The sequence below is a fragment of the Arctopsyche grandis genome, chromosome 4, assembly GCF_051622035.1.
Source record: "Arctopsyche grandis isolate Sample6627 chromosome 4, ASM5162203v2, whole genome shotgun sequence".
NCBI classification, from domain to species: Eukaryota; Metazoa; Arthropoda; class Insecta; order Trichoptera; family Hydropsychidae; genus Arctopsyche; species Arctopsyche grandis.
Genome location: NC_135358.1, coordinates 13,616,160 through 13,760,338, shown reverse-complemented (window position 1 = coordinate 13,760,338; position 144,179 = coordinate 13,616,160). Strand labels below are relative to the sequence as shown.

The 144,179-nt window shown below is 33.4% G+C and overlaps 6 protein-coding genes and 1 long non-coding RNA gene across 9 annotated transcripts in view; 4 read left to right on the top strand and 3 right to left on the bottom strand.

Annotated features, from left to right (window-relative positions):
* Tpr2 (Tetratricopeptide repeat protein 2) overlaps positions 1-2,325 on the top strand; it is a 5,213-nt gene extending 2,888 nt beyond the window's left edge. The window contains exons 5-8 of the mRNA XM_077429300.1: positions 6-120; positions 244-661; positions 757-920; positions 1,006-2,325. Coding sequence (XP_077285426.1) covers positions 6-120; positions 244-661; positions 757-920; positions 1,006-1,136 — 828 coding nt within the window. The 3' untranslated portion in view covers positions 1,137-2,325. The remainder of the gene's footprint in view (positions 1-5; positions 121-243; positions 662-756; positions 921-1,005) is intronic.
* Positions 2,326-4,502: 2,177 nt separating this feature from the next.
* On the bottom strand, positions 4,503-5,756 carry LOC143910708 (uncharacterized). The gene is made up of 4 exons (XR_013260500.1): positions 5,607-5,756; positions 5,060-5,129; positions 4,680-4,746; positions 4,503-4,593 (listed from the first exon to the last, which is right to left on the bottom strand). It is a non-coding gene; the product is annotated as an uncharacterized LOC143910708 (long non-coding RNA).
* A 3,894-nt stretch (positions 5,757-9,650) lies between these two features.
* On the top strand, positions 9,651-16,571 carry LOC143910759 (uncharacterized). Its single transcript, XM_077429354.1, has 9 exons — positions 9,651-13,230; positions 13,849-13,855; positions 13,903-14,192; positions 14,278-14,386; positions 14,479-14,656; positions 14,741-14,907; positions 14,984-15,279; positions 15,366-15,675; positions 15,754-16,571. Exons 1-9 carry the CDS (start codon positions 9,816-9,818, stop codon positions 15,968-15,970), a joined length of 4,989 nt encoding a protein of 1,662 aa, XP_077285480.1. The 5' UTR covers positions 9,651-9,815; the 3' UTR covers positions 15,971-16,571.
* Positions 16,572-40,158: 23,587 nt separating this feature from the next.
* On the top strand, positions 40,159-66,476 carry LOC143910429 (uncharacterized). The gene is made up of 5 exons (XM_077428893.1): positions 40,159-40,212; positions 62,000-62,096; positions 65,704-65,864; positions 65,943-66,182; positions 66,268-66,476. The coding sequence occupies exons 2-5, from the start codon at positions 62,000-62,002 to the stop codon at positions 66,424-66,426; spliced, it is 657 nt and encodes a 218-aa protein (XP_077285019.1). The 5' UTR covers positions 40,159-40,212; the 3' UTR covers positions 66,427-66,476.
* Positions 66,477-67,659: 1,183 nt separating this feature from the next.
* Positions 67,660-101,411, bottom strand: Hydr2 (abhydrolase domain-containing protein 2). Its single transcript, XM_077429634.1, has 7 exons — positions 101,193-101,411; positions 72,520-72,692; positions 72,275-72,442; positions 72,007-72,193; positions 71,112-71,306; positions 70,758-70,912; positions 67,660-70,673 (listed from the first exon to the last, which is right to left on the bottom strand). Exons 1-7 carry the CDS (start codon positions 101,345-101,347, stop codon positions 70,405-70,407), a joined length of 1,302 nt encoding a protein of 433 aa, XP_077285760.1. The 5' UTR covers positions 101,348-101,411; the 3' UTR covers positions 67,660-70,404.
* Positions 101,412-111,580: 10,169 nt separating this feature from the next.
* On the top strand, positions 111,581-115,032 carry LOC143910978 (putative defense protein Hdd11). The gene is made up of 4 exons (XM_077429643.1): positions 111,581-111,675; positions 112,955-113,291; positions 114,550-114,650; positions 114,807-115,032. Exons 2-4 carry the CDS (start codon positions 112,956-112,958, stop codon positions 114,874-114,876), a joined length of 507 nt encoding a protein of 168 aa, XP_077285769.1. The 5' UTR covers positions 111,581-111,675; position 112,955; the 3' UTR covers positions 114,877-115,032.
* Positions 115,033-115,101: 69 nt separating this feature from the next.
* LOC143910596 (MKRN2 opposite strand protein) lies at positions 115,102-119,811 on the bottom strand. Of its 3 annotated transcripts, none has more exons than XM_077429130.1 (5): positions 119,592-119,758; positions 116,474-116,601; positions 116,318-116,395; positions 116,066-116,237; positions 115,102-115,973 (listed from the first exon to the last, which is right to left on the bottom strand). In XM_077429130.1, the coding sequence occupies exons 2-5, from the start codon at positions 116,596-116,598 to the stop codon at positions 115,707-115,709; spliced, it is 642 nt and encodes a 213-aa protein (XP_077285256.1). In that variant the 5' UTR covers positions 116,599-116,601; positions 119,592-119,758; the 3' UTR covers positions 115,102-115,706. The 3 variants fall into 3 exon arrangements, with proteins under 3 accessions (XP_077285256.1, XP_077285257.1, XP_077285258.1); XM_077429131.1 differs by having other exon boundaries at positions 115,112-115,973; positions 119,728-119,811; XM_077429132.1 differs by having other exon boundaries at positions 115,112-115,973; positions 119,488-119,623.
* Between the last annotated feature and the right edge of the window lie 24,368 nt (positions 119,812-144,179).

Sequence of the window (144,179 nt, the reverse complement as noted above, 5' to 3'; positions counted from 1 at the left end):
TTTAGGACAAAGAACAAGCTCTCAAACACTTTCAACACGTTTTGAAATTGGCTCCTGATCATCAAAAGGCCATGGAATTTTATAAAAAAGCAAAATCACTTAAGCTGAAAAAAGAAGAGGGTACATAGATTAGTTTTATTTTATTAACCGACGAACAATTAAATTAGAATTAATCAATAATACTAATGTTGTATTTTTGATCTATTGTGATGATATCTAACTATTGTATTAAAAATTTTATAGGAAATGAGGCTTTTAAACTGAACAAATTAGAAGAAGCTTACAATCTTTATAATGAAGCATTGCAAGTAGATCCACTTAACAAACTCGTTAATACAAAGCTGTATTTTAATAAGGCAACTGTATGTTCTAAATTGGAAAAATTAGAAGAAGCTGTTGAAAACTGTACAAAAGCTCTCGAAATCGACTCTAATTATGTCAAAGCCTTAATGAGGAGAGCAAAGTGTTATTCAGACTTGGGAAAACATGAAGAATCCGTCAGAGACTATGAGGCTTTAGTAAAAATAGACAAAAGTCCGGCTAACAGGCGCTTATTACAAGATGCTAAGCTTACCCTTAAGAAGTCAAAGCGTAAAGACTATTATAAAATACTTGGTATTGAAAAGAACGCGTCTGATGACGAAATCAAAAAGGCATATAGGTAGACTACTTCCGAAATTCATTATTCACGTGTCTTAGTATGTATCATCGTAAAAGTTCTAATTTTTGTTTTTTACTTATTTTTTTTTTTTTTAGGAAACGAGCACTAGTCCTTCACCCAGATCGACATGTAAACGCAACAGAAGAGGAACGACGTGAACAAGAGCGTTGTTTCAAAGAACTTGGTGAGGCTTATGGAGTGTTGAGTGATCCAAAAAAGAAATCTCGTTATGATTATGGTCAAGATATAGATGAAGGAGGTTAGTGCTTATTATTTATTTCATTCCAAAATTGATTATTTTATCTTTATTATATATAAATGTCATTCTTTTTTTTTTCATTTAGAATTGGATGCAAACTCAGTATTCCAACAATTCTTCTCGCGAGGTGGGGGACCTGGCGGAGGAAATACTTTCTTCTCATTTGATTGCTCTGGAATGTCTGATGGTGGGGGAGTCGGTTTTCAATTTGGCTAATGTGATGCATGCACTATTTCGATTTAATAAAAATATTGTAAAATAAATAACAAGTATTTGCTAAATTACTCGATACTGCCTATTGTTACAGATTTTTAATAATAATAAAAATTCTGTGACAATTAGAACTGAAGAATTAGTTAATGTGCTCGTTTACATTCGATGCTTATCAACTTTGCCTTAACAAAGTTATTTTATTGAAAATTATTTATATCTTTTCTAATATTTTCACCATGCGCTTTAATTTTCTTTTAATAATAAATTCAACTCTCACTTAACTTGTTTTGCTTATTTCGCAATGAATAAAAACCACTCGTAAATAATTATTTCTCAATTGCTCGTTTTGCAAACATCATGTAATAAATTAGTGACTTAAAAATTTAGAAGAAACTTGTTCTTTAGGAAAATATAAACTACATAAGTAGATTGTTTATATGTAATTGTATTTCATATTCTATGTATTTGTATCTTATATTTCCCTTTACAATATTGAACTCTTGAATGTATGACTATAACTTGGAATTAATTCTGCAACAATATCTATGACAATCTTCTTACATAATTAAAGTTCACAAAGATTAAAAGCAATTCTCCGAAGGTATGCCAACACAAATAAATTTCCTTTTCCAATAAATGGCTAGGTAACTAAGCTTTGATTTTTTTGTATGTAATATAAAACGTTTCTCAAAGTTTGAGTGGGTATAATTATATGGTGTATGTTATAATACTCAATAAAATATCAGCATAGTAAGTCGATTTTCATTTCTCAATGAATGTATATACACCAACGCACCAGCTCCAAACGCCAGAGTGAACCTCTGGAGTTCAGCCAGCTCACTTCTCCGAAGCTGAGCAACCAGCTTATTCGTACATACTCTTGTGTCATCTGAACATAAATAAACGATCTTCTTATGCAGTGGTGTCACCCTAATGGTTTCCAGAAACCCGTTATTTAATCTAAAGTCATATAATTTTTGTCAAAAATTATGCAAATCTTGAAAATTCAGTTTAACTCATATAATTGTGCCTTGGACGTAAAAAAATGTATGCATATACATATTTTCAAAATAATTGTATTGAAAAAAAATTCGTTTACCCGTTGTTCCAAAATTGGACACTGCAAACACAATAGTGTTCTCATAGACCGGGATACGGTCAACACACCTCCTGCGTTATACACATATATTTCAAAATAAAGGAAATCGATTCACACTGATAGGTAAATGTCTGAATCCTCGACAGGGCTGAACCTCTAGGCTCGGTCGACCCACTCCTTGTGATTGGCTACTCTTTGCGATGCCAATTGTATTGTCGTGCCCTGAAGTAACTCGACTTTTACCTGATGAAATACTCCAACATATACTGCCTGGTTCACATATAATTTCGTACGGTTGGGCAGCGTAGAGCGTTTTGTGGATCCAAATGATAGAGAAACACATACGCAAAATGTGGATGCGTGTAAAAAGAAAGATGAAGCGTCAATTTGGCAGAACTCGTGCCCATTTTGATTCATATTTAGATGAATTTGTATTGAACCACAAACGAATGCGTGTATATTCCATTCGCAGCATGTGGAATATTTCCGTACGTTGCCCAACCGTCCGAAATTATATGCGAACCAGGCAGTATATGTTGGGAGTATTTCATCAGGTAAAAGTCAAGTTAATTCAGGGCACGGCAATACTATTAGCGGGTTGACCGAGTCTAGAGGGTCTGCCCTGTCGAGAATTCAGACTTACCCACTGATAAACAGTCAAAATTATGTATGTATAAAAATATTCCGACTTGACCAACTTGCAATATTAATATGAAGTTCAGAAAATGTCTTTAAAATATATGATTGTAGAATTTTCATATAGGCTAGGGAAGGACATTTAAAATGGCTAGTATTTCACTGGTAAGTATAAATATATAATTAAACGACCAGTATCCATCGTTCAATATACAAGTGGTCAGTTTTTATATTAAATGGTTAGTATTTTTAACATAAATGGTAAGTTTTATTATAACGAATGACCAGTATTACATTTTGGTTGATACAATTTTGATAGACAATTCCATCCAACAGATATTGGTATTTATTCTGGCTACTGTATGTCAGATTTTTATACTATTCATTCAATAATATAATACTAGCCGTTTTGTTAGTAATATACTGGTCAAACTGATTAACACTTCTGAAATTGATTCTGAAATACTGACCATTTAAAATTTCATTGAGAGAACTTTTGCATGCAAGCCAAATTTGCCAACTGGTTACAATCGTCTGTACCAACTTTAAATTGATCTCTGAAGAGGAGCTACTGCTATTTTACACGAGGATTACCTCGTCTAGAATAACCCTCACATGATAAGCTGAAATATTCTATAATAATTTAATAACTATGTAATTTGAAAAAAAAGCGCCAGCTTGTACATTCAACTGATTTTTTTGATGATGCATGCGTTGAAGTTCTGGTTTCATATTAAATGCAACGCGATAGAAACATTGCAACTTATTAATTTACAATTGAAACATCAAATAAAATGATGAATTTGCCAAATGCAACTTAGTAACATGAAACAATCTCAGAGCCAATCGCATCTAGTGCAAGATGAAATACATTTTATCCTAGTTTCGAAAGAACCAATCTGCTGTTCAAACTGAGAAAATGTACTATATTGATAGGCAGAATATTCTTTTCACTGATCTTTGCTAACGGATATTATTTCAATGACAATCTTCTAGAAGTGTCGAATCACATTTCTCGTACATCATTGGTCGCGTACAATCAACAGGTAAATTAAATATCGTTATCTGAACGATAACGTAAACTTATGTTACCAAAATGTGTGGCTATCTCCATTATCATGCCATTCTAACCTACAATTAATCAGTAGAAAAAATAGTCTACAACGCATGGCAATTACTAGTCACGGGAGCCTGAGGGGGCCGCGTAATGTTCAAAGGTTGTAAAAATGCACTGTTAAAGGTTTGTCGAACCTTTTTTACAAAGGATTTACAATTGATAGCACTGACTATCGTACCTCTAGCAATTACATATGCATATATAACGCCATCTTAGCATATGAAAATTGAAAGTCAATCCATCAAGTTGGAGAAATATTGTCTAGGTTTTTTTACATCAAAATGGGTAACAAGTTGGAAAAATATTGGAAATATTTCCCACATTGATTGCTGTTTACTCAAATTCATACAACAGAACTTGATGAAACAAATCAGATTCTAGTTATTTATAAATCTTGATATAATTTGTGTATGGAATTTCAATGAAAAATCCCAGGAGGCGAACAGCAAATTCTAAAATTAGACTAGTGTAAATTTTTTGGCACAGATGGGGAGACAATTTAAAACGAAAAGAAGTATTGTGTGTGATGGGATAATTTATTAGGTGTTGTCAGTATGCTTCAATTTACAAGAATATAAATATCCATGGAATGAAAGATTGTACAGCAACTGCAAAAGAAACAGCAATTAGTAACAAGTTTGTAATATAATAAAAAAAAAAAAAAACTCGTTCAGCTACAAAAATATATACTTACAAGTATCGGAATACGAGCACACACTTGCAAGATAAGTACTGCCATCACAGTTTTTCATTTACCAAGTCTACAAAGAAGAGAAAACACCATTAAACACCCATCATAATACAACAACATAACTAAAATTAAAGTATAATAAATGTATGGTTCGATTTAGTCCTGCTTATGCTCATGATAAAAACATACAGGGTGGAGATTCCAATATGATATCCCCTTGTCATAGTTATCGCATTCTTAGAATCGAAAACGCAACTAATCGCAAGGGTTACATTGATAAAAGTATTTTACAAAGAGATGGCGTTCGCTCGAACTTAACCTCAAAATAATTGTATTTTGAGGTTAGGTACAAACAAAAGCCACATGTCGGCGAAAGAACTTACCAGTCTATTTAGATCTTGCACGCATCTTCCTGCGTTTGCGCTTCAACCTCCGCATGCGCTTCTTACGCCACTGTAAATCAAAAACAAGACGATTAGAACAAAATGGCTTTCAATATGTCGATGTTTGATCAAAATGAATGTTCGCACAAAAAGACCGGTAAGATGGTTTCCCGCCACATGAACATTCTCGCACTCCAATAGAGTGCGTTAGTTCCTAGGAATTATGGAGGGAAAGTCAGAATCTATGGATACGTATAATTCCATGTGCTTTTGAGAAATTGCCAAAAATTAGTCGCGTTACAAACAAAAACAAGCAATTATCCGTAATCGCAGTGAATGGTGTGGAAAAAGGTCTCGACGAACAAGTGTGGGTAAACGTGGCCATCAAATGGCGTCGAACGATGTCGGCGAATCGACGCGCGGAAACGGGTGAATAGTAGCGGCACGCGTCCGCGAGGGATATTAATTCGCGTTGGAAGTTGAGGGGAATGGCGATGCCGACGGATGTGCGAAAGTGTACGAGTGCGAGCGTGGATGCGGAGCTTACCTTAGCCCTCATGGCGACTCTCTTTGAACAACAAAGAGGACCCGCCGCTTCGAGGACCGCGATGCGAGTGGATGAGAAAAGGCCGGCGAGCCGCCACCCGAAAGTGAACTACAGGAAGTGTCACTGGTGCCAACTTTCGATGCGCGTACTACCAACTCTCTGAAACACGTACAAAAATGCTTGTTTTTATTTCAGTAATCATATCGGTGTTCCGATTATAAATATTCGTCAATTATAAAAGGAAAATAAGGTTATTGACCATTAAAATTACTTATTTTACACATATTTGTGTATTTTGAAATGCTCAATTTGTATTTTATTTGTATTTTATTTTAATATGTATTTTGATTAATATAATTGCCTAAATATAAAATTATAGTTCTAGGTTAGATTTTTTCTTCCGTCGATAATATTGATACATTTGCATAATTATCATTGTGGTTGCATTAAAAATTTTAAATAACATCATTCATTTTCTTAACAGTTTTGGGCGTATTGAGATCCGTATTGATAATGTAATAGGTTAGTATTGTGATAATCAGTAGTGTATCGGGGCTCTTTTAAAATCGACAATACTAGAATCACGATTCGTTTTCACTGTGTAGCATGTGCCATTGAATTATTTTCATCGAAAATTTTTTATTTTTATTTTTGCAAAAAAAAGAACATTTATTTTCAATTTTTAAAAAAATTTTATCGGAGGTAAAAAAAATTCTTTCAATTTTATTTCTAATTTCTAAGTCCATTAAGTTTCATATATTTAATTTTTTTATTTCATATCCACTTTCCTTTCCCATATTTTCATCCTCCATTTTTCATAACTTCATTTAACTATATATTTTACTCTTTATCATCTCCATCATGTGTGTTACTTTCTTGGCTATATTTCTTATTTTGGCCAGTGGGGTATGGTCAGGGCGAGATTTAAATGTTGGTGGCCCGGTTGGTGATTATTCCGTAAAAAGTTAAAATAAGTACTTCATCTTGTAAAACAGTTTTGTTTATAAAGTGTACTGGTTTTATTTCTCACGACTTTACCAGGATATATACTCAAAAAACCAGTACTGTACGGGTTAAAACAGTACGAATGGTCCCCTATATAATATATATATATAATATAACATAATGCTTAATTTAGTACAAAGATCAACAACTTTTACGAAAATTTGATCTATATACATTGCTTTTTCGAAAATCTCTGTAGATCAAAAAGTCGTACTATTTTCGACGATCTATACATATCTTCACCCCTAACTTTCTGTGAAGTTTTGCTTCACTCCCCGAGCACCGGTTCTGTTTACAATTATTACATTTGATCAAAATGTACGCAGGTATACGAACGACTTTCACCGAAAACGCATCTTTTCACAACGAAATAATCAAACATCGACTAATAGTCATCGAAGGGCGCGGGTATTTTCGGTGTCTATCCTAAGGCTTAATTCGCACGAGACTTTAAAAAACGTTGCGTTAAAACTCGGCGTTGGCGCTTTTATAACGTTCTCGATATGATTGTTCATACGAACGCTTTAAAATCACTCTTGTTTCGTTTCTCGCTTCAGTAAGACGTGGAAATGGTTTCTGCTAAATTAATAGCAATAGCGATTTGTGTTGCTAGAAGACGAAAAAGAAAACAAAAGGCATTCTGGGTCCATCCTCTGAATGAACTGAGATACTTAAAAGGGCAGTTTGTGACACTGTATGAAGAATTGAGGCAATACCCCGATAAATTTTGTAGCTATTTTCGAACGTCAAAACAAACACGTCCGGCTGCCGAGCGAGTGCGTGGCGTAATGAGTGAAGTGCCGGCGCTTTTTTACCGCTCGTGTGAATAATAATACGAAGTTTCATATTTATTTATTTATATATATTTTAGCTATCAAGCTAATTTAAAAATACATCTTAATTATTATACTTAACTCTAAAATTTATAATTAACTTATATGTACTGTCCCTCACAGAGGTGTCTCTTCGCACCTCGCAGGAATGCATCCATGTTTTTAGCAGACCTGACGCACTCAGGGAGGGCATTATACATGAGCACACCCCTGTGAAAAACACCCCCAGCCGTCTTATTCTTTCTTACTCTTATGGGGGATGAACGAATGAGACGACTGGCATGTTAATGCACGTGTTTATTATATGACAGCTGAAGACGGAGTGAGTAGTGGCTCTCCGAACCCAGCCGGGTTGGTCCCCACTCGCAGGAAGGCAACCAAACTCGACCATGTCGTATAAGCGAACCGCCACACACTAGCTACAACTAGTTTGTCCTTATTTCTAGTGTAGGAATCTCGTCGTCGTCATCGTCATCGAAACCTTCGAGAATATTCCGCAACAACAAACTACATTCCCGAAACCCAGACGACATGCACCTGCAGTCGTTATATTAAACTCAGGCGGAACGCCCCTACCAGTCGAGTGGAACCAAAACGGTCGAAACACGCCGCCACCATTAAAATACATCGAGCGGAAAGGCGCCAAGCATTCCAGAAAATTCGACGCCTCGACGAAAACAAAATTCCTCTCGTACGCGTCAATAACCACTTCCATCAAGCATTCCAGAAAATTCGACGCCTCGACGAAAACAAAATTCCTTTCGTACGCGTCAATAACCACTTCCACCAAGCATTCCAGAAACCATATAAAAGGAGGTACAACGCAAACAACGCCAGTCGACCCACAGCAGCAAGCGTCGACACACAGCAGCAGACCAGTCAACATACAGCTCCTGACCAGCCACCACTACACTACGCGGACTTGGAAGATCAACCAGCCGGACGAGCCAGCAACACACTGCCGTATCCAGAGACCTTCCGTACATAGCTGAATGCTGAGCCAGCGACACTCTACCATATCCAGAGACCGCTGAACGACATACTTTTGCCCACAAATACCATACCTTTGTACAACCATAGGCAAACAATAAAACTTTATAAAACTAGCACAACAGTGTTTCGTTAGGCTGGGATACGGTCAACACTTACCTACCCCGCCTACACTAGTATAAAAACTATGCTTATCTCTATTCCTTATTATTTTATTTATTTTATTTTATTTTTTTATTTTATTTCATACCAGGAAGGCATTACAGGTAAACCCCAATGCGCCTTCCTGGCCAAATTACAAACAATACAGCATTTTTTATTATATAAGTCGCTAAATTACGAGACACTGACTTAAACTCGACAATTAACGAGACATCTATGAATTGTACATACATTTTTATTGTAATATTTACATTAATCATACTCAAATAGTGGTGACATAGTGGGTAGGAAGGATTTTTTAGCCAATTTTTAATCGGGAATCGTTTCAACAATGAAATCAGAGAAAATTGGCAAACTCTGATAGGAAACGATCAACCAGGAGTCACAAATCCTGGTCTGACCAGCAGCATTACAGATATACTCAGAAAAATTCTTTTCAATCGAGGTCAGCTCAAGGGATCGAACTCGGCGCCTCTCAGTGTTAAGCAGAAGCTTAACGACCGAGCCACGCTGCTGGCTCTAACTATGATAACTCTAGTTATGATCTAACTTATAAACAAAATGATGATGATGATAATGATGATAACTTATGATCTATTCCCTTTAACGCCCAACGCCCAGCGCTCAAAATACACTACACTACTCGATAAAAAAGCGTCGCGTTTTAAAAGCGCTGACGTATGAACATATACATGGAAATGCATTTGTTCTATTTGAACGTTTTTTTAACGAACGTTAAAAAAGCTCCCGTGAGAATGAAGCCTAATCGCTATTTATCAAGCGATATTTAGCAGTAGCAGTCAGCCGTCAGGCGTCAGCTGTTCGAGTCGATCAGGTTGCCGGACTGCACGCGGCGCGGGAACTTGAGGGGGCGCGCGCCCGGCTCCACCGCCACCCCGCCTTCTCGACCGACGTCCATCAGCCACCGATCGACGATCGCCGATCCCATCCGCACGACGAAGCCACTACTCCACCCCATCAGGTTAGTGTCCTCAACTTTGGTGTCAGCTGACGGCTCGGTGTAAGTAATGCTAGTAGTACACGCGGCAGGGCCGCCAACGGCAGGCGCGAGTGTCAGACGGCGGCGACGGACGGAGCGGCGTCCCGACGAGAGAGCGGCGTGGGAGAGCGCGCGCCCCCGACCCCGGGCCCCCGTCCCCCGTCCGCCCCGCACGCCCCTTCCCGCTCGCCCCGCGCGTCGTGTCGCGTCGCCGTCGCCATGGTGACGGCGCGCGGCTCGTGCGACGCGCGCGCCCTGTCGCAGCCCGCGGAGGCCGTGGCCCGCGTCGCCCCCGCCAGGACTCTGCTCGGCAACATCAACTCGCACCTGATCTGCGTGCTCTGCCGCGGCTACTACATCGACGCCACCACCATCGTCGAGTGTCTCCACACCTTCTGCCGCAGCTGCATCGTCAAACACCTGCGCGTCAAGAGCTACTGCCCCGTCTGCGAGATGATGATCAACTCCGCTCGCCCCAACATCAAACTGGACAAGGCCCTTCAAGACATCGTCTACAAGCTGGTGCCCGGCTTGTTCCAGCGCGAAATGGCTCGACGGCGCGCTTTCTACGCCGCTCGACCTCACCTAGCCGCCGACGTGACTCCGGAACAGCGGGGTGAAGACACCGAGCGGGTCGTCTTCAGCCCCGAGGACGTCATCTCATTCTCCCTGGAATACGCAGACTGCACCGACGACGCCGGCTCTAGTGGCTCGTCCGAAAGCGGCAACGAAGGACCGCCTCCCGAAACCCCGACTGCCGGAGGTCCCTCTCGTCGCTACTTACGCTGCCCGGCCGTCGTCAACATCTCCCACTTGAAGAAATTCTTAAGCCTGAAATTCGACATAGACATAGCTCACTTCTTCGTCAATATCCTATATAAGAGAGTGCCGCTGCCCGAATACTACACTCTGATGGACATTGCGTACATTTACAATTGGAAACGCATCGAACCGATGCGATTCTTTTATCAGATTACTGATTTCACCGCGATTCGGGATCGGTTTGGGTTTTTGGAGTTGGAGAATTCTGGCGGCGGACGTGGACCCACGCCGTTGGCCGAGCCGCCTCCGTCTGATGCTTCTTCCGGTAGTTCGAGTCCGCCGCCTGACGATACTCTGTCCTGTTCCAAGTCGACGGACAGTTTCTGCGATGCCAACGATAGAGACAAACCGAAGGACGGCGACGCAGCCGATGCGGCCAATTCCAACGTTCAGTTCAAGGCTCGGTCCGAGTCTCCGCCTACCGATGTTGAAAAGTCGCAGTTTTTAAACTCGTTCGAACTTACGGCCAAGTGCAGCTCGGGTGCCGGGACCGCCAATTCGCCGGTAAAAGAAGAACCGAAAACGCCCGTCGAAAAGGATACCAAACCTCCTAACCCTTCCGATGAAACTAAATCGAGTAAAACTCCAACCGTTGCCGTCGAACCTGTCTCCGCTAAAAGAAAAGCTAACGTCGGTAATACGTTTGCCGTTCCGAAGAGGATCAAAACTGAGGCTCCCGCCGGTCCGAAGATCAAACACGACGTTAAAATTGGATCGCCGGGCCCTTCGGTGTTAGAGTCGTTACTTACGCATTTCTCATCGTCGCCGTCGAGCAATCCTTCCAAAGTGGAACAGAAACCAGTGCCGGATTCGATACCAGTCGGTAAATCTGCGAACGCTCCGTCTGCCAAACCTCTTCAAGAGAGTAAACGTGAAGCCGAAATTCTCAAACCGAAAAAAGTATTACCGCCGTCGTCGAATAGTGTACAAAACAAACCAGATATAAATGCAGTCGCTAAAAAATGTAAAAATTCTATTTTAAAGTCGATGTCTTTGAAACGAAAGTTAGGTTCTATCGAAGGTATCGCGGCTCGAGTTCAAGCTGAGAAATCTCAGATACTCACAAAATCAAATGTAGACGTCGTCAAAGAACGCCAAACTGTCAATGTAAAAGTCGAACAGAAACAGTCGACACCTACGAACTCTGAGAAAACCATCGCTCCGACGATCGGAAATCTTCCGGTGATGAAACCAAATTCATCTACTAATGTTAGTGTCAAATCTGAACCCAGTTCCAAACAATCGGAAGCTAGTAGAGAATCCCAGAAGCTCATGGGTATGAAACCTAGAAAGGAGGGTGATCCTCTCAGATCGTTATTTAATTCTTGTAATATCAACATACCGTCTTCACTTTCGATTACTTTGACCGATCTGAAAATGGAGCAGAAGCAGATGGAAACGCCCGTTGAAAAGCCTGAAATTAAAAAACCAGTTCAAGCAACGAGTAATTTGGTGTCTACGAATCCATCGATGCAAATTTCATCACAACCGATCGCCACACCCCCAGACAAAAACTATTTAGAAATAATTAAACTGCCAGACGGAGAAGGTTCGACACCGACTGATACTCCTCCGACAACTAAAAGTTCTTCTGTCCCTACTAGTAAATCATTGGAACCCATCGTTTCAGCGAAAGGTCCCGTTCCAAATTTAAAACCGATTTCTGAAGCTAAAATTGTACCTTTTTCGAAACCTCAAACTTTCCAACAAACTTTCCTCCAATCTCTACAACAGCAGAAAGAAAAACCGAAATTCAATAAAACCCGACTAGTTCTTCCTAAAGTTGGCTCCGGCAATGGCAGTAATGGTAAATCCGAGGAAGTTTTGGAAACTGTCTCTTCTCCTAAACCAGGAACATCTCTACTCAAACCTCAATCGTCACCTTCTGTACCTTCCATACAAAAGTTCAACTTCCCGAAGAGTGTCAAGTCGGACAGTGCATTAGATCTTTCCACTCCGCACACGGTTCAAAGTCAGTTGGGTCCCCAGCAAGCAAAAGCCCTAGAAACTATGCAATCCATAGCAATATTAGCTAAAAAGCAATGCTTCAACCCGAGATTAGCCGGTTCCACATTCTCCCAAGATGCCTTTAAAACGTCAACATCCTTACGAGTACCTGTTCCGATATCCAATAATAGTCATCTCAAATTAAATACATCTCAAGGTAAAACTAGTAGTCCTAAACATTTCCCTGATTATTTCCAACCCATCAAACAATCTAACGTCCGCTCTCCGAGTGACGGCAGTTTAGGTCAGTCATCGAAATCGTCATCTCAGCCGACACCAATGTCACATTCTAATATTATGGAAAGATCACTAACGCGCTCTCCCAGTTCTTCTCCCAAACTTGTAATAGCTTGTCCATCACCCAAAAGTCAGTCTCCCGAACAGAAACAGTTCATCTCACCTAGAATCAACGAGAGTAATAGTCAATCAAATCTTATTTCTAGTTCTAACGTATCGAGTACAAATGTATCTTCTAACGAACCTTCCGGGTCTAAAGATGTGCTGAAAATGATCAGAAACACGAAACCTCAACCCATCAATAAATTAAGTAGTATTAGAGGACCAAACGCAAATAGTAATAGTATAAAGACGAATAGTCCTAGTAACAATTCACCGGGTGGAGATTTATTGCGTAGCCCGCAAATGATCGCCCAACAGGCATATATACGTCAGCAATTAGAATTGCAGACGACATTCGGTTTGCTGCCACCCGGTGCAGCCAATCAATGGCTCAACAATCCCGTAGCTAGAGCTCATTTTGAAAATATAATGAAAAATATGACACAAAACAACCAAATGCCTTTCGGTAATAACCAAAATTCAAAAGACAAATAATTCTTTTATTTTTATTTAACTTATATGTATATTTTATTACTGACTTATCTCGATTATCTTATATATCATCTTTACTTGTTTTCATTTTTTTTGTATGAATGTATGTCACTATAATTTTTAATATATGTGAAAACTATTTTATTGGAAAAATACAGCTCAAAAGTAATGTATGGTGTGGATATAAAATGAAGTTAGTTAAATTTTTAAGTGTTTAAAAAACATGTAAAATATGAAGATATTTTACTGGCACACAATTTCTTTGCACTACCTTTTTTTTAATTTCCTTCTATTAATATATGTATGCACTTACATTTAAATCAACCATATATTGTACATATTGCAAAAAAATTTTACTATAAAACTTGTGTTAATTTTAAAAGGTATCATTTTTGTTTTCTTAATGTTTAGGTAATGACTTAATTCTATTGCTTAATTTTGTCACTTCAATTATTCTTATTTTAGTTTCATGTATTGTGGATTGATACTGTAAGATATTTTTGTAACATGTGAAATGTGTTAATAAATAAATAAAATTTATAAAACGAATCATTTTTTCATAATGCCTTTTATGTACATTGAACATTCACAGCTAATGTGTATGTAGTTCTTTTTTTTTTAAATGATTGTTATTAATTTTTTTCAGAAATATGGCTAATACTCAGACAACTTTACAATTCTGCGTACGAAAAAAACAAATTGCCGACTTTTATCCTGCAAAGGTGAGCTTTGTCGAAAATGTTCCCAGCATCAAATGTAATGAAAAGGAAAAACAGCCTGATAAAAATGTTTATGTTCCACGAGTTAAAAAAATCGTAGAACTAGACAGTGGTGATGAAAATATTGATCTTACAAACGTAAGGCTACCACAGAAAAAACAGAAGAGGAAGTACGTAAGGAAATCTCAAGTAACAACTGAAGATTCTAGTGATTCAGGTTATTATTTATAAATGGAAAAATTCAATATGTCGTTTTTACTGAGTTTTTTTTTTAATTTTATCGAAATTGTATGTAATTTTAGATTGTTCACCCCCTAAAAGAGCGTATACTAAAAAAACTTTAAAATGTGTACCAAAAAACAGCTCCAGTGATAACGAACATGAAAATCTCAATAGTGGAACTCTCGATAGGTACTACAAATAGAAACTTTTGGTATTACAAATATGTATATAATACAATTGATAATGATTTAATATACGTTTGTGTGTATGTATGTATGTAGTTGCTCACCACAACCAGAAAATTTCAAATCGTTACCAGGACGAGAGCCGGAATTAGAAAAATTGACTTGTTTTTTAAATGACCATCTGAAACAACAAAACTCTGCTTCTTTATATATATCTGGACCTCCCGGTACAGGGAAGACTGCATGCCTTATGAACATCCTTGAACGACCTGAGGTAATAAAGTATTTGTTTATAATATTACACATACATATGTAAAAAAAAATATCCGTTTTTTAATCGAATTTTATTTTATTTCAGTTCAAAAAAGGATTCACTGAAGTATATATCAATTGTACGACTATGAAATCAGCTGGCAGCATTTTCAATAGAATCTGTCAGGAATTGCGTATTAAAGCTACATCCAGTACTGAAAAAGCTTCACTAACTGCTATTAATAAACATTTAAGTGGAAAGCATAACATGATGTGAGACATTTAATTTTACATATTATATAATTATAACGTTTTATTTTTATTAATGGTTTTTACATATATTTTTTAGACTTCTTGTGCTGGATGAAATTGACCAATTGGTCAACAAAAAACAGTCAGTTTTGTATACTGTTTTTGAGTGGCCTCTACGTATCAAATCCAAAATTGTTTTAGTAGGAATTGCGAATGCTTTGGATTTGACTGATCGCGTTTTGCCGCGTTTACACGCAAGACCCGATCTTCAACTAGAGTTGATGCATTTCCTTCCGTATACAAAACAACAAATTATTGATATTTTCTCCGCCAAACTTAAAGAAGAGATGACTACAGATTTGTTTTCTCCACTGGCTATTCAAATGTTGGCAGGTTAGATTTTTTTCCTATTTATTCAAGGCTGTACGTGGTTTAATTGATAAAATATTATACGTGTAAAATATATTTTTAATGTTTAGGTAAAGTTGCTGCAATATCGGGTGATATACGAAGAGCTTTGGACATTGGAAAACGTGTTATAGACCTTGCAAGTCCTAAAACGTATGCCAATAAAGCCTCGGATAAAATGGACAAAAACTGCACTGTTGAACTGAAACAGGTTATGTCTGTTTTAAATGATGTCTATGGAACTTCTCAAAGACTTGGAATAGACGTGGACGACACTTTTCCTTTGCAACAAAAAATTTTGATATGTTCTCTTATGTTGTTGTTAAACAAAGGAAACAATAAGAATGTTACACTAGGAAAATTACATGATGTTTATAAGAGGTATTTCAATGCATTTTTTTTTTAATATCTTACATTTTAATGTGTACTTTCCGTTATAGAAATATTTTTAATTTGCAGGGTTTGTAAAAGGCGCAATATTTTAGCCGTAGATAGCACTGAATTTGTTGGATTGTGTGGTTTGGTTGAAACACGTGGTATAATAAGACTAAGTGGAAAAAAAGAAGCTCGAATGCACAAAGTCATTCTACAATGGGACGAAGACGAAGTGACGAATGCACTGAGCGATAAAAAGATGATATCTGATATCCTCAGTGATGTGAACTGCTTGACGTAGTGCAATTGTACTACTTTTTGCTTATTTATTCTCAACGCATGATTAATGTATTTTTAATTTTAAGGCGACGTTAAGTTATGTTTATGTTTGTGACAAATGAATGTTTTTCTTGAATTTTGAATTTGTGTATTTTATACATTAGCAATGTTGCATCGTTTGATATTTGTAATGAGGTGTGCCTTAGTTTTTAATCTTTGAATCGTTCTTATTATCTTTATATATATATGTATGATTGATTGACTAGATGCTTATGAAACCCTAGATTAGGTAAAATCGATGGGTACAGCCGGCTCGAGCCGATCGACGATACTATTTGACTGAGATGTTGGATTAGTTCTAGGTTCGCAAATATACAAGTTTTGTGATGGAAGCTTAAAATATGAATTGAACATTAAACTTAGCTCGATTACCTAGTCAATGTTCCATTTTTAAGCTTGACAAAATGTATATATGTATGTTTGTGTTCATATATAATTTGCATAACTCTCTGTAATTGGCAATATTTATTAGGATAGTTTAGAATATGAATTGTGACGTTTTTTATTTTTGACTTATATGTATATGTTTTTATTCTTTTTTAATAAAATGTTAAAGACTGCTATTTTTATTTTTAATTCACATTCTCACTATTGTAACCGTTTTTATGGCTTCAGTATATCATTTAAAATGTAATATAAAATTGTGAAATGATTTAAACAATTGGTTTAAAATTGTAACTTCAGATGGCTTCAACAGTTTCTTCATATTGATAAACTTTAAAGTTAAATTATAATTAAGCATTTAGATTTATTTTTTACAAACCTCCTTTACGTTTCACTCACGATTACAATTCAGGATAAAGTTTGCCTCTTATCCGATCGTTTTCATACTTTTCATTATTGCTCATTTTGGTCATCAATATAAGTAAATGGATCCTCCGCCATTACGATAGAGATAAAATATCGTTTAAGACGCGTTTGAAGTTTGCAAATTTGAAATCTGGGTGACGTCTATATAGTCTTTAGTTTTATACATAGATGGCGGTAGTAAAATAAAATTATTGGTATTTTTATTCACAATAATAATTTATGCATCTTAAACAAACAATGAACAATTTGTCACTTTCATATAATCCTTGAAGCATTTGTTGTTCACGAAATAACTGCATTTAATATGAAACTTGAGGAATGTTATATTGAAGGAAGACGGAAAAGCGAGAATGTAGAGAGGTATTTTGAACAAATGAGATGATGAATAAGTAAATCAAAATGATAAACAGTTTATGTACATAGTTTGAAAAGATTGATGATGTAAAATTTGTCTTCTATTATGCTAGTCATTTAAGCATTTGTATATAAAAAAGAGATCCGCTTAACTGACAAAAAAACATGGGAAACTCCAATTACGAATGAACACGGACACCGTTTGTTAAATAATAACAGATTTTATTATAAAGTGTGTCTTAATAGCTAAAATCAATTTTAAAAACAACAGGTTCTCAGATTAACGAGACTATGAATTAAAATAATATTAAATTTTGGAGATTGTTTGAATCAAATTTGCATTATAATAGGAATTGAGACACGCTTTGCTGATTTTATTGTAAAATTTACACGTCCATCGCTCGTCCGTATCAACTATAATTTAGAAGGAATTCGGAAGATTTAAGACGTTTGCCAAGTGTTTTTTTTTTTGCGATCATCAACGCGTACGCTGAGAACTAGAGCTGTTTCAGATCCAGCCAGAGTTTCGTTTTCAATTTTTACTTTTGTTCGGTCGATAATTCGCGCGATTTATCAGAAAAAAGCGAATTTCACACTGTAAAACCGCAAATACGGGGTCACCGCCGATTTCGATAAGCGCCGGCGAAGTGACAAGTGTTGGAAAGTGCGACTTCGAGGGAAAAAACGCGTGATGAACGTGAAAATCGTGATCGCTCCATTGACGATTCGATGCGTGTGGACCGTAGAATTTTGTTTTGTTTTTCTTCCATGGGAACATTATCGGTCGAATCTATGTACATACATACATATATCCATCGGCGATGTTTAACAATTGTAATCAAAAAATGTAAAATTGTAAAAAAAAAATTTTATTGTAATAATAATTACAATAAAAAAAAGTTTTTTAAAAACATACCTCTTCTATAATTTTTAAATAAAATTATTATTTTGAATAAAAATACCAATAATTTTATTTTACTACCGCCATATATGTTTAAAACTAATAAACAAACGGTGGATAAACGTCAACGACTATCTCGCCGGGCAGATTTCAAACGCGTCTTACACGATATTTTTGCACCATCGTAATGGCGGAGGATCCATTTACTTATATTGATGACCAAAATGAGCAATATGGCAAAGTATTCTAAGCCCGCTTTAAAGGTCAAGGAATTTGACCCTTAAAGCCCTCAACATGAGGCCACCACCCCCCCAACGAATACAGTTGTTCATGAATATCGCACAAAAACAACCGCACATCAATGTTCTAATAAAAAAACCACACTGTACATAACCAAGTACAAAATAAACAACAACGCATGAACACATAAAGCGCGCATGCGTTAGGAAATAATACCTGAAATGTGACGTGCGAATGCACGCACAGCTCAAGTAAACATACATGGCAAAGTATGAAAACGATCGGATAAGAGGCAAACTTTTTCCTGAATTGTAATCGTAAGTAAAACGTAAAGGAGGTATGTAAAAAAATTAAGGCGGCGCTTACAAACAAGCATCTCAATCTTCATACGCGGTTGAGATTCGCGAAGAGCTACGTCTGGAGAGTATTACTACACGGATGTGAGACGTGGACTCTGAAGACCAAGATGATCAGTCGTTTCGAAGCTTTTGAGATGTGGGTCTATAGGCGTATGCTGAAGATTCCGTGGACCAAAAAGATATCAAACGAAGCTGTCCTCGGCATGATGGGGAGAGGCAGGGAACTTGTTTCTGTCATCAAGCGGAGAAAGATGGAGTACCTCGGACAAATGATACGGGGTCCAATATACGAATTTCTCCGTTTGATAACCATGGGGGAAAATAGAAGGAAAAAAATGGATTAGCAGGAAAAAGTTATCTTGGCTTCGAAACATGCGCATGTGGACCGATATGAGCGCCGAAGAGCTCTTCCGAGCCGCTGAAGACCGATGCGGATATCTTAAAATAATTGACGAGGTGGTCGCTAACGTCCGGATGCGGACAAGGCATTAACAAGAAGAAGAATGTACATAGAACAATTGATTATGGTCTAAAATGGTTACAGACGGGGAGAACCATTTGAATCTGAATTAATAAATAAGAATCCTGTGACATCACAGGTGAAATTTCATGCTCTTGATGATACTTCTATTCACTACTAGCTGATTGCAATTAGTAATGTATTATTTTAACCCAAGTGGTTAACGATCATCGCATGGCTCACAAATAATATTTCTTCTATTAAAATTATGATATTGTTTATTTGTTTTTGTTTTCCTATTTTTGCCGTTCAATTATTACTTTATCTATGTACGTAGTAACGATAAAAGAAGTTTTGTGATCATGCGATAATTCGAACTTGAGATTTTGACTGATTCGAACTCAGAATCAATCACTGATCACGTTTTAATGATCTAGAAAAAAATGTGTGTGTGTGTGTGTGTGTGTATTTTGGGGATTTTTTTGAATACCGTTCGTCCTATCGAACTGAAACTTAGTATCGGTTACTGAAATTCTTATCGATACTACGTTAATTATTTTAAAAATTTTAAGTTCACCGGAAATGGTACCTCCCCTTATAAGTGTCCTCTTTTTTTTAAGTTTTTGAATCCAATTATCTCCCAAACCGCTAATCGAATCGGACTGAAAAAAATTTACATGTAATAGAAAATATAAATTTTATACCCGAATATTTTTAAAATATTTTTTCCTAAACCGGAAGTAGTAGTTTTACAATAGAGAATCAAGGTTTTTTATGTTTTTCTCAGAAACCTTTTGGTTTATTGAACTGAAATTTCATATCTAGTTTTTATTTGAATCTTTGTACTACTCATGAATGTGAATGAAGGAATGGTATTAAATGTCATCGAATAAAATGATCGAATTACCCACCACTTTTTACCGTTATTATTTGCTGTGAACATGATATTTATGAGTTGTCTTACATCACATCTTGCATTCAGGTTTTGAGTGTCGTTTTTTTTTATCATTTTATTGCAAAAGCGTCTCATTTTTTTGGCGGATGCTTCCATATGTATGTAAATAATAAAAATGACATGTATTGGGAGTAAAAATTACACGTTGAATATAAAATTGATTGTTAAATACTATTCAGTATTGATTGATTCGAGGATTATAATATGTATATGTACAATACTTCAGTATAGGTATTGCAAAAATTTCTATTGTTGAAGAAATCGAATAACAAGATAGATATGTGTACATCTGTATTTAGTTTTCTTTTTTGCATGACAACATACCTATACGGATGTAGTATAATATTTTTTATTAATTAAAAAAAGAGTAAATGACTCAATAATATAGGATATTATAAAGTTTAATCTGATGTTTAACCAGTTTGAAGATTGATGCAGGAAGACGATTATGTCTCAACCGGTTGTATGAACAAAAAGTATTTTGTAATTTATTTTCTTTGCACGCAAATAAATCGTAAAGCCTTTTTTCGCTAACGGGGGACATCCGATGATGAAAAAAATAAAAAAACAGATTTGAAACCTTGTGACTTTTCTACTCTTTTGGATAGGTACATACATATGTATACACTTTCAACGTGCTGTTTTCAAATTGGACACTTCAAGAACGTACTTACATACATACTTGGTGACATTGATAAGACACGATCTTTCATGAATAATTCATATTCGAAGACGGCGCTTATTTTCCATTAAAGGTTGTCGACGACTGCATCATAGCGTGCTTCCACTCGATTTATTTTCCCGTGTCGAATTGCCTATTTTATTACATATTTTCCCAGGCATTAAAAGCGGATTTTATTCCACCAATAAAATTTTGATTTCGTTGCTCGTAATTGAAACGAGAACTCATTATGCTTTCCGTCTGATCTTTTGCATGATACATCTTTTTATTTAACTTTTTTTTACTTACTCCTAATATAACTATATTAGGGAAAGGGTTGCAAATTAGAAACATAATAAAAGCTTTGACTTAAACATTTTAAGTAAGTCGTAAAGTCTGTCACTACACTACATATATCATTTTCTTCATATAAAAAGAAATAAAAAAAAACCTGAAAGAAGGCTTTTCCAACAAACTTAAAATTTTCTATGCTTGTTAAAAATAATTAGCCTTTGATTTTAACAAACTGTTCAAACTGCAAAGGTGATAATTCCGTTCGGCCTGTATTTATTTCGTATGATTTGGTCAGTAAATAGATGATCAATAAGTTATAGTATCGGTCACTAACAGCTTGACTATTTTGTTTGTCAAAAATACTTAAAACAAAAGAGATTTCCTGTTTTTTATTTGTATCTATACAAAACCTCATTATCACTTAATTTTCGTAAACGTTACTGATCATGTAATGAAAAAAACTGGCCATTTAAATTTTTGCAATCCTCCATAAGACTTAATTATTTAGGGGAGCAATATATTGGAGGGATTGAATATAAAAATGATAACCTTTCATAATTCACTCCAGTTGACTCTTTCAATCGTAAGTTATTGTTCTTTTATTTTACATACATGTACTAGTTTGTTTCCCGTCAAAATTGAACGCGTTCCCGTCAAAAGCTATATATTATATTGCCAAAAATTAATTGGAACATTGTTTTGTAATATTTTGTTTTATTTCTATTTATTTATTTTATTTTTATTTATATATTTATACCAGGAAGGCCTAGCAGGTAAACCCAATGCGCCTTCCTGGCCAATTACAATTAATCATACACACATCTGTATATATGTACGTACACATACATATATATACATATGTACATACACACGATTATTATTATATACATATATATCGTATATAATAATTGTCTATTGCGTGCGTGTGAATTATCACTAACACGCTCCGTCTCTCTTTCTCCCCTTAATCGTATACGGTGGAAAGAGACGCGGCATATCACTTCGTTGAAATCCCGCCACGCTGATAATTTCGCCAACAGAAAAGGGTTTTCAAAAGACGTCAGCACTCAAGGATAAACCCTTTGAGAGTGCGACGAAATGCTGAAATAAACAAAAGAAATCTATTAATGAATGTATTTTTCCAAAACCAGTTTCACCTTCTTCACTGTTGTTAAAATGTAATGCTCACAATCTATGTAAATGCCAAGCCACAATCTAAAATAATCAGCAGTTAGGGATTTCCAACGAATCTTTAGAAACGTTGACAAATGAATGACACAGATCAAACGACTCATGTTCAATGTATTTTTTTTCAATGCTACCTGGAAAGGCTTAGCGGGTAGTATTGTTTACTTTGTACATGCTCAAAATACAACGCCTATTGGCGATTTTCAGGCCCATGGACTTGTTGGCAAAACGCCGATCGGCGATGGTCAGCATTCAAAGGGTTAACAACTCGGTTTAGTCAACATTTAAAGTTACGCTTTAAGAGGGCTGGACACCAGCGCCTTGTCCATACAAACGTATTACACTTCTCCCTTCCTCAATTATGGCACTAGAGAAATTATTTTTTTAAATGCTATGGATATCCACCATTGGGATGCATTTATCGTTTTATTTTTTTGATTAGTTATTTTTTATAGGAGCTAGGAGCCGCCAAACATCTACAAAATCGCCTCTTTTTTACACCCACGAAAAGAATCCAGCGTGCTTATTTAACGGTCGATTTAAAAAAAAATACGCGCATAGTTGCACAGAAGGTATCTTTCTCATACCGATGATGAAATTTTTTTAAAAATTGGTCCAGTGTTGGAGGAGACAATAGAAGAATACGAAACCTTGATTTTGTCGATTCAAAATACGTATTATCTGGTCGAAGCGCAACTGCCGCATTCACTCAATATATATATTGATATGGGTCTACGTGACGAGACAGAATGTTAAATTACAGAAAACACAAATATCGGAAGGCAAAGATCGAAAATCGAAAGATCAAAAAAAAAGGGTGCATGGTAAACGGTACATACTCACTTAATTTACGCGAGCAGGGTACAACAGGAACATGCTTTTCTTCCCGTATTCTACACGCGTACATTAATACGGGAGGAAAAGCCTGTTCCTCTTGTTCCTGTTGTATCCTGCTCGCGCAAATTAAGTGAGTATGTACGTGAGTAGGTACCGTTTACCATGCACCATTTTTTTTTTGATCTTTCGACTTAAGATCTTTCGATTTTCGATCTTTGCCTTCCGATATTTGTGTTCTCTGTAATTTAACATTCTGTCTCGTCACGGAGACCGATATTGATATATGTTGTCGCATTCACTCAGTATTACATTCTCTCAATATATGTATATATCGAAGAAAGGAACGGCAACAAAATTAAGGTTTCGGGTGTACAGCCAAATTAAGGACGTGGTATGGTCGACGTTTTACTTTCTTATTGTCTTTGCATTCTATGTCTTATTTTGCTAATGTCTTATTTTAGATATTGATTCATTGTAAGAGAAATTTAATTATATTTTCTTTTCAATTCCAAAGTACCGTCAAATTGAATTAACTATGTATTCATATTTTTTGAAAATTTCTATGTCGATTGTTTTAATTGTTTATTTTGTATTGGTGTTTTGATTTCAGTTACGGCCGTGTCGAATGCGTTTTTGCCGTTGTGTCGCCGTGCTTTTTCGTCAATTTCTCTTTCGTTTTGGTGACTGTGGATGGCGATGCGATGAAAAATGTCTGCTACGTGTCCATGTCCGATGGAATTCTTCGGTTTTTGGTAGTCGCGCCGCGGGCAGAGGTGAAAGCGCGGACGATTGCGCACGCGCACTTTTCACGCCGGAAGTTCGTTCACCGCCAAAGTCATCGGGTCAATGCCGTTCGCTTGCCAAGTCCATCACCGGAAGTTGCAGAAAACATCTGCCAAACTCATATCTTCCACTCACCGGCCGGTGAAGATGCATCTGACCCAAAAGCGTTCGATGTGAATGGTATTCAATGATCTGTGGGTCAAAATTATATTTACATACAATAATTTTTCTCTAGGTCATACCGATTCACGTTGATTAACGTTGCAATCTTGATTTATGAGCAATCGTAATGACAAATGTGTGAATTCGTATTAAATTAGCAATTAGTTTCATGATGCGATCATTCAACAATTCGAATAATTTAACTTCAGAATATAGTCTATCTAGAAATCAGTTTCTATAACATCTACGATTCTGAGCTTTCACTTTTGAAAGTGGAGGAGTTTTGAGGAAAAGAGGAATGGATTGGAAGTGTCAATCATAAACGTTTATTATACAATACCGGTCTCCGTGACGAGCCGGAATGTGAAATTACCGAAAACGCAAATATTGGAAGGCAAAGATCGAAAATCGAAAGATCTTAAGTCGAAAGATCAAAATTATTAATGTGCGCGCGCAGAATACGGGAGGAAAAGCTTGTTCCTCTTGTTCCTGTTGTATCCTGCTCGCGCAAATTAAGTGACTATGTGTCGGTTACCATGCACCCTTTTTTTTTGATCTTTCGACTTAAGATCTTTCGATTTTCGATATTTGCGTTTTCGGTAATTTCACATTCCGGCCCGTGAGGTAGACCCATACAATACATATGAACATATCTAGTTTTTTTGTGGATTAATGTAATTCCTCAATCAATACAGACGACAATGCAGTAAGACTCTTATTATCCAAATGAGTGACCAATATCGTTTTTTCACAAGTTCTTTACAAAGTAAATCAAAACGCAAATGAAAAGTAATGATATTTGATATGTATTATATGTGGGTTTGCAGAAGTATTGACTTCTGAATTTAAGCTGGAATATACTAATGGTAAGAATGCATTCAAAAGTTCGGCACGGGACGCGTACGTGGAATCCAGCGGTGAGAGGCGAACCTTAACAATACAAGGCAGCTCATATGGAATTCGGGTGTATATGCAACTGACTTCGCATGTGCATCCGCAATTATTATTTTTCTTCTTTTTAAAAAAAATATTACTCCCCATGATGTCATTACGGGTTTCTCCTGAGCAACATCTATGGTATTAAACTTGTACATATATAAATTTAAAGAATATAATTTTTTTAAATCATATTCAATTAGTGGTGACACAGTGGATAGAATGGTTTTTGCCAAATTTATGGAGGAACCGTTTCAACAATGAAATCAGATAAATTGGCAAACTCTGATAGGAAAAGATCGACTTAGAGTCACAAATATCCAAGTGTGACCAACAGCACTACAAATTTTACTCGGAATAAATTCTTTTCAATCGAGGTCAACCCACGGGATCGACTCGGCAACCTCTCGATGTATAAGTATAAACGTAACCACCGAGCTATGCTGCTGGCATTTTGACAAGTTTTTCCTATATTTATTCAAATATGGTAATATTATCGACCACTGTCAAACCTATGTCAATACAATGAAGAAATATCATCGATAACACTTCAGGGGGTGAGGCTTGCTAAGGGACGCTGCGGTACAGATTTAGCGTACCGGAGTACTTTCTGTGTGTCTTTGCCTTAATTCTTTCCATCCTCATAACCAAAACCAGGTATTGTTTCTACATGAATAAGTATATATGTATGTGTATATATATATATATATATATATATATATATATATATATATATATATATATATATATATATATATATATATATATATATATATATATATATATATATATATATATATATATATATATGTAGGTATGTATGTATTTATTTGAAAATTGAGTGGAATATCACTCAGTAGAATTTTCATTTGAAATAGTGTGCTGCGTTTGTATTGCAATAGAAATACTATTGAATTACCATAAAATTGTCTGTGGAAAATTTTGCATGTTTTCTCGACTGTTTTTCAGAATTAACTTTCGCCATTTTTTAAATGTCTCCTTTATAACCGTGAACGGTGACTCAAAAGCCACCACACACTATTGACATTTCTTTACAGAGAAATTTGTTTTGTTTAAAATAATATTCTGTATGTAACCGGAATTGGGCAAAATATAAATTGTAAATATTTTTTTTGTTTGATTAGGAGAAAACTTCAATTTGGCAACTTATTATCCTACTATTAACATGTACACATTAATACATTTTATGTATTATATGCTAGTAATATTATGAAAAAGTTTCCAATTGTGTAAATTCTTCGCATATAAAGAATCCTATATTGTAAAATAAATATACGTAAATGCGATTATGAAACAAGTGAGTAAAACTTAGATACGTTTTAATTCCTTTTTTTTTATTTTCATTAATTCATTAAATATACAAAGCACGTTCTAACGGCGATAGATTTTTTTTGCTTTCAAATACGATCGGTCAGTTGCAACTTTACAAGTTCTCATTAATTTGTGACCCACTTTCCCAATCTTCATAAACTTCTTCAAGGTTCGCATAGTTCATGGATCACCTATTCGCATTGGAATTATGGCCGGGTTGCAAAACTGAAGGAGTGAGCCATATTAATGAAACACTTTCACGGTTTTGAATCGTTGAAAGCAACAGCGAATCGAGAATTGATGTGGATCCTCAGGAACTATTGTATGTATGTAGACTCTTTTTGATTTGTGTGTTGAGGTTGAACGAAAAGGTCGCATCTTATTATGCGAATCTGTATAAAAGAAGTTACGACATAATTGACATAAGTGTTGGTCGTCTAATTTGGACACCGCGTCCAATTCCAGAAGGTCGCATGTGTGGGCTAATTTTTTCTCTAACCCACTCGCTAGTTTTCAAAACCTTGCTTGAATCAACTTTCAGACAGCTGAAACATGTGTTTCTAGCACTAATTGATGGATTCAATTTGTATACCAGCTTTAATTAATCGGCTCCGTCCAGGGTCAGTTTTTAGAATGAGATGGAAAAATAACAGAGCATTAAACTAAAATGAAAATTTCTCAACTGAATTTGGGAAAATTTAGATCATGACTGTGTAGTAAACATGAAGTACATAGATCTGATTATAAATAAGCTCAAATACAGAGTTTTATTATGTCTACTAGTATTATATAAGCTACTTAACGAGCTATCCAGCCATTAGCATAGCTCGGTGGCTGCGTTAATGCTAAGCACCGAGAGGTCACCGAGTTCGATCCCGTGAGCTAACCTCGATTGAAAAGAATTTAATCTGAGTATAATCTGTAGTGATGCTGGTTAGACTTGGATATTTGTGAGTCCAATTCAACCTGGTATTTGTTATGAGGGAAAGGGAAAGAATTCAGGAAAACACACAGAGGTTTTGCCCATGCAATAAAAAAACTCTAGATGTAAGTACGCTAAATTTGTATAGCAGCGTCCCCTAGTAAGCCTCACCCCCTGGAGGGTTATCGATGATATTTCATTCTTGTATTGACATAGGTTGGACAGTGATCGGTAACGGTGATTACCATATTTTAAGAAATGTAGGAGAAACTTGTCAAAATGCCAGTAACATAGCTCGGTGGTTGCTTATATACTTATCACCGAGATGTCACCGGGTTCGATTCCGTGAGCTGGCCTAGATTGAAAATAATTTATTCCGAGTATAATCCGTAATGCTGTTGGTCGAACTTAGATATTTGTGATTCCAAGTCGTTTGTTACCTATTAAAGTTTACCAATTTATCTGATTTCATTATTGAAACGGTTCCTCGACTAAATTGGCTAAAAACCTTCTTACCTACTATGTCACTACTATTTGAGTATGATTTATGTACAATAAAATTTATGTACAAGGTAAAATTCATAGATGTCTTGTTAATTTAGAGTTTTCAGTGTCTCATAATTCAGTGACTTATGTAGTAAAAATGCTGCATTGTTTGTAATTGGCCAGGAAGGTGCATTGGGGTATACCTATTAGGCCTTCCTGGTATATATGTATGTATATAATAAAATAAAATAAAAACATTCGTCAGTAAATTGATTTTAAATTTATGACACTTAGCTGCTCCTTTATATAGCAGGTCAAAAAGGATGTCGAGTGTCACTTACATACATATATGTACAAACTAGCTGATAATATTTTTTTTTCTAAATTCAAAACCATTTAACTAGCATCAAATTAAAATTAATATATTTCGGTACTACTGATAGTATTGAAGGTTGTATTTTGATTCTAAAAAAGGGTTTCGGTAGTACTGGTATTGGAATCTCATTAACAATACTGGAAATTGAGTAAAACCAAACTGCATTGTCGGCAATTTTTTGCTTATTAAGTATTTATATCGAATTTAAACACACGCGAATAAATATGGAAATAAAGCTCCACCATTAATTTGTCATGGACGTAACGCTTGACAGTGTTCAAATTATTATTAAATTGATCGTTCGAGTTGTAAATCAGTTGTCGATAATTTTCTCGTGCCAATTTCACCTGTTTGATTATTTATGAATCGGAATATAGACGATTCGAAATAATAATTTCACTTTCCAGTCGTGGGTAGACGTTTGAATACCAATGACTTTGATTATGTTAAGTTCTCGACCACGGGGGACCCTCGGATCATGCTGTTGGCGAATACCGAAAAGAATTATAATAAGTATAGTACATAGATCGTGTACTCTCATCACGTCTAAAAAAAATAAAACATGATTTAGTGTACGTAAGTCGTTATGGAACACGGAGAAGTTGCATCTGTGCAGTTTGCGCGAGTAATCTGATTTACCTTGTGAAATTGAACGAGGTGCATCACCTTGACCCGATTGTATCTTCTTCACATTTAATCGGTGCCAATTAAACCATCTTAAAATGGTGAACGCGAACCCAAATTTGCATCTAAGGTCCTCTTTGAACGTTTTCGGATTGGCGTTAAATCTTCGATGCGATGATGCATGGCAAATGCAACAAGTGCAGCCTTTCCTTGTTTGCGATTGCACAAGGTTCGGAATCGACTCTTCTTCGGATTGCATAAGCGACGATACCGTATCTCGTCTCGTTCGACTTTTAACTACATTTCTGCACACGTTTACGATGCAACTCAAGTTTAAGCAACTTTCGATTGACTATATTTATATGTATGCATTTATTTGTATGTACACGTTCCAACATATATACATATGTATATGTACATATTTGAGGGGTAATGCTGATTTGTTTATTAAAGAGTAGATGCGGATTTAAATAAATCATCTTCAAAATATGTATCAAGTCGATACTTTTAGCTAGTCAAGAAATTAACGACGATTCTGACGTTTTTAGAAGCTGTTCAAAACCATTATTTGCATTCAATGCGACTAGCATTCAATGCAATCATTCGTATAACACTTGACCATCTCCATATAAATTTAGATGCATTCCCTGCATTTTTAGATATTAATGTTGAATTATATTTCCCACTCAATTTTATATTGATTGATTAATTGATTAATTCATTATTTAAATTATTTGTTTATTATCTAATCTAGTATATTATTATTGTCATCATTATTATATCGTTATTATTATATTTATTTTATCTATACATTGTTTATATAGACGATAGGGATTGTACTGTTCCCCCCATTTTCTCGAATACAAATTATTATTATTAAAAATTTGAAGTTATAGGTGTTATGTATTTTATATTTACTTAAAGAAATGTTGTCTTGAAAAGTAGATCCAAGTCGTCACTATGGTAAACAAAAAAAAAAAAAATATATATAAGAATGGAAATAAAACATGACAAAAAAAACAAAATAAACATAAATATGAAACAAATAAACCACAAACAAATACAATAATACCTATAGAACACGTTTACGATTTCAAATTAAGCAATCCCTCAACCAGATCAGCATATTTTAGATTAAAAAAATCCAAGTTAAGAGAAATCTGGTTGAGGAGCTTCATGTCCCTCGCAACAGGTGACGAAGCCATCGGATTGGTAAGTGCCACAGGAGAAGAGAACAAACTGCGGCATCCCATGTGCCTACCTGGGTTTGCTTGGGAACATTGAAACTCAATTGAATTGCATTGAAGCTCAGTTGAATTGCAAGAATTTGAGGATTGTCACCAAACTTATAGAAATTGTTTGACAACAAACTTATAGAAATATTTCCCCAAATATAATCTATGTACGTCATAACTCGAGGGAATTATGAAGTAGTGATCCCAGTATGTAGGTACTAGGATAGAGCCAAGGATAGTAACTGTTAATAATATAAAACGATAGTGATTGAGATGCAATCCTTCTTTTGACTATTCTTTAGAATTTTCTTAGTTTGGAACCATATTGAATAGAATATTTGTTTTTTTTTCTTGTTAGAAAATACGTGTTACAAAAATCTTGTTCACGAAAAATGATTCAATGTCTGATAAAATAAAGATAGTAAAGGTATGCTTTACTATCTTTATTTATAAGATCTAGTAGGTTTTTTAGGCATATTCAAGGTATTTTTATTACGCTATGAATTCCAATACCTTTCAGAAGTAGTCGACGCTGAATTAAACATTATTATGGAATTTTCGATTAACGTCTACAAAGCCACCCAATACTGTAGGTATCAAATGGCAGAACAATCAAGAACTATTTAAATAATCTTAGCATAATTTTATTTCACACGTGATTGATAACATTCTACGTGTATTAATAGTGTCAAAGAATTAGAAACTCTTGAATGAGCGGAGGTCCTCTTCCGTCTGCTCTCTCCTCTTCTACCGAAATTAGCGAGTGAAAGTCACGGTCAATATGAACCGTCGCAACAAATAAAAATATAAATGGAATCCATCAATTAAATTTTATTGCACAAAGTGTGGAAAATGGTGGAAGAGCACGTCCGCAAACAGGTGTGGCATTTAAAAGGTGAGCTTTTTCCGTTTTTGGCGGGAACAGCACTCCATGGCGGCTCGTTTGATGTTACATAGAACAGTTCGCAATCTTTTCGACGGATGCGAATTTGACGAGAAAAACAAAACGCAATCTCCATAAACCGCGCAGACGTAATTTTCACCGTTAGCCGCTCGATCACGACATTGTAGAGTTATTGCCGTTGAATAATATGGCATTGCAAATTCGCCACTGATATAATTTTCTACGGTCGACGAATGCAAATTAGCGAACATCAAAATGACACGATCGAAATGAAAATAAAATCAAATACCCATGTTTTAGTTCACCGAAATTCGATATACTCTCACGATTCTACTACTACGGCATAGTATCTTATGTATTTTAATGTTGTTTTAATGCAAATCGCGTCGTTGAATTGCAATTCTGCGTGCGTGCGAATTTATACGTTGCGTTTAGCATTCAAAACAATGCATCAGCGATTACTGGATTCTAAACGCTCAAAGAACTGCGATGATAATTTGAAATTATTACATGATACGCATAAAAATGATATTATTTCGTGAAGACAGCAGATCATACTTTAAAAGTAAATAGGAAAACTTTCGATTTTAATGAAAATATAAGGAAAAATTTCTATTGGATAAGATAAGGGGTTTCGGCCTAAACTTGAGCATGGTCAATATTAATATTATTATATAGTAGTCATGGTTAAATTACATAAGAGCAGGACTAGTAGAGACAACTTGAAAAAAAGCAATGTAACTTTTTTTATACGTACATATGTACTTTCACACTACATTGTGATCACATTTTACAGTCACTCTCTATGATATAACGTACTAGTATGTCGATGAGATATTTTATTTTTTGTCATATTGTATAATACAATCGGAATTGCGTTGTTTGAATGAAAATTACATTTTTTTTTATTTGAATAGTGCATAATTTGGTTGTATGTTTGATCGGATACACTTCTACATATATATGTACCAGTCCTATAAACTTGAATTGTGATGCTAAAATTTTCATTAATACTATTTTAACCCTGCTGTACTTTGAGTGATTGAGTAATTAAGAATAGTATTACTGATTATAACCAAAATCATGAAACTCTTAAAAACCAACAAACCCAATTTGTTTATTTTTTGTCATATTTTATATTTTATTTTATTCTTTTTTCCATATGTTCATTTTTTCTTTTTTCCATATGTTCATTTTTACATACCTCCTTTACATTTCACATGGTTTTCGTGTAAGTGGTAATTTTTATATCTCTTTTCTCTTATCCGATCGTTTTCATACTTTGCCATATTGCTCATTTTGGTCATCAATATACGTTAATGTATCGTCTGCCATTAATATGTACTATTTTTCTTTAGTTTTATATCGTATTTTTCTGCTTTTGCCCTTAATTCTTTTTATTCTATGTACTATTTTTTTTTCTCTTGGCCATTCTGGCGCATTAGATTCTTCCTGTAATGCATTTTATTTTCTCCAAAAATTAGAGAAAATAATGGGAGAAAATCAACATAGCGAGGAGAGATACCTGGGTGAGAAGTATGACAAGGGTAGTCGATATAGTGGAGAAAGTGAAGAGATTGAAATGGCAATGGGAGGGTAACGTAAGGTGGGCAAAATAAGTACTGAAATGGTACACGACGGAATGTTAGAGGGTAAAAAGACGGTTATAAGGAAGATGGGTAGATGAAATTAGAATAATAAAAAGCGTGTAAAAATGTGTGGGTGAGATTTATTTATTTATTTACATATATACCAGGAAGTCCTTACAGGTAAATCCCAATGCGCCTTCCTGGCCAATTACAAATTACAATTACAAATACAAATGCACCATTTTTATTACAAGTCGTTGAATTGCGAGACACTGAAAAACTCGCAAATTAACGAGACATCTATGAATTGTACATAAATTTTATTGTACATCAATCAAACTTCAATTAGTGGTGACATAGTAGGTAGGAAGGATTTTTAGCCAATTTTTTTTCCGGGAACCGTTACAACAATGAAATCAGAGAAAATTGGCAAACTCTGATAGGAAACGATCAACCTGGAGTCACAAATCCAGGTCTGACCAATAGCATACTCTGAAAAATTCATTTTCATTCAGGGATTGAACCCGGCACCTTCTTGACGCTAAGCAGAAGCTTGACGACCGAGCTATGAGATGGATGAGAGTTGAGCAAAGCAGAAAATAATGGAATTGAAGCGTATTGGGGAGTAATTCAACCAGCAGTGGATGGTGAATGTCTGATGATGAATGTGATTGATAACATAGTACATATGTACATACTGATAAAATATTCACTTGCTATCATATGTATGTTTGTATGTAGAAAGCAGTTAGTTATTATCTATTTTTTATTAGCTAGTTATGGTTAACCCAGTATGAGCATTTTACTATAATGTTATTATTATAAAGATACATACATATGTATATATATATATATATATATATATATATATATATATATATATATATATATATATATATATATATATATATATATATATATATATATATTTACAAGTAAGCTTCCAAAGCTAAAGCAATCACTATTTTAATCAAAGTTTATATATTACAGTAAATTCATTTATAGCATAATATTTCTCAAGCATGTATGAGTTGGAACATGCATAATATGCACTTTTTTCTTTTCGGTCTCACGTTGGAGCTGCAACTTTCTAATGTTCATAGCTTGCAATTCTCAGTAGTACATATGTAGATGTTACATGCATTAATGAGTCGTAAAACGCTGTTATAAAATTTGGCATTGTAATTTTGCTTTTGACTTTCAGAGTGCATTGAGATAGAACCCACGACTGTGACGACATATGCGACTCACCGTGTGTGCAGATCACGGATTCGCACGAGCAAAACGTACTAGTAACGTTGGATCGATTCAGGTGTCATCTTCATGGTCAACAATCAAACATCAATTACACCCACACGGCCAGGTACAAAGGATTGATGGGAACAAAGCACACCTCATCCGCGTACGTGCATGTGTATTTGAAGTGGGTTCGAATGGGACTGTTTTTTGTGTTTGTTTTAATTCGGAATGGCTATTATGCGATAGATGAATGGACCACTCTCAAGGAACTCGATAATTACGACAGAATTGTGTTTCGCGAGCATTTCTTCATTTGGAATAATTTATTAATCAACACAACTCTGGGTTTTTTTACGTTTGTATTCTTTACCACTTAACGGAGAATTCGATTTGATATTGCGATCGTATTGGTATTGTTTTAAATTGTGTGTTGAAACAGAATGGGTGGTCATGACTGATTTAATGTTGGATGCTCTAATTCGTGATATGGTGCTTATAGTAATTTTATGAAATTTGTTTTTGGCCACATATAATTTGAAGTCGTTTATAAGAATGTGTAAGTTTTATGTTTTGAGCATTTATGTTCTGTGTTGTTTGTTCATACTTTCACGTTTTGTCAATAGGGTGAAATCGTGTCTATATATTTCTGAATATTAACAAATTTGTTTTTAACAGCGTTGTCGATATATTTATTTTGTTTAACGGAATTCCAAAAAGTATGTGAATGGTGTTGGTATATTATGGTATTTGAGATATTTATTTATTTAAGTTTAAGTTTGGACAATTGTGGCATTACAGGAGTCTCTAATGCGAAACAACGATTGAAAAAATACAGTGAGATGAGAAAATATATACATATGTATGTATGTATGTATACACACAGACAAAAATGCATTTATACATAATCATGAAAAAAACAATATCATCATAATAATCGAATATATAATTTCGAAAGAGACTTTGTATGTAAGTATGTATATACATACTTACATACCGGTACTACCGAAACAAATTTTCTTACTACCGGCAGGACCGGTATCTACTGATATTGAATAGAATTTATGTAATAAACAATAAAATATTAAATGATTATTTTTATCAATTCTTCTTCTTATACCAAAATCATAGTCTCATTTATAAGAATATACGATATTTTTAGCATACTTTTATTTTAAATTTATGATACGCGGCTCCTTCGAATATCAGTTCAAAAAGGATGTTGAATGTTGACTCATTCTTCGACTAATCCATACAAACTAGCCGATACAATGTTTTCTTCTTGATTCAATTCAACTAACATACAATTGGAAATATTATATTCAGTACTGCCGGTAGTATTGGCAGTAAGATTGAAACTTGATAAAAAATCAGTACTACCGGAATTGTTAGTACCGGCATTGAAATCCGTAGTTTCATCTAAAAATTTCAGAAATGTTTTATAACCTTAAGTTGAATGTCTTAATCAGGCTTTTCAGGGATAGCCTCTTTCCGAATTTAAACTTGCTCTTTCTGGAATCTCAGCCTTTCACTTATTAAGGTCATCAATTCGTGCAAACGTTTTGTTAATTTTGGCATTAGATTCAAGAGCAAATTATAACGTGAAAATGAAGTCATCTCTGTGCAAGAAACGGATCACCTATAAACCATTTGATTGATATTATTATAATTATTATAAATTATATGTACCACCTAGCCATGTATCAATGACGCTGTCTTGTCAATCATTCGCTTCCACACGCATACATGAGAGCTTTTCGTGCATGAAAAGGGTCGTTTTGAGATCGTGAATGATGAAATTAAAAAAAAAAGCAACGAACGTTTTGATAATGAGCGCCCAAATTTTGGAACAAGGTCGTCTCAAATCGTTTTTTATCGCCAAACGGTCGGCAAGATCATCTTCATTGCGGTACGGTGTCCAAGTGTAGTGGAAAAAAAAGTATAGTGTAGTATATCAAATTAGAAGGTTATACCCATCCTTTATGGAGATCGTGGGTAAAACGAATATATGTACATTAGTATTTAAAAATATAATATAATATATAATAAATAAAGACCGTAATTGCGAAGTTCGATCACGATACGCGTGCAAAGAACACATTCACATAATTGCTTGTACGTGTATGTACCTACATAAAAACATTCGTATGCAATGTGATATTTGTAAATTATATCGATATGTCATTTCGGATGACACTTTTCGTTGATGATGTTGACCTTGTGAATGTTTAGGTGTTTGGCGTGTAAATAAAATAAAAGAGCTTTTTATTTAGTCTATGTATATGTGTTTGTATACATGAGATGACTTAACGAGATACCTGTCTCCGTGTATGTATTATACATTATAATATTGTTAATTTTGCATGAGGTCATGTAAAGTGTCAAATACAAAAATTCAATATTTCCTTAGACGTACAAATTAAATGAAAGGATTCGTTGCGCAAATTGCGATGGTCTTCGATGACTTAAGATCATGACCCCTCTAGAATGAGCTGCATACGCTCTCTTCCAATTGTTTTGAAATTTTGATGTACATAGGTACTTAATAACAGCATCAATCTCGATATATATTTTTCTTTCGCACCACTGATCTTCCACGATGATTGTATTAATGACACGTTTTATAGATTTCATTGCATTCATTTTTCACTCCAATTTACGATTTATACATATATAACCAACAGATTAGCATATCTTGCTATGGTCAGTGTGGTTACGAGTTCGAGTCGCACTGGTTGCTGCTGGTAAGACCTTGGTTTGTGACCAGATCGGTCGTTTCCTCTCAGAGTTTGCCAATTTTTCTGATTTTCATTGAAACGACTCCTGCGAAATTGGCTTTCCCTCCTCATTTATATCGCAAAATATTGAGTTATTATGTTATATCTCAAGGTTCGTCTGGTTTCTCTCCATAGATGTGTCTGTGAATGATTATTGTATAAAAATTCGTATTGTTGTATAAATATTTGTTGATCGTATTTTATACGATGTTTGCAATGCACTTTGCTATGTTTGACAATAAATGGCATTTATGTATAACTTAGAATTACGTATTAATATATAATTTGGTGTATTTCTTCATCTGTATTGTACACTAGTCGCATTGGAGCGATCTGTAATGACGAGTGTACATACATATATTGATTGAATAAAATAAAAATAAAAATGTATTGTTCGTCTAGTGTGAACAAAAGTTCGATAATGTAATGATAATGAGTCAATGACTAATGAAAAAAGATCTAATTCATTGTGATATTCTGAAATAGTCATTATTCTATTATGTATATTATAGATGTTTTTACAGTTCCGTTTTTATGATATAACAATTGTTAATAGTCATTAGTTCGAATGCAGTGTGTAGTATGTATGTATGTAATTGCACCAAATTTATGAGAAAATTGCCTTAGCTTCAAGCTTTTGTATAATTTAAAAGTATATAAAAGTGGTGTCCTGCGTAAAAATGAACTTCTCAAAGGTCAACAATGATAATAATAATGATAATAATAATGATAATGATGATGATATCGCAATTGATGTTCGGATAATGACTCGCTTTATGCGTATAATTATTTCGCGTGTCGCTATAAAAAATAAATAACAATTTCAAAAATATATAATTATTCTTTTGTATGGGCCGGAATGTGTTATTTTAAAAATTTTGAAATCCTGGGCTAATGAGGAACAGTTTCAAAACAAATCGTCGACATCGTAATGTTGGTTTTTCGCCAAGTTCGGCGACCTCGCATGATTTTTCTTGACGGTAAAAATAATTGTCGACGATTATCCAGATGAAAATTGTGTCATCATTTAAAAGTGGCGGGGTATTGACATTTCAAAATGCGAAAAAGTCGAAAGTGAAACAAATTAGGGTACCCGCTGGATTTTTACCATTCGAATTTAATGACAGTCAAAACGTGAACAGTTTGTGTTTGTATGTAGTATGCATGTATAATTTTGCGAACCTTCTCCTGATATACATATGTATTTGATATTTCGACTGTTTACATGAATTTTTTCGCAGTTTTGTCATTATTGTCATTACGGTTTTCCCATTGTTATTTTCTTTTTCGTCGTTTGCGCATCGTAAATTTCGAAGATGGCCTTTCTCGCTGCAAAATAGCGCTAATATCGCGGAAAATTCCGCCGAATACAATGCGGCACTTATTCGACAACCTTGAATTAAATGGTTATCTTTTTCAATCGAGACACTTCTCTGGAAATTAATAAACAAATGAAATTTTACCGTGAGATTTTTAAATTTATTATTTATTTTTTATAACTTTTTTGTATTTTATTTTACTGTCTGCACGTTTGAGGCCGCCACTTGGCAATGAAAATCCCAATTATCCATAAATTTCATTCATATAACACGTATGTAAATTTTGCATAGTTAATTTTGATTTTCATTGCGATTCCATAATCCGCAAGTGTGCCGACCGCAAGTATGATCGCACATCCATTTTTAATGAAGGATATTTATATTTAAATTATTGTAAATTACTTAAGAAAGTGTTTTTAGTCTAGAAAGTGATGATATTATTATATTGAATAATGTTTCCATTTTAAAACACATACACGTACATACATAATATTTACGAAAGTTAAAATACGTCGGAGGAAAAAAATCATTATGACGAAAAATTGAACTTTTAGAACAATCTTTTTTTGACAACATTATATTATATTATAATTAGAAGGAAGTATGAAAATATTCTAGACGGAAAATTGCAGTTTCTGATTTTTTTTAAATAGTATAAAATGCTATTATTTTACATACATTTTATTTTTATTGAAACATTAAAAGTTATAAGTTATATTTTTAAAGGTTTTATTTGAAGTGAACATCATAAACACATACTTAATAGATTTTCAAATACAAATCATTGATATTTTCCAAACAGATATTAATTAAATTTATTAATAGTTTGTTTGGATAAGTAAAATAAATAAAAATCCTATGACTTGAATAGACATTGGATGGTCATTAGGGCAATGGCAAATATTGATACACCGTTCCAATAGTATTCAAGGCAAGGGAGCAAAAAAAGGTTTTTCTACGAGGTTAACAATATCAAAACCATATTGCCTAATTACTGCTCTTCTAATACGCTAAGCACCATTTGAATACAATCCTAGTAATATATTTGAAGTTTTTCGGCGAAAATATACACTAGGTGGAGTATCTAATTATCGCTTTAATTAGAGAGAAAAGCTGTAAAAGTTTTTCGCCCACTTGCTTTAGATGAATGAATTTTACCTACAAATAATGTGGGTAGAGAGTATTCTTTCTCATAATTTGCAGTCTTGATCTTTTTGCGTTCACTTTAGTAGTAATTAGGTAGTCGTCAAGAAAGTGAAAAAGCTCGTAAAAATGATTTTTCTACGAAATTAATAATATCAAAACTTTCTGCCCTGATTCCTAGCCTAAGTCTACTAATTACCCTTCGTCCTTTACTTGTGAATATACTTCGGTTAGGGACCGGTGCAATGGTAAATAACAATTGACCGTTCCATCGATTTTCAAAGCAAGAGATTAAAAAAGGATGGTTTTTCTAAGAAATTAACAATAGTGTACCCATCCATGTCCGACCCTTACTTATGAACAGAGAATGGCGGACAAGTTGCTTTTGTCCACAAAAATGGTTCACTATTGTCAATTACTGTGTATTGTTAACCTTTTTTTTGATCTTTTACTTTTTAGGAAAAAAATAGTAATTGATAATAGTGAACCATTTTTTGTGGGCAAAAGCAACTTGTCCGCCAATCTATGCTTATGAAGTAACCAGTGCTGTATTGCTAAATAAAAAAGTACCAGGTCAGTGTTTAATTTTTACGACCCCCCCCCCCCCCGCTTTTTTCGTTACTTAAAAAAATATGTATCCTTCTGCACTCAAATGAGCATTTGAGTGAGGACACGGTTGTAGTCACCAAACTTTAAAACGAGAGTCTGCTCACAATATTTGGTATACAAAATTTCATATGAAATATAAACAAAAATATTTTTTAATTGTACTCGAAAAACAATTTGTATATCAAAGTACCAGGGTGGCGACCTGGCTCAAAAATAAGTACCAGGGTGGCGACCCGACCCGACCCGACTACACCACTGAAAGTAACGTTTGTGCCCTGGTGGTGATTCTGTTCACTACCACCTAATATTTGTTTCGAGTATTTTAATGATTTTCTCTATACCAACGACTGTAGTGTTTCCTTTAGTTGTAATTTACAAAATACATATAGTTTTTTTAAGCTCATAAATTGGATCTTGGAAAAGAGGGAGGGAAATCTTTTTTTCACTAGGGAACTCAGATGTTGTTATTGAAAGATGATTAGGCGTGAGATGCGATGGGATAACGATTATGAAAGGCGAATTTATAACGCGTTGCATTGCAGGTAGCATGATTGAATGTGCAGCGGTTTAGTGGCAAGTGATGGTGTCGAGATGCACCAGATGCGGCTCCGGTGGGGAGGATGTAGGTTAGGCGCGCCTATATACGATCGGTCGCTGCGGCGCAACCACTCCACTCTCTGTCAGACCACACACACATCCGGTACACTACAAGGTAGGTCCTCATTCCCCATCATCACATCGCATTTTATACCGTAAGTGTCGAAAACGGAAACTTCGGAATTCGTCAATCCGCGGGACATGGACGGGTCGTGCGCTGCTATCGCTTGATTACGCGTGTATTTAGTTTCCGCGACACTGGCGAAAATTAATGGGCTTATGATGCGTGCGTGCGACGCAAAACTGTCAAACGATCACACCCCGCGCGCCAAATTTGAATTGAGGTATTTTAATTAAAATTTTGTTTGTCGCATTTGGTGTAATTTTGTGATTTTTTGCACTGAAACGTTCAACAATCGAAACGAGTAATGTAAAGTTCGTATGCAAAGATGCCGTTATTTTTGGAATTCGTTAATGTATTATCGCATTTTTTGTGCGATCATTTGCATATTTTTTGTTGTTGTGTTTACTTACGTAAATCTATCAGTTTATCGAAACTAACTGTATAGTTAAATTATGTGCTTATTATGATTTTATTTTTCAACAAAAACTTAAGGGTATTTTTTTTTCAATAGTCAATCTAATAAATGCAATTTTTTTTTGTAAAATTTATTATGTGCATCAGTGTTTTTTTAAATATATAGTAGTTGTGTGTAATTTATTGGATTCAATTTGCTGTCCAAAAGTTTTTAGAATTTTATTGTATGTATGAGTATGTACATATGAACATAATTAATATTTATATTTTTGACATTTTTTGTGCATATAAATTCTGTATTGTACAAACATCTTTAGAGAGTTTAAATGAACTTTCGAAATACGTTAACCTATGTATGTATGTATGTATGACATTTGCCTAAAGCACTATTCTCTTTCCTTATTAAATTCCGTATTAACATAAATTTTGCATGGATCACGTCGTTGATACAATAGAAAATGTATCGGCACACTTCTGCTACCAGACCAAAATTAGTGATTTGTAGTCTTTCATTCGCAATAGGAAGTTATTAAATATTTATTATGTAGAAAGTCGTTACTAATTTGAATAGATGTCACCTGTTGCATGCTACTTCAAGTGACAATTAAGAACTACATATTTACAGAAGCTAGTGCAATAGTACATGCATACATAGAATGAACATTATAAAAAAATAATCGCATTAGCAATTCTTAACGATATCGATCTAGAAGTTCTAGGAAAGTAGGCATACATAGAATCTTACCGGATTTAGTAATTAAACTTGTTACTGCTGTCCATTTACATCCTGCAACTAATTACATTCTATCAGCACGAGAAATAGGATTAAAGCGTTGCTCGTTCTTTGAAGATAATTTAAAAAGGCTTTTTTTATCGATTTGTGGAACGAACCATTAAAAGTCGAACACCCATCGTAATAGGAGGGATCCGGTTTCGATTCAAAGTATGTAATTCAGTATCATCAATACCAACAATAATAATAATGTTTATTCGTTAATGTTGCACGATTTATTCACACTTTAATCTAGTTTTGACATCAAAGCAATCAAATCCGTTTACCGGATTATAGATTTGAACGTAACAAGTGGCCTGAAAATACGTACGTAATAAATTTCAAGACCTCTCTTCAGTGCTCTCTTCAGACTTCAGAACTTCAAGACCTCTCTTCAGACTGAAGTTGCACAACTGCAGTCATCTTTAATGATGCAGTACGAATCGGCTGTATTGACTTTCCAATAATTAGTAATTAACTTCGTCTTTCTAAATTACACAGTCGCTTTACTGCTATGGATAAACCACTATATAAATTTAAACTTATTGCATTGAATTTAAATACTTTTTTGATTTTTGTGCATGAAATGAAATGCACAGCCAAGTACATACATATACATATTTCCATGTTTTATGCTGTCATTATATAGGAACCGTATTCACTGTTCTTTGTGAAAGTTGAGGAAAAACTGATTATTGTTTTCGAATTACGTCATATGTACATACATATTTTAGCAACAAGTACCGTGACCTTGTTGGAATATCCAGAGGCAATAACTTGAAGCATTTGTGCTTTTTTTACCAAATGAGCCTTTATACCAAAATTAATTAGATTTTTTTTTGCTATATGTACATATGTTTATATGGCTTCTTTTTATTTTAATTGTATACATACATATGTATATACCGGGAAGGCCTAACAGGTAAATCCCAATGCGCTTTCCTGGCCAATTAAAAACATCAATAAACAATTATGTTTATACAGTATCACAGAGACAGAGTGGTTTAGCATTTTATAATGTCACAAAATTCGAGATGGTATATGTCAACTTTTATAATTGCAATTGGCATAAGTGCACCTTTCTTCATTTCTCGCAAAACATTAAATATAATGTTTTGCGTTTAACAATATTTAAAAATACTGGTGGCCTGTAATTTGTTTATTCTGCTTTTCCGAGATTCTGCATATGATATCGAATTAAAAGAAGTGAACAATTTGTGAATTAAGTCAAACAGAAATAGGTACATATTTGAAGTGAACTGAAAATTGGACTTCCGCCACTTTCAAACATAGCGGCTCATGTATAAACTTGAATTTGCGAGAGATAATAATGGAAAATCTTCTTAAATACCTACATATGTATGTATTCAGATGATTTTAAATTGATTGTAGATTGTATATCGGTTCTCGTAAGCACAAAATATAAATAAAAAAGGCGTAAAAGCCAACCTGTCATAATATTATATATGTAAGTATAAAACTCGTAAAAATTAAAATATGATTTATGAAATGTGACACCTTTCTATTATATTATACATATGTACATATTTATATTGGTGCTAAATTTCTTTTCGTTGAATGTTTTCAATTACATATCATTACCATGTTGGCAAGCTTATCGATATTTCTCACTTTCGCCTTGTTATAAACCAAACATTGAATTTTGAAACTAATCAAAATTAAATGGTTAATAATATATTTACATACATATAATAAGTATCAATTTCTCATTTATGCGAATGGTTTTCCATTAATTTAGCTTGTGTTTTAAATTATAAAGTAGGATTATATCATTATCATAAATTTTCTTTAACTCTGTCAATTTAAGTGGATTTTAAATTGTGTGACGATTCCATGTTTCGATTACAGTACAACTTTAATGGTCGATGGATAGGTGGGTTGACAGTTAAACTGTGCAGGAATAAAAGTCAAAGTTTAGGGCATTTTAATGAATTCCATTGATTCAATAGATGAAGTTTTGTGAAAATTTGAACTCGAAATTTTGATTGATCACGTTTTCATGATCTAGAAAAAATATGTGTGTCTGTGTGTCCGTGTATTTTAGGGATATTTTGAACATCGTTAATCCTATTGAACTGAAACTTAGTATGGGTTACTGAAATTCTTATCGATATGACGTAAGTTGACCGGAAATGATACCTCCCCTTATAGGTTTTCTCTTTTTTTTAAGTTTTTGAATTAAATTATCTTCCAAACCGCTAGCCTAATCAGACTGCATATTTTCAACATGTAATAGAAATTATAAATTTTATACCTTAATATTTTTTAAATATTTTTACTTGAATCGGAAGTAGTACTTTTACTCTGGGGAATTGAGGTTTTTTATGTTTTTCTCAGAAACCGTTTGGTTTGTTGAACTGAAATTTAATATATAGAAGTTTAAGCTTAATACCAAGTTACATATGTATAAAATTTGATAAGCTTCTGTCAACCGGAAGTGGCAGTTTACTCTTGTTTTTATTATACCTATACATAAGAGAACTAATCCTACTGGTCTCGTATTATCAATATGTTATCTTACCTTAAAATACAGTCTGAAAACCTTTCCAACGGAGAACGAGTTATGCATATCTGTCGATATCCTGTACCGTGGACAACCCCACGATTCCATTATCCGGTGGGTGTAGTCAAATCATTGGTATTATTATAGTCGGTTGTCTCCGATCGGCCAGCAGCCGGACAAAAAGTGTCATAAACGTAACGGTGCGGCTTATATTTTTAACGGGGTTTGTGTAACCACGACAAACGCGGCACACTTGGCGGATCCGTCTGCTCCTCTCTGATAACGAACGCTGCGATACTCCAACCGGGTCGGGCCGGTGCTCCACTCTAATCAAGATCGTCTCCAGCAATCAACTTCCGACGGCCAGGTGTATGTATGTATGTACATACGTATGCACGTTGTATGTACCTGTATTGTGGGTGTTATTTGTAATACTAGGCTGATGCACTCGCGGAGTCGCGTGCAAGCAACTTCCTCGCGTGACCCACTAATGTGCCCACTAGTTCGCCACTCGATGAGATCACTTGTTAGTGGAGAAGCGTATGTGTGAAGCTCTTACGTTTGTCCAAGATTAATGTGCCGAAGTGAAAGTTTTTCATGCGAACCCCTTCGGGTGACCTGGAATTTCTCATTAGCGCGCCATTTAAGTCGTCGCAAAGTCACCTGGTTGACGGGTTGATGTTTGGCGTCTTCGTCTCGTTAGTTGGTTTCGGTTTTTTTTAACTGTTCTTCATTTCGAGAGTTGTTTCTTTCATTTTTGCTAGAATTCGTGCAGCCAGTACTCAAATCTGTGAGTACTGTCATTTCTATAGACGATCTATAAACTCCTACGCACCTACCATATGGTAGGGGCCGCACCTACCATATGTACAAACGTGTGCAACGCACTCAGGCGGCCGAAATATAAAGGCGGCCAGAAGAAATTACAGTCGAAAAATACGAAACAAGACGTCCTACTATTTAAAATGCATTTAGATTGTCTTGTTGTATACTTGTGGATTGCTGTTACAACTTATAACTAGTGGCCGGACCCACAGCGCGCCGTTTATTGTTCAATTGTTGTAAATGCATTTTTTTTGTACTCTAGCTTTGTAAATAGAGCCAAACCGCCCCGATTCCTGGTAAAAGCACGTTCTGTATCCGCAGTCTACTTATAATACCCCCAAATTTAATTCGGGGAAATAACGGGATAGCAGTTATAGCTTCGGTCCGCATTGAGCTAGGTTTTTTGTGTTCTATTTTATTTGCGACTGCCAGATGTATTTCTTCAAGGATGTTGAGTATTGGTTGGTCATCAAAAGAAAAATGTGGGATTGTGGGTAAAATCACTATATTGAAAACGTTTAGTCTCTCTTGCCGTCTGGTCCTGTTCAGAACTAAACGTTTTGGTTTTCTGCAGTTTTTCTGGTTAATGTTTGATGTGATTAAAATTTTCAACACTATAATATCTCCCAAAATATTTATCACACGGTAAGATTTTTGTACTACTCGCATGCACTTAATTAATTTTTTTTTATTAATATGATTTATACAAATGCTGATAAAATTAAGGAGCAGCCGATTTAAGTTTGCACACAGGTGTAAGACCTTAGTATTTAGACAAATTCCTACTACATTTCTTCAAATTGGAATCACTGTCAATATAACAATAAAATATCAACGGAAACACTCCAGGGGGTGAGTTTTGGACGTGACGTTACAGACTAGGCATTCTAGCGTTTTTATTGCATGTGCAAAAGTATTTAAAAACAGGTCGTGTACCTCTCTATGTGCAAAGGTCAAGTCTTTTAGTTTCCTATGTACACACATACATATGAGTGCTTCAGGGTGGTTCTTTTTTGTACAATTTTACATATTATTTACATATTATCTCAACAAAGTATCAACAGAAAATTTAGTAAGTTTATTTACTTTGTTGGCTCATTTAATTGGAGTTCCATTTATATTGTGTAATTTTTAACTACTATAGTAGCATACATATGCATATGTATAATATATGTATGTAGTATTGTAATGATATTATAGTATATTAAAAATATGAGATTTTTTGATTTAAAAAAATATAGTTGTCTATTTAGGCACTTTTTTTAAAGTTACATAGATTGTATTATGTTATTAATTTGTCAATTAAATTAAAGGTATTCGACAACTGTCAATTAAAGATTAGATTTATTCGTTCCAAATTTCACTTTTTCTTCCATACAAGCCGGAAACTACCTATGTTTGAAACGATAAAAAATTCTATCGTGACAATGACAGATCAATCAATTATTTTGTAGCAAAAAAATCATGACACATCTAATTCGATTTTGCGAACACAATCGAGACGTTCGCTCCGTATTTGAATTGCCAATTTCATACTTAAAATAGAACCAGACCATGAAAGAAATTTAGCCGGAGGCTTCCACATTGCAAATTGTTATATCGCGTTACGATTTTTACCCCTTCTTCCAATTGGAAAATTCCGATCTTTTCCATTGATGTACATATGTATGTATATGTATATCGGTCAGTAGAATCGAACATAAATAAATTCTTTCCCACCATTGTACCCTGCCGATATTGAATAGCATCAATTAGCCGAAGATCACATGGGAAAAAGCTAGATAATAAAGACATTCTTCTATCGGTAAAAAGAAGAACGAATGATATTTTTTTAGATTTTGATTGCGGTTGTGCGGGTGTGCTCTTCAAATTATTACCTCTGGTGGATGGCTTACATAAATTTGGATTAAAAAATAAAATAAAGGCATGCACACATCTCCACGAAAGTATTACACAAAAACCACTCGTTTAGAAAGTCCCATAATGGTTATACATATATCTAATACTTATTGACTTTGGTGGCTACCCACGATTGGTGTCCCGCGGCCAAACCGAAAACAATGTCCGATCTTTTTGACCTGTTTTTGGAGTTATTTTTCCAGTGGACCACTTATATATGTATGTACGTCCGTCAAGTGCATTACCTTACTTGAATGTGTGTGTGTATTTTGTATCGATCTGTTCGGATGAACTCCGTGAGAAAACGTGGAACACAATACCAAGTAGATTTTTTATTATTCTCACGTACGCGTCCCGTCGCGGCATCTACTATAAACGTATCAATCTGTTCGGAAATTCTGGTTTGTACCTGGCCTCAGCATTCTCACACGTGATCTTATCTGATAGTCCTTAATAGCACAGTAGTTCATAGTAGCTTGCACTCTTGGCCTGGTTGTCTGCATTGTACGTACGTGCAATCGATCCAAGCTCTCTGGTGATGTTTCAGAATTGGAAGCGGAGAGGTAAACGTCGATTTTTTTTTTGTTTACACAATGGACGTGTAGGTCTTTGTCGGAAAATATGTGTATTTGTTTGAATCGGACACACCCTGGATCCATTGTCGTTTTTCAAAATGTAGGGTAGGGCCATGGCGATGAATTACTTCGAACACAATAGCTCGAAACTATTATGGGAATCCGTCCAATAGTCAAAATTCGACCAAATTGATGGTCTTCTTTGAACTACATATTGTAAAATTTGATTCAACAAAAGTAATGTAACCGTAGTGTATACTTTAATTCAATGAACTAGGCAGTAGGCCAACTCTAGGTCTCCTATTGGTTACTATTGGTGGATACATTTTGTTATGATTTATGAATATGTTACAGTCGAAGTGTATTTTCAGTTGTAATATACATATTTCAACTGGCGTTTTAGGTCATTCGTATTCGAATACAATTCGACTAGTAAATTATATCTCTTAATAATCTCTACAAGGGTAAATACAATTTCAACAATGTACGCCAGTTGTAATATAACTATGCTTCGGCGCGACCCTACGCACCATTTTTCATTTTTATGGTTCACCTTTTTTTTTGCTTTCTAGCTTTGTAGTTTGCCCACTTTCCTGGAAAAAATCCCCAGAACTCCCATTTCTTGTCCAAAAGCACGCTCTCGCACCTATTTTTGAATATAACAGTTGAGTTTTGACAGCTCTGATGTTTTTACGAATGCTTTAGAATTCAATAATGCGTTCATATTTGCTAGGTATTACGAATAAAGTTAATGAGTACAACTAAGAATGTGTTCAAAACGAAAATGTGATTTTTCAACTTAATTTACTAGCTGAGTGACGTTTTCACGAAAACCTAAACCTCTCCATCTTACCTGGGACCGACTTATAGTTGAACTGTATTTTCAGTTGTAATATATTTTGACCAGTTGGAATGTAATTCGCCATATGAATCAATTTATGTGGGTAAGACGGAATATATTCCAACTAGTCAAAATGTATTACAACTGAAAATACAAATAAATATAACGGTAGTTGGTACCAGGTTAGATGGAATACATTCCAACTTATATTACAAGATATACTTCAAGTGTAAAAAATACACGAACCTCTAAATACGTGACTCATCGTTCACAACATCTGATCAATTGGAATCGCGTATTTTTTTCTTAATTCCAATTTGAATGAATTGAGTAATATGGTAGTAGCTAAAGTTTGTTGGTTTGTAATTGAAATTTTTTCCTTGCGTTTTAAACAGCCACTAGTTGTTTTACTATCGAAAATGATATTTGTATCATTAGTCCCTTGAATGTCGAAAATTTTCCATGTAAATTATATGGAAACTTTAATTTGTATCAGTTTAGATACAAAGATTTAATTGAATCAATTTCCGGACTTCTCTAATTTGATTTAATTAATGGATATTCTTATCTACATAGATATGTATTATTTTGTTAAATCGGTGTCTAAATATTTTATTAGAAATTTTGACAAAAAGTGATACAAAAGTTAGTGTTTATTGCATTTGATTGAATTTTAAGATGATTTGTATGTACACTTAATATCGGTAGTTAATCATTTCTTCCAATGTTTTATTGAGCCATTAAATTGTCACAGATTGGAAGTCGATAAAAATAAAAATAAAAACATAAATTTGACAAACACATTTGCTTATAAACTGATCTGATTAAATTTCGAGAGTTGTTTTTGGTACCTAGTGTTAGAAATTTTAACGATATTTGATTGACTTTCACTATTCGGAGAAATATTTCATAGGATGCTACCAAAATACTAAAAAATATTGTTGAAACATTTAATTTGAGCTTGAACCGCAAATTTGGCGAAAGTTGTTTTCGGAACGTTTAGAGTAAAGTTTTTAACACCAATTTATTTAAAAAAAAAAAATAGCTGCTACCGTCGTTTTTATTTGAATTGTTAGTTTGAATTGATTCACGAAAGTTTTATTTGACGCTAGTTATTTGTGTATCGCACTTCGTGTTATAAAAATTTCTTCTGAAGTTTCTAATACATATTTAAATTTATAGAAACTTGTGTATTAAAGTCGTTTTGAATTTACATAATTGATGTCAATGGGTATGACGCATTAGCGCTATAGGTATTATTTTTTATGAGAGTCAATTTATTGGTTGATTAATATTTTATTGACTAATAGACAGTTGCAGAATATTAATTTAATATTCTCAATAGCTATGTATAGCGTGTTTAAAATTAAAATTAAAATTTCACAAGCAGAAAGTTAGTCAAGATAGAAAAAACTTTTATTTCGAAGATATACGTAATGTCTTTTCATATTTTTTTTCCCTCAACTTAAAGTAGAACATATCTGGTTCATAAATATAGCGTCAATGTCTGTCTGTCTGTCTGAAAACACACGGCCAATGTCAGCAGGTGAACGGCCCGCCATTTACGATTAACACTTTAAGCGCGTAACGTTCAATTTTTGCGGCCTTTGCAAATCGCATAACCCCGAAACTTTCACTGATTCATCTCACCATCACCCTCGTGATTTACTATTTGCTATAATAAATCCGACGATGACTCGACGATTCCAACCACTTTCCCTGGTATCAGACCCCTTTTACCCCCGTTGCGTCAAAATCGAAAAAAACAAGATGTCAAATTCCGTTATGTATAGATATGTATTATATGCGGTTCCGATTGTGGACCGGTCGTTTCTAAATCCGGTTCTAAGTAGCATTTTCACAGTCGGAAAATGGACGATTATTACTAAGCCACGATCGCGAAATTTGAATCACCAATAACATCATTCGCTAATGATTCAAATTCGACGCTGGCTTTGTTTAACGATGAAACGGTACTTCTTTCCATCGTTCAATATGTAACGGTAGGTGAATTAGTGTTTGTTTTTGCCTATTTTTTTTCTTCTACTAAAGAAGCACACGTGTGTTAAAAAATAAACGATTCATTCCAACGTCAAATATTACCGCGTTTAAATTATATGTGTCAGAAACGAATTATATATCATATCATAAACATATATCGTCGATCTGTAATTTCTATCAGTTTAGATACAAAGATTTAATTGAATCAATTTCCGGAGATCTCTAATTTGATGGCAACGGTCTTTTTTAGAGGATTTTAGTTGTATCGCCTTGTGGATGAAGTACATATGTACATAGTTGATTATGAAAATCTCTAATATTTCATTTATTATTATACATAATTGAACGAATTTGAACTACATTTCAGTTTACTTCTCGTGGGGATCTGCTCAAAATCGACTTCTAAAAGTGTATTGTCATGAGTAATGATTCACCTGTATGTATTTTATTTTCAAATTGGGTCATTTATTTACATACAATTTTGCCAGTGACATTTCAGAATTTCTGAAGTCTTCACTATGCCTAGGTAAGAAAATAAAGATACAAGAATGATATTGATGTACAAACAAATTTAGATAGTAAACAAATATAAGATAAAATATGTAGAAAATAAATCAATATATGAAAAAAAAACGCATTAACGATCCCAAATCAAGCAGTCTCTCGACCAGATCAGCTTACCTTTAGATTAAACTAATCCAAGCTAGCATAAATCTGGCTGACGAGCTTGATGCCCCTTGCAGCAGGTGGCAGAGTCATTAAATTAGTACGTGCCACAGGAGAAGATAACAAATTGCGGTATACAATGTACTTAAGTTGGCTGAAAACGTTGAAATTCAAAAGAGTTTGAGGATCAAACCAACCAGTAGTCATAGTGACAGTAAAAGGTATCCCCAATCCTTCCGATCCGAGTAGATTATGAAAGTTTAACAATCGGGAACTATTTATGAAAATATTTAAATATTAATATTGATATATATTTAAACAGCATTTTATTTAAATTAGATAGACAATAAAAGTAGGTTCTTCTCAATTTCACTAGAAAATATAAATCTAACGACTATTTGATGTTAGAATTGAAATTTAATGCTTTCACTTTTAATGCAAATTTAGCATAACTATATAACTATACATGGAAATGTAACTTTTTCCTCTGCTGTAACGATTTATTTTTGATTCTTAAATGTTCTAATACTGTTCTAAGACTCGGGTCTATTCTAATAACATGGCATAGTGAACGATTTATAAACATGCAATATAAAATGCTGCATATATTTATGTATATATGTATAGAGAGTAAACGACGACAATGCTTCGGATGAAATAGGATGTGCCGTTTTCAGATTCCGGTTAAACGAGCGTCGTTTGCCGCATTCCACAAAACGCGTCCGTCGTCTCGCGGATTGTCGGGATTTGCTAAATAAGGCTCGATTTATGCGACACTTATAGAAATTATACCGAGTGAGTAAGTAAGACAGTGGTGTATGTGCGAACGGCAAAGGTTAAAAGCGACGTTTTCGCGTGAAAGTGCGCTGACCCAGTATGCCGTTCGAGAGTCGCGCATACTACAGAAGTTCACCACGTGTTTGCCCACCGGTGGTGGTCTGATGATGATTTATCGGATCGCACTTCCGGTCTCGAAATTTCCGGTCGGCAGGTCCAGCGAGGCTCTAAAGACCAGAGGCAAATTTGGCCTTGGTCGAATTTTCCGGACTATCACTCCAAAAATCTACTAGGGAAACCCTCCAGTCATTGTAATAGAATAGAATAAGTAAGTTAAAATTTTGACGGTGGATTAATTTCTACGAGTTGGTAGTGAATATGAGTGTTATTGACAACACAATAGTAATTGTATTTCCATATAAAAATAAATTGATTTTACCATGATGCCATTATGGGTTGCCTCTGAGCGTCACCTATGCCATTAAACTTGTACATAATAAATTTGATTACAAAATTTTAAATGTTACAGTCGAAATGTATGTATTTTCAGTTGTAATATACATACATATTACAATTGGCGTTTTAAGTTATTCATATTCGAATACAATTCAACTCGTAAATTATATCTCTACAAGCGCAAATACACATTAAGTGTATTTACATACAGCCGTAGTGTATACTTTAATTCAATGACTACAGTAGGCCAATTCTAGGTCTCCATACCTATCGGTGAATAAATTTTGTTTTGATTTATGAATATGTTACATTCGAAGTGTATTTTCAATCGTAATATACATATTCCAACTGGCGCATTCGGATTCGAATACAATTATACTAGTAAATTATATCTCCACAAGCGCAAATACACTTTCAACAATGTGCGCCAGTTGAGTTTTGACAGCTCTGATGTTTTTACGAATGCTTTAGAGTTCAATAATGCGTTAATATTTGCTAGGTATTACGGATAAACATAATGAGTACCGTAGTACGATAACTAAGAATGTGTTCAAAACGAAAATGTGATTTTTCAACTTAATTTACTAGCCGAGTGACGTTTTCACGAAAACCTAAACCTCTCCCTCTAACCTGGTACCAACTTATAGTTGAACTGTATTTTCAGTTGTAATATATTTTGACGAGTTGGAATGTAATTCGCCATATGAATCAACGTCAGTTAGCTGGAATATATAGGTATTCCGACTAGTCAAATTATATTACAACTGGAAGATACACTTCAACTGTAACATCGACATATTTTAAGTAGGCGGGTTATTTTTTTTTTGTAAATTTGATGAGGAACCGTTTCAACAATGAAATCAGATAAATTGGAAAACTCTGATAATAAACGATCGACTTGGAGTTACAAATATCCAAGTCTAATCAGCAGTACTACAGAAATATTCCGAATAAATTATCTTTAATACAGATCAACGTGGTGACTATTAGCGCATTTAATCTAAAATCTAAGTGGCCAACAACTAGTGCAGTGACAGCTTTTAAGTATACAATAAATTTTATAAACAAATAAGGTCATTGCGTGTACATCGTATATAAATGATCTTGGAGGGGGCTTAAAAATAATACCATTTGTAGGAATGTGTAGCACGTGTAATGTAATCATATTTTTTTAGTTTAAATAAGGTTTTGTAACTCAAATCAAGAAATGTTTGTATACATATATGTACATACATATACGCTCTTTAAATTAAAGTACAATATATAGACAACCATAAAGGTAAAGACACACAGATAAGTACGGGGCACGTGTTTTTTTTTTTAGATAGTTTTACATATGCAAATAACGCTAGATGTACTCCGGTACGCCAAATCTGTATTGTCGCGTCCGTTCAAAAAATCACTCCCTGGGTTGTTTTGTTCTTATATTGATTTTGACAGTTGGCAGTAATCGATAACAATGATTCATATTTGAAGATATGTAGGAGAAACTTGTCGAAATAGTATTGTATGAATTAATAATGATATGAAAATACGTCTCTCACAGCTAGAGTCCACGTATACGTCCCGGGCCGCACTTTTACTATAAATGTGTGTAAACTAATAATATCAAGTGACTAATTTTCTACAAATTATAAAAGAGTACAATAAGAATAATATATAAATTTTCCAATTTTCTTAATTTTTATTTTGTTTGATTTGTTTGTGTTACATTTAAAGATGTATTAAACTTTCTTTCAGTTGTATTATTATACATGTATTATATTCTCACATTATTCGTTAAGAGTTGTTCAGATATTTCTCTTTAATCTTAAACTTGAGCTTGGCCTACTTCTTTTCGACGGCGCATTATGAACGGAATGTACAGATTGATTCAAGTGAAAACAATGAAATTTTATATTTAGACCCAAAATAAAAAAAATCTCGCAATGATACGATCAACAATGTTTCTTTGTGAAGATAAATGAATACAATCGTTGTATCCAAAACCTTGTACAATTGGATATACAGAAGGCATTTCAACACGACGAATGGAGCTTCCCACAAATATGTATAACACATGTATTGATATTGACATGTTTTTCCTGTTGACACCACTTTCTTGAAAATATATATGCATGTAGAAAACCACCTTCGACTCGTTTTAAAGCTTTCAATTAAAACTCGTCTTTACTCGAAGCTCTTTAACTACACAATTATTTTCCATTTGATAAAATGAGATCTCATATGACGTTTATATTTTTTGATTAGAGGCATAAGTCACAATCTTAAATATTGCTTTTTGATTTAAATACCTGAAATGTTGAATATCTCAATTATATTTTCAAATGATTTTTTTTTATATATGTATGTAGAACTGCGTGGATCTATTCGTGAGACTACATATTATATTACATCTCGCATGATCATTAGTATATCGCTAATTACATCAAGAATGACACTTCATAACATTCATTATTGACTCAGTCTCCAGTATTGTGAAAAAAATACTCTATGTTATTTATTTATTTTATTTTACATCGATATATACCGGGAAGACCTAACAGGTCTTCCCGGCAAATTACAAACATTGCAGCTTTTTTTTATTGCATAAATCGCTGATTTTCGAGAAAATTAAAAACTCAAAATTAACGAGACATCTATGGATTTATTTAAACTTGTACATAAATAAAATTCAGAGTAGAATGGTTTTTGCGAATTTGATGGAGGAACCGTTTCAATAATGAAATCAGTTAAATTGGAAAACTCTGATAGGAAACGATAGACTTGGAGTTACAAATATCCAAGTCTGACAAGCAGCATTAAAGATTAGCGCCGGATCAAATCCGGTGACCTCTCGGCAATTAACATAAACGCAACCACCGAGTCATGCTGCTGGCTTAAGGTTAAGATGTATGAAAATTCGGATGAAATGAAACTTTTATTAATTTAAATTATGTTAACAAAATAAATGTACAAAGTAGTAGTATTGAGGATGAATGAATGAATATTTGAGGCATTTTCAACATGTATTTTCATTAAGTAATTGTATGCTTAGGTCTACGTTTAAGCACAGCGGGCTAAACCTCTTAAATTTTAAAATATAATTACAATTATTTTGAGAAATAGTTATGGGAAATTTTGAGGCTTTATTGGCAAATCCGGCTGTGACGACAGTGCATGCATAATTTCGAAAGTTTCATCGAATGCACACCGCAGATAAGCTCGTTGACTTTCGGATGCGGGTTTTTGGGGGGGAAATTGTGCGAAATTGAACGCCATTACATCGGGTCGTTATCTACCGATGTTGGGTCGTTTTCAGTCTGAGCACAGTCGACATTTTGCCGTGTTGACCCAGATTGATGTGAAATTCAGCCGACTTGCTCGTCGGAAAGTCCGCATGCCGCACTCACTCAACCCCTCTCCGACCGAACGGGCATTTCACACCCCGTCGCCGATGGGTCAGGTGAGATCCTTAGTCTCGTTTCGAATTCACAAAAAAGTGTTTATAAAGTTCGCTCGGCCCTACCGGTCGGTGAAAGCCCTCCCACCGGTCGATCAAAAGTTTCGAGAAAGTGTACGAGAGATCCTATCTGGTCCAAATTTATCGACTGTATTTAAAAATAGACATTAACATTACACCGCCGATCCAATTGACAAGCCGTTTTATGTTATTTGTATAAATTACAACTCTCCTACAATCGTTAATGATGCGCGTTCTATGGGGGAGTCTTTGAAACATTGAAATTTTCTCGTTAAATTTGATCGGCGCTAGATACTGTCGCGGTGAAAAAAAAAAGGTTCGTTTTGTGACATATACAAACGGTTGCTTTGGGTATACATATAATGTCACTGCGACGTATCTATGTACATTAAAGCTAATGACCATAAGTTCATTTTTATATATGTATATGTAAATAAATTTATAGACGTGTGAATCTATCAATATATTTAGAAAAACGGTTAACGATGGAAAAGTAAAAATTTCTCTTCCTCGAAGACTTTACATATGAAACTCTGAGGACCATTTCAAGATGGTTTATTGTATGTTATATTGTTATAGTGCACATTTCATTCATGATCATTCTAGTTTTTTATACACAAACCAATGTGGCCAGTTTTAGTGTACCGAAAAGAACAAATTGTCAAACGACATACATATGTAGTTTGTTCACGCATCAACTATTAGGCATACGTTTAAGTATTCTTAATCGTTTGTATCGTCTTTTATGTACTTATGTAGGTATATATGTACATATGCTTACTCAGGGTCGCAATGTTTTTAAATTTTAGCGCAAACGGAATTATAGCAACGCTGTAATGTGCTTTCCATGGGATTTCAATTTTGCATTTCAAAGATTTTGATAGGTAAAAGTTTCATACGACACCTAGAATGTCTATTTGGAGATTTTGACTGTTGACATTTAAACTAAAACAGATAGTTTGTTTGATGAAGTTACTTTTTACAGATCTTTTAGTTTAGTTTAGCATTAGTTTAACAAATGCGTGTAAGTTGTATACCGACAGAAACATCGTTTAACCAGCAATAAATATTGTTCAGTTTTATTTCATAGTACACATTTACATAAGTATAAAATAAAAATAAAACCATAATTGAATTGCTTTATATTTTAATATAAAAAGGATAATAAAGTAATAAAAAAATTGAAATCAAATTCCATATCACTAAGGCCATTCTCCGGATCCATGTCGGTACCTGAATCATCAGCAAGGTTTATTATTAGTATCGAAATAGTCACCGAACCATTTAAAACCTAAGTTTCTGCCGGTATACACAATCGCCACGCCACAAAATGCACGCATTTGTTAGCAATACGATGTATTGGTAGCAGTGTTTTTTACACGATGAGACTTCAACCTGTCAAATGAAAGAAAGAGTCAAATGAAGGACCTGTTCATTATTGTATAAAGCTTCTTAGAAAAGACTCTCATTTCGAATTGACATTGAAGGTTTGAATTATTTGCAAAAAAGTCAACTTAAAATAAAAAAGAGTCAATTTGAAATGAAAAAGGGTCTATTTCGAATGAAAAACATTTATGATTTAGCCTAACCTATGTACATAGCTCCAATATTAAATTCTAATTTACGAATGAAATGTCTAAAAATATGATATGCAAGTGTGTATAAATCTTCTTAAGTCTTTTTATACAACTGGTTTCAAAGATATTGCAAACTTCTTTTGTTTTTTCAATGGAATTTCCTTGACTGTTCAGTGAGCGATGATTGTGTTGTATTTAATTTTATAATATGCATTCGATGATAAATGATAAGAAGGGATTTTCCATTCACTCGAGTGAAAAGAATATTTGAACAATACATCGACAGAGTTGCAATGCTCGTTAAAAACTTTCTAAAAAGATCATAAGCGCACATCAGAAGTGCACAAGCGGAAGTTTGCCACTATTCTTTTTTCTGTTCTTTTTGTCTTTCTCTGTATAAAGCACGCAAGAAAATTGTAAACGTCTCTATTATTTATGTAAGTACGTACAAATGTCACTTTTGAATTTTCGGCTATATATGTATGTACATATTTGTCGCGTTTTGTTTCCTTTATGATAATTTTACACGAATTGATGAAAATGTTTGCACGTTTGTATATCCATATTTACATTAGATGGTTTTTGGTATTTCTCTTGCGTCACGGTTACCTCGTTGAGTTACGCCTACGCAGCAACATTCATTAGTGGTTTGGTTAAAACCGCTAACTCATTTTGGTACATAGTTATGCGAAATATTTCTACGCGTTTTGACAGATTCCATCTTTGGATAAGTCAGGTCGAGTCTGGTCGTCCATATTGGCGGGTCCTTGACCGTGAATTTGCAGCAACCGCTGGTGGACTGGTTGACCTTATATTGTCAGGTGTGCTGATGCCGGAGAAAGTGCAATGCATTCCTCGGTGAATGATATCATCACGCCGATTTTTTCACCGACAACGTGCCAGTATATTAGGTATATTGCGATTTCGTGACGTGGAAAATTGACTTTGTCGTAAATGTTGCTATTTTCGTGATCGGAATATAATAGTTGTTAACTATTGTGTTGTTTTAGTGGGCTCGTGTGGGAACGTTGAAATTTAAGAATTTAATTTATCTTTAAAATCTAGTGTACCGAAAGTTGTTTTATATGTCAAAGCCGTTTAATGAGTTGTATTTAGCTTTTGTAAGGTGGAAAACTCTCCGGATTTAGAATTGAGATACGCATTACGTTTTTTATATGACAATACATTGGGATAATAAATTTACAATCTGCATTTACATGTAAGTTAAGATAATATATGCATGAAATTTTGGAAAATCTAAAGTACTACTGGAAAATCTAAGTATCTACTGGAAAAATCACTCGGAAATAGTTGATGATTTCAAAATTTAGCAATAATATATATGAAAGATTAATCTATTAATCTACATATATATATATATATATATATATATATATATATATATATATATATATATATATATATATATATATATATATATATATATATAACAATGAATGTCTGTGTGTCTCGAATAGGCTGCTAAACCACTGAACTGATTACGATGAAACTTTCAGGATTTGTTGTGGAAAAAACGGGAACGGAAACGGGAAAAACGGGAATGAGTGTCATTGCAACGCAATAATTTCAAATGTGTTCGCTACCTGCGTTTTTCCGACAAATGGGAACGGGAACGAGAACAGGAACGGGAACGGGAACGGGGAATTGCATGCGTTATTATGGCATTGCATCGCATGCCGGGGTTCAGCTAGTTTTGAATAAAGATCGTTTATTGTCATGAAAAAAACTGTATCATCTCGTCGTTTCTTTATATTTATATTTGTTAGTAAATAGTAGTAAATACATATAAATTTATAATTTTATTGTAAATTAAATTCAAATAATGGTGATAAATGAGGATAGGTGGCCAATTTGGTAGGAACCGTTTCAACAATGAAATCTGATAAATTGGCAAAATATGATAGAAATCGATCGACCTGGAGTCGCATATGTACATATGAGTCGCTATATTTGAAAGTGGCATAAATCTATTTTTCTCCAAATATCTCGCAAAGTATTATATCTAATGTTTTGCGTTTTACAAGTTTATTCTGATTTTCCGAGATTCTGGATATATCGAATTAAAAGTAGTGATAGCAAATTGTGAATCAAGTCAAACTGAAATAGTGTTTTTGGAACTGAAAATTGGACTTCCGCCACTTTCAAATATAGCGACTCATATATTGTATATTCAAGGTCTGGCCAGAAACACTGGATCAGGGCTCGAAACCGTGATCCCTCAGTTGTTAGCAATATATGTATGTATGTACGTTATTTATTAAGCTGAGTTGTTAGCAATACGGTATATTGAGCGATGTATCCCAAAATTTGATTTGGAAAACATGATTTTTCCGCCGCATGTTTAATTTTTTGTACAAACATTATTTGAATTAAAAAAGTAGATATAAGAAAATCGATGTTTTCCAGAAAATTAACAAAGCGCAGTATTGGTTTTTGGAATTAGATACTTCAGTTGGTAAAAAAGTTGTTTTCAAATTTGGTGAATGTAAACATTCTGAATGAGTTTTCTAATTGTGATTTAGTAATCAATTGACATAAGCGCGTTTTAACCTAATTTGTTCAAACATATGAGTACTCGTAGGTGTGAATTGACTTGTACACATGTATATGTATGTAGGTATGTATATAAATAACGAATGTACGAAAGTTTACAAATTTATTACAGTTACAAAAGGAAAACTTTCGTGCCTTGCAGCAGCCACGTCATTGACAAATGGAGTCTCTTTTAAAAATGCGTGAATTATTTATCTCGTTTGTTATCCGATTATAGAGATTTTCCTGAGTTATTATCTAGTACGTATAATGGAACACAATTAACGAAAACTAATCGATTCTATTATTTTCCATGTCGTCTGTTATTTATATCTTCATATGCGAGGCTCGTCTTCATCACACCTTCCTCCTCCTCATTTTCCATTGCCGTGAAATTTTCAAATAAATAACTTTCTATTTGTCAAAGCATCACGCAGCGCACACACAATAATGTGCGTATTAAATGTTTAGAAAAAAATATATAAATAAATGCGCGTCCGGTCGAACGCCATCAAACGAACAATGGCGTCCATCAATTGGTTAGTTGAAAGGTATACCGACCGTCAAATAATAAACAAAATACTTTCTAACGATTACATATCATAGTTACTAGCACAAATGGTAGTCATCGATACACTGCAGCTTTTCACTCGTGGGGACTTTAAAAAATGTGCATATTGAATGTCGTCAGCATTTTTTTAGATCTACATACGTATATGTATGTACATGAGTTAGATAAACTTATCAATTCGTGCTGTAATGGTGTTTTTTTATTTATAATATTGCATATTCGACTTCGAATGCTGCTGAAACTCGTTCGTGATAGATGAGATTTTTTCTTATTCTATTAAAGGTGTATGAGCTTCTAAACTTATACATAATTAAGGCTCGCACCTACATACATAGTATGTATTCAGGGCCGAGGATAGGGTACAATAGTACATACTTTTAGGGGCCCAGTCTGGAATCGTAAGCGATGTAACCGAAGCCTGCAAATTCCCGTCTGCCCAGCGGTGATGAAATCGTCGACAAAATTCGCCATAAACATTCAAGGCTCAATTATTTTTAAAATTTTTAATTACTCTTTTTTTGTCACTAAATTAAATTTTCCTTCGTGCTAGAATTTTCTCTTGATGCCTATGTATTTATGTATATGTATGTATTATGAACTATGTATGTATGTACGTTCTATGTACTATGTATGTACGTTCGTTAGTCCAATTCGCAATCGAACTGTATGTAGATGGCTCAACTTAAAACAAGCTCAAATTGACAATATTAAATATATGTATGCATGTACTCGTTAAAATTTATAAAGTGTCATAAAAAATAGTATTGTGTAGCAAACAGAAATGCTTCTTTTACTTGACAGTATTTTTAAGTTTATTGAATTAAATAATATCTCATAATAATTAAATACTAATAATATGGGCAATATATGTATGTGCTAGAATGGTAAAAGGATGAATGGAAGATGGATAGACGAAATTAGAAATTATGTGTGATGTGATATGGATGAGTATGTTGAGATGAATGTAAGCGTATTGGATAGGTTTTCATCCAGCAGTGAATGGTTGTAAATGATGATATGGTCTCTCCTTATTTAATGATTACAGCTTTATCGATGGTTGAAATTTTATGTCATTAGTTGAAAATGGGATTGTAGCCGATTGATTTGATCAATGTGTATCGTTATTATTAGAGGTCAGTTGGAACAGTAGATGCAGCCGACCGATGCATCGGCTGTTGTGGAAAACAGTTGCATTCGGTCGATCGATGCACTTCGGTGCACTTTCGAGAGACCGCCATTACGTCGATTAATTGCCATGAACGTAGACTCTCGATGATGATTTCAAATGTTCAATTAGACACGGTTTTCATCATATCGTTTACCCGCAATTTGTGACAATGGAGTTAAGTAGAGCTAGTTATGTATGTATGTATGTATGTTCATGGAGCACGTCGATATTGAAACTGTGGAAAATGTTTTAGATGTAACAAGTTAAAGTTGAAGATTTCTTCAATAAAAATGTCTGTCATACGATTTGAATTTATTACACATAAGTCGAACGATAAGACACGAATTAATTGTAGTCTCTCAGGTGCAACTTTCTATCCAGGTAGAAGGTGCGTCCGATACGGATGTGGTTTGGTTGTCTCTTCGGCGAAATCTTTATCGTCATTAGCGAATCCACGAAGAAGACGTTCTCATATTGTTCTGTTTGGATAATGAATGCCTTCACTCTCACTTCCTAGGCACGGACTCGACCAGAAATCACGACTTATTCCAAACATACATACATAGTATCTATTCATCTGCGGTGGATCGACTGGTGAAATCATTTTCCTCTCGACTCGTTTACATTTCACCGGCACGCAAGAGCTCTCATTTCCTTCGTTCAAAATTTAACATACATATTTTTTATCTTTCACAGATGATGCTGAGGCATATTATTCTGCTGGCGCTGGCCGCCGTAGCCGTAAACGCCCAAAGACGACTTGCTCTCCCAGACCCCAGGAGCTGTGCAAACAGTAATTATTTTATTTTATTTTATATTTAGTAACATTTGATTTGATGGGACCAATCCTAAACTCATTCTTTCAAAGGGTTCATAATGTCTGTATGAAGATTTATAACCAAAACATTAAATTATAACTAGAGACCCGTATTTTGGGCACTTTGCTATTAATGCTAAAATTCGGAATAGATGCTAAATTCCTAAAATATGTGAATAGATGCTAAAATAACAAACAAAAGTGAAATTTGCATAAAATTTATAAAATTAATAGACAATTTAGAAGGGTCTTTCTATCCCTTTGCCCATTTATTATGTGAAGAAATTGAGGGGATAAAACAGAGCTTGCAGTTTACCATAGACGGTGTTTTTCATGTCGAAACCAAGCAACTGCTTTTGTCTACTACTGTAAATAAAAGAAAACAGTTGGAGCTGTGTATCCAAATGGCTGCTCAAAAAAGCGTCTTAAAACTAGACTCGCACTCAAGACTAATAAAGACAAATCTATTCCTTCGAACATTGAGTAAACTATTCAATCCATCTGTGGCAGGTTCAAATTCTAATATTAATGTTAAAGAAACAGTTTTGTTTTTTAGAAACCTGCCATTGTTTAATGTATTAACGGAGGCTCAATGTTTGGAAGGATATCGGCACTTTTTAGACAATTAATAGAGAATATAAAAAGTGAATCCACGCCGGATATATTGCTATTATTGATGGCAACAAAAATTAAATATGAAGAGTTTGGTTGTGCCGCTCTAAAATCTATTTGGTGTCCCGTCAATAGTGTGGATGCTGAAAGGTATTTTAGTAAATACAATATAATTGTTACCGATCGTCGCACAAGTCTCAAAAAAGAATCTGTAGAAATATGCTCCATGTTAAGTTTTAATCAATTTTAATTGGTATTATATTTTTATATTCATATTTTTTGTCTATATATTTTTATATTCATGTTTTTTTATTGTAATTTTAATTTCAAAATATTTTTGAATTTTTCTATTATTTTTTAATGGTTGTGTTGTCTTTAAATTTTATATATGTATATACATTTTATTAAAATTCATCAAAATTTTTTATTATTTAAAATTAAACTCTTCATGAAAATTGATGCTAAATTGAACATTTTTAATGCCCTGAAACGCTAAAATGCAAAATGAAAATGCTAAAATTGGCAAAAATAGATGCCCAAAATACGGGTCTCTAATTATTACTATCGCATTTTAAGCGAAAACAAAGTATAATATATGGTACACATATTTAATCTGGAAAATCTTAGATTGTGTAATGCAAGATTTAAATCCATTGCCAAATCTGGGTTAACGACGTACAAAGTCCCTTACATGATAGTTAGGAAACGTGTGACAAATCTTTGAATAAATGCTGGGTATTTAAAGTATTGCATTGAATGATCATAATATGAGTTTTTAAAAAGACATTTCGAAAAATAAAAAAAATAGTCTTTTGACAACTCTCACACTTAAGTACATAAAATATTGTAGAAAATGTATTTAAATTCCTTTATTTTACTTAATTGTAATATATAAATATGTATATTGCAACTCATGGCCACATATAGTGCATATGTAAGTGGTATTAAGATTAAATGGATTTAATATTAAACCTTGAGCTGATGTTCCAGTATTTTAAAAGTGCATCGGTGAATGAAGATAATAATTTACAGATTTATTCAAGTGAGGGCTGCAATTTTAGTGTTGCAATTGGGTAATTTTTGATAAATTGCTTTGAATGTTGTTCGATTAGTGTTGATCAAGGTTGATTCAGATACGAAGATGAGTATTCGAATGAGGTTGAGGTTGCTTTCAAATCGAAGCTTTTAATTTTTAGGTGTAATGTATATAATACACACATACACGTTATAATCGTTGACTTATGTATGTGTATATTAGGATTGCACAAGCTCTGTAAAACAATAAGTGATGAAGTCAGGCAACTATGAGAGATGTAGGACTCGGCTCGTCATAATAATTATTGTTCATGTTTTGTAATGGCTCATCGTTTGTCAATCATGTTCAAAACTGCATAGACGACTTGCTGCAATTGAGAGCTTGCGGTAATGGTCCTATGTAGTTATCTTGCAGATTAATTTAGAGATAACCTGCAAATGTGGTAACATTTAAGAAAGCGATGAACTATTTCATGGGTTTAATATTTATACAGTATACAATGTAATTTAGTGCTAGTATCTTTTTTGATGTAAAACTATTATGAATCTTTTAATTATTATAATGGGATTACTTTGTTTCAAGAAATATAGAGATTATGTTTCAATATTTATTTTTAAATAAAAAATAGGGAATCAAACTGTGTATGAAACAATAAGAAAAAAATTGCAGCTTTAAAACTATTTATATGTATTCATTATTTGTCAGTCGTAAGTTTTTGCTCAATTTTTATTTTGGATGATAAGAAACAAAAGACACTTTATTATTATTGATATTAAATAAAAATGGGCTTTTTTCGTATTTTCTTGATACATTTGAATTTTTAATACATTATATTAAGAAGGCTGGACACCAGCGCCTTGTCCATACAAACGTATTAGACTTCTCCCTTCCTCAATTATAGCACTAGAGTTAATATGCTATGGATATCCACCATTGGGATGCATCAATCGTTTTATTTTTTTGATTAGTTATTTTTTATAGGAGCTAGGAGCCGCCAAACATCTATAAAATCGCCTCTTTTTTACACCCACAAAGAGTTCAGCGTGCTTATTTAACGGTCGATTTAAAAAAAAATACGCGCATAGTTGCACAGAAAATATCTTTCTCATACCGATGATGAATTTTTTTTAAAAATTGGTCCAGTTTTGCAGGAGAAAATAGGAGAATACGAAACCTCGATTTTGTCGATTTAAAATACGTATTATCTGGTTGAAGCGAAACTGTCGCATTCACTCAATATATATATTGATATATATTGTCGCATTCACTCAATATATATATCGAAGAAAGGAACGGTAACAAAATTAAGGTTTCGGGTGTACAGCCCTCTTAAATCAACAATTTGTGAGTTCCATGTTTCAAAACAAACCTATAGATTTAAAGACAATTTTATATGATCATAATTTTGCAATTGAGGTTTCAGTGGTCTATGTATGTATATTAATGAGAAAACTGATAAATTTCTTTTGGAACATCTGTGAAATTAATTTTAGATTGCTCGTGAGAACAAAGAGACACATTTCAACAGGCTTTTGTCTCAACGAGCCTATAAGTAATTTTTACCTTTGTATAAATGCCATTAACGTTTATAACCGATTGTGAAAATCACTTATGCAAAAGTAGAAATGTCACACGCCGTGAAACAGTTCGTCCACATTGTTGTTTTTCTGCGCTGAATAATCCCCGATAAGGTTGCACAATAATGCCATTACCTGTACGAACGAGTCAATTGCGTAACTATTACACGCGTTTCCCACGAAACCAGACAAAAACATTGCAATACGCACACATTATACTCTAATTTAATTTACCGTGAAAGATTTTGTATCAAACTGACAAAAAAATTAAAAAAAACAAAGTCAGGCGTTAATCTAATCTGCATTAGATTGGTAAATTTTTGCAACACTCGTTATAATATGTAATTAATTTTTACAGGGGTACGACACTCAACGTATCGCGATGCTCGAGGAGTAGCTCATTCCTACTTCTTCAGTTGGGAACATCAGCCTACACGCAGTTTGGAAGTTGACTGGTTGGACGCCCGTAATATATGCAGAAGACATTGTATGGATGCCGTCTCACTGGAAACTCCTCAAGTGTGAATTTATATCATTTCAAATTGTATTCATTACTCTTCGATATATTTTTAATGATGTATTCTTTTTTTCTTCAAGGAAAATGAATTTATTAAGCAACGCATAACCAGAGGTAATGTTCGTTACATTTGGACATCCGGCCGCAAGTGTAACTTTGCTGGATGCGACAGACCCGATCTTCAACCCCCCAATGTGAACGGATGGTTCTGGTCAGGATCTGGAGCCAAGATCGGTCCAACCACTCAGAGAAACACAGGAGACTGGAGTGCAACTGGCGGATACGGTCAACAACAGCCTGATAACCGTGAAGCCGCTCAAGTATACACATCATCATAACTGCTATTTGAATATTAAATTGGGCTCCTTTGTGAATTATTTATTAATTTGATCTTATTCCCTTTAGGGTAATGATGAATCTTGTTTGTCTATCTTGAACAACTTCTATAATGATGGAATTAAATGGCACGATGTAGCGTGCCACCATGTGAAACCTTTCGTATGCGAGGACAGCGATGAACTCCTCAACTTCGTCCGTTCTAGAAATCCTGGCGTTCGTCTATGAGTTCAATAGAGTTATAATGGAATTGGCACATGTCAAAATTCCCCACCTTCAAGAAGAAAAAAGAAAAACAAAGAAAAAAATATTTATTTTCAGATGTAATTGAAATTCCCAAATTAGAATAATTCTATAATAATTATTTAAACAAAAATATATCAGAAAATGCAAAATGTGTAAAAATTATTTTTGGCGTTGAAAATTTGAGTAATTTGGAATAAATACAAAAATCTTCATTTTCATTCCGGCCAAGTCATATTTTGTAGTTTAAGTGAACCCAATCTCACATGTGAATAAAACCATCCCAATATTATTAATTAATTGTAGTTTATATATACATATTATATTTAATGTATTTTTTGTAATTTTATGGAAAAATAAAATATTTTATGTAATAAGTACAACTATTCCAGCTGTTTCAAATACAATTCCTACAAAACACAAATAGATTTGAAGAAAAATGTCCAATGACTATTTTACTATGTATGTATGTACCTATATATGTATTTATATTAACTATTAACTCTATGAGAGTCAGTGTAGTTAACGCAAAGTAACGATTTCAATAATAAGTTTTATAAATTAAACATAGCTCCTAAACCTTTCAATCAATTAAATTGAAAATTGGAATATAGGTTCTTTGCCATTGTCGTCGACTGTATGAATTATCATATCAGTATTTTTCAAACTAGGGTGATTGCTGTATGCCATTTTGTATAAAATTAATATAAATTTTCATGTAATAAACGATATCTATCTTATACATAGATTATTGTTATTCATCGGAATGAAAGCTTTGAAATAAATATAAGCGAGAAAAAACTAGTAAATTTCGATATATGGGGATTTAAAATCTTTTCTGAATATTATCGACAAATTTCTTGGAAAAGAAATCAAGCTTTAAACTATGTGTATACCAAATCTGTGTGTGTGTGTGTGTGTATACATATGTACATATATGTATATATTAATTTTTTTTTTAAATTGATTATTGATATTTTGGATGAAGATATGCTGATATGATATTTATGAATGGAAGTTTGAAACTAAATCTTATACATAGATAAAACTTTATTTTTTGTATGGAGTTTAAAAAACACACTGTATTGACGTCCTTTGAATGAAATGTTATTAAAAACACAGCGTGTGTGTGTGTTTGCGGCCCCAAAGTGAGTTAATATAATATATTTTTAATACTTCTGCACAATAAAAATAACGATTAAAAAAAACCACTTTATTCCAGATAAACATCGGTTTAATTTGTAACAAATAAAATAAAATATTAAAAAAAATGATATTTGACATACATATGTATTGTTACACATACTCTCATGTACGAAATCACATCAACAATCATTTTTCAAAAATAAGTACACATCTTTTAGTTTTTATCATTGAAAAACGAAAACTATAAAAACATAGAAAAGTAAAAAAAAGTATATAACTAAACTATACATATAATAACTTTGGATATTTAATATGCATATAATACAAAAGAAATAGAGCAAAAGGGATTAAACAAGTGCTCGGGGGGGCACTATTTTCGAGGACAGCGTCGTCCAATTGCACAAGATGTACACATATCAAATATTTTTGTGATGAATAGAGTTACCAACGTTTCATCACATCTGCTCACAGCATGTATCATATAAAAATATATTTGCCTATAAAAATTAAGTGTACTGGTTTCAATAAAACAATTGACTATGCATTTAACTTCAATAATAGGTTCGGTTTTCACTTTAATTGAAACCAAACTGGTTGGATAAATGAACACAAAATATTTCAAGTGAGACTTTACTTACAGTATTGTCTAATTTCAAATGAACAAACGGTTTAGTATCATACCAAACTTTCTGGTCTAATTGGTCCCTGAATATTGAACTTGATATTATACTATCAGTATTCATGAGACATGTCAATATAACTAACCTATATATGTACTTCCAATCAAATTATACAAATATTTCACTGTTCACAGCACATATTCTATACATTTATACTTATTTACTATATTCATCAAGTGTAATACAAATATATTACAATATGAACCATGGACAGGAGTGAAAACTTTTTAAATGTGTATTTGCAATTTTTCTACAATAATTCATCTCACATTATTCAATTGGACATAGCCGAATTCGAAATGAACACAATATCTTCTTTTGTATGACAAAAATTGTAAGATTATGAATATACATAATAGATGACCACTATATTAAAAATGTCGTGATATACATACATACATACATATGTATGTATATTGCAAGATATATTATGAACACACAAAAGTTTGATAAATTTGTTAAAAGAGTGTGATAAGACATTCTTCACACATTTTTTTTTAATTTTTACATAATTCTATTAATACAATTTTGTAGTACCTTTTTAAAAACAAAAATATTACATGAAACCAAAAAACTTAATAAAATTTTGAATAGTGTACAAAATGGTTGCATAAGATTATATATATTTTTGAAAACCGGGGCAATTTTGGGATAGTAAAATGGGACATAATATTGTGGCATATCCAAAACCACTCAATGACAATTTTTCAATGTTGATAAGGTTTTGAAAATCAAATAGCTATAGGACTCAATTAATATTGCTGTTTATAAAGATGTGCATTTTGTCTTGAGCAATATTAACTCAATTTAGTATTCTCAGAATTATATTATAAGTATATGTACATATATATGAATTTAATTATTATACTAAGAGGATTTCCGGAAACTAACAAAATGATCAGATATTATAATCATTTTAGTGACGGGAACAGAACTACTCACAATTTAAATGTATTCTTTTTCACATACACATATAAAATTATCAACTATGCTATAATTCTATAGGTTAAATTTCATATTTGATACAGTATTTTATAATTAGTTAAAGAAAATTTTCATTTTATGAGAAATGCACATTTATTTCTTATTAAGTAAGCATTGTATGACATTTTGTTAACAGTTTTAACTACATATATATTTTTTCATGATATAGAATGTTCTGAAAATGTCCAAATTAATACGTACTATTTTTTTGTTAACACTTTGTGTTTATTATTTATAAACGTACAAAACTACATCAAATAAATAATAATTAACAGAAATAATAATTCGATGCACTACTTTATTTTTTATATACAATTAAAAATATACAAATCAAATAAATTATACAAAAAGTTAAGCAAATACATACATATGTACAAAAATATTAAAAATAAATATAACAAAATTGCTGCATTCACACTTACACGCACGCTCATTATAATCCACATTCATATCTGCCGCAAAAAATATATTAAAAGCTATGACTGATGCAGAAATCATCTTCATACAATTTTGCTACAATTATTTAGTATAAATATTATTTACAAAGGTTATAATTACTGTGCATTATGTGCGTAGTTTAAAATCGGTCAGATTAACAAAAATACATATGTGTAAAATTTCTTATATAATATTTTAGCACTTTTAACAGAATTTTTTTTTTAAATATTCAGTTTCAATACAGTCAAATTATAATTCCGAACATTTTAATATCATAATTCTAAATTTGCTCACAAAATACATATGAATTTCATAGATACGATACAAATACACATTCAAGTAAGAACAAACTTCAGGAATGATGTTTCAAGTATTTAAAATTGCCAAATGTACATTTCTTGATTTCTCAAATACAAAGACAATGTACGCAAAAAATTAGAATAAACTTTTAGTCAATTTATGACTAAATTTATAAAAAAAATAATAATACTGTTCCTCAATAAATGTAACTTTGGATTTAATTTACGCATTTACGTGAAAAATTCAGATCTAAAATTTATTAAGGCTTTACTATAATGATAAAATAAAAAAAAAAACATAAATAGCACAAATACATTGAGCATGACGATCATATAAGCTTCAGAACGACAATAAGCCGCAAACGGCATTAAACAGTATCCAATTTCACTTTGAAATATTGTTTATAATGTACATTTCACATTGCAAATGCTTTAGGACTGCATAGCTTTGAGCTTTGGAAATCGCGTAAGTCTGAATATTCTTCATCTATGAGTTTCGATTTCAAGCTGAAATCATCTGTCTGTGGAATGCTTAGTTTGTGGTGGGAAAGTACCAGACCACCTGTAATGGCAACAATCGCTCTATCTAGCCATGTAACAGGATTAGGATATAATGCTCCTCCTTCATAAAAACCTAGATGGCCACCATGAGATAATTCCACAAATACAACCTTGTCCCGAGAATCTTAAAAAGAAAAATTTAAAATAAAAACAAAACTCAAATCCAAAAAATGTTAATAAAACTTGAAAATACATAATAATAACATACTTGCAAACTCTCGGATAGGATCTAGCAGTGGATCAGGAACGAGTGGATCATCACGGGCATTGATAAATACCATTGGTGTTTTAATATTTTCCAAGTAATTTATACTAGAGCTCCAAAAATATAAATCAGACACAGAATTGAAATTAAATATTCTCCTGAAATAAAATATTAAAAAATGCATTACATATACATATATATATATATAAAAATTATCGGTGAAAAACAAGGCCATTTAAAAGACAAAAACTAGTAAGTAAATATTTCATTAAATTGATTATTTATGGGATCGATTCCTTCGTATGTGTATATTTATAATTATAATTACCATATGGTTGTAATTATGATTGATATTACCTAGTATAAGCTTCATCCAGATCAGGTAGGGTACCAGCCGACACAATACTATTTTCGCTGAGTTGAAAACGTTTACGGACTTCTTCAGACAGAAGGACATGTTTGTGCCTCGTTATAATGTTCCGATAATTATCAGTCATCACATATAGATACAGCCGACGGAAATTTTGCCAGTGAAGAAGATATTTTAAGGTCCTACATGGGAAATGACAAACAATTAAAATAAAATGTGTACATGAAGTGCGAAAGCAGCATTAACTCAATTCATAAATAATATTATAATTAAATATTGAATTATATGATTATAAAAGCAACACATGCTGGCAGCTAAATGAAATGTCTTAATATATTACATTCAAAATTTGTACAATAATATGTATTAGAGATGAAACATACTACCAGATTATGTAACCAATTATGCCCACTGTTTTTATACATGTTTTCGTTATACATACATACATACGTATTAAACATTTTTATGTTATAAAAGTTGTAAGATTTTCTCACTGTAAGGATTAAGAATCATTTATAATTTCATTTTTAAGTGCCATCATAAGATATTCCTTTGAATAATCATTAATTGATATAAAAGTGTTCAGTGTTATTATTAATATTATTAACAATATGTAATACTTTTTTAAAAAAATGGAACCTTTTGAATTTACAGTTATCATTACTTTGATTTGACAGTTACGTCATACCACATACAAAATATTGATGTCTTTAATATATTTTTTTAAATAAAAGAATTGAATCATTGAATAAGTAAAATTTCGCATGGAGATAATGTTAGTGTATGTGCTACATGAAATAAGACTTAATAAATATACGCATTCAGTACAAATATGATAATTGTATGTCATTAAAAAATAAACTAGCATGAATTGCAACTCACTCAATGGCATTATATCCTTGACAAATTGATATTCCACCAATGATGTTAGGGGAGTGATTTCTCTGTTTTTCTCCCAAGTACTTGGTAATGAGATTACCGCCTAAGCTAAATCCAACTAAAACCAAACGTGTGTTCGGATACTTTTCCAACAAATTTTCAAGCATAGAGTTAAAATCGTCCGTGTGTCCTGCAGTAGTAAATTTGATATGTTAAAAAATAAAATGTAATAAAATAAAATAGTAAAATTTCACATAAAACAAACACATACCGTATGTAAAAATTCTACTGGCTGTAACATGCACACTATTCAATGCTCCGATATGATTGAGAACAGCACATCTATATCCATGGTATTGAGAGTAATGAACAAACGTTCTGATGTAGACACTTTCAGATGTGTTACCGATACCAGGACAAATAGCCACCGTTATATCATCTGAAACAAATTTTTAAACATTTATACATCTTTTCTTTTTTATTTTTTAATTAGTGAATAAATAAAAATATACAGACCTTCATGTGGCCCTCCGACAGGCTCGTACAGATCATATGTGAGGGTAGATTTGTCAGCCAGCTTCAAATATACACGAGCTCCGATAGGCCATGGGCATCGTACGCGACCGATAACACTGTGTAAAATTGTTTGAACATGTCCACTGAATCCCCAAAGCCTGGTAGGAACATATCTAAAAAAAAAAAAAATCAATTTAAAAAATGAATATGTATATTGTTATATAAACATGACGCTTTTATAAATGACAAAGCAACTGTTCTATAAGATAAAATTCAAGTGAAAGTAAGAAGTTGCGAAACAAATAGACATACAAGTCAGCACCTACTCCCTACCGCATAAATTCATTATTTAAAAATTGAATTATCATGGCGCAAATTTATAAAGTCCCTTCTTTTAATATACTCTTGAGAGTTCGTCTTGATTTGAAATGCAATTTCTTTATATAATTGTTTCTTTCCTTCCGCTTAAAGGTCCATTTTTGAAAGACGCGACTAGGACATGTAATATTGTTAATGTGGCTTAGAATTACAAAAAATGATTAATGGTTGCCAAGGAAACACAGGCCACAACTGCAACTGTTTGTTCATTGTAGAGAATACCGAAGATTCATTATTTATTCTACTGACTTCTGAAGAAGATATTTGGGACGACCACATTCTTGGTCGTGTCAGATGGTCGCGCCCTTCGAAAATGGACCTGTAATGAAATCATCTTTCGATGTTTTGGGGCCTTTCAGAGCGAGATATAAAATAAAAAGATAACGACGAAAAAAATAATAATTGGATAGATGAATATTTTTTAATGTACGTAGGTACAATCAATTTTCAAACGTAATAGTGATAAAAAAAAATTTCATTTGCCATATGGTGAAGTATTATAGGAATGTTATCTCCGGTAGTTTCTCATTTGCCAGTCGTCATTAGTTTAATAGGTGTCAACTAAAGCCCTTTTTTCCGTTGTGAAAATTAGTGATAACGGTCTATCATAATACAATCTAGGATATTTAAGTGCAATATTTTAGTACATACATAGATTCTAGAAAAATTGCACAAAATCAATTGCTCGATAGTCACATTGCTCCATATAAATAGTTCCTCGATCGCCAATTGATCGAAAAAAAAAATTCGGATGTGACCAACCCATTTGAGGAATATAAAGAGGTCACAAAACAAAATTAGAACCGCACAAACACATTCACACATACCGGCAGCATTATAAAACACTAATAGCTATAACAGCATTTTCGAAATCTGACAACCGGAAGTAGAACTTTTGTCTTGTGCAAGTTTCCATACATTTGCGATCAATTTGAATCGAAAATGCTGTCATAGCTATTAGTATTTTATAATGTGTCTGTACGGTTCAATATCGAATTTTGTTTTGTGACCTTCTTATATTCCTCAAATACATACATAGATAAAGTCATGGGTTGGTCACATCCGATTTTTTTTTATTATTATATATATATTTCACTTACATAAATAATCACGTATGTATGTACACCGGCAGTCACATAAAACGGAACGCTTGTGAATTTTACGACTTCGAGGCCATTAAAGGATTATCCCTTTATGTGTAGGGTTTTTAACGACCAAATATTCTAAATATGATTGTTTTCTAAGATTTGAGTTCAGTTTAGTGTGGGTTTTCGAGGAGAAAGCATCAAATTCGAATTTTAACACGTCAACATGAAAAAACAAGCTCAGTTATCATTGCAGAAGAGTGTAAAAATCGCGACATTGGCGAGTTCAGGATTTTCCTTTCGGTCAATTTCCAAGAAAATGGGATGTTCTATATCGACTGTTTCGAGATTACTGAAAAAAAAAAAGAGAATCTGGAAGTTTTGATCGTAAGAAGGGGACCGGACTGAAAAGATGCACATCGGAGAGGCAAGACCGTGTAATAACCAGATTATCTTTACAGCAGCGATTCAAAACTGCTGTAGAATTAAGAACAGATGTATCTTCACAATTTTCCATGGAAATCAGCGACTCAACAGAAAGAAGGCGACTCAGAGAAGCTGGACTGTACGGTCGGAAAGCTGCAAAAAACCCATTACTAACCAAGAGAATGAAAAACAATCGATTGGAATGGGCGAAAGCACATGAAAATTGGAGTCCATCAGATTGGCAACGAGTGATACTTTCCGACGAATCAAAGTTTAACCTCTATAGTCCTGATGGTTTTCCGTATGTCCGAAGGAAAGTTGGCGAAAGGTATAATGAAAATTGTACCCTTAAAACTGTTAAGGATCTTCCAAGTCAAATGGTCTGGGGATGCTTTTCGTACCATAACATTGGACAATTGGAGTTTCTACAAGGTGCCATCGATGGAAAAAAATATAAAAAAATTTTAGAAGAAAGCTTTGTCCCATCGATGGAAAACCACCTTTCATATTCCGATGATATAATTTTTCAAGATGACTCTGCCCCTTGTCATCGAGCTAAATTAGTGAGTATTCATTTTATTTGATAGCATTGAATATAAATTATAAAATTTCAATCAAAAAACTGAAATTTTTTTTTTACTTTTTTTTAAGTTCGGGACTATTTACAAGAAATGGGTATAAAGACACTACCATGACCTGGCAATAGTCCCGATTTAAATCCAATCGAAAATTTATGGATGTGTATCAAGTACAGGATAAGGAAAAACAATGTTTCTACTCTTAAATCGTTGAAAGAAATAATAGAAAAGATATGGTACAAAGACCACCCAATCGAAAATTTAAAAACTTAAGTAGATTCTATGCCAAACCGAATAAAATAAGTTATAAAATCGAAAGGAGCCGCTACAAAATATTAATTTCTTTTTTATAAGTTGTAAATAATAATATGTGACTGTAATAAAATTAAAAATGTATATGTATAGTGCTATTTTCATTTCAAATTTCATTTAACCGTGAAGTCAACGCACGGTCGTAAAATCTGCCCTCCATTAAATTTCTCCCCAACTCATCTTTATCACCTTTTATTTTCACGTTTGGTGTTACACGAATGCACTATGATACAACCTATCATTTAAATGACTTTCGGTTTTGGTTTTATATAAGATTACCGAAATTTCACGCAAAAACATGTTTCGCTTAAGCGTTCCGTTTTATGTGACTGCTGCTGTATATGTACATACATGCTTTTGTAAACATTTTTTCATATACCATGAATTATAAAAATAATACTGTACATTAAAAACAAATGGTCCATTTTATAATTTCGTTTTTTTTCGAACAAATTTATTTCGAGCAATTTATCGCATACCATTTTGATTAGGTTTTAAGAACTTGCCTCATATATTAGACAAAATTGGATTTAAAATTGAAGGACAATGCTAGGCTATCCCAATGTACCTTTAATTAAATGAAAACTTTTTTACAATGTAGGTCAGGTTCTGTTTTCAAGATTAAATTAAAACAGTTTTTCAGTGTGGAAATTCTTACTTCAGTGCACGATATATGTAGTATTTTAGCAGTGTGGGCAGACTAAATGCAACAATGATGTCATACCGTTGCTTTTTATAAAAAAAAGCACAGATGGTGCCAATTTAAAACAGAACTATATCATAAAATATTAACACTAAAAGCCTTCAATAAAATGAAATAAATATTTCAACCGTATCAGCATTAGAACCGCAAACCTTCCGGCACAAGATTCGAATTGCTCCGCTGATTAGACGTGCATGGCTTATAAAAATTTCACGACAAAGCATCAGAGAAAACGCTAGAAGTTGCATCATCTCATAGTCATCTAAAAAGTCTTTCAAATGCCAGGTATAATTGTTGGAGCATGAGTACGACGAGTTCTTCGAACACACACACACACACACACACACGTCTCTTAATTCCAACGGATCCCACTAAATATAAACCCGTCCAAATGTGCATCCACCCAGAAAGTTTTATATCTAGGACGTCGAGCCTCGTCCGATCGTCAAAAACCGGCACCTATCCCAAATTTAGAGTTTTCGAAGCCGAAACACTGAGCTAGTTAGTGGTTCAAGTGGGGAGACCGGTGTGTGTCTCAGAGACCGTTGACCTTCATTACATACTTCTTGATTTTTAGTGGGCCGAAAAATCCATCATCAGCTCGGGCGGAACCCACCAGTCAGATATGCACTGCAATGGTGCATGATGAAGTAAGTAAATATGTACATACATATAACAGTGATGCAGAATAGTCGATTCGATGAGACAATTGGGTTCTATGAATTGCATACTTATCATCTGTGCGAGTATGACGCATTTTCACTAATGGAATCATACGATCGTTTTAAGAGCTGAGTGTTTCAATCGCCATGTTGAAACTTTTTGATTGGTATTTTTTTTTTAATTTGTACAAAATTATCTACTGAAACGTCTTCTAGAAATAATAGCAATTTATGCTCAAAAATAAGTATCGAGTGAAAACAAAAATAAGTATCGAGTGAAAAATAAGATATTTGTCAACTAAATATACCAATATCTAGCTCACAACAGTCGGTTACGTATGCAAATGACTCGTGTAGGAAAGAGTTTCTAATTTTTTTTTTTTATTTATCATGAACGTAAAAAAACGCAATGCTTCATTAGCTTGCTAAATTAACTATCTATAAAGCGTGAACTGGAGAAGATTTTGAATATTTTACTAAAAATAGCATTTAATATTTCGAAAATTTTTGAACGTATGGCAGTAAAGTAATAGGAAGAGGCAAACATCCGATAAGATTTTCATGGTCACAATCATGCTATGATGTCTTTGTCTTCGTTTAAATTATTTAGACGCTATTCAAGGACAGTTAAATGAGTTAAAAATAAAAAAGAAAAAATCGAATCAACAAAAATCATATCATGTATAACCACCGAATAGTCGATGGGGCAATTGCAAATAACAATAGACCGTTTCATCAGTGTTAGAAGCAATAGAGCAAAAAAAGTTTGTAAAAAATATGGTTTTTCTAAGGAATTAGCAATAGTACCCCGATTCCTAGCGTAAGTCTAATCATGAGTAGACTAAGGCGTTGGCTTGGTGCTTTTCAAAAAATAATAGAACGCTCCATTGGTTAACAAAGCAAGAGAGCAAAAAGGCATGGTTGACAATAGTAATTGACAATAGAGAACCATTTTTTGTGCGAAAAGCGTCGTCGCCGATCGTTGATCATGAGTTTTCTATTGATCTTGATAAATTATTAAAATATACATTTTTAATTTATGTACACATGTATTATTATTATTTTTTTATAAGACATCAATTAATCAAGCACACTCGTCTAACAGATTGCTCAAAAGCGACGAGTGTGCTAAAAAGATTAAGAAAGGGTACATGAAATACAAGTAAAATAAATAGAAGAAAAGAAAAATAAATAAATATGACAAAATAAATTCTTAAGTTCTTAACTGATCAACTCAACCGTTCTAATTCGTCGCGACTTCCGTAACTTAGGAAGTGGTGCAGAAAATGACGAGAGATGTGACAAATGTCAATGGCACCATCCAGTGAATTTAAGAAACGGAGGTCACGAGGAATGGGAGAATTACTATAAGCCACAGTTCTAGCCAGAGGAGTGTGAAAAAGGGGAGGATGGCGGGTCCATATCAAACTCTCCGGAGCATGAAGGCCCAACTCAGCCAGGATAGACGGACAGGAGATAAAGCCTCTAAATATGGAAAACAAAAATTGATGAGGGCAACACTCCTCCTGTGATCAAAAGAAGTGTAGCCGACCATACCCATGACGAATTGTGAATGAAATATGGGTAAATTCCAAATTGCTCCTTATAAAGCAGTCGAAGAAAGCGTCTTTGGATCAGTTCAAGTTTGATAGATAGAGATTATACATGCAATCAGATGTTACGGTAGTGAGAGTTGCAAATTTTTATGAAAAAAATTAATGCTTTCGGTGCCGGAGCTGCAGTTTGAAAAGAAGCGTACTTTCATTCGAAGAATTTACAATCATCAAATAAAAAAAAAAAAACAATTATCGTTAAAATAGTCAATTTATTTCACTAAAGAAATGTTCGTTTATAAACAACAATGACGATAACGAGTGCAATGATGATAAACGATTGTTTCAAAGCAAAAGGCGCCGATTAAAATAATGTATGCAGAGAAAGTATCATTTGTATTATAAATTGGTAATAATCAGCCAGCGGTAATTTCAAACTCGTCAAATTTAATTAATGCCAAAAACAATTTTTGAGCTTTCGAAAATAATTGATGTTGGAATAACAGCGAGGATGACGCCGAACGACGCGACGCGACTTCACCTGCCAGATCATATTATTTGCGTGCGAGAAAATCATGATGACTTCCAAATTCATCTAAAACGCCATCCACATGTGCGACGAATGCACGTATTTTAATATCGAGAAAGTTTAAAATTACTTTTGGAGCTACATACAATAACAACTTGTTGAAGATTAATACGATGAATTAATTCAAAAGTGAAGATTCACAACTAGCAAGATACTATATACGACGACGCATTAAAAATACATGAAAACATACACATAAAAGTCTGCTTGTTTTAATTTCTAATATGATGATAACCAGCCACGAAATCGGCGGCTTTTACGACCATAAATGCTTGCGCACGGGTGCATATACGCTTACGGGCAGTGGCGTGCGCTGAAAAACTCTCTTTTTGTCGTACAGCCTTACTTAATGTGCACGAACAGGATGCAAGAGGAACAGCCTGTTCCTCTTGTATCCTGCTCGTGCACATTAAGTAAGGCTATACGACAAAAAGAGAGAGAATTTCAGCGCACGCCACTGCTTACGGGGTTTGGTGCAAACGAACGAAAAGCGCCAGCAGATTGAACCACAGATTAACTGGATGGCTGCTTTAAACGCAATTCTCGACTTCAAGAATGAAAAATTGCACATCAGATGACGAGTAACCTTTCGATGTGCATAGATGCAATTATTAAAATTGAGTTGGATCTTTCTGGCGAGTTTTTAATAATTTAATAAGGAAAAATTATCAGAAGCACAGAACGTATACAGGGTAGGTATGTCGGGACTTCGGATAGATTTCGCTTAGTGTAAGTGCGAGCAGTGCGCACGCATAAGGTACACGTGTCGTTAATCTGTGGTTCAGTCTGTCTGGCGCTTTTCGATCGTTTGCACCGCATCGACGCTTACGTTTATATATCCGGGCTCGGTGACTATTTTGCACATGGCGATCCCGCACACGTCACTAATATCCTGCACTCGAAAACTCCACCCATCGAGAGTCATACACGCCAACTATCACACTAACGAGAATTCGAGTGTCAGTATTCGCAATTTTCGTATGCGAAACAATCTGTTTATATTATCCAGCACGGCATGTCAACAACTCGGCACAGTAGTGCACGGAAAATACTACTTCTATTCCTATTATAGAGCGAGAGGACACGGCACAATATTGCTTGCGTCAATTTTGTCATAATATGACTCTTCCGAAAATATTCATTTACACGTGGCAACACTTTAATATTTCCACAGTGGCTAAAGAAAACCGGTTTTGCTTGATACGTTTCAGTGACATGTACCACTGTATAGTATGAATAGATCGTGTCGGTTGCTGCCGTTTCTAATAAGCCACGTGCACATTACGGAACATATGCATGTGTCCATATATAATGTACTTAAGAATATTTTTCGTACTGCTGTTAACGTGCAGTTGCCGGTCTGTGCTGTGCTAGTATGAATGAAATTTATAACGTGGTATTTTTCATCAATTTCATTTTTTTTTATCAAAGCATCAAATTTAGGTATTTTATATATAATATATCTAGGTATATTGTATTATTTTCTAAAATCAATATTATATATTTTTTATGTGCAAAGCTTACTGATTTGTGAACTCTAAGAACTCAATACATGGCTAGCGTTTTCTATCAGTTTATCGTGTAGGTATACGATGTGATGATGATTTTAATGACTCTGGCTCCCCATCCTCGTTTAAAGTACATTAAAATATTTCACGAAGGATGTGTGCGTGTTTGTGCAAATTTTCAACGTCATAAAACGTTGACGACGAAAGCTGAATGAGGATTATCCTCAATTTGCACCTCCGAACTAACGACAGGAAGAAGTCTAGACGTGTCCTTCACCCAATTGACTCACGATAATAGCACACCATTAATCTTATTATCGAAACTCTTATTAAAGTACGTGACTTTCAGGTAGTACCAAGCAGTGGGTGAGTTTACAATTAGACGAGGTCAAAATAAATATGACGTGATGTATGCACATGCTGAAAAAATCAAGAAATGAGTATTTTTTTAAATAAAACGAGAATTTAATTACAAACACTTTTGATTTATGCGATTGTGTGTATTTTATGCGATTTCGTTTTCACGCGTTCAATAAATAAATTCAATTTTACGATCGCTCAAACGTAACACACGTGCAAACGCATAGAAATAATGTGCCGCGGCGTAAAAACAATACGCGCTGTGATAATAAGTAGTGACCTTGAGTACACGCCTAGATAGCAGATGTTCAAAATCCATTTTTTTTATTCTAAAATTGGAATAATGTGTTGTATAATATTTAGAAAGCCTCCAGAACGGGTCAGTGCAAGTGAATCTTCTATGACACCCGTATAATCTTTGATATTGTTGTAATATAATATATATGTATGTAATTGTAGATTAGATTAGGTTAAAGTTTGGTTTCAATGACGAACTGTGTACCAAAAATGAAAACCATACATACATATTTGTACACGTATGCGTCACTGCAGTCATTGAAGGATAACCACTCGTACTGATACCCAAATTGGATAGCGTCTGTAACGATGCAAAACAGTCGTTCGTTACAGTACGAGTGTTTTGAGTGATTAAACAGTCAAAAATGTAAAAGAGCCTTGTAAAAAAACTGAGTGGTTTGTTAGCATTGCCTCGATTTTTTGAGGAACAGTAAAAAATTATACGATATTAGTCATGAAGTTATGCCTAAAAGTACCAACCCACATACATAAATGGTCGGCATCAGTAATAAGAATGTTTGATGACAATGACAAACAAATGTTTGTCCGTTATGAAAATCTATAGGTTTCAATATGTTTATATTGAAACCTATAGATTTTCATATATAGTTTATCAAATTCGGTGGGTTTCCACCGAATTTGATAAACTATATGTATAACAGTTTATTATGATAACAGTTTATTATGTACCGGGCACTGAAATCGCATCATCTTTAAATATTTTGAATTCTCGGAATTTCTCGGTAGAAGGTCCACTATCAAAAGAGTTGTATATCGAATATTTTGAGGTATTCTATTAAGTTATTGTGGGGATTTTGAGTAACTACGATTTTCATCAATATGGTGAATTATGCGAAGCTTGACGTGGCGAAAAAATAGCAAATAATTTCGCTATCTTCAAGAGGATAGTCCACACGAAAAATTAACGTTGCAGTTGAGGTGTCACCAGACAATTATAGCACATTTCCTCAAAAATTATCGAGAAACGGGATCCATAAATCGCAAGCCAAATACATAGTTATGGTGTAAAAATATCATATCCAAAAGTCTAAACATGTGTGCTCTTCACCAAAAAAATACAAGTATAATTCTTGTATCAATATGATGAACATAAAAAAATCATCAAATTTAATAAACCGGAAGAGGGATTTTTTCATCTTAGAAAGGTCAAAAATGTTGTATCCACGATTCTGTCCACACCCCTGAACCTATAAAGTTGAAAATTTGTATTTGTATTTTTTATGTACTAACTTAGAGCTGATAAGGTTTTGGTCAGAATTCGTAAATCGGAAGTAGTATTTTTTTTAAAACAATATTTCATTATATTATTTTGACCCTTTAAATTATTTTAATCTTCTTGATATTTATTGTGTATAATACTGATAGTGATTTTAAGTAACAAAAGAAAATTGAACAAAATCTGACAACCGGAAGTAGAACTTTTGTCTTGTGCAAGTTTCCATACATTTGCGTTCAATTTGTATCGAAAATTCTGTCATAGCTATTAGTATTTCATAATGCTGCCGGTATGTGTGAATATGTCTGAACGGTTCAATATTGAATATTTTTTTGTAACCTTCTTATATTCCTCAAATACAGTCATGGGTTGGTCGTACCCAAATTTTTTTTTGCTCGCTAGCTTTGAAGTTTGCCCGGTTTCCTGGAAAATAGCCCCAAAACGCCCTCTTTCCTGGCAAAAGCACGCTCCACCGCCGAAGACTACTCATGACAGTTTGTTCGCTTAGCCAGAATTTCATTGTAGTGAAATATATATGTACATATGCACTTCTAAATTCAGACATAATTGAATCAATTTTGTTTATAAAAATATTGGGTATTTCTATGTATAATTAGCAAAAACTTTTACTATTGTTACGTACGCCGCGGATTGAGCGAATTGCACTTAGACCAACGGATATCTGTTATCGGATTAACTAAGTGCATGCACTTACTTCCAAGGATTATATCTGGACTCTAAGTGCATTTAGGCTAAGCAATGGCCGTTATTAGTTATTTCTCAGAATCGGTACGGGGAGACCCAATGTCGTGGAAACCCAATGTCGTGGAAATACATATCCGAATACGTGACTATACAACAGGTAAACAGATTAGGCGTCCTGAGAGATCTACCCTTTATAAGGCGGTACGTAGGCGATATCATGTCATTCTGGACTGAGCACTGCCAGTGCGTGTATCTCCTTAATCATCAATAAATGCTGTGAGACGACTGTTGGCCTTTTACTTGGATCCTCCACCCACCCCTACGCAACACTATCAATGTCATACAAGTTCAAATTATAATAATAATTTCGTCTCGAACAAAACACTATCACACATGATTCGAACTACTATATCACCGTCATTGCATGTGTACTTTGCCCTCTCAAGATGACATTATTCATATATGTACATAGTTTTGCATAAGGATCCAAGCCACATGAAATAATAATAAAAATGTTGCCACTATAAACAATATGTACATATAAGTTTGGTTTTTGTTTAAGTGCTAAAAGTCAAAAGCTATCAAGTAATATATGTATCAGGTGTCGTATAAATCTTTTAACTGTCTAAACTTTTGAGCTGTCAAAACTTTTAGATGTCAAAACGTTTTTAGATGCCTAGTATTTAAAAGGGAGTCCTTTTGAAAACCACATTACAACGTTGTTATGATTCCGCCATTTTTTTTTTAAATATTACAAACCAGGGAGCTAACATACAGAGAGACTAGGACAAATGATTGAGAATACTTAAACTTTTGTCAAATAGTTTGTGCATGAACAAACTTACATTCATAGTTCGTTTTGTCAATTTGCTATTTTGTGTACCTACACTAAAACTGACCAGATTGGTTCGTGTATGAATAAACTAGTGTATTCATGAAATATACACTTGGATTGTAATATTCATATATAATATGTACATATTATGAAATACTATAAATTCATTGAGTACATTTCTTTCCATTATATATGTATATATTATATGTACATACATATGTATGTACATATATAATTTTATTTTATTATATTTTTAATGGATTTCATTTGAAAAATATTAAAATGAACTGAAACACGACTGTCTTTATACCAGGTCGTTTCCAAGTCTACCGATAAAGGACTCCGTGAATAATTTATCGAGCGATAATACGAAGCAAATCGATCGGAGACACTTAGCCGGCCTGCAAGGTCAATTGTTACTCACACCACGTGCGACACTGGTGATCATCATTCAAATAAGAAGTCGCAGTACACGCGAAAAATAAAAATAGTGACCGCGCGTGCAACTAACCGACAATGATCGAATTTGAAACATAGTCCACGACACGTCTGCATATATACATATGTATATACTGTATTATAAAACACGACGACGTGTTGCATAATACGGAAGTACAATTTTAGATTCTTTTTCCTCGAGAAATAGCAACCCTCGACACGTCGTCAAATTTTCATAAGCCGATCGATCAAATTTCGTATTACAATATTAAATATATATGCACATATGTATCTGGGTTGTATCAAAATTCATAGCATATTGACACATTCGATACAATACGCGTGTTGTGTGATGACGTCTTTATATAACGTAGATGCACATAGGCCGTGGTAATTTGGTAATATGTTCAATGCTGTATATTTTTTTATATCAAAATTATATGTTCACAGTTGGAAAAGTGATGTAGCACGTCGTAAATATAAAACGTACTGGAAAAATAAAGAACGGAGCGACCTACTTTATCGGATTAAAGAACGACGTCCTGTTCAAGGGGATGCAAAATGTCTTAGTAATCCGATCGAATAATATGAAAAAGGTTTCAAACAAATATATATTTGTAAATAAAAAACCTTGTAAAAAAAGACGTGCCCTACGAGAAGTTGAGTGTCATGTGTCGACTCTGCTGATGAAAAGTATGATTGTAAATCCGTTCATACAATGAGATTAAATAATCGAGTCTGAGAATTTGAAAGACAGCTTTCAATTTCAATGATTAATAATATGATATACATATTCGTATCGCCAGTACCGCGAAGGGAATAGAATTGAAACGACGAGTCCGTGCAAGCGAACGACACGGCGGACCATACAATAACAATCTACTACCACTACATCAAGTGGGGTCGGTTACGGTTTCCGAACTTCGCTAATCCGAATGAACAATATCAATATGGACAACGATTTGAATTTGTTGCAATTGTATTGTCGATATTTTTAAAATTTAGGTAAAAGATTTTAGAGGATTAGACTAGTCCAATGGTGGTACGCCACTGGTATATACATACATAGATATATTTATTTATTTTTTCAATTTTACCATAGTGACATTGCAAAGTCGTCACTTTGGCTATCAGAAGGGGGTGAAAAATGTATTCAATCATATGTATGTATAATTATTTGTTGTAAATAAAATAATCTTTTTATTGATTATTCATTCTCAAATAATATAAATTTTAATTACAATTCTAATAATTGTTATTATTGAAACTAAAGAAGAAACAATATTTCATCTTAGGAATGAATAAAAAGGATACAATAATAAGAATGAAAATAAAACAACATAAAATATGAAACAAATCAAATTGAGCAATCCCTCAATTATATCAGCATATTTTAGATTAAACAAATCCAAGTTAACAAATCTCGTCGAGGAGCATTATGCCCCTTGCATCAAGCGACGAAACCATCAAATTGGTTCGTGCCACAGGAGAAGAGAACAAACTACGGCATCGAATGTGCTCGAGTTGGCTGGGAACATTGAAGCTCAATTCTGGAAGAATTGACCAAACCCACCAATATATACAAAGTGAAACTAGATTAATTATTTTCTTGAGAAAATTTGATTGATGTTTAGGGAGCGTATTAATTAATTGAGTACACCAATAATTCCAGTAATCATTATCACTGGTTGCACAAGGAAAATAAATCAAAGCAATTCAAATTGAGTCATACACATCCAATAATTTCGTTAAGTGTTCAAAATCTAGCATTCATCCTTCGGATGAAAAGCAATAAAGGATGTCGCACCATTCTTTTAAATAATAAGGTAGAATTATTTTTAACCTTCCCTATATTGTGAGTTGCGAGAATACGAGTATTAAGTATTTACGGTCCTTTATATCCTTTTCAGCTTTTCATATTACCTCAGGCTGTCGACAAGTTACAAAAATAGACTCGTTGAAAATTGGTCTGAATAACTGAAAAGATGAATTCAAAGGTTTTGAAAGGCACGTCAGAAAATCCTACATTATCGACGGTTAAATATATGTATGTATGTAAGTATATACAGCAAAACAGAAAAGTAAGTCGATTAACAGTTTCGAAATCTTACAGATAAATATTATATTTACGATTTTGCGATAAGGATTTCCTTAAAATCTATAGCCTCATAGTATGTAAGAATTATGAATTGTCTATGTAAATTTGAGCAAATTACGCACATGTCTAAAGCTCACTATCGATAAGAATCGATTACGGTGCGCAAAGATCAAACTATGATTTTTTTGATTATATCATTTGTGTACGAACGAACTGAAAAGGATAGTGACTAATGACTTAACAATGATTAATTACGCGGTATAAAAGTAAGAGGTTTGCGAATGTAATTACTCACAACACGCTCTCGTTGTAATTGCTTAAAAATACCAGTGAAATTACTCGCTAGCACTTTGGTACAAAATGCGTTGAAAATTTGCTCTACTTATATATTCCACTATCATTACGTATCAATTATTATGAACGGATCTTTGAGGCTTTCGGAAGCCACATCAAACACTCAATTGTTTGCTAATTTTCTAATTTTCGCCAAATATCAATACCGTATCTATTATATGTCAATTTTCGATACATGGACAATATATGTAGATATGTGGCGTATTGATATGTACGGTATTTATAAAATACTAGTGTTTTTACCCGGCTTCGCCCGGTATTTGTAATATAAACAGCTTAAACATGACAAAACAATCTAATAGCAAACATTCATATGTATTTTTATTAAATTTATTTGAATCGAAAAAAATATATATTCAACGATGTCGACATCATCGTCATAGAAACTTTGTTAGATTTGTTTTCGATGTTCCCAACAAACCGTACATACATAGTTACAAAGTCTCTTTCGAATTTTTTTTTTTTTTTTTTTTTTTTTCATACCAGGAAGGCATTACAGGTAAACCCCAATGCGCCTTCTTGGCCAAATTACAAACTATACAGCATTTTTTATTATATAAGTCGCTAAATTACGAGACACTGACTTAAACTCGACAATTAACGAGACATCTATGAATTGTACATACATTTTTATTGTAATATTTACATTAATCATACTCAAATAGTGGTGACATAGTGGGTAGGAAGGACTTTTAGCCAATTTTTTTAATCGGGAATCGTTTCAACAATGAAATCAGAGAAAATTGGCAAACTCTGATAGGAAACGATCAACCAGGAGTCACAAATCCTGGTCTGACCAGCAGCATTACAGATATACTCAGAAAAATTCTTTTCAAACGAGGTCAGCTCAAGGGATCGAACCCGGCGCCTCTCAGTGTTAAGCAGAAGCTTAACGACCGAGCCACGCTGCTGGCTAAATTATATATTTCTAGTGATTTTGCCCGGCTTCGTTCAGTATTTGTAATATAAACAGCTTAAACATGGCTAATCTAATAGTAATCATTAATTTGTTTTTTTAAAAAAATTATTTGAATCGGAAAAAAATAATATTCAACGATATCGATATCGTCGTCATAGAAACTTTGATTTGCTTTCGATGGTCCCAACCAAACCTTACATACATAGTTACATACAAAGTCTCTTTCGAAATTATATATTAGATTTTTATAAAATATGATAAATAATACATATATTGTATGTATTAATATTTTTTAATCGATAATTTGTTTAGAGTTTTATACCAACATATGTATTTAGTGGTTCGGTGATTACTGGTCACAAATTACTCGTCACAAAGTCACTAAAATCTCTATAACGGAACATCTGGCAGCAGAAAAGTCCATCATACTAACGATAACTATCATAGTAACGAGAACTTGAGTGCCAAATATTGTGTATTCGCGATTTTCATGACAAAAATTGTCTTTGTGACCACCCCAATGTGACGAATAGTCCAATTACCGTATTTAGTACATACTTTGATTTTTGAATCAAAATTGTTAAAGAAAACAGGTTTGTTTGATTAATTCAAAGTAAAAGTTGACGAAATTCCATATTTATTATAAACTAAGAAGAATATGTGGAATCGTTTGATCAAAAAGAGAAATTTACAAAATTTACATAAGGGACTATTGCATTTGAACCTATTCGCATTTAAAAAAATGTATTCTATATGTCACTTACCCACCAGCAAAAGCAAAATAAATATGTATTAGAAAGTAAAGTAAAGCGTGAACGTGAAATTAAGGTTAAACTTACCGTGCCATGTAAAAAGAGATCATATTGGTTTGATTGAGAGCCAGTATCCAGCGAAAATTCATGGGAGTCTTCTTTTGTGAGACGCGCATAAATAACTGTCTCGGGATGCGAACGTAAAATTACATATTTTTTCGGCTGATCGCTGTAACCAAAAGTGGGTTAAAGAGAAGTAGATCGTAGGAGAATCGCCGATATATGACCTGTTTTCGTTTTTCCGAGCGCATTATCAATTTTCCAGACTAACATGTGTATTATATTGTGACATTATCGGCGTAAAGAAGAGGAGCACCCTTGACACACATCTGAATGTATGTATGTATGTATATAAAAATATAGTCCAAAATTTTAAATACAAATTTGGTCCAGAGCCAAAAAAGGATCCACACTCTTTCGAGGGAAAAAATTTGATACACATACTATTTCCGCAAATGTATACATAATATCCGGCTTTTCTCACGAGAGTGTGCGGATTTTAATTAAATCTCGTTTGTATACAAAGAGTGGAAGTAAATGAGGTCAAGGGTCGTCAAGGGCCGAAAATTGAACGTGTGAAAACAATAGAAGATGTGTTTGAGTTTGATGTGCGTTCGCACATATGTACATATGTACATATAACGTGTTTTCGAATCGTTTGGAACAAGTTATGTCATACACACAAATCAAGCATAACAATCAGGATTTACTCTCGCGAAGTAATGATGATTTATATAACGTTATACTTACATAATTATTAAATTCCCGGGGAATGCAATTCATTGTTGAATGTTTCATAGTACATACAAACGTATTCTGAATTTTGGCTTTGACTGTAAAGGTTCGTTTATACAGCCCAAGCCGGTAACTGCGCGTTAACAGTACGAATAAAAATACTCTCTAGAACATTCAACATGGACACATTAATATGTTTCGTAACGTACCAAAACAGCAGTAACCGACACGATCTATTCATATTATACAGCAGCACACGACATCGAATCGTATCAAGCAGAACCGGTTTTCTTTGGCCACTGTGGAAATATTCACGCATGGCGTGACGTCATAGTGGCGAGTGCACCCGTACTAACCTGATACCTGTGTATACGAATATTTTTGGAAACGTCATATTGTCATAATGTTGACTCAAAGATACGACGCAAGCAATATTGAGCTGTATTGTCGCGCTCTGTAAAAATATATATATATATATATATAAGCCGATTTTGCCTGATTCTGAACGTGCTTAAAACAGGCGGTGCTATATAGTATGAATAGAAGTAGTCTTTTCCGTGCAGTTTTGTGCCGAAATGTTGACGTGCAATGTTGGATAATGTAAACGGACCTTACAACGTTAAAAAACTAATGTTGTACTGAAGTAACGCATTTGTAATGGGTAAAATTACAATATCACTAACAAAGTTTACATGAACTGTATAAGAGGTAGATAAAAATACAAAAATTCACACTAACATGTTATTTTTGTATGCAAAATTAAATCAATACTTTTATGCGCACTGCATTTTTTACCGTACCTTGGGAAAGAGATTTGTGAATACTGAGTTATTAATAATTATCAGAGTTTTTCTCGAATTTGCATACATACATACATATGTATGTATGTATGTATGTTGTATGTATTATCACGGTTGCTTAATGATTAAATACCAAAGTACAATTGAATGGCCGTGAATACAAATTGAAGCTTAAGTTGAAAATTTTTAATTACGATCATTTTTAGATGAATGAAATTGGAAAGATTAAAAAAAATAGAATCCGGCAGAATTTCGTATTGTGTTAGATCTGTCATACCAAATATCTTATTTCCAAATTGAGTTTTATTTTTTTTTTAATTGTTGCCGTACGTGTTTTTTATAATTATTATATAATATAAACATTTATTAATGTTCTTGCCATAGTGACAAATTGAAATGTCACATTGTAATGTCATATTGAAAATAAAAATGAAAAAAAAATCCAGAAGGCAACGAGCCATTGAAGCAAATCCATTCTAAAGATATGTACATGTAAGTTAACTTATTGACGAATAATAAAAAAAAATGTCATTCAAAAAACGTAAAGGAGGAAGGAAAAAAATGACATTAAATAATAAAAAAAAATGTCATTAAAAAAAAAAAGAAATTTGTAACATGAATCTGAATACAAGAAAAAAAATATATGAAAAGATATTTTAATTTGAAATAAAATATGCCCAGACGGTTAAGGCACAAATTATAACTATTACTTTAAAAAAAAACTTAATTGAATTTTAATATAAACGGACAAATGTGAAATGGACCAAAGCAATTTAAATTATATTTTCGGCAAGTGACCTAGACTTAACATTGCCCGAAGAACTTAATGATTTGTTTTTAATGATTTGATTACCGTTGAACTCTAAATAATCCAGTTATCAAATGAGCTTCATTGCAAGAATATCATGTTTATTCCTTTTACATAACAAGAAATAGCATTAAAACGATGAAATGAAAAAAAAACCATTTACTTGAATAATAAGTCGGATAGAAAAAAATTTGACATAAGTCGGCTAATCTTTTAATACACTTAATTGCGCTTCCGTTTCAAATTATTCCATTTACCTAACAACGATCGATAAAATAAAATGAAACGATTACTTAATTAAATTAATAAAACAAAAATTCAAGGTTATTGAAAATGAAATGTCACACTAACGCACAATAATAGATTGTCAATGTTCTGACGTAACATACAAACAGACATTTGAATTCGAAATTTCTACACATAAATTCTATTTAATATACATATGTATCATAAAATTCAGACACAAGAGTGATATCATCACTGAATCATCGAATTAGTATAAAATCGACACGCTAACAGACACATCCGTAATACGAAATTTGAATATGTTTTCAGCTCGTCTATTCGAATATATTATCAGTTTCCATACCAGCATACCCCTATTTATGTATATGTAGTATCGCGAAAAGGAAATTCACAAAATTGCATACATTTTATGTAATTTCTACTGTATAGATTAGTGCACTCGCGTGATCGAAGTGAACCGGTGAAATCGTAACCGCAATTAAAGAGTTAAGTCATAGGGCTAAACAGCTGTTAGAATCAAGTGAATTATATGTACGTAGTTAAAGATTTTCCAATTTAAGAGGTCTCAAGTTTTTCTCAAAGAAAACACATCTTACAAGTGAAAATTTTTATTGTATATGAGAGATTGATTTAAGACAATTACCCTATGAACATCATGACTTATCATCCGTAGGTCAAAATTTGCTATATTAGATCAACGACAAACTATGGGAGCTCGTATGTACATATGTATTCTTTTAAAACAACTAGAAAGAAAGTAATCCAAAAAGTCGCATAAACCGACCTCGCCGTTTCTGGAAATCATTGAACTTCAAGAGCAATAAACGCTATAAAACATTCGATGACTTGTATGGGATGTGACGCAGTCTTGTTGAAGCCAGAGCTGATTTACATCTATTTTATTATTTTTACTTTTTCTATCTCTTTGTACATTTTTATTTACTATTTTAATTTTGTTCAGTGTAAACAAAGAATGGGATTTATGGATTTTATTTTTGATTTTTACACTTTTGTAATTTTTTTTTTCCTCTCTGAATGATGTATTATTTTCCTTTTGTTACTTTTTTTTATTATTTTATTTTACCATGTTTTCTGCATTTGCTTTTTTCCTTTATTTACAGTTTACTTGTTTTTATATCATGTTTTTATATATTTTTCAATTATAGGCCATTGTGGCGCATTAGGTTCTTCCTGTAATGCCACAATGGTCCAAAACTATTAAATAAATAAATAAATTATTCAATTTAGTTCAAAAGCATCAATTAATCAAATTATCACACTGGTCAATTCGGATCATTTTCTGTAAATGAAGCTGCGTTTGTCATATGAAATATATACGTATAATTGCCACAGATTAGACAGATTTCCGATAACCAATTCATAAAATGTGTTATATTTAAAACAAATATCCTACCGATTCGTTATATATGTAGGTACATGTCTACAATGTGGAGCAATGAGGTTGAATATTTTGTAGTTGATAGGCACAAAAAGCGGTCGTACGTACACACGCCGAAATTACAATGACAAAATTGAGTTGGGATGACGAAACGCAACAATTGTCGACTGTACATATGTATAATAGAAACGATTGTGCAACTGAATTATTCTGGCACTTTTGTTTTTCCAAAGACGAATATTCTGTCCGTGTAGAAATTCGAGAAAAGGTCGAGGACGCGAAATTGGCGCAGCCTCGTTCATAGGAAGTCAATGAAATTTGGATGAAAAATGTAGTGAAACTTCGATACATCAACTTCCTGCGTTGAATGAAAGCCAAAGTCATGGGTGACTATTTTTATTACACTAGTTTTTTTTTTATTTACAATGAAAGGAGTGCTAAGATCAAGAGCGAGACGCAAACGAGTCGAAAATATTTATCATGCATGAAAAGAAAATTTTTTTGCCACCGAAACATTAAAAAAAATCCTTATAAAAGCAACCTTACAAACATGAATTTCAAAGATTTTTAAAAACTATACGGCGGATGTAAAAAAAATATGTTTCTTGGAAGTTTGACGTATACTTACACACCTCAATTAAATAAGAGAGAACACGATAACACCAATTCAGGTAATTTATATTTATGTTGCCTTATTATTCCTCAAATTAATTAAGTTTTTTACAAACCTCCTTTACGTTTCAATTACGATTACAATTCAGGAAAAGATTTGCCTCTTATCCGATCGTTTTCATACTTCACCATATTGCTCATTTTGGTCATCAATATAAGTAAATGGATCTTCCGCCATTACAATAGAGATAAAAGATCGTTTAAGACGCGTTTAAGTTTGTTAATTTTAAATCTGGGTGACGTCTATGTAGTCTTTAGTTTTATACATAGATGGCGGTAGTAAAATAAAATTATTGGTATTTTTATTCAAAATAATAATTTTTTATGCAATAAGTACATTTTATGCAATTTCATTTGAGAAATGTTTCCATAAGTAAACAATCCAATCTACCTATCAAAACATTGCATCTTTCCTTTCTATCCCACTCAAAATAAAGACGATTGCAATGTGTCAGTTTAAACCAAACAATGTGTCTTCGATGCAGATTTAAATATAGAAACTTAAATTAATGTTTAACAGTTTACTAGATCAAAGGTCAGTAACGATCATCAAATACACGTGTGGAAAATCTAAAGCGTTTATAATAAATTATTACCTACGTAGTTCAATGCGAACGAGATCTGAATGACATTGAAAATCCCACACGATTTTTATACATATGTACAATATACCTAATGTCATACAAATATAAGCTAAAACGTTTAAAAAAAATACAACAGTTTCAGCATCGAACGAAGGATTTTACACTGAAATCCTTCTACGAGCAAATTCTGCGAAATGGGCCTTCAGCGAAAGGTGTCACGGGCCTGTTGCGAGCTGCGAGATAAGATGAAGTCACTGTCTCATAAATTGTTTCAAGCAATCTAGTCGTCCAGACATGGATGATAACCATAACTACGAATCCAAAAGTCATTTCGGTTATCGCAAAAGTAAAAATATAGTGGCGCAACCGTACTGTTTATTGCATAAAATTGCCGCGTTACGTCAGGGGTAGTCATTTATTTTGCAACAAAGAACAGGAGTTATGCAACGTCAAGTTTTCCAACAGACCTGTATAAAGCGACTCGAGAAATTTAATACAAATACCGTATTTCAGCGTGTGCCTGTCCAAAGACAAAAAACCAGATAAGGGAAACCTCCACTTTTATAAATTACTTCATAAAAAACTATAATGACGGATTTATCCACAACTTTCAGCCGAAATTTTAGAACCATTTTTCATTATTTTTTACGTACGTGTACTGAAGCTTATCCGTATGTATTACATAATATAGGTATATTAATCTGCGCAAATAACGCAAGATTTTTATATTTGTTATTTCATAGAACACGAATACACGCCTAAAGATCGCTCTAAAGCGACGAGTGCACTTAAAAAGACAATACAATCAATATATACATACATACATAAGCATTGTATACAATGTGAATTCATACAAACATCCACAGTGACATTTATGGAGATATTTATACAGAATTTTATATACAAGTTGGTGAACCTCAAGACGTTGAATAACTTGAGATTAGCAAGAGATAGGAAAGGAGATTCCAATTTTTACAGGAACCGTTTCAATGAAAATCAAAAAAATTGGCAAACTTTGATAAAAAAAAACCTGGACCAAGGTCTTGCCAGTTTCGAGCCCGTAACCGCTCTGCTCGAAAGCATAATATGTTAACCACTAGTCCATGCCACTCGTTAGAAGATAATAAAACACGAAAATTGGACGTTGAAAAATAAACTGAACAATCTCGCTTACAGTTCATAAATTTCGATTCTATTTCTCACCGTTATTTATGAGCGCAAAGCACGATACATTTTCACACGTTTTCGATATATTGTGATAGCATCGTCTTGACGATTTCAACGTACATACAAACACATAATGCAAAAGGGGTTTTTTGGATAATTTATCGTCGACTATTAGCCTCCATCGGGGCATCCCACTGGGAGTGTCCTTCGTCTGGTGCGGATTGAATCCAACGATCGCCAATTCCCATAGAATATTCCCATCGACTCTCGATGATAATTATTGGGTATCAAGCATACCATGTACATACTTAGAAGAAGTGTATCGAGACGTAGACGTAACTGGTGAAAGTGCTGGGCGAACTGTCTGTCCGTTCGTTGGCTGTTGGTCAACCAAAAAGCGGGAAAATGGAGCGTACGAAGTGAAAACTCGACTTGGTAAAATTTATTTTTGTTTTGAACTTCGCATTTTTAAAATACTTGAATGTTAAAAACGATGTCTCCGCGATTAAGGTTTTATATAATATGTAAAATATCTACTGAAGTCGAATGGCAAAAGTTTGATATAATATTAAGCTGTCACTTCCTTTAGGTGGAAATTCATCATACTCAGCCAGTCCTTATCAATTACGGTGATGATAGAATAGTGGGAGGTAAGTATACACGTACAAATGTGAGTGACATCACCCCCTCGACTACTTACATTCGATTTATTATGCGACACGTACATACATATGTACATATAATATATTTGGATCATTAATTATTTTTTATTTATTCGTCAAGAAAATGTCGAAATTGACAGTGACTCGTTGGTCGATAAGTCCTTGAATGATATGAAGAACCTTCAAATGAAAGGTGAAATGTGATACCACACACAAGGCTTATTAAATAAATTAAGTATGATTTTTTTTGGAATACATATAAGTTAATTGAATAGATGAGTAAATATTAAGCTTTGTATTATTTTGTGAAAAATAAAAGTCAAATTAGTGGAAATTTCAAATATGATTGTGAGGTTTCTCGCAATCAACCAAACGGAAGAACACGTAGTCATTGAAATAAAAAAAATATCATTACATGATCGAATATCTGACGGTCCGTTTATGCTATCCAGCACTGCACGTCAACATCTCCGCATAGCATAGCACTGCACGGAAAAGACTACTTCTATTCATACTATGCAGCACCACCCGTTTTCGGCACATTCATACATGTTTTCGACGAATGCAAGATAAAATCGGCTTACATATATGTACATCTACATACATTACAGCGCGCGATTTTGCTTGCATCGTAACGTCGGGTCAACATTGTCACAATATTGACTAGTCCACAACCAGTGGTTAGCTTATTATGCTTTCGAGCATAATAACTCGAACCCGTAGTCACGGGTTCGAGTCCTACTAGAGCCCCGTTACTGGCCAGACCTCGGTTTGTGACTCCAGATCGATCATTTCTAGACGTTTCTAGACTATCAGAGTTTGCCATTTTTTTTGATTTTCATTTAAACGGTCCATGTAAAATTGGCATTTTCTTTCTTATCTTGCTCATCTCAATTTATTTACCGTCTTGAATTTCAAAAATTTGATTATAAAATGCTGCAAAAATTTCTCAATATATGTCACCGTGGATGTTTGTATGAATTCACATTGTATAAAATGCTTATGTATATTGACTGTGTTGTATCCGTTTAAGTGTACTCGTCGCTTTGGAGCGATCTGTAAAGACGAGTGTTTATATTAAAATAAAATAAAAATATGACGTTTCCGAAAATATTCATATGCGCATGACAGCACTTTTGTCCGTACGGTTGCACCCGCCACTATGAAGTAGCGACATGCGTGAAAAACGGTTGACGTGACGTGTACGGCTGAATATGTAATCGATCAACCGATCGTGTCGGTTGCTGCTGTAATATATACATCACGTCCTTATTACGGAACATATGAATGTGTCCATATAGAATGTACTAAAGAATATTTTTTGTACGGCTGTTTACGTGCAGTTACCGGCTTGAGCTGTGCTAGTATAAACAAGCCTTAAGTAGTCATTAAAAAAAAATGATTTAGATTGGAATAAATAAGATGTATGTATATTTAATTGCGTTTACTTCGGGCATTTTCGATTAACATGTGAAATATAATAGTATAGTCAAATACTACGCCTCTTGGTAAATATGTATATTAGTATGTAAATACAAATTATGCATTGTAGATACCAGATCAAATTATGTAAAGATATGTCGTAGAGTTTTTGTATAATTTATTTTTTTATATGATGAAATAAATTGAATTTTTATAATGAGATTTCAGTTAAAACAACATTAAAAATGTAATCTCAATTTTACGATATACTCGACGGCCACAAATAAAACGATAATTTTTTTTTCTGTAAAAAGCGAAAGATAAGATTTCATCAAAAAGTAATGCGAATAAATTATCCACTAAATTTCTCCGTTATGAAAATAGTCAGTGAAAAATAACGTAAAAAAAACGAGCCAAAATTGAGTTCATTAATCATCCCAGCGACGAGAATGAGAAATGTCTGAAGGTACAATTAAAAAAAAATCCAACTCAACACGCGATCGTCAACTGAATAAAAAGTACAAAAATCACTCGTTAACGATGACAAATGTCGCAGGTCTCAGTTGCCATTTTAGCAAATAGAACCTGTAGGTCGATTGATTGCACAATAAAGGGATTGCACACAGAGGATCGAACATTGACTGATTACCGATAATTACCACCAATAAATACCCAACAAATAACTCGTAAAACGGAAACACTCCAACAGAGATACATACATACATATATCCGTTTATTGTTTAGAGGTAAGAATTGTGTAAATTGAAATCAAATCAACCAAATCGAAAAAATCAACACCTTATGAAACAAACAAAATAAACTGTATAGAAAATATATACCTACATTTTACACTGTTGTATCTAGAAATGACAGTATTAAAATTATTAAAAGGATGTAGATTACCTTTCTGAAAAGCATATTATACATATTTATATACAAAACGGTTGAATGAAATGAGACGTTGAATGTCACGGTAGTGACGAGTTAAGACTAAAAACTAAAAGCATTTATGTCGCCAACAAGCGAAGAGAGCAAATTACTGTCATAATGGCTTCTTTCAAACATTTTATCTTACATTACAGTATGTATCTACATACATACGTCATAGACTGCTTAAACCAAGGAAGTCCACAACGAAAGCGTTTTAAAAACGTATAGTGGGTACGTTGATTACATTACATAGTTTCACATTGAACAGGGTGTAAAGGCGAAAACACACAGAGAAGAGAAAACAAACATGTAAAAAAACCGCTAGCACGCATAATCCTTCCTGCGGCACCCAGTCTGATAGTGATCGATAGCGGCGACTCCCATATTTGAAGAAATGTAAGAGAGACTTGTCGAAATAATAAGACAGTACGAATTAACAATAGGAACGCACTTCTCAGTTGGAAGCCACGAGAACTAAAAAAAAAAAACAAGTGCCACGTGCCTCTCTGTGTGTTTTCGCCCTAAACCAACTCGGCATACATCACTTCTACTAATTTTATATTTGACGATGCCATTACGGGTTTCCCCTGGGCGACAGCTATGGTATGAAATTTATACGTATATATATGTTTATAGTTTATAAATTTGAAATCATGCTCAGTGGTTATTTAGAGCGCAGGATGGTTTTGCCAAATTGATGATGAACAGTTTCAACAATTAAACCATATAAAAAGGAAACGATCGACTTGGAGTCACAAATATCCAAATACTAAAGTATCGAGGTCAATCCAGGGCTTGAACCCGGGAACCTCTCAGTGATTGGCATTAGCGCAACCACCGAGCTATGCCGCTGGCTAATAGTCACTTTACAATTTTCACTTTAAAAATCGATTGATACAACTTATGTATTAATGAACAATAAAAATAGTAATTTTTACTGCCGGTGTGAGTCGCGCACTGTAATGACTTCTGCGACGGTAATGTATGTACTTTATAATGGATAGGATGGCTTGTGGACAACCCTGATACGTAGCCAGCTTTAGATTATCCAGCTTGGCATTTATGTTTATTTACATACTTGAGAAAAAACGTACATGTATAATGTATACATAAAATATTCTATACAGACAAATCGAGTCACCGAAGTGTAGTAGATTATAAAATATGACTCGACTTTCAGACCATTGCTGAATAATGCTAAAAGTTTCCCTAGGCAAATAAATTCGCTTTTAGCAGTCGTTCCCGCCGAAAAGACGAATTCTAATTGAATTACAGATTCTGAAAGTGCTCGCGATTATCGCAAAAGCAAATTGAAGATTTCGTTTCCAATTTTGCGGACGAGCCTACGCAATCACTTAAATACGTATTCGACCGAAGTAAATATTTGAACTGTTCTATTATAATTTGAAGATTGCGTGTTCTCAATATGTACGTTCGCCACAACGAATATCATGAATGAAAGAATAATACAGAGATTTTGTGCCAACTTGAAGCGGTGAACATTTAAATATTAGAAGTACACAAACGTGGGAGAAAATACCGCTTTCTTTACGCCTTCGGCATATAGGAAGATTCCTCAAATAATATTCACAGTGCTATTATCTAATCAATGTTTTGTTTGAATTCAACAAAATATGAACCAATTTTTTTTTAATTTTGAATATTATATGTAAAATAATTAGTGCTTGAACTCTACAAAAAATAAGTAAACACACTTATCAATACGCATATCAGCGTTTCTTAAATTATGTTCATGTAACTACGACATTCTGCATTGTATGCACCATTTTGGAAAAATGTATTTTCGTCTGATTTGTCTGAAACAATGCATAAATAAAATTCAAATATGACTCTTTATGATTTTTTTTTGTTATTAATTAATTTTAAAATATACAATTTAAACATAAAAAAAACACTAGAGATTTCTAATGCAAAATAAAATAAGTGTAAGCACATAAAAATGAAAATTTTAAATCAAATATCCATAATTCTTATGTGCATATGTACATGAATCTACATAGTAATCAACATATTGTGCTCCGTACAAAGAAAATTTCCTCTAAAATATAAACTGAAACATTTATACTGCACTAGCTGAACCCAGCATTCGTTGTAATGCCACAATAACGCATGTAATTCCCGTTTTTGGGCGATTTTTTTACAGAAACCATCGTGGGCATGCATACAATAACTTATGTAAGTTTCATCGCAATCGGTTGAATGGTATAGAAACGCATACGTGATAGACAGACAAACACCGATTTTTATATACCTATTGGCATACATGGAACGAAATTTTAAAGTAATTCAAAGTGCCATCATTAAAATATTGAATTTCTAAAAATAAACCTTTGTTCTTGCAGAAGTATAAACGAGAGGGGCAATTTCAGCATATTTAAATACATTTTATTATAAACATAGATCTAGCATGTGTGTTTAAAATGTCGTTTATTTGATCTCACCTCGCTGTATAAAAAAAACAGTATGAACATACATATTTACAAACAATGAAACAGCTTAAATATATTCAAATACCATATTTTTAAATAGCAATCTTAAGGTGGACATACACGAAGAGATTTTCCTGCATACCAATCGACAGATATGTACCCATTTGTTTGCCATAGTAGTTTTCTTAGAGACTAGCAACTTGATGTCAACAGAAAGTCTTCAATACCATTGATCGGGTAATCCTAGTTGTGTGTCATTGTCTTTCGAGGATTCAAAACATTGTTAAATAACGGACCGATCCGCCTCGATATGTACCTACCATATGTGAAGCTTTGTTCATTTTTGCCAATATGATCCCATTTGACAAAGGATTCTCAAAAAACGAATCGATTTATTCGTCTCTCGTAGGTTCTACGAGAGATCATATACAGCACGTATGTGATATTTCGTACAATTATATAAATACTCCATATAGTATTTGCATATTATGATTTGAAATCGTTTACATATAATATATCGTAACAAAGAACAACGAACGTTCAGTGAACGTCTCATCACGAGACGTTAATTTCATAGCTTCTATGAGAGCTGCACCAAATAGCAATTCGACAATTTAAGGTTATGTCGTAGAATTGCACAAACTGAACGCATTTAAGCAAAAACTTAAAGGTCGCATGAAAATTGCACAAGTGCTCGTAAGTATACGTCTCGGACACGTCTAAAGCTAAGAAAAATATACAATTAGTACATGAAAATGATACATTTCATAGATGAAATGTCAGAGTTCGTCGTACTGAGGCTATTCGGATGTGTACAGACGTGTAGAGGGCAGATCGAAAGCAAGCAGAGCGGGATGAATGAAAAGTGGGTGTGGGGTGGTTGGGTGTGGGGTGGTTGGGTGGTGGGTGGTGGGTGGTGGGTGGCGAGGGTGCGGTTGGGGAGACTTACTGTTGTCCGAGCATAGGCGCGATGTGGACCAGGGTCTCGAGGAAGTTGCGATCGCGGGCGTGCAGGAGGGGTTTGTGCGCTTGGCTGTTGACGTTCAGGATCCTGAAGAGAACGCAGAGGATGACGGCCACCACCGCCAAGACGACCGGCGACATGGCGAATCGCCGATCTTCTTCTTCGCGCGCTTCGATCCCGACTGCACTCGCCAACAACTTACATCTAACTGAATCTCAATGACTCGATGCTCAGCCGCGCCCCCCCACTTTGCGAAACCAACTGTCAAATTTAGCGCCGCTTGCGCGACTAGCAACTATTTTTTAAACTATTGCATTTTTATATTAGTTTTAAAGTATTTTCATAGATGGCAGTGAACTTGAATTTATTCAAATGTTTTATTTTAGAAATAATACACAGATCTACGTGATAAAAGTTTTAAAAAATTACGTATGTACATATATGTTACAGCAGCGGCTTCCAAACTGGGAGGCGCGGACTACTGCCAGGGGAGGCGCCAAAACTTTTTAATAAAAAAATAATTTTCTAAGGCTGGCCGCGCACTAGGCAGCCAGGCTGCCGCAGTCAAAATATTGAGCAGCCAGTTTCGGCAGCCAGAGTCGACGGCCAGTAGTCACCTTTCCGTCAAGCGTAGAAGAAACAATTATTTACCTCTTGTTTCGTAAGAAACGCAAAGCAAAGAGAAGATTTTGGATTCATTCATTCAAACAAACAGCGTTTCCAGAATTGAATGGAGAAAGATGGATTGAGATAGCAAATGGTTTCAATAAAAATGCAAATTTTCCCAATTGCATTGGTGCCATCGATGGTAAACATATATGTAAGATTAATAAAAACAAGCTTTCCTCACACTTTGTATTTGTGATTTCCTACCATCTTCGTCTTTTCACATCTCGATCACTATATTCTTCTGAAGACATATCCCATATTGCCTTACGATTTAATCCGTGAACAGATATCCGTTACAGATAATCCTTGAAAGGTCACACAGTCTCTGGGATTCTATTCGCTATCCGCGGCGTAAAACTTCTGGCTGCTACGTCAAGTGCGCGGAGACTGAAGGCAGCCACATACTAGCCACATACATTCTACCTTGCAGGCTCTGGCTGCATGCAGCCAGCTGGCTGCCGTGCAATCGTACGCGATCTATTGGCTGCCGCAGCCAGGAATTCTTGGCTGCCTAGTGCGCGGGCTCCAATTAACCACCGTATGTGGGATTGGCTGCCTAGTGCGCGGCCAGGGTGCTTAGAAAAAATTGCCCGAGGGCGCCATTGGGCCGGCCGGCACTGTTTGTAACGTCTTATTTATGCGAAACGGGCTTTTCGGCACTAGCTGCAATGAAAACCAAATATCGAACCAGGTTAATAGTCGAAAAGGAGTTACGAGTGGCACTCTCCATATTGCCCCCAGGATTTGATAAACTTTGTGCCAATAAATAGTTTAATTAGTAATTTAATATAAAAATAAATATACGTGTTCGTATAAATTTATGTTATAGCAAAACCTTTTTATTATTCTGTCTATTGTAGTGTTCAGTATTTTTTTTTTAAAATAAAGGTTCATTATTTAAAACGTCTCTATATTATTATATCTATTAAAAAATAAAAGGCGCGGAAAAAAAAGTTTTTTTTAGGGAGGCATAGTAGCATAAAGTTTGGAAACCGCTGTGTTACAGTGAAATTATATTTCAAATGTAAATATATTTTCACTGAGGTTTCAGTGAAATCATAACTAGAGGTAGGATAGTCACAGTGCTATCCATTGTTCCGCAAACCTTTAACAATGCATTTACAACCTTTGAACAATACACGGCCCCCTCAGGCTCCGGTGACTAATCATAACCAGTTACATTTTCAGGGTTGGTTTTATTCATTTAAGATTAGATTGTTAGGGTTGGTATTATTTAAGGGTTAGGATAGGTTAGGTTAGGTAAGGATTGGCCTTATTCATTTAAGATTGGATTATTACGGTTAAATTTATAGAGTTAAACGTTGTAAATCCATTGTTTGATACATTTTCACTCTTTGAATTGGTATAAATATATTTTCACTAGTGAAAATATATTTTCACATACGCAACGGGAACGAGAACAGGAATTGCATGCCTTATTCTGGCATTGCAACGCATGCCGAGTTCAGCTAATACTATTATATATTGTCCATCAAAGTAAAAATCCTTCGGCTGGTGCATTTGTTCCTGAAACAACATTTGACTAATTTCCCAATATTTTTGCAGGAGACATCATTTTCGCCGAAGAATTTGCATATTTATCCATCTATGTATTATATAAAAAATTCTATTACATAAAAGAGCGTAATGGTTTTATCTCACGACTTACCAGGACAGATACACAAAAAAAGCAGCACTGTCCTGGTAAAATCAGTACGAATGGTCACCTTAATCTATGTACTGTTGAAATTTGACGTGAAAATAAATTTATGTAATAAGGTGACGATTTTACGATCATATCAGTGAAATTAAATATAAAATTACTAAATATAAAATTGCTACATATATACTTGTATATAAAATTACTACATATACAGTGATCATGCGAAAATTCGAACTCGAGATTTAGACTGATTCGAACTCAAAATCGATTACTGATCACTAGAGACCCGTATTTTGGGCGCTTTGCTATTAATGCTTAATTGATGCTAAAATTTGGAATAGATGCTAATAAATGCTAAATTCGTAAAATATGCGAATAGATGCTAAAATAACAAACAAAAGTGAAATTTGCATAAAATTTATAAAATTAATAGATAATTTAGAAGGGTCTTCCTATCCCTTTGCCCATTTATTATGTGCAGAAATTGAGGGGATAAAACAGAGCTTGCAGTTTACTATATACGGTGTTTTTCCTGTCGAAACCAAGCAACTGCTTTTGTCTACTACTGTAAATAAAAGAAAACAGTTGGAGCTGTGTATACAAAAGGCTGCTCAAAAAAGCGTCTTAAAACTACATAGACTCGCACTCAAGACTAAATGAGACAAATCTATTCCTCCGAACATTCAGTAAACTATTCAATCCATCTATGGCAGGTACAAAATCTAATATTAATATTAAAGAAACAGTTTTGTTTTTTAGAAACCTGCTATTGTTTAATGTATTAACAGGGGCTCAATGTTTGGAAGGATATCAGCACTTTTTAGACAATTAATAGAGAATTTAAAAAGTGAATCCACGCCGGATATATTGCTATTATTGATGGCAACAAAAATTAAATATGAAGAGTTTGGTTGTGCCGCTCTAAAATCTATTTGGTGTCCCGTCAATAGTGTGGATGCTGAAAGGTATTTTAGTAAATACAATATACATATGTAACTGTTACCGATTGTCGCACGAATCTCAAAAAAGAATCTGTAGAAATATGTATCAATTTTAATTGGTATTATATCTTTATATTCATATTTTTTGTCTTTGTATTTTTATATTCATGTTTTTTTTATTCTAATTTAAATTTCAAAATATTTTTGAATTTTTCTATTATTTTTTAATGGTTTTATTGTCTTTAAATTGTATATATGTATGTAGGTATATAAATTTTATAAAAATTCATCGATATTTTTTATTATTTTAAATTAAACTCTTCATAAAAATATATGCTAACATTTTAATGCCCTAAAACGCTAAAATGCAAAATGAAAATGCTAAAATTGACAAACATAGATATCCAAAATACGGGTCTCTACTGATCACGTTTTCATGATCTAGAAAAAATGTGTGTGTGTGTGTGTGTGTGTGTGTGTGTGTGTGTGTCTGTGTGTCTGTGTGTCTGTGTGTCTGTATGCCTGTGTATTTGGGGATGGAAATATGTATGTACGTGTGTACATAAATGTGAGGAAAACTTTATTTCAGTATTTCCCAACTACATACATACATGAAACAAACCCACGTGATTTTTTTATAAATTTTGATGGTAGTAAATAGCAAAAACTATAGTATTGTACGTATTTTATGAGCGACAATATTTACGTTGAAAATTATGGGTTGTTAAGATTTTCGAAAATCGTCGACCCGTTTCTTGATTTGCTCTAGCGTAAAAAATGATATTAGATAAAATCTTTAAATTTAAAAATTGATATAATGAATTTCGTGTTTTCATTGGTGATATCGATTAAAAAATATTCAGTGACCTCACACGAGTTTAAAGGCTAAATAATGGCACAGGCGGAAGTAGCGTTTTTTCGCCTGCGGCGTATTTATTTAAATCTTAAAAATTTTGCAAAGGGAGAGTGGACAACATTTTTTAATAGTCAAGCTGGTTGTTTTACTTTTAATAGTCAAGCTGGTTGTTTTACTTTTAATAGTCAACCTGGCTGGTCTTTTATTCAAGATAAGATAATCTTTAAGATTATCTTATCTTGAATAAAAGCGATTTCCGGATATATGTATGTAGATATGTATATGTAATAAATTATAAAACTCTAGGCCGAGTATCATTGAACAAGTAAAACTAGCAATCGCATAGTCAAACTGTGAACTTGAAATCAGGGTCCTATTAGAATCGCAAAATATTTGCTACATAAAATAAAATTTACACAAATTATCCACAATTTTTTTTCAATTATTTAATTCAAGTCAAAATTTTCCTAGGTCATTCGAACTCCACGGCCCTGGAAAATCGGATAAAACTTACTAAAACAGAAGACATACATATTCCCGTGTAAATAGGAATGTCTAAAATCAAATACGGTAAATATTTTTACTGCTGCTTTCAAGTTACATCAAGAAAATTCATAAGTTACTCCTAAAATAATGGAAAAATAACCCAATTCTAACTTATGTTCTGAAAATCGCATATTTATACATTTTAAGCGATATTTAGCTACGCTTTTACCATACATGATGGATAGTATACGTGTATGTAATATATATTGTATTAATAAATACTCAATAAATTAGATAAATTCCAGATGCAATATGTATCTGTATGTACCAATTGAGCATATTTATTTAACCCTAATATGGTCATACATATTTAAAAGGTAACGTAATTGCTGCACTGATTTAATTTAAACACGCTATTTGCTTGTAGTGTTTTTTAGCACTCTCATGGTCATTTCATTGAAATTTTGCATACATACGTAAGTACTTAAACCGCAAATTTGTTTCGATTGTTTTTCAAATTCTAACTGTACAATAAAAAAATGTTAAAAATTAAGGTAAATGGACACAACGGTGAACATGATTTTAGCTTGAATGCCTTCTCACGAATTTGAATTTCTTTGCTACACTATTGTCTCTTAAGCTACCAAGGATAATAGCTTTGCATACAATATTACATGCATACTTGCATTTAGTATTTTATTTTTGTATTATTGAACAAAAAACGAATCTGGAGTACTTGCGAGTGCTGTTTTGTACGTGTTCTAGATACTTGTTTATCACTAGTACGTGATACAAAATAAACCGTATTGAAGGAGCCATATATTTTTCATTGATTAAAACGTGAAATCGTGCATAATCAAAATGGAGAAAAAATATGAATCACATTAACAAAAATATTTGCATACGTCTATGCACACATATGTACATATAAACATACATATGTGTAGAATTATAAGACGTTAATACAAAAATATCATTCATTTGGTTAATTTAACGAATGTGATGGTGTAAGAAGAAAAAGTAATACGTATTATGTACCTACAAATATTGTTGGCGTGCCATCATTGGACCAGAGGGACTAGGCTAGTCCCATAAAATCTTTTACCTAAAATTTAAAAATATCAACAATAAATTCAAATCGTTATATTGATAATATTCACTCAGATTAGCGAAGTTCGGATACCGGAATCGGCCCTACCCGTCGTGGTGGATTGTTATTGTATGGTCCGCCGCGTCGTTCACTTGCACGGCCTTGCAGTCTCAATTCATATTTTGATTTGTGCCTATCAAATATCATTCCGATTTTTTTTTTTTTGTTAAAATAACACATTTAGACAGAACTTGAGAATACAAATATGGCAAGGCTAGTCCCCTTGCCATATTGCTCACGAAGCGATTCCCTCAGAACAAATCAGCACGGAAACAAATTACGAGTCTTTGAAATGTTGCATTATCGGTCGATTATCGGTTTATCGGTTGCATTATCGATTGAAGATTAACGTTTGAAGCCAAAAAAAATGTTATTAAAAAGATCAACTACTTTAGGATATTTCTGTTATTTCTGCACAAAAATTAAAAATTATACTCATCACTTAAAGACAGATTATTATAATTCAAGACAGATTATAACAGTGAACACGAATCTGGTAATAAAAAATTTTGATTGGATCGAGATTCGGAGACATGTGTGTTTTTTAAATCGCGCGATTTTTTTATATTGTTCGGTCGATGTCTTAAAATCTGTCAATTTCCTGTTCAAAATGAATATTGGAATCCATAGTCGAATATTTTATCTTTCATTTGTAGTACTTTTCAGCTTTCAAATCTCTCTAAGTAGTCGTCCAGTTCAAATCAAAAGTCAAAAGTACGATTTTTTCCCACTGTTAATACTATTTTATATTGAGTATTTTCTATTGAAACATATTTATTGGGATAGTGTTCTGGCCACACAATTTTTTGTTTTCGATTTAAAAAACACATATATCTCCGAATCTCGATCCAATCAACATTTTTTATTACCAGATTCGTGTTCACTGGGCATAGATTTATAAGAAAATTAATATTTCGTCTCTGAACAGTGTAATTTATGAAAAAAATGAATGTATGTATGTATATATGAAATTCATATTATATTATTGTTGCCTGAAATGAAAAATATATTTTGTTTTTAGTTTTTTTTCCATACCTAGTCCCCTGTTTAAAAAAGTCACGCCACGTCACTGGTACATATCGCAGTAAAATTCATTTAGTGAGGATTTAGAATGTTTGAATATTTTTGTACGTGCCTAATAAAATATCATATCATTTAAACACCTGTATTCAATGACATTCTTTGGTCACGTATATTTGATACAATGACATTTTTATATGCTGTCAATATTACGTGGATTATGAACTATATGGCAATGATCTCAAAATTTCGAAGACATGTTTTCGACTTTGATTTTCAATTTACGCAACTGTTTAGCATTGAATGTGTGAATTTCACAAAACAACACTTATTAAGTCATATAAAAATAGAAAACTTTTGATTCAGCTAAAATTCAAAATATTTGTACATTATATTAAATTAAATGTATAACACGTAAATTAATTTGGAATTGCCTATTTACACACATTCCGGATTCTCAATACAACATATGTACCCATTATATGTACATACATATGTAGATATTCGTTACGAAATTATATATAATACAGTGGCTGGATACTTTTTATTTAAAATTTCCCTATTGCGTATATAAAATTATTATTATTATATATTAATCTACGTATTATGATTACGAGTATGTACTTACATGCAGTAAATGCAGGAAAATGTGAGTTATATTCGCATTTATAAATGGAATCTGGTTCAAACAATGATAGGAAAAACGTTTTAGATACATATTAAATATTATTCATTATTTTTTTCTATCATAGATTAAAAGCAAATTTAAATTTCAAATTAGCAATAAGTTGATGTCCATCAAAAACAGGTCAAAGACGTCTTCTTTCCGCTTTCAATTATCCAATAAAAAGTATATTGCTTAACAAGAGGAAATTGAAAAATAATTACTTACAATTAAAAAGCATATGTTCCTCTATTTAAAATTGTCATTCGAATGCCAAAATAAATAATTATTTATATTCATTGGTGAAATTTTATATATAGAAGTAATTCCTCCAACAGTTAAAATATTTATTAAATCCATACTAAGTACAATGTAGGGATTGCAAAAACACCGTAATTTCGGATACCGGTATCATCGAAATAATAAAAAAAACGATACCGGTATTACCGGCACTTTCAGTATTATTTTTAAGTTAATTAATGTATATATATGTATATATATAAAATTGAATGTCTGTTTGTCTGTCTGTCTGTCTGTCTCGTATAGGCTCCTAAACCACTCTACCGATTACGATGGAACTTTCAGGATTTGTTGTATGCATGTCCGGGAAGCTTACTGTGAAAAAAAACGAAAAGAAACCTCTAAAAATAATATTCGTAATTACGATATTACCGACGCGAAAGTATGAAGCGCCATTGTGTAGCAAAGGAAATGTGTTTGCTGGTAACCACGTTACCAGTTGGTTTAAGACGACACGACATCGAAGAGACGTTAGTTGAGTTAGTTAGCTCCAATCATCACTTGAAACGGGAACGCAACGGGAACGGGAATTGCATGCCTTATTCTGGCATTGCAGCGCATGCCGGGTTCAGCTAGTTTTTAATAAAAAATAACATTGCTTTCAATATGCCGAGTACCGCTTCCATTTTTCAATATGTTTATTGAAAAAATATACGCGAAGCCCAAACATTCAAATACAGAATATTCGAGTACAATATTGTAAAGTAGGTACGTCCCAGATATATAGGATTATAATGTTTCGCAGAAACTAGTGTTTTTTTTTGTGCGATTTTTAATATTTGTTTTTTTTTTGTAATTCCGACTTAAGTTTATCAGATACCCTATCATCGCTCACTGGAAATGCAAACGAACAATCAACCATCAGCTGGGGAATTAGTTGTTGTTGAAAGACAAATTATATATTTTTTTCCATACACTTATTAGAAAATTAGGCCTAGTCTTGTCATGATTTAAAACATTTTCTTATTTCAATTAAAATTGAATAGGTTTGCGAACTTGAGACCGAAAATGTTGCCGAATATTGTATTTAACGATATGTATCGGAAAACAGTAAAAATTAAAACAATTTTAAAGACAAAGATATAATGTCGTTTTTGTAGTTTTTAGCCATGGAGTTTTGTGGTTTATACCCATTTTCGACAAATAAAATGTACAAATTTGAAAAAAATCGATATTATCGGTATTTCTTTTTTAAATACCGGTATTACCATAGGGTTGTTTTCGGTCAAATACCGGTACTACTGGTTTCGGTACTTTCGGTATTGCAATCCCTATATGTATGTACATATATAATATAATACAATATATCATCAGTTGTATTATGAGAAGAAAAGACAAGTAAAAATATTAATTATAAAATTCATGCAATTGCTATAAACATGATTATTAAAACACATGCAAGAAATATAAAATTTGTAAAATTATTATTTGAATACAATTCCTGTCCTTGTAAATATGTAGTACCCATGTGATCGTAACAAAAACACCCAATAGATTCGCGGTATTCAAACAGTGATTACCAATTATTATTTAACACGTTCAGTACCTGTGATATAATTTTAAATATATTTCATATTTTAATCACAGATCTTAATTTATATTTCATATTTTATATATATTTCCATTAAATTTTATTTCATTTCATTTAAATTCAATTCTTAAAAAACAAACAATATGTACAAAGGATTTGTACATATTGTTAATAATAATATCTAACTAATGATAAGAACACACTCAAAAGTGCGGCACGAGGCGCGTTAGTTTACTCTAGCGGTAAGAGACGTATCTTCATATCATTATTAATTCGTTCGATCTTATTATTTATACGAGTTTCTCTTATTTTTTTCAAATATGGGTCACCGTTAACGATCACTGTCAAACTTATGCCAATACAAGGATAGAATATCACCGAATACACTCCAGGGGGTTAGGTTAGGTTAGGTTAGGTTAGGTTATTGAGACGTAAAAAAACGAGCGAACCTTAAAGCAGTCAAAATATTGGAATGTTCGTTTGGTTAATTTAATTTTATGGTTTTCTGCCTATATTTTGTTCGTACACACATATTTTTATTTTATTTTATTTTACATACATAGATATACACCAGAAAGATCTAACAGGTAGACCCCAATGAGCCTTCCTTCACAATTAATTACAAACATTGCAGCATTTTTATTACATAAATCGTTGTATTTCGAAAGGCTGAAGAACACGAAATTAACAATTAATTAATCCATAGAGATATCTATGGATTTAGACTTGTACATACATTTTTACATATCGTACATAAATCAAATTCAGATATGTGTGACAGTGGGTAGGATGATGTTTGCCAATTTGATAGAGGGACCGTTTCAACAATGGAATCAGATGAATTTGCAAACTCTGATAAGAAACGGTCGACTTGGAGTCACAAATATCCAAGTCTGACCAGCAGTACTAAAGATTAGCATGAGATCGAACCCACTAACCTCTCGGTGCTAAACATAAACGCAACCACTGAGACATATTGCTGGCTAAATTAAATTAAAAGTCGGTTAAATCAGATTATTTATCATATATTATACGTGGTAATCATACATAACGTCGCGGTGTTGAAGGTGTTAAAGCTCTATTACACAGTATCCCCTGATAGTGGGAGAAATGTAAAAAGGCACGACGACAACACTTCTCGTCGCACTCCTTGTTTTGACTTCGATCGAAACGGATCAATCAAATCAGGTAATTATTTGTATATATTTTATCATTGCTAATGCTCACTGAATAATATGTATTTAATAATATAAAATATTTTCATATTTTTACTTTTTCCATATTTTGATTATTATTATATAATGGCTATAAATCTAACGTTCTGTTAACGCAAAAATTGGCCAACGATTGTGAAAGTGTATGTAATATTTCAATTTTGACGTGTTGCAATCAAAAGTGCAACAGTTACACAATGCTCTTCAATTTTAATTAAACCAACGGACCGAACCGGTTAATTCACTATAGTTAAAATTTCAACCATCGTTTCATATATTTTCCGATCATTGAAACAGACTCGAATCATTGAACAGATCAAGTACGACGAGTTTTTTACTGTGAAAATTCATTTAAAAAAATTATTGAATTTTTTTCTGATCGCTGAGTAGTTAAGAGAACAAGGTAAACCATTTTTTAACCATCTACATACCTACTTGCTTACATGAAAAAAAATTTACATTTTAATATTTTTTGTAATTCTTAAATATGTATGTATATTGTAATTAAGAGGGCTTTACATCCGAAACCTTAATTTTGTTGCCGTTCCTTTCTTCGATATATATATTGAGTGAATGCGACAACACATATCAATATATATATTGAGTGAATGCGACAATACATAACAATATATATATTGAGTGAATGCGTCAGTTGCGCTTCGACCAGATAAAACGTATTTTAAATTGACAAAATCGAGGTTTCGTATTCTCCTATTTTCTCCTCCGAAACTCGATCAATTTTTAAAAAAATTTCATCATCGGTACGAGAAAGATATTTTCTGTGCAACTACATGCGTATCTTTTTTAAAATCGACCGTTAAATAAGCACGCTGGACTCTTTTCGTGGGTGTAAAAAAGAGGCGATTTTATTGATGTTTGGCGGCTTCTAGCTCCTATAAAAAATAACTAATCAAAAAAATAAAACGATAGATGCAACCCAATGGTGGATATCCATGGCATTTAAAAAAATAATTTCTCTAGTGCCATAATTAAGGAAGGGAGAAGTCTAATACGTTTGTATGGACAAGGCGCTGGTGTTCAGCCCTCTTAAGTACAAATTATACTTTCAAATATTTTTATATTACATTTAAAATAAAATTATTCATTTGCTTTTGAATTGATTTTTATGTAGTTGAAAGAAACATAAATTTGATTACATCAAAAGTTAATTTACTACCGATATTTATGTAAGTTTCAGATTAATTCTCCTTTGGTTTTTGTATTAAAAATGATTTGTTTCAATTATTATTCAGGATGGCTTTCAAGTTCGTGTTCGTCTTCTTCGCCGTTGCTTTGGTCGGCCATGCTTTGGCTTATTCCAGCGGAGCTCCCGCAGATGCTTGCGAGGATATGACTCCTCAGCATCATACAGATCCTCAAACATCTGATGCTCCTTACAATTTGCAACTGAGTCGCAAAGCCATCAGATCCGGAGACGAGGTCCAACTCACCATTTCAGGAAAGACCTCCGCTGATAAAATCAGAGGCTTTATGATCCAAGCACGTCAAGGATCCAAACGCGTCGGCCAATTCAAAGTAGATGCCAAAGACCCCTTTGTGCAGACTCTGGATTGCGGCAAAGAACCAGCGGTGAGTGAAACCATGTGGTGACATTTAAATTTGAATTGCAGCATAGCGCAATCTGCCTTAAACGTTCATCTCAAATTGTTGGAATTCTACTTGTCCTCCTTTCGATACGTTACGTCGTATTTCATATAAACCAGTTTTAACGATATATTTTTAGTCAATATTTGCAATTATCGTTAATGCTGTTATAATTACACTGAATTTTCACAGATTAAATCAAATTACATTACATACAATGTCTAATAATAAATACTGGTCGACGTCACCGGCTTGAGGAATTGGTATAATAGTAGTGTATTTAAGATGTAATGAATTAAAAATCAATTTGATCGTCTAAAAACTTCCTTTCACTTGAATCCGCGTGCAAAATTGTACACGTGAGTCGATACATTTGCATAATTCGCCTATAGCTCGACGGGATGGTTCATAGATCAAGGCCGTGGTGGTGGAAAATCTTTGAAAATACGGCATCGATTACAATATTACGAGATCACAGTATTTATTGTTGCTGGATTTGAACTGATGCTAGCAAGTTAGTCACGCGAAACTTCTAATCGAAGGTCTTCTGGTACGTCTTTGTAAGTGCTTCAACTTCAACATTTGTAAATGTATTGCGTAAGTAATGGAGGTCGTTCATCCAAAATCTACGAATCGAATGAACAACCGTATCTTGTAAAAAAACCTGTATAGCTGTGACTTTTATTAAACTCCAAGGGAAGATGTGAATGGTATACGGTAAAAGTTAGCTATTGATTTATGTGCTGATGCCATCTCGTTTGCTGTCTACTCTACACAATCATGAACTGTAGTTACCTCATACTGCATAATGCAAATTGTATGCATGTAATACTTCAAACATTCATTATGTTAATGATCCCGTGTCTTTGATTGCCATTGAGTAATCATTTTACAATTAATTGTTTAGTAATATTGGAATATACATAAGCAATACTTGCTCAATCAAAAATTATAGCAATTTAACAATTAACATATGTATAATATTTCATTTAGGGACGATAGTAAAACGCATAATACGTTTATTATCATTGCGTTCATATTATTCATTTTTACCCATACCTATAGTATAATTGATACAATCATTCAAAATGTGAATGAACACCTATACATGTGTGGGTTGTTTTCCTTAAAAAAAATTGTATAAATTAGCAATCTTTTTTTGGCGTAGATATAATAAATAAAAAATAGACAGCAAGTTTTAAATAAATGGTTAAATTATAATATTTTTGATTTAATAATTCAGAGTGCAGTAACCCACAAGCAACACGATGAGAAGGAAGATAAGAGGAGTTTCACTGTCACTTGGGTTGCACCAAAAGACTTCAAAGATGAAATCAACTTCCGGTGAGTGCTTTAATTACATTAGTTTTAATGTACGCTTATTTTAGAAAGAAAGGACTCACATTTACATGCAAAATAAAGTGATTCATATTTTGTTTTCTTCCGATCATTTTAAATATGTACTAATGCAGATTAAATATAATCTAAATTTTATTACAGCGCAACCATTGCACTTAACGGAGGTGTCTTCTGGGTTGGAGTAACATCTGAAAAGGTGAAAGTACATTAAACAGCTTTCATTACCATTTTCAAATACAGTACCTATTTAAATTAATATTATATATGTATGGTCAATGTTCAAATATTATAAAATTGCTTTATATCTGTGTATATTTAAAATAATTACTGATTTTAATTAATAAATTAAATATCTTTGACAAATCAGTATTTAGTTTTTAATTCCTAAAATATATTAGCGAAAGAGGACAAGGATGAGTTAAAAATAAAAATATAGTAATTTCTTTGTCATTTAATGTGTATAAAAATAAAATATTTCAATAATTGAATGACACAACTAAGTTTTGTACTATAAATTGAAATATTTGTAATACATCTGAATAAAAATAGCTAAGTAGATAAGACATCATAATTATTTATAAGGAACCATTTTTTAAGATTTCGACATTTTTGTAAATCGATATGAAATTACACAGTATTGTATGTACTATTACAAAAATGCACAAGTTTTAAAATGATGTATGACTTCATGTACTACCAGGTAGTAATCAAAAAAAAAAAAACGAACTAGCTATGAATATTACTATTATATTATTATAAATTTAATTAATACTGTCCATAGTCAAAATTTAATTCGTTATATTACGAAATTAAAATAACTGCACTGATTGGAAATTCCATATAAATAATAAAATTAGCGCTCGTCATTCATAAAATAGTATACAAATAAATTAAAAGTTAAATTCATTGCAAAACTATGTACTACTAATTATTATATAAAACGAATACAAAATTAATATTAGGATTTGTATTTTTCGTTTACTATCATGTATTTTTGTGATATATTAATTTTTAAATTTGGTATACATATAATATGTTAAGTTAATTTCTAAGTTTTTCTTGTTTCTTTTTATTTTCTTGCCAATGGACAAAATGTCCATTGTCTCTCAACCTTCTATACAAGGATATGTATTTTCCAGCGGCCGTAGTACGTGGCACGATGAATTTTTCACAAAATGTTGTACGACTTGTTGCAGCTTCCGACATAGCTCCACAGTTTAACTCTCTCAAAAACGCTAACACAAATGTGTAACAGTTGAAAGATTCTTCTTTATAGCTGTCTGAAGTCCAACACGGTTGCTTACAAATCTTAAAATACAACAAATGTCGTTTAAATTTGAATGAATCAATATTAACACCACATACACATACATACGTGCATCGAATTAATCAATGAATACCTTCACTAAGACATCATCCCAATGATCAGACCAAGAAGATGGTAACTGCCCAATTAATAGACACTGGTCCCAATACAATCCTCTTTTTTGTAAGCCTTTTCTATCAAATTCAATTATTATACCCGTTGATGTAGTTATTCCTATGTGTAGATCTTTGGAATTGAAATACTCACTGAAAATACAAAAGTAATTGTGAAATAACAATTGCTAAAAAGTGTAGGTACAATATAGTATGATATAAACGAGGTTTACTTTAAAAAATCGCCATTGGTTGGTTTAATTAATACGGCACATGAATATTGTGAAGCCTTAACAAATGGATATGGAACTCTGTAATAAAATTATAACATTTATTTTAAAATACATTTATGGAATGAAAAAGTATAATATTAAAATATCAAATGTAACCTAAATGGTAATAGGCCAAAATTTGCAATGGATAAGTCATCGCAACATATTGGACACTTTTCAGGTAACGCTTTGCAGAATATTTTTGGACCACAATGTTGAAAGCAAATTATTCCTGGTTCCATCGCCTGAAAAAGAAAACCAAGTAGATATAACCAAAAAGTTTTATAATCAAAAAATACTTCAAACATAATTCAATCGGTAATGAAGTCATTAGTAATTCAAAAACCATCTCTCTTTTAGGTGGAACGGAAGTGAAATACAAATTTTCTAAATATGTAACGCATACAAACATTGTATTACAGAAGTGACGTGCTTGATTTACTAAACAATAAAGTTGACACGTTTTAAACGCAATTACAGTAGGCCCATACGAAATATTCTTGCAGGTTGCATTTCATAGCCTAGATTTAGCACGAAGCATTGTTATATTTAAGTGGAACACACTGTTTCCATTGTTTACAAATTCAATCAAAGGCTAAAGCCCCATGTACCCAAGGTAACGTAGAAAGTAATTCTGTATACACTGAACCCAATATGCAAATTAGACTCCATATAAGTACACATTTTATTAATCATCTACAAACTAGGAACTCAATAATTTGAGTTGAAACACTCGAAACTAAATTTTAATACCAATTTTTAACCATGACGAAATAAATAAAATGAATAGAATTTGTTATGCATAATTTGTTTACACCTGAAAATCGACATAATAAAACTACATATGCATATATGTATGGATACAAAATTTAAAATATGTTTGTCCAAGATAAGATCCATCATTAATTATTTAAAAGTTGCAAATATCTGTGAATTAGTCTTGTAAGATATAAATCGTATGTATGTATATGCTGGAACTTATTAGCTTTCTTTCACAAAAAATTGAGCTAATTATGTATATAAGTTGTAATCATATGTATCTTAACTATTCGTTAATGGAGTGTATGTTTATATGTATATGCATACTTATTTATTACTAGCTTAGCAGCTAAACAATAAGATACCGGGCAACACAAGTCAACATTCTTCATATATAATTGTTTTTTTTTGTTACATCAGAAAAGTATGACTTAAATAAACTGAATCTTTTCATAAATGTTTATATTATAAGCAGTAAGTATATACATATGTATGTACATATAATACATATGGATAAATATATTGACAGATTTTCTATGTATTGTCGTTGATGTAAGAAAATTTGCTTTATATGAATGAAAGTGTTCAAAGGAGGAACAAAATGATTTAAAAATTTAATATGAAGACCAATATTTTTCTAATATGATATCTCCATTTAATGTTAGTAAAAATACATCTGAGATAAAATATATCACGAGATGGCTATCTATAATTTACAGAATCGTCAAACGAATCAGAGAGCCGGTTTTGTAAAATGTAAACACAATTTAAACATACGTGGCTTCTGAAATTATTATTAGCATTTTAAAAATGCAATAGAACCTCACGTATCAACACTAAATAGGGATTAAGATGATTTGGATAGCTGAGAGTGGAAGAAAAGAAGATAAAATTTCGCTTTTGACACAATAATTGTTATTAAAAAATAGATATTAGTTATCACGAGGATCGCTTTTGAACGAATCACATGAAAATATACACAAAATATAGACGAAAAGTTCGCTATTTTTATTTGATAAAATTTGAAATGTTTTATATTTGGATATTCAAAGTCCTACTGTATATGTATTTTAGAAATGTACCTCCATTTACTTTGTACAAAATGATTCATACATGTTGATAACTTTATATGCCAAATATTAACATTCATAATAATTAGAAAAATCTACAAAAAAATGATTCTATTTACTAGAATAAGTTTATTTTATTATACACTATATATTTTCCGGCGTTGCTCAAAATAATAAAAGACGAAAATTTCTAAGCTAAAGTATCAAGAAATAATATACCAAATTAGATGGTTTTAAGTTGAAAACTAGAGACTCTCATAATTCATCTGTATATGGGTACATATAGTAAGAGATATTCTATAGGTAGTTAGTACTATAAAAGATTTTTTTTATATGAAAAATCACATTTAAGCATTTTTTTCCATTGATATAACCAACTTAAGATTTTATTTTGGGGGGAAAATTTTTTTATGGTTACATACAAGTTCTTTGGTTAAGATTTTAGACATCATTACAAAACCAAGAGATCGGTATTGAAACCCTAAGAATCCAGATGAAAACTTGGAGCCTCGTTATCCTACATATGTACATACATACGTGTACCCTACATATATACGTGTACATAGAATATGAGGTCACAATTTTTTCCATATTCAAAACCAGGGCATTTTTTCCCAAAACATATTCTTAAATACTTCAATTATTTAAAACGAAGATTAACAATCATAAACGCACATTTATGAAATAATTAATTCATTTTCTTGAATGCTCTTAAAAAAGTGATAAGCAAACATTTTAAGGTTTCAACATTCAATTTCGTTTTATCACTGGACTATACATTGTTCATCATTCAAAAAATCGTTCGGCTGGTGCATTTGTTTCTGATAAATGTAAACAACATATTTATATATAATTTGTCAATATTTTTGTAGGATTATAAGATTATTTTTGTAGGACTAATTTTTCACATATAAAAGTGTACTGGTTTTATCTCCCGACTCACCAGAACAGATACCCAAAAAACCAATACTGTTCTGGTAAAATTAGTACGAATTTGAAGAACAATTTTAACAAGTTTTTTTGAAGGGTGTTAATGGATACCTTTGTGGAAGATGATTTATATTTTTTTGTTGTTATTTTGTGTTATATGTATTAGCAGTTTGCTATATAAATAAATAAATAAATAAGTAAAAAAAAAATGAAAAATTTCTAATGCAAATAAAAAATTGTAAATTATTTGTGATACATTCAAACGAGATATAACCACGGAAACGTCAATAAAATTTAGCTAAGGTAATTATCGCAGTCGTGCAAATTGACACACGCTCGGTGAAACTTCACGTGACTAGGAAAATGTCTCACGTATATGTAGCTGTCAATTGCCGGTTTATTTATGCGTTTTCAAATAATTTTCCTCGTATTTACATCGACAATATATCTCATACAACAACTGCGTTGGTTCTAACCTCACTCTGGCCGTTGACAGTCGGTCGTTGACAGTTTGATATTTGTATTTTTTATAAATGTCAAAATTGAAAATGGACCTAACGGCGCACAAAGCGACCAGCAACCGCGGCGCTGGGCCGCACACTGTTAACTGACCCGTTATATTTATTATAGCCACTCTCCACTCCGGTCTCGGGCCTCCATCGAGTCTCGTCTCATACAGCCACCTCCAACTCTGTCATCGATACTGGATAAAAAATAAACGATATCGGGGCTAATACGATATACTTTACATTATTACAGTCACGCATTTATTTACTTTCCCCTTTCCTTTTTCAATTTTTATTCCAATTCTGTTGGCAAGATATTTGTTTTTACCGTCATTGTTCTTGTTTTCGAAATATATTATGCATGCCGTTCGTAGATCTAGTATATATTCTTTTTAAAACAATTATATTACAAAAATAACCAACGGTTTTCTATTGAAAATCCCCACTACGTAAGTATGTTATTGCAAAATGTATAATACAACCTGTCTGCGATGAATGTCTTCCTTGTACATAGAACTTTGCAACATTCCCACGGCGTATACGATACTTAATAGCAAAAATGTATGTTCGTTTTTGTTTTTAGCATATTTCAACAAGTATAATCAGTTCGCCGTCGTTCGTTGTCGATCGATGACGCATTCGCACCGTTATTAGCTCTTCCATAAATAATATTTAATTAAAGTACCTAAACGGTCTAAAAAACACAAAAAAATAAAAAAAATAAAAAGATCTGTCAATCAAAGTTTGTTCCTGTTGTGCTATTTTTAATTCGTACTTATAAAATATATTCATAATAATTTCAAAAAATATAAATTCAAGTTTCAAGTGGGTAGTCCATACATTCTCGTTCGCAGAGTGAATTTCATAGATTGTCAACCTTTAGTTCAATTCAATTTGGCAATCATGCAGTGTTGTGCATCTTGTGAAACGCAATTTTCTAATGGAGTTCAATGTGCTAATTGTAAGAGGCATTACGATTTTAATTGTGCCAAAATTACTGAAGGCGGCTACAATAAATTGGGAGCTACTAAAAGGGCTACATGGAAGTGTCCACGATGCCGTAATCCACAAAGTCCTCAGTCTTTGACCGAGTCACCTTCGCCGTCATTGGGTACACTACTTACGGAGATCCTGGATATCAAACGTAACATATCATGCCTGCCGTCGCTTGCAGAGGACATAAAAACGATAAAAACTGATATTAGCGACCTCAAAGCTACTTGTGAATTTAACAGTTCAAAGATTATTGAGGCCGAAAATAGGATAAGTGCAGTAGAGGATAAAGTTAAAGACATCGAGTCACTTAAGAATATTGTTGATGTATTACAAAATAAAATCGCAAGCAATGAACAGAGATTAAGGCTCAACAATGTTGAAATAAAAGGAATCCCTTGTAAAAATAATGAAAACGTCTTTAATATTTTTGACTCGATCTCCAAAACTGTAAATTGCAATATTCCAAAATCAGAAATTAATTATATCACTAGAGTTCCCACCCGCACTTCGGATAAACTACTTGTAGTGAGCTTCATCAATAGATATATTAAAGAAGACTTTGTTGCGACTACCCGTAAACACAAGAATCTCACAGTTAATGATATAGGTGTTGGTGTTGATAATACCAAAATCTACATAAATGATCAATTAACCATTGCCAATAAGCAACTTTTGACCAAAACAAAATCCTATGCTAAAGATAAGGGGTTTCAATACGTCTGGGTAAGAAATTCAAACATACTTTTAAGAAAAAACTCCACTTCAAAGATTCTACACATAAAGACTTTGGACGACCTAAAAAAGATTATATAAATATTTTTTCAATGAATAAGCAATCAATTCTAATTTTTTATTTATATTTTTCTTACCTTCTCTTTTATGTGACAATTATATTTACCGATCCTGTTATTCTCTTCTCTATATTTTATATCTACATTTCTTACTTTATTTTTTACTGTATTTTCCACCATATTTTTTACTATATTTTCACTTTTATTAATAATAATTATTTGAATATAAATATTATTATCAAAGAATATACACTAACTAATTCCATATTTTATTTTGCTTATACTTATTTCAATTCAATTGCTATCATCAATAATTGTTGTTTGATAATTGATTCTATATCTTCATTTATAATTACATATACTTGTACATGCAATTACATTTTTTACTGTAATTTCTTCCATACTTTTTGCTCTATTTATAACTATAGTTTCACTTCTATTATTGATTATTGTCTTAATATTAATATTATTGTTAAAGAATATAAACTGGTTAATTCCATTTTTCACTTTGTTAATATATGTTCAGATTCATTTACTACCATCAATGATTATTATTTGAACAATAGTTCTATATCTTTGTTTATAATTATTGATGCATGCTCATTTGTATACATATGTCTATGCTTACCTACGCATGTAGGCTTATACGTCTATCTTTATGCACTCTATCAATTCTACCCATATATTATGGTTTTTGTTTTCTTTATTAATTATTGGTTCTTTCTTATATTTCTGAACGCACTTTATTTTCAATTCTATCATCAATTGTCATCTAAATCATTGTTTATTATTATATTATGAACAAATACTTGCCAAAAAACTATATAATTCGCTTTATTAATTTTATTTTAACTCAATTGTTATCACGAGTGATGGTTTGCTCGGTAATTCCGTATCGCTTCTATGGATGCAAGTATGTATGTGTATATTTATATTCATATACACATAACTGCTGATATTTATGCTTCTAGATATCTACACGTCTATCACTACGTACTCATCAATTGCCAATTCTATTTACGTTTTACAATTTATCTTATTTTTATTACATTGCTATATTTTATTCTGTGTACTTTCCATGTTCCTTATTTCCATGTGCTTTATTTTCCTACTCTATTAATACGTTTCATTTTTATGTTTGCATACATATTGACATGTGTATTTTCGTGTATAATTGTATGTACATATGTGTGTATGTGTTTATATGCATTTGTATATGCACATATATATATGTGTGTGAGTACCTTTTTATTATTTTTCTGAGACCACTTAATGGATTCTATTAATTTATATTATCAAAATGTACGTGGTCTCCGTACAAAAACTGATATTTTTTTACGAAATATAAACATGTCCAATTATGATATTATTTTGCTTACTGAAACTTGGTTGATGGACACTATAAGTGATCAGGAACTCTTTGATGAAAGATATATAGTGTGGCGAAGAGATCGTAATTATGTTAGCTTAAACCAAATACGTGGTGGTGGTTGCCTTGTGGCAACTAAGCGTGAACTTGGAGTTGTTTCACGTCCAGAGTGGCACTCTTCTGCGGAGGATATCTGGATATCTCTCACTTTACGCAGCACCACTAATCATCGCAACCTTCTCAAATTTCATATATGTGTATTGTATTTATGTTCTGAGAACATAGGTAATTCTTTTAATACTCAACTTACTAATTTTCTTGAAAACATGTCTACTATTTCAACTAACTACCCGGATGATAGATTTTTAATTGTTGGAGATTTCAATCTAAGTAACATCCAATGGTCCCAGGATATCTCCAGAGGAGGACTTATACCTATCAATTCGTTAAGAAGCACCGAAATGACTCTTATTGATGCATTACATTTTTGTAATTTTAAACAATATAATGGAGTACTTAACTTATTCGGCCGTATTCTTGATCTAGTTTTATCAAATGAACATTTGGTAGTAGATGCCTGTTTAGATCCTCTCGTTCCTGAGGATCCTTATCATAAATCTCTGTTAATTACTGCTGATCTAACTTTTTATCGATCACTTAAATCTAAACCTTATACTAGATTCCTTTTTGATCTTGGTAACTATAACGAGATTCAAAATGAATTAAACTCTGTTTCTTGGTCTTATTTACATACTGTTTCTCTTGATGATGCTGTAAATTCATTTTATAATCTTATATATAATTTAAGGGATAAATATATCCCACAGAAACATGTTCAAAGTAGAAAATTTCCCGCTTGGTATACTGCACCCCTAAAAAAAGTCCTGAAGGAAAAGTACAAATTTTTTAAGAAATTCAAAAATTATAACAACCTGGCTGACCATCATACCTTTGTACTATTACGCAATCGGGCAAAAACTTTAGAGAAAGAATGTTTCAAAAATTATATGACTTTAGTAGAAAACGACATTTCCTTGAATCCCAAAGCATTCTGGTCCTACATTAAATCAAGGAACAAAAACAACGTCCTACCTCATATTCTGTATCATGGTGACATTACTGCTGATACGGGGGTGGACATTTGTAATTTGTTTTCTTCCTTCTTTTACTCGACGTTCCTTAAACCGGTCTCTAATCAATCGACTTCCTCTTATCCCTTACCAACCAACGTCTGTTCTGTCACATCTTCCTCTGAAATTGGATCAATTGAAATTCGAAGTGAAAAAGTATTAAATATTTTGAAATCAACTGATATTCATAAAACAGCAGGCCCAGATTTAATTTCTCCAATTTTTATCTCAAAATGTGCTGAAAGCCTAACTTTACCACTAACCATTATCTATAAAAGATCTATTAGTGAGGGCCTTGTACCTTGTATCTGGAAATCAGCATTCATATCTCCTGTACATAAGAAAGGAAAAAAAAACGAAATTTCCAATTACAGGCCTATATCAAAGCTATGTATATTTGCTAAGATATTAGAAAAATTAGTGTACGACCAACTTTTTCCAGCTATCTCGCAATCTCTTAGTATGCAACAACATGGTTTTCAGAAAGGACGCTCAGTTACAACAAATTTACTACTATTTAATGATTTCGTTACTAATGCCATGAACGATCGGTCTCAGGTTGATACTATATATACAGATTATAGTAAGGCATTTGACAAGATTGATCACGATATTCTCCTTGAAAAACTTTTACAGATCGGTATTCATGGTGATCTCTATAGATGGTTCACCTCATACATTACGCGTCGATCACAGGCTGTCTCATTAAATGGATTTATATCGAAATGGATGAATATTCCTTCTGGTGTTCCACAAGGCTCCCTCTTGGGACCTCTATTATTCAATATTTTCATCTTCGATATTGAAAAATGTTTTCAGAATTCAAATGTACTATTATTTGCTGATGATATGAAGATTTTCAAGAGAATAGACAACCGAAATGATGCTTTGGCCCTACAAGATGATTTGTTCAGACTAGAGGCTTATTGCAGCATAAATAAGTTGGAAATTAATGTAGCAAAATGCTCCTGCATAACCTTCACCAGAAAACTATGTCCAGTTGACTTTCCTCATTCAATTAACGGACATAGACTCACAAGGGTATCGGAAATTAGGGATTTGGGAGTCTTTTTAAACTCTGATCTATCCTTTAGTAAACATATTGACAATGTTGTAGCTCGAGCGTCGAAGGCCCTCGGGTTCGTCATCCGGTCCTCCAAATGCTTTACTTCTATAAAATCATACAAAATACTATATTGTGCATACGTAAGAAGTATTGTTGAGTTTGCATCCCAAGTTTGGAACCCAGATTACTCTGGTGCAAGAGACAGATTGGAGCGCATTCAGAAGAGATTCCTGAGGTACGTCAGTAGCCGTTTTGGATTAACCTATACTTCCTATGAAGATGCTTGTAGGTGTCAGCATCTACTTCCTCTTGTCAAAAGAAGGGAGATAGCTGACATCTCAACAATTTTGAACATCCTTAACGGCTCGATTGACTGTCCTCAATTATTGAGCAGACTATCATTGCGTGTACCAAATAGAATGACTAGATGTAATGAGCTCCTTTACATACCTAATACTTTTTCTAATTATGGAAGAAGCTCATTCATCTGGCGTGCAAGCTCCACCGTCAACACACTAATCTTAACAATTTCTATGTTTGACTTTTCTATATTTAATATTAATGCTATACAAGCTAGAGTAATTATTGCAAATTTGTTTTTCGATGATTAATTTTAATGAAAGTTTATGATTATGATTATGAATTTTTATTTTGATGTATTTATTTTGTCTTTTTGTTTTTTGTTATATATTATATTTTTTATATTATTTCATAATTTTTATCATATTATTATTCTTATTATTCTGATATTTTTATTATACTGTTATTTCTATTTTTTTTCTTTTTTTGTTTTCTTTAACTATCTTACTCTATTATCATTTTTGTTTCTTATTTTAAATGTTTGAGCTTTTCTTTTTTTACCTATATGTGAAAATTATTAATGGTTTACTTAACATAATTATATTTTTTTTACTATCAATCTAATAAACTGTAAACTGTAAATTTTCCAAATAAATAAAATAAAATAAAATAAAATAAAAATAATGTTGACAGATTTTGATAGAATAATATAATATGTATCCGTTTTTTTTTTTATATAAACCAAAATATTCCAAAAAACTTAAATATTTTCCATTGATTACGTTTGTATTTTAATGATATTGAAAATTTAAAATTAGTGATAAAAAAATGAAAGTGAATTACGTGTAATAGGCAAATCATTGTATTACAATCGTTCTCATTTTATGTTTACGTGCTGATTTCCGGTAATTATAAATATTATTGGTTCAAATGAATATAAAAATAATTCTATTAGAGACAGTGAGGCATATGTTTGCTTTTACATAAAAAAAATAGACGTATCTAAAATGCTAGCAACAGCGCAAATTGCTTTCAAAGTCGATAGATTTATGTTCAACATTTAGTATTACGTCATTTGAAACGTAAAATAGCACACGAACAATTTTTTAAAGAACAATAGCTATAATTCTCAGTTCGCTTTTAGACGTCGATTTTTTTGGCAGAACAGGTGAACAAATCCGGTATGAGAATATATGTAAGGTATGTTTGGCAAATTCAAATAAGAATATCAGTATTTTCTCGAAAATATTGAGAGATAAAAACACCAGAGACACTTTGATAAACAGCACATTTATCACGAATAATAATAATATTAAAATTTTCTACAAGCTTATAAATATTTAGTTTCTTCATTATTACATAGCTCTAAATTTTTCGCACGTGAACAATGAACTTCTAAATGAGATGTACTGCATAATTCGCTTAGAGAACGAAGATACTTGATCAATACTGGTACTCCATCACTAGATATTAGAACAAGTAGAACCTAAACCAGCCAAACAGTTTTAGATTTTAAAATTTAGAAGGTCATTCAAATTTAGGAAGTCTTCCAATTCATTATTGTACAGGAACAAAAACATTCATACTTAGTGGCATGAATGATATTACGCATCTCGAAGATTCTGTATACTTCAGTTCAATTATTGAGTGAATCGTTTCGAAATTTATGTACATTTGTATGTACAAATCGTGTCGGAGTCGTAAACTAAAAATCTAACTGACTCCGATTAATTTTTTTAAATTAATAGCATTACGGTATGCGTCAACTAGAGTCTCTATATTTATTGAAATAAATCGAATAATAAATTGAAATTTAATAATTTCTTTATAAAAATCATTATAAATAAAATCGTTGAATTGCACATTTGTACATATTTTGATGAGTTCTGGCCAAACCCCATGTTTCTTCCACCTGATACTTTTTTACTATCAATTTTTTAAATTAAATTGATTTGGTTGTGTATGAAATTCATACATATGTACTATGAATGTACTTACTTTTTATCTATATCTATTTAATTACCAATAATTCAATAAATTGGTTTACATTTCAATTTATTATTTTTTAAATTCCTTTTATCTAATATATGTATAATTTCGAAAGAGACTTTGTATGTAACTATCTAAGGTTAAATGTATGTAAGGTTTAGTTGGGAGCATCAAAAACAAATCAAAGTTTCTATGACGACGATATCGACATCGTTTAATGTTATTTTTTTCGATTCAAATAAATTTAATAAAAAAAACAAATGAATGTTTACTATTGGATTAGCCATTTTTAAGCTGTTTATATTAAAAATACCAAGCGAAGCCGGGTAAAACCACTAGTATCTTATATTTTTAAAATCGATATTATTTTTACTAATAATAATTTTATACGTTGACAAGAAAAGTTCATTTTACTAATATCGTTCAAGTTGGAGTTGGAGTCGGAATCGGAGTCGATAAATTTTGATCCGTCCCCACAGCCCAGATATTTTGTGACATACATAAGTATTGTCCCACCAGTAACGACAATTAATGCACTAAGAAACAAGTTTGAACAGAAAAGATTAGTTGGAAATCGGAATTATTTTGTATGTACATACATACATACATATGTACAAGAAAAATTTGAATGATGTTATAGGAAACATTAAGAAACCAATGGAAAACTCCACGAAAATACATGGTTCACATTTTCCGTGTTTAATTTTTGTATGCAATGTAAAAAAAAAATAATACATTTTCTTAATAGACTAAATAGAATCATGTACTTTTGTTGTACATACATACATATTCTACATCATATTTTGATCTATACAAATTATATGAAATTATGTCAATAAATGAGTCGTTATATTTGAAAGTGTCGGAAGTCCAATTTTCAGTTCCAAATACACTATTTCTGTTTGACTTAAATCACAAAATTGTTATCACTTCGTTTTATTCGATACTAGTTGTTTTACCCGGCTTCGCTCAGTATTTGTAACATAAACAGCTTAAGCATGGCGAAACTAATAGTAAATATTCATTTGTTTTTTTATTAAATTTATTTGAATCAAAATAAATATATATCGAATCGTCAACTAACATTACCTACTAACATTCTTTCAAAGTCTCTTTCGAAATTCTATATTAGATGTCCAAAATATCGGAGAAGCAGAAAAAACGTATTACAGCCCACCACTATTTTTAAATATTACTAAGCGCAAAACTTTGTATTTAATATTTTACGGGATATTTCTCGAAATGAAGAAAAGTGGACGCCAATTTCAAATATAACGGATCATATTACATACATATTTTTATTATACAACATCAATTAATCAAGCACATTCGTCTAACAGATTGCTCCAAAGCGACGAGTGTGCTAAAAAGATTAAGAAAGGACAAAAGGAAAAAATAAAAATTAAATATACAAATTAAATAAAGAAAAGATAACTAAATAAAACATGACATAGAAAAAAAGAATTCTTAATACATTCATAATTAAATAAACTAACTCAACCTTTCTAAATGGTCGCGACTTCCGTAACTTAGGAAGTGGTGCAGAGAATGAAGAGAGATGTGACAAATGTCAATGGCACCATCCAGTGAATTTAAGAAACGGAGGCCACGAGGAATGGGAGAATAACTAAAAGCCACAGTTCTAGCCAGAGGAGTGTGAAAAGGGGGACGATGGCTGGTCCATATCACACTTTCCGGAGCATGAAGGCCCAACTCAACCAGGATAGACGGACAGGAGATATAGCCTCTTAATATGGAAAACAAGAACTTGATGAGGGCAACACTCCTCCTGTGGTCAAGAGAAGTGTAGCCGACCATACCCATGACGAACTGTGAAGGAAATAAGTATGGGTAAATCCCATATTGCTCCTTATAAAGCAGTCGGAGAAATCGTCTTTGGATAAGTTCAAGTTTCATAGATAAAGATTTAGTGTAAGGATTCCAGATCATAGAGGCGTATTCCAAGATACTCCTAACTAGAGCATTGTACAGCAATCTCAAAACAGCGGGATTATGGTAGTGTCGAGAATTACGAAAGACAAACCCAAGCATTCGTGAGGCAGAGCAACACACAGAGTCGATATGATCAGAGAAATTTAGGTCACTCTGGAATGCAACCCCAAGATCAACAGTAGAATCGATCCAGTTCAATAAAGAGTTACCAACAAGATATGGAAAGGTACAATCGGTGGTGGATCTGGATCTGGAGTAACACATAGCCTTGCACTTGGAGACATTAAGATCATAATTTGTATACATATGTATACAAATTAAAACATCATGAGTTGTTTTCTTTTCCAATGTATTTTTTCTCACGCTTACTACGCACATATTATTAAGAAAGAAATTCAATATAAATTTTATATTTTTGTAAGGCACAAACTCAAGTCCACACTTGGTCAAAAAATTGGTTCGATTTTCCGTTACGTTTTGCGACAATGGCCAAAGGAAAGTCGTCACGATATCGGTCACGTGAGTGCGTGCGCGAGAATTAATTCAAACCATTGATCCCGATAAATCGAAACGATCGAAACGAACGGTTCACACGACCATGACAAAATCATATTTACGCTCATACGAATCCGACTTCCGTTCCTTCAATCACATCGGCGAAAAATCCCCGAAAAAATTTCACTTTTCCGAATTGCACAACGATTGCGCAATCTAAGTATGTATGTACATCATTCGGAGACGTTTGTAGGCATGCAGATTAAAATCTAATTTAACGTGTTACCGGGTCGTCTCGAATAATGTAACGGTAATCGGTCATGTGCGCGCGAACTCATCATACAGACACACAACCGTTGTGCAATCATAATTTTTCAGATACTTTCTACCGTGTGAGAGTTCAACGGTCTGCGACAATGTTCTCAAAAAATATATATATGATATATGAAAAAGTGAGGAAATAAATGTACGAGCATGTCTAATAATGGTTTTGCAAGAGCGCAAATTGTCTGAAAACCGCAGAAATACGGCGTTTATAATTTTCCATTATTTGACTTTAAAGCTCCTTTCGTTCCTCTTCAAAGGTCGTTAACAATGTTTGCACACTCGACGCCGTCCAATTATATTTGTAAATATTCACGGTTTTCGCAAATACACCAGACGATGCATCCTTGACGTAAAAGCAGGGATACTACTATTAAAAATTTAATTTCATTTAAAATGTCGCGGTACTTTTAAATATATTTTTATTGCGGATTATACAGGCTGGGACAGCCTACCTAGTTTTATTATAAAACCTTCTCATTTTCGATAAGTAGGGGATATACGGGCTTACGTGACGAGCCAGAATGTTAAATTACAGAAAACACAAATATCGGAAGGCAAAGATCGAAAATCGAAAGATCAAAAAAAAAAAAAAAGGGTGCATGGTAAACGGTACATACTCACATACATACTCACTTAATTTGCGCGAGCAGGGTACAACAGGAACAAGAGGAACAGGCTTTTCCTCCCGTATTCTGCGCGCGCACATTAATACGGGAGGAAAAGCCTGTTCCTCTCGTTCCTGTTGTATCCTGCTCGCTCAAATTAAGTGAGTATGTACCGTTTACCATGCACCCTTTTTTTATCTTTCGACTCAAGATCTTTCGATTTTCGATCTTTGCCTTCCGATATTTGTGTTTTCTGTAATTTAACATTCTGGCTCGTCACGGAGACCGGGGATATACATATGTATATTAAGGCGCATCGAAAATAGCGAATTTTGGAATTTGAAAAGACGTTCTATATCATGGTGAAAGTGGATGGGGTCCTATGGCAGACGTATAGACGCATAATAAATAGTGTGACCGAATCCACGTGTATCATTTGGAACCCCCTGCATCCAGGATCTTACATATATTTATTTATTTTTATTTATTTACCACAGTTTTCAGCTATAGTCACATTATAGATAGACTCCAGGGAGTCACTAAAGCTAGGATAATATCTATACATGAAAAGGCAATTAAAAGATAAAAAAATAATAAATAGAAAAAGATAATACGAAATATGAACAATTAAATATGAGAACTCATTTACAATCTAAAACTGAACAATCCCTCAACCAGATCGGCATATTTTAGATTGAAAAAATCCAAGTTAACAAAAATCTGATTGAGAAGTTTGATGCCCCGAGCAACAGGCGACGAAACCACCAAATTGGTACGTGTTCCAGGTGAAGAGAACAAACTGCGGCATCCAATGTACGTCAGTTGTCTGGGAAAATTGACGCTCAATTATGCAAAAATTTGCTCACCAAACCAACCAGTAATTTATAGAAATGTTTCCCCAAATATACTCTCCTCTACATCATGACTCGAGAGAATTAAAGTATGTTTTACAATTAGTAATAATCAGAGTATGTATATGTTTATATATATATATATATATATATATATATATATATATATATATATATATATATATATATATATATATATATATATATATATATATATATATATAAATATATATATATATATATATATATATATATATATATATATATATATATATATATATATATAACGCTACAATAACGCAGGCAATTCCCGTTCCCGTTCCCTATCCCGTTCCCGTTTCCGTTCTCGTTCCTGTTCCCGTTCCCATATGTCGGTAAAACGCAGGGAGCGAACACGTTGGTCGCGACGCGAAAACATTTGAAAATATAGCGTTGCAATGACACCCATTTTTCCCGTTTTTTTTTCACATAATCTACCCGGACATGCATACAATAAATCCAGAAAGTTCCATCGTAATCGGTTCACTGGTTTAGGAGCCTATTCGAGACACACACACACATACATTAATTTTTACATACCTTCTTTATTATATACATATATAGAAGAGAAAAATTGGTATCAAATTCAAAGAAATATTTTAAATATAATATTCCGTATTTTTTATACCACTGGGAAAATTTTCTTCTCTGGGACACTTCATAATGATCAAAAATGAATTTGCTATATATGTATATACAAGTTTGTACGTACGTACATGAAAAAAACATCAAATTTACGAAAATGTATGTTTTATACAGTCATTGTTAGGGGAGGATTTAGCTATTCTAGTCACGTTCAAAAGGAGCTTAGGACACCTATTTACAATGAACAATATACTTATGTATGTATGTATGTATGTATATAATACACAGTTGCTAGCTTAAATAAAGCTCGATTTTTTTATCTTAATGGTATTGTAATTGATAAACTGTATCGTCGTATATATGTATACATATGAAAGAAATTACAACTTTGTTTCATATTTGTTTATCTTTCAGTTAAAAGTTAATTTCACCCTAATTCGACATATCCATCTATTAAAATATGAATAAGCAGATTAATGTTTATAAAATCAATAGACCTTTTATTTACTTCACACCTTTAATTATATAATAGTAAAAACTTGGCTGGATATCGTATCGCCACACCCGAGCCCCTTTAATTAGTTTCAGGAACTACTTAATCTTTCTTCTTTCAACTTTTGCGAGTTTTAGCCAACTTTCAACGTAGACTAACCGCATTGCTTATTAAAATATGACTTACGATTGTGTGTTGTTGCTTTTTAAATACTTGACTTAAATGGACTAACTTTTCTTTGTGTGAAAAATTAATGGATTTAATATTAATTCTATTATATTTATGAAAGGCGACACCTTGGAAGAGTTGGGCAATGTTTTGAGCATCAAATTTGAATTTAATTTTCTTATTTAAATCAGGGGTCTGATCGAAGGGAGAGTCGTCTGACACGAGAAAGCCTCTTTTACGTTAGGGTAGGTAACAAGTACTTGCTATGAAAGGATATTCAAATCACAATGGTGCTATTCTTATACCCATATACATACATATTTATTATATATTGAACATATTCGACAAAAAAGGAAGCAAACAGATTTTTACTAAAATAATTAAATTCGTGTGATACTCGACAGTTAGGGGAGTTCACCTCGAAGAACATTCCCACATACTTAATGACACAATAAAATAAATTTCAATATTCGACGATTGTTTCAAGAAAATTCAAGCATTCGTTGAAACGTTTCTGTAGTATGGTGCGTGCCGTGACGAGCGCATCTTTCTCTGTTGATTTATTTTTTGTTTATTCTTTGAAGAGACCATCGCTTGGATACCCCTGACACGCGAAAATTCGAGCACGCGTAGAAATGCATTTTCTTCGTTCAAAAGTTACATAAACACGAATGCACGACATGATTTTGGATTGATAACAACGTTGCCAGGTGCGTGCCCCCTAATCGTAAAACCTGGCAACAACATCTGGATAATTCAAAAGGCTGCGTTTCTATTTTAGGGACGATTTTCCGACGACCTACTTCCGAAATGTTAATGTGCATCGTTTCACACAATAGTGGACAAAATCCAATTATACTCCACGTAGCATCTAGATCCAGATATCGTCATCATTCAAGACTTGTCCTATAGACTTGTTTGTAAACAAAATCTCTGATTCTTTATTGGTTTTTGAGCTCTTTTTCCTATTATGCTGTAGATTAATATTAGAATAATATAATACTATGATTACTAACCAAATTAAATTAAATTGTAAAATAGAAAATGATCAGTAGATCAGTAGCTTTTAAAATAGATATAAGATGTATTGTGAACATAATTTCGTAATAATAAAAAGCATTTAAAAATCAAAAATCGCTGATTCTCGGAATTGATAGCTGCTTTTTTACTTTTTTGTGTGCATTTACATATATTAATTTCGTCTGAATTAATTAATTAATTTCAGGTAAAACGCATTTCAAGTAAATGTATTTTATTTCAAATACCACTGTTAAACAAAGATTTTTTTATATAATAGAAACAATTCTCGCTGATTATTATGTAATTTTGCACTGCTAAATCCGAATATGACATCAGAATTTGTCCACCAGCCTCTATTTTTTTGTAATTGTATGTTTTACTTCCAAATTAGCATGTCTTGCCGCTTATGTTTAATTTTTCTAATTTCTAATCTTCAAAGCCGCTTGCTCCTTTAACCATGCATCTTTATTTACCCAATGGCATATTTGTCTAGATAAATCTGATTTTAGGAATAACGGATTTAAAAGTTGTAGCTCAATTACTGGGTTTGCCGTTAGGGTCAGAAGGACAGAATGAAATCATAATATTAAGAGGCAATGGACAAAAATAAGTAACCTTACTCTTTAAATGTTTCGTAAATAAATTACGTTATATTTTGTAGCTACGTTATTCCTTAAAAAATAATAATAGTGACATAATATACATATGTAACGTAAACGCGTATTACTCAAAGATCTTCGGTGCTGAGAAAATTTGGAAAGCGGATTCGGAATAAGCAGGAAAACTTCTATAAAAAAACACCTTCTTTTTTGTATGTAACATTCAAAAAGTTTATTTTTTCAGTGTAATTCATAAAATTTTAAGTCGTAACGGGAAATTTTATAAAAATAGATGGAAAAGACTTCGATAATGGTTTGATGTAGTTTATTGAAATGTAAAATTTGCACGTGGTGGGCCAGCGGAGCGTACGGAACACAAGCTGTCCGTACGCCGTCTACTCGGTGACTCTGTCGACCGTCGCGTATTTCCGCTTGGGCCGACACTAATGCCAACTCGTCAATAATGCCAATCGACAATCAGTTAATAAGACTGTTTGCCACACGTCATTACAAAAGTCGGAACATAGTCCCACATAGGAAAACTGTTGAACAATACAGTTATTCTACAGAGTTACAGCATTACTGACGAGTCGTTTACAATAAATCATAGCTCTTAAAATAATTAAATAGAGGGTGAATAATGAAACCTTTGCCTCATCCAGTGTGAGGATAAAATCAATTTATTGGTTCAGTAATATTTCAACTTATAGGTATACCTCTGGTGAATGTTGTTTCTATTTACATTAAAATTTTTGAAATCTCCTTTGAAGCTGTGAATAAGCATTACAAGATAAGTTTACTTTAAAGAAGAGAGAGTGGACTGTATATGGTTTAAAACTTAAGCATTCCTCATCTTGATGTTAACTTAGACAATACAATGTTGACACTGTTACAGTTGTCAAGACAGATCAGCTATTACCGATCAACTAAACTTGATTAGTGAGTGTAATGCTCCTAAGTTAACTTGATTTCATCAACAAGTAGCACAAACATTGCTAAATTAAAAGTAAATTGGAAAGTCATTCATTCATTCCTACAAGCAGGAAATGAAGGCGAACTATGATTATAGATGTCTCTACGTTAAACATCGAAATGTTCAGTATTATAATATTTACTTATTCTATGATTCACATAAATACTATAAACAGTAAGAGTTAACTTACGTTTTCATAACAAGAAACATAAGACCTGCGGATGACTCCCGGCAGGTTATAATTAAGTAGACATGAAATAATTTAAGATGCTCCATTAAGTGTGGCTTGGAGACTAACATTAACAAATCATGAATCTAATTTTAACTGTCAAATTTGAACAGTTTATTTTAAACTCGGATATAATCCTTCCGAGTGATGACATGAGACAAGTCTTATATTATAAAGACAAAATGATTAGATTAAATTCGGAGATATATACTGCCGAATGTTAAAATGAAAATAGCTTAAATTATACACACAACACAATTAAAGTGAATTACGGAGTACTACTATTAACATTGAATGATTTAAACTCATGATTACATCTAATAAGTAATATGAGTTGGGGGTAGTGTCTTCGGGTTAAACTAAGCTACCGAAGTTGACGGAATTGAAGCTGCTGTTTCTCCTCCCTCTTGCTGATCTTCCTTCCTGTCAAGTGGTCCTTGTGGTAGAATCGGCAATGGCGCCACTAGATGACTGGACCGACGAAACTCTCCGCTGGCAGTAAAGACGTCGACGACTCGAACTCTGCCATCTGGTCCGGGATACAATTTAGTGACTCGACCCAAGACCCATCGGGTTGGCAGCATGTGTTCCTCCTTTAACAGGACCATTTGACCCACACTCAGATTGTTGCTCGAGTCCTTCTTCCATTTGTGTCGTAACTGCAAAGAATGTAAATATTCCGCCGACCAACGTTTCCAAAATGCTGCTGTGGTCAATTGTATCTGAAGCAGATTGGCATGGACATTAGTGTTATATTTAACCTCCATTGGAAGAGCGAGTAAGGATCTGCCAATTAAGAAATGTCCAGGTGTGAGGGGTAAAAGGTCTAGTGGATCCGAAGACAAGGGACTAAGAGGACGGGAATTCATGCAAGCTTCTATTTGAGTCAATACCGTACAAAATGATTCGAAATTTAAGGTGGTGGCCTTTAACACCTTGTTTAAATGAATCTTCATGGATTTAACCGCTGCTTCCCACAGCCCTCCCATGTGAGGCGCCCTTGGCGGGTTAAACTTCCAACGAATCCCTTCGGAGGCTACATACCGTAGTAGCTTCTCCTCATGAGGACGTTCGTAAATTAATTTTACTAAATTAACGAGTTCACGACTTGCACCGACAAAATTAGTAGCATTGTCGGAATATATCGTATTGGGCCTGCCACGTCTGGCTACGAATCTTCTTAAACAATTTAAGAAATTTGAACTCGTTAAGTCTCCGACAAGTTCCAAGTGAACTGCCTTACTGGAAAAACACACAAAGACACAAACGTAACCCTTAATTATCTTAGAATTCTTATTGCAACCACTCTTCACAGGAAAAGGTCCTGCGAAATCTATCCCCACATGACTGAAAGGAAAATTCGCAGTGGTACGTTCAAGCGGGCGTAATCCCATTAATCTATTGTGTGACAGTGGTTTATTTCTGAAACAAATGACACATGAACGCACCACTCCTTTGACAGTATTATGTCCGGCCAATGGCCAATAGGTCTGCCGCAATAACGACAGTAAGGCTTGAGTACCCAAGTGAATATATTTCAAGTGCGCATCTCGGACAATCATGTGTGTAAGTTTATGCTTATTTGACAAGATAATGGGTGACGTTGATAGAGTTGTTCCCAGAGGAAGTCTACTTCCAACACAAATTAAATTCTCGTGGAATAGAGGGGACAATTTAGCTAATTTACTGCTACTGGGAATTGGATGTCCCTTGCTCAGCAAACGATATTCCAATGGAAATGATTCCATTTGCGATAACCTTATCAAATTATTTAAAGCATCTTTTAATTCTAAAGCGGACGGTTCGTTATTTTCTTTAACGTTTAATTGTTTATTCCTTAGTGGCCGACGAACATATGATAAAACTCGAAGGAGTCTTGGAAGATGAGAATATTTATCTATCCAATTATTTTCCCTCACAAGGGTAGCGTTAGTGACTACCCTTCTCTCTGGAAGATCTATTGTGATCTCAGGAGGTCTTCGAGGCCATCGTGATTCGTCTAATTTCAACCAACTAGGGCCGTCCCACCATAACGAATTATGATTTAATTCTGATGGTTGAGTCCCTCGAGAAATTAAATCTGCTGGATTGTCTGTAGAGGAGACATGGTACCACTCAATGGGTTGAGATATTGATTGGATTTCGGCCACTCGATTGGCAACGAAGGTGGTCCATTTACATGACTCTCCTCTAATCCAATGCAATGCGACGGTTGAATCCGTCCAATAATATTTTTCATTAATATGAATTGTTAATTGGTCTATTGTTGACTTCATTAACTTTGATAATAACATAGCGGAGCACAGCTCTAAACGCGGAATAGTTACAAAACTGAGCGGAGCGACTCTCGAACGAGAACACACAAGATGACATTTGGAATTTCCCAATTGATCAGTACATTTTACATAAATACAAGCACCATAAGCTTTCTCGGATGCGTCACAAAATCCGTGTGCCTGTATATTAATGACATTATTTAGTATTATCAATCTAGGAATTTTATAAAGTTTCATGACTGTATTGGATAATTGACAATCTTTCCATTTTTTGAAGATTGTCTGAGGAATGAATTCATCCCAACCAATGGTTTGTTGCCAGACAGATTGCATTAATATCTTATAATTAATTAACAATGGAGATAATAGTCCTAATGGGTCGAAGATCTGACTAATTACTGATAAAAAGTTTCTTTTTGTTATATTTTCAGTCTCGACTTCGGTTTGAACCTTAAATACAAAAACGTCTTCCCGCGGTTTCCAAAATAAACCTAAAGTTTTGTGTGATTCGTTAGAGAAGTTAAAATCTGAACAATCGTCAGCTTTAACATCCGTGATTATATCGGAGTTGTTCGATGTCCATTTGCTTAAGGGCATACCGGCTGATAATAATATGGTTTCCAGTTGAACCTTTAATAATTTACCAGCTTCAATAGTATTAGTTCCCGTGAGCAAATCATCAACATAAAAATCACGTTCGATCACTTTACTAGCGATGGGATATTTGTTTCTATTCTCCTCTGCTAACTGATTTAGACATCTAGTAGCTAAAAATGGGGCTGAAGCAGTTCCGAATGTTACTGTATTAAGCTTGTAATGCTTGAATTTACTCTGGGGATCTGTTCGCCAAATGATTCGTTGTACATTTTTATTTTTCTCTGCTATTTGAATCTGTCGGTACATCTGCTTAATATCCGCAGTAATCACGTATTTATGGAGTCGAAAGTTGAGTAGTAAACTTAACAAATCTGATTGGACACTAGGTCCCACCATCAAAATATTATTTAGTGAGATATTAGACGTTGTCTTTGCGGACGCATCAAAAACTACACGATATTTAGTGGTAAGGCTAGACTCCTTAACCATGACGTGATGAGGTAAATAACAATGAACCTCATGTGCCTCCGGAGGTTCACACTCTGACATATGTCCTAAATTTATGTACTCTTCTAAAACTTTATTGTATTCCATTTTTAAATTATTATTGGCTAAAAAACGTCTTTCCAAAGTTTTGTGTCTTTTCTCCGCAATGTGCAATGAACTTCCTAATACTACCGGGGAATTTTTATATGGTAAAGCTACACAAAATCTACCGTTTTTATCTCGTGATGTGTGTGCTTGGAAATGTTCCTCACATCTTTTCTCCTCAAGAGATTGATGTTTTACCATAGGAACCTGGTCGATCATCCAAAAGTTTTGAATGTGACTGTCTAATTGACTTAAGCCTATGTGGCTCTTCCCTGGAGCATTATTTACTTCGGGATATGGACCAACTATTGTCCATCCGAATTCGGTATCCTTTAAGATAGGCATACCTTTTCCTAACTGGATGGTTCCTGCTTTCATAGCATGAACGCAAATCTCGGCGCCGAGCAATAAATCGATTGGCGTCGGTTTATTCCAAAGGGGATCTGATAACTTGATTCCCGCTGGTATTGAAATTAACTGTTGATCCAGTTTCACAGTTGGAATTTCGCCAGTAATTTCTGGTAATACCAAACACAACACTTTGGTTGAGTAATTAGTGGTTGAAGACCTTATGGTCACCTTGGTGATGTGACGAATGCTACTTTCTTGATTAGCGATACCTACAATTTTTTGAGAGATTTTCTCTAATTTGAAGTTATTCTTCTTAGCGAAAGATGTGGTAACATAGTTGACTTGTGAGCCGGAATCTAATAATGTGCGACCCTTAACGACCGTTCCATTGGACGTTATAATGTCTACTTGTACCGTCGGTAAAATTATCTCCCTTTGAGAGAAATGAGTAGAATGAGCATTAATTGACTTCCTTCCCGTATTATTGGAACTAAATGTATCGTCCTGATGCAACAAAGTGTGATGGTTTTGTTTGCACCTTAAGCAATTATAGTTAGACTTGCAATTTGTTATCTTATGCGATGAATTTAAACATTTAAAACACATGTTATTAGATTTAACGAATTCATTTCTTTCCATACTGGATTTTGCTTTGAATTTATCACATTTGCCTATGAAATGATTATTTCGACAGAATGCGCATGCGTTTACCTTACTTGATGGGTTTTTGTTCGCGACATGAGTTCTCATGATTCTTTGACGACTATGAGGGAATTCCTTCACCGTAGTTACAGATGCAGTAGATTGTAATACATTACATCTATTCTGCAAGAATGTCTCTAAACTTTCATATGGTGGCATTTCTCTGCTAACCAGCGATATTTCCCAGTCTCTTACTATATTAAAAGGTAATTTCCTTAGAACTAAACATGTTACCCATGGATCTAAAATTTCTCTCGCGTAACCCAACGATTCAATGTTTTTAATACACACTGTTACCTGATTCAATAGATTTCTCAATTCGATATGTGATTCTCTTGTGATTAATTTTAAGTCACAAAGTGAATTAATCCTAGTTTTGAGATTAAGTCTTGGTAAATTATATTGCTTGTCTAAAATACTCCAAGCTATTTCGTAATTGTCTGAGCTAATATCTAAACCTGATACAGCTGCCAAAGCGGGACCGATTAAGGATTGATGCAAATATTGCAATTTCGTGACATTCGAATATTCCGTTTTGTTTCCTATTATATTCTTAAAAGCTTGTTGAAACGATTGCCATTCAGATGGATCTCCCTGAAATGTGGGAATGGTTAACGTCGGTAACTTATCTCTAGCAAATTTAATTGTTGCTTGCTCTACCTTCAGTTTACAATCTTGAATGGATTGTCTCTCTAATGCTGCTTTAAGATTTTGAATTGTCATTGTGATTATGTAGAACTCTTCGTCTATTTGATCCGCCTGCTCTATATCTGTGATGTTGTCTAAATACTCATAATGGAGTTTTTGGAGATAGTCGTATGCTTTTTCAATAAATTGATACTGTCCTTCATTTATTTCGGAGATTCTGTCTATTTTCTCCTGTAGTCTTTTAAACGCGCCCGAATACCTTAATTCTATTGACGTCATTGTAACTTCTACTTTATTTTCTTTCGCTAATGTTTTTATCGATTGAGTCTGACTTCGAGTCTGATGTATTCTAGAGCTTGACCTGTCTCTAATAGGTTCTACGTCCCTAGTTGGATTTCGACCTTTATGCGACTGGGAAGTCGAAGCTTCTATTACCTCGTTTTCAGCACTTGACATTTGTTTCAGAAAGTTGCACTATTTCGTCTCATAAATACAGTTATTCTCTACTATAGCTGTCAATTGAACTATTCGTAGAGATAAGGTAATAATATTCAATGATTCACCGTGAATCTTAATATTCTACTTTAACTATTATCACCAGAATCTATCCAACATATTTTGGAAGAAATAACAACCCTAAATTGGTGGGTGCTTGATTTAAACCACTTTGGGGCTACAAGTCTTGTGATTTATTTTAAATCACCACTGTTTCATCACACATTATGAAACAAAGAGATCTACCGATGTATGAATATGCCGGTATGTACTTGATTTAATCCACTTTGGGGCTACAAGTGTAATTCCACATTTATCGTGGAAGGGGGGGGGGGGGGGGAGGGTGTTTCTACACACATTAAGAAACAAAGATCTACCGATATGAATATACCGGTATGTACTTGGTTTAAGCCACTTTGGGGCTACAAGTATAATTCCACATTTATCGTGGAAGGGGGGGGGGGAGGGTGTTTCTACACACATTAAGAAACAAAGATCTACCGATATGAATATACCGGTATGTACTTGGTTTAAGCCACTTTGGGGCTACAAGTATAATTCCACATTTATTGTGGAGGGGGGAGGGGGGAGAAAGTTTCTACACACATTAAGAAACAAAGAGATCTGCCGGTATATGAATATACCGGTATGTACTTGGTTTAAGCCACTTTGGGGCTACAAGTATAATTCGCCACGTGCTTTGCTAATTTTACACTACATCTGATTTTACACTTTTAATACGAAATTCGATGCGACCGATGAAACATTCCTTCGTAGCGCGATATTATTTTATACAATCGCGTTAATTAATTGTTATACTTTAAAACATATTTTAAAAACTGACCTACCCACATGATTGCCTTTTGAACAGATTGCCTGAGATTGAATACATTCACTTACTTGAATATCCTTTACGATGTTTATGTGATCGTTCCGATAATTTTGGATTACCTCTGTGTCCCATGCGTCTTTGTAGGTTATGTTTTTATTTATATATTTTCTGCGTCAATCACGCGGTCATGTACCTCTGTACATCAATCAATATATTGCTGAAATAGAAGCAAACATGTTATTAGTATTGGAAAGGTATGGATAGTAACAAAGGAACGATACCGATTTCTTAATTGACATCCATTTTTTCTCGACCACGTTTTTTCCTATTGGTTTGTCCGTTTGGTGTTGTGGCCTAGGTTACTGGTGTCCGGTTCGAAATGACCATCATGGAAAAGACTTCGATAATGGTTTGATGTAGTTTATTGAAATGTAAAATTTGCACGTGGTGGGCCAGCGGAGCGTACGGAACACAAGCTGTCCGTACGCCGTCTACTCGGTGACTCTTTCGACCGTCGCGTATTTCCGCTTGGGCCGACACTAATGCCAACTCGTCAATAATGCCAATCGACAATCAGTTAATAAGACTGTTTGCCACACGTCATTACAAAAGTCGGAACAATAGATCTTTTAATTATTTTTTTCTGCTAAAATTTCACCGAAATGGGTCCCTCATAGGCCGTTGGTTTTCTTGTACCGCAGAGAAGGCTTCTCCAAATTATTAATTATTATTTAAAAATAAAAAATACCTTCTTTTTTCCATCTTTTAGATTGAAATATATGGATCATATTCACAGCAAAATGTCATATAGAAAATATACACTGGGGAGAGGTATCGATAGCGTTATCCGACAAATTCAGATTTCGTATACATAATTTATATCAAACATTCGCAATGCACATTTTTCGTACATCAATCGCATAATAATCGAACGATAACAATAAAATGGTATGTCGGTCGCGATAAAAAAACGTATCGTGAAAGTACCGGTTTATATTCAGCATATCGATGCACATTTTGAATGCGAGATGTGATACTAGAACCACTGATGACATGATTGAAAACCTCTGAAATGGAAATTGAACAGGACTCGAATGTAAACTACCGGGTAAATAATGTTTTAAATTAATTCTCGGAAAAGCGCTCTTCTATGTAATTGAGCGAGACGATTTTTCATTAGTAATTTATATTTTTAATTTATTTTTGTAATATTTGAAAACTCATTTTTGTCCCGAGAACGAACGGAAGTATGACAGATACACGTTTTTGTACGGAGAGCGTGTATTTTACGACGGATATGTAAATTTTCAGCAGGGGTGGCGAATGGAAGTTATGTGCGAAGTTTTTACGATTTGCACAAACGAGCGGTTCTCAAACTTTTTTCGAAAATAAATTTAAAACTAATCACGCCTCCCGCAGATACACACTCGCTCGCTGAGAGAGATTGCTCTATTCAAAAACACAAACGAGTCATTCCTCCGTTCGATTTTCAGCTCACATTTTTTTCAATAGTGAATATTGACAAGTACAATACGATATTTTAGGTCAAGCCACTTGCGGGTACTTTGACCCTTACGGCCTAATGCCATACGAAATTGGTTTTATACAATACGAATAAATATTTGGTATTGTGTGTAAGCACAACACTGAAAACAACAAAAATACATTAAGAACACCGGCTCGTCGTTCAATAAATCAGCCGTTCTACAACGTGGCCACAAAATTACGCTGATAAATAATGAAAAAATTGAGTATTAATAAGAAAAAAAAAGAAAAGTGGAATGGGATGTGACCTAAAAAAAGAAGACACGAAAGAAATTCGAAAATGCGTCAATTCTTCGTGGGTACTTATTATGCCTTTGTTTAACCGATTCCTGTCGGCATAGTTACCATTTTCCAGCGAGTGGATGGACTGTTGCATTTGAAGATATCGACTTGTTGACTCTTTTTAGATCTGAATTTACATTTTTAGGGTGTCAGGGCGTGTCCAGAAGCATACCACACATAAACAAAGGTAGTAAATATTAAGTGAAGCAAGTTTACGCATTGGGGTGACTACGATTTCAAGAAAAAAATGGAATTCGTTTT

Coding starts and splice junctions, on each gene's coding strand:
- LOC143910759 (XM_077429354.1), top strand. CDS start 9,816: ATGGTGACGGCGCGCGGCTCGTGCGACGCGCGCGCCCTGTCGCAGCCC. Junction 14,387..14,478: donor AATAGTGGAACTCTCGATAG/GTACTACAAATA, acceptor GTATGTATGTAG/TTGCTCACCACAACCAGAAA. Junction 15,676..15,753: donor TTACATGATGTTTATAAGAG/GTATTTCAATGC, acceptor TTTAATTTGCAG/GGTTTGTAAAAGGCGCAATA.
- LOC143910429 (XM_077428893.1), top strand. CDS start 62,000: ATGATGCTGAGGCATATTATTCTGCTGGCGCTGGCCGCCGTAGCCGTA. Junction 62,097..65,703: donor CCCCAGGAGCTGTGCAAACA/GTAATTATTTTA, acceptor TAATTTTTACAG/GGGTACGACACTCAACGTAT. Junction 65,865..65,942: donor TCTCACTGGAAACTCCTCAA/GTGTGAATTTAT, acceptor TTTTTCTTCAAG/GAAAATGAATTTATTAAGCA.
- LOC143910978 (XM_077429643.1), top strand. CDS start 112,956: ATGGCTTTCAAGTTCGTGTTCGTCTTCTTCGCCGTTGCTTTGGTCGGC. Junction 113,292..114,549: donor ATTGCGGCAAAGAACCAGCG/GTGAGTGAAACC, acceptor TTAATAATTCAG/AGTGCAGTAACCCACAAGCA. Junction 114,651..114,806: donor AAAGATGAAATCAACTTCCG/GTGAGTGCTTTA, acceptor ATTTTATTACAG/CGCAACCATTGCACTTAACG.
- Hydr2 (XM_077429634.1), bottom strand. CDS start 101,347: ATGTCGCCGGTCGTCTTGGCGGTGGTGGCCGTCATCCTCTGCGTTCTC. Junction 72,194..72,274: donor CAGTAGAATTTTTACATACG/GTATGTGTTTGT, acceptor TTACTACTGCAG/GACACACGGACGATTTTAAC. Junction 70,913..71,111: donor CTGGATGAAGCTTATACTAG/GTAATATCAATC, acceptor ATTTTATTTCAG/GAGAATATTTAATTTCAATT.
- LOC143910596 (XM_077429131.1), bottom strand. CDS start 116,598: ATGGAACCAGGAATAATTTGCTTTCAACATTGTGGTCCAAAAATATTC. Junction 116,396..116,473: donor TTTGGCCTATTACCATTTAG/GTTACATTTGAT, acceptor ATTTTATTACAG/AGTTCCATATCCATTTGTTA. Junction 116,238..116,317: donor ACCAATGGCGATTTTTTAAA/GTAAACCTCGTT, acceptor TTGTATTTTCAG/TGAGTATTTCAATTCCAAAG.